The sequence below is a fragment of the Diabrotica virgifera genome, chromosome 6 (assembly GCF_917563875.1).
Source record: "Diabrotica virgifera virgifera chromosome 6, PGI_DIABVI_V3a".
Taxonomy (NCBI): domain Eukaryota; kingdom Metazoa; phylum Arthropoda; class Insecta; order Coleoptera; family Chrysomelidae; genus Diabrotica; species Diabrotica virgifera.
In genome coordinates, this window is record NC_065448.1 from 23,162,627 (window position 1) to 23,265,485 (window position 102,859).

The 102,859-nt window shown below is 32.4% G+C and overlaps 2 protein-coding genes across 9 annotated transcripts; one reads left to right on the forward strand and one right to left on the reverse strand.

Moving 5' to 3' along the window:
• Positions 1–616: 616 nt before the first annotated feature.
• LOC114331380 (phytanoyl-CoA dioxygenase, peroxisomal) lies at positions 617–61,760 on the forward strand. Of its 8 annotated transcripts, XM_028280972.2 has the most exons (10): positions 696–749; positions 10,632–10,756; positions 28,540–28,675; positions 32,837–32,956; positions 33,456–33,567; positions 35,951–36,118; positions 45,292–45,438; positions 45,500–45,634; positions 52,113–52,250; positions 58,925–61,760. In XM_028280972.2, the coding sequence occupies exons 3-10, from the start codon at positions 28,632–28,634 to the stop codon at positions 58,997–58,999; spliced, it is 939 nt and encodes a 312-aa protein (XP_028136773.1). In that variant the 5' UTR covers positions 696–749; positions 10,632–10,756; positions 28,540–28,631; the 3' UTR covers positions 59,000–61,760. The 8 variants fall into 8 exon arrangements, with proteins under 8 accessions (XP_028136767.1, XP_028136753.1, XP_028136760.1 ...); XM_028280952.2 differs by lacking the exon at positions 28,540–28,675 and having other exon boundaries at positions 630–749; XM_028280959.2 differs by lacking the exon at positions 28,540–28,675 and having other exon boundaries at positions 653–749; positions 10,548–10,756.
• A 2,845-nt stretch (positions 61,761–64,605) lies between these two features.
• Positions 64,606–96,570, reverse strand: LOC114331374 (uncharacterized). The gene is made up of 7 exons (XM_028280942.2): positions 96,342–96,570; positions 94,991–95,718; positions 85,043–85,974; positions 80,610–80,924; positions 71,102–71,356; positions 67,466–67,660; positions 64,606–64,794 (listed from the first exon to the last, which is right to left on the reverse strand). Exons 1-7 carry the CDS (start codon positions 96,440–96,442, stop codon positions 64,723–64,725), a joined length of 2,598 nt encoding a protein of 865 aa, XP_028136743.1. The 5' UTR covers positions 96,443–96,570; the 3' UTR covers positions 64,606–64,722.
• Between the last annotated feature and the right edge of the window lie 6,289 nt (positions 96,571–102,859).

Genomic DNA, 102,859 nt, shown 5'->3' on the forward strand with positions numbered 1-102,859 from the left:
CAATATTTTTGAAAAATCTATCGAATGGCACCGAACACGACCCCCACGGAGGTTAGGTGGGGGGTTACTTTTAAATCTTAAATGGGAGCCCCAATTTTTTGCAGATTTGGATTCCTTACGTAAAAATAAGTAACTTTTATTCGAGACTTTTTTCGAATTATGGATAGATGGCGCTATAATCTAAAAAAAGATTGTTGGAAATGGAAAATTAAATTAAAAATGGACAAGTCCCCATTACAATGGAAAACTTTACTTAACTTTTTTTGATTTTGGGACCTACACTTCACAACCCTATAGGTCCTTAAAGCGCTCGAGTGACTGCACATTTAGCATACTTTGCTCCCCTACCAGTAGAAGTTTGTAATTATTTAAGTTTTAAACATTTGAAAATGTTTATGTAATAAGTAATATAATGTTAAACTTTCTAAGTTTCTAATTGTTTTTGAAATATTTATTTTGCTACATTTATTTGTGTTTAAGTTCTAATTGTATTTATTTTTTCTTTGATATTTTTGTTAAAATTACCTAAAAATATTTGTTTGTATTTCATAAATAACAGAACCTGTTCCAATGTAACGGTATAATCCGCACTCTATTATTGCATTAACCTATTCTCATTCTCTGTTATGATTATGATAACAATCTTTGACCAGTTCTAAAATACATAAATATTATACAATGTTGGAAAAATTACTATTTCATAGAAAGTTATTGTTGTTATCTACTTGGACTAGCATTAAAGGCAAAATGTAAGTTTATCTATTTAATATTTCCATAATTATTTTACATTTTGTTACACTTTGTTACAAAATATTCAAGTTTTCCTGGAGATTGTTACACATTATATTTTCATTAAGATTTGGACCTAAATTTATATAATTTTTGGTTTTTAAATAAATTATACTTCTTGTCAGTTGTTTATAAAATATGTTGGAACTAGAGTAATACCTCTAATTACCTCTATATTCGTTGGTACTTATAAAAATTATCTGAAAAATTACAGATAAAATTTCATTGCATCCATTACCTTCAAGTAATTTTTATTTAATTGTTGGTTTTTGTGATTACATTACATTTTTGCATGCAGTTCAGCTTTTATTGGTTGCTAATTACTGTAGGATAGTTAATTTTATGTAAGTTTCGAATAATTTAAACTGAATAGCCAGTTGGAGTACCATATTATTCAGACTAGGTGCAAGTTGGTGAGGATAAATAAGCAGTTTGTTGTAGTTGTTTAATCAGACTCCATCATCATGACATCTACACTTCTGGCAGAGTGATTGCTGCCATCTCTGAGCTCTTCCGATTAATTTGTCACAGAGAATTATTCCACATTAACATTTTGGTTTTACAATTGGTTGTGTGACTTGGCATCTTCTACAATATTTCTTCATTCTTTCCTGTTTGTGTATTTATGCCTATAGTTATCCACTCCCTAACTCCCATCTTCTTAAGGTCAGCAATTATCTGGTTCTTCAATCTCGTTTTGAGTCTTCCTTGTGGTTTGCCTGATACTGGTCTCCGTTTAGTGATTTTCTTGATAACGGCTTCTGGATTCCTCCTTTCTATATGTCTCATCCATCTGAGTCTCTGTGCCTTGATAAATCTGACTATATCCTATATCTTCTGATTTTAAAAGTTCCGATACTTCGTAGTTCAGCAGTTTTCTAAATTCATTATTACCTAAGTTTAGTGGGCCTGCTATTCTTCAAATGATTTTTCTCTTTAGGATCCGTCGTCTTTCTGGGTCAGGCACAGAATGAGAGCACCATATGAGATTGCTGGTCTAATTGCTGCTGTGTAAATTTTCAGTTTAGTATTCTGAGTAATATTTAAGGAAGTTGTTGGATTTCCAGTAGGTTCTGTTTCCTGCCAGGATTCTTTCATTGATTACTATGCTTCTATCATTAGTTCCATTAACTGAGACCCTGAGATATTTAAAGTGTTCTACCTTTTCAAACTCTTATTCGCCAGTATTTAACTTTGTCACATTACTTAACCCTTAAGTACTAACACCCCGTCTCTCAGACGGCATTGCTTGTCGAAAGTGGGATAATTCCCTTCATAGAAAATTTTGAAGGTCACCCGTTTATGACTTTTCATGCTGGGTTGTTATTTAGTAGTATCGAATTCGGCAATTTGCGGCAGGTTGTTATTCGAAAGATATTTAGGCTCAAAGTGTGATTTCCGTCTAATAGATGGGGTGTTAGTGTTTGTGCCCAGTTCGTCATTACACATAATGTGCCCCAGTTCGTCAAAAAACATCAAATAAGGGAATAAAGACCCTGAGGAAACTCTTTTGAAATGGTTTGATGAGGTAGAAGATGACATAAGCGAAGTGGAATCAATTTGTGATGAAAATGTTGCCACTGACTACCATTGCTACACTGTACTAATATAGTACCTGTCAGTTTTTTTTTGTTTTAACATTTTTTAAAAACCTATTTATTTTCATCTTTCTTTCTCTTTGTTTAACTCGATGATAAATTTTTATTAAGATTCTTTAATTAGTTTAATTTTTATTACATTTTTTTCAGGAGTAAAAAGGTACACAAACAATCCTTCCATTCTTGTTAAAATGTTTTTTATTTTAATAAATACAAAAAAACTAGATTAATTACTGTGTTTTTTAGATAATCAATACTTTCAGTAAGTCATCGAGATATTTTTTTGCATTAAAATATTCAACAAAAACAAAAATTACCACTAAAATGTTAAACCCGTCTGTCAGGCGGTTAGTTAGTGTTTACGTCATTGATTTAAGATGTTAGTACTTAAGGGTTAACTCTATTTTTTCTGGAGCATGTTGGGTATTTTGTTTTATGTATTTTGATTTATTGCCATGTGATTTTGATTTATCTGCTGGGCCTGGGGTATACAGTGCTTATACATTCCATGCAACAGTAGGTAATTAGATAAGCTTGCATGGCATTATACAGAGGTGAATGGAAGTCTAACTTTAAAAAATTCTGTGGAAAAATGAAAGAGCTGATTTTGTTTCATAGTCCTGTCATATTATCCTGGAGGCATCCGGGATAAAAAAAAATCCGGGAAAAAATGAAATTACTCAGAAATCACAAAAAATTGTCGATGTAATTAATTAGCCTAAGAAATTTTTAAAGTCAATAGTGTCAAAATTTTATAAATATTAATAATGACAAAATTTCATAATTTAGTGGAGTAAACTTGCCTGCGGTTGGACCAATTGAAACAAGCACTATAGCGCGGTAAATTTGAATTACTCCCCCTAGTTTAAAAACAAAGATAGATTTTTCCCTTTTTGTTCTGTTTGGCGTTGAAAAATTGATTGTGATGAATTTTTAGAAACCCAGTTCAATACTACATCCACTTTATACATACTACAATATAATACATATACTACAAATTGGAAAAATATCGTTTAAAAACTTTGGCTTATAAAAAATTATATTAATAATTTGCAACTGCACAATATGTATTTATCATATGCTTAACTTCAAGTTGTTGTCGCCAAAAATGTTAGGTGACGACGCTAGGCATCGCGTCAGTCATGCACGGAGCGAATAGAATCAATCAAGTAAGAAAATGAATAATAAATCTTTTTGTGTTTGGCCACACCTAGGATTGGGAACGTAGTTTGTGTCGATGTAAATTTCTTATCTGTTGAATTTGTTTAAATAGTTGGTCGATGTTGAAATTTATATAAAATGCAAGATTAAAACACAGTAAGGGTACGGAGTAGCTTAGGCGGCAGTATGTCTGATCTCCATGCAGGTAGGCCGGGGTTCAAATCCCAGCTCCGGCGAGAACAGCTAGAGATTTTAAAAATGTCTATGGTACATTTCATGTCAAATCACTCAGTCAAAAACTTTTGGATCTCCGATTTTTCTGAAACTTGGTGTATAGCTTCTGCGGGACGTAAAAATAAGATATTTAAGGTCAAAAAGTCTTCTTTTTTTCTCAAAATGTTATTTTATGCGATTTTACAGTGATTTGGTGTTTATTTAAAAAAATTTGCATTTTCTATCGTAAAGTATCAATGGAAAAAATAATATTTTAATAGAAGGGGCTCAAAAATGTCATTATATGGCATTATAACAAGTTATTTTGATTCAAAACAAGTTTTTGATCAAATTTTATAGTGTAGAAAACGTTAAAATAAGTACCGTTTTTTACATTTTCCTCCATTCCCAAAATACACCATAATCGATTTGGCTGAAAATTTGCCCACAGATAGCCAAAACATAGGACTTTGCGGTTAGAAGGATTTGAATTATATTACAATACCAAAAAAGTTACATGCAATAATATCAGACTCAAAAGTATATTATTAGTCCAGTCGGGATAACATTTGACCTTGCATGCCGAGCTGCCCAAAATTTTCTTTTTCTAATCTTTAGGGGGGTCAATAGTAGCTTAAATTTTAAATCGCGAATGAATTCCTTCGTTAAGTTAGCCGCCATCCTGATTTTAAAGGAGAGCCGTTTTTGCACAATATCTCCGCCATTTTTAACTTTTCGACAAAAATGGTAGGAACTCAACATTTTCCGAGATAATTGTACTTACAGTAGACGCCTATATTTTTGACTATGATATTGCATGTAACTTTTTTGGTATTATAATATAATTCAAATCCTTCTAACCATTTAAAGTCCTATGTTTTGGCTATCTGTGGGCAAATTTGGAAATGGAGGAAAATGTAAAAAACGGTATTTTAACGTTTTCTACACTATAAAATTTGATCAAAAACTTGTTTGGAATCAAAATAACTTGTTATAATGCCATATAGTGACATTTTTGAGTCCCTTCTATTAAAATATTATGTTTTCCATTGATACTTTATGATAGAAAATGCAAATTTGTTTAAGAGGGTGGGTACGTATTTTCGGCTGCAATGCTATTCAAATGGGTATTCATTTTTTTCTAATCCTGAGAAAACTAATAAGTATTTTTTAAAAATTTAAACGCAGAATGAAAGATTACGTTATTAGCGATGGCCGAAAGTCCCTGAGAATTTCTATAATGTTTATTTTAATAAGTTACAGGGGTGAAAAACTAAGAGAAAATTTAGTGTGATTTTTAATTTCAAATATTTGATTCAAAATAAACTTTTTATTTATTCTAAGGGACTTTCGGCCCTTGGTAATAATTTAGTCTTTCATTCTGCGTTTAAATTTTTCAAAAATATTTATTGCTTTTTTCAGGATTCGAAAAAAAAATGAACACAATGTCGTGGTAATATTTTGCAAACCTATCTTTGTCTTACAACGCACTCAGCCGAATAGAATATTGTCAGTCAGACACTGACAATCAGTGACAATTTTAAATATTTGACATGGCATCGGGAATATTTTGAGTTGTTGATTAAATACTATTGATATATAGTGTATTTGATAAATAATTGATTTAAGACGTGAACTTAATAAAAAGTTATTTATTGTGTATTATTTGTGGAAGATTCAAAATCCAAGCAGAGAATACATCAGGATAATATATTCTGTGATCCAAGTATTTTGTTGTTAAATATGTTCAAAATTATAAGCGTTCCATAGTAACAATATATTATTAAAAAATCACTTTTCCTCTTTTCTCGATTGAGTATTAGTTTTTGTTGTACAAATAAATTATTACAATCACTGAATACATAGTTAGTGAAAAAATTATCACATTTATTAACTGAATTAATAATTTGCAATTTTACAAATAACAGTTATCCAAGAATATTCAAAAGCCATCTGTTTAAAGTTAATCATGACATTGTCAAGTAGAATGACGTTGTAGTAATGTTTATATATCCATACCAGTGTGAATTTTACTACACGTAATTTGCCGTGTAAAGACAGAAAAAGTAGGGATAGCCGTAAAATATTTGCGAATTATGTACCCATGGCCTTAATTAAATACCAAATCACTGTAAAATCGCTTAAAATAACATTTTGAGAAAAAAAGAAGAAGACGACAATTCGACCTTAAATGTTTTATTTTTACATCCCGCAGATGCTATATACCAATTTTCAGACAAATCGGAGATCCAAAAGTTTTTTTGATCCAAAATTGAGTGATTTGAAATCACCCCTATAGGCCCCAGGTCCACTCAATCTGAATAAAATGAGTACCTTGGGTAAAACCAGGGGTAATAATAGGCGGTTGAAGTGTAGCATAGGCTCTGTTACCTTCCTTGATACCGTAGGCCCTAGATATAGCAGACTACTCTGCTATAATTCCAAAGCCGCGGTAGCTGTATAAAACGGGAGACTATTATTATTAACCCTTAAACGCCCAAGGGTGGGTAAAAAATGTCCACCTAATGCGTATTCCCTTGTAACATTTATTACGTGTTTAAAAATTTTTCAAAAATTATTTATTGTTAAAAAGACAGCCCTTTATCGAATGTTAATTTGGTTCTCCCGATATTTTTGAAAATAAAAGTAAGATCTTGAGTTAAATATGGGTGGGCACAAAAAGTACACCCTGAGTAAAACTTGTTACTAAAGGTTTCTATATTATTTCTCGTTGGTAGGAACATAATTCATATAATTATCGACGTATAATTACATAATCGACATAATTATCCGCCAATGAGGAGACTGAAAGAAAGAATGTGGAGAAAATCGACAAATCTGAATTACTGGCTTTTACTGGTATATTAATTTTGATGTACATTGTAATTTTGTTGTAAGGTTTGTAAATTGTTTATCGTAATATTTTAGAAGATGCTGTGTTTATTAAGCATAAGATTCTAAACTTTTTCGCTTTCTTTCTTACTCTAGAAAGAGTAAAATTGGGCAAAGCACCAGGCAAGGATCATATCACCCCGGAAATGATAAAATTCATGGGGACAGAGGGAATGGATAGCATGAAAGAACTAATGAATGATATCATAAATAGAGCAGAATTACCAAAGGACTGGAAGAAAGACACTATATTACCAGTGCCGGTTTAACACAGTCTGCCGCCCGGTGCTGATACGGATGCCGCGCCCAGGCTCAAAAATATTTCTTAACTTTATTTCAATTATGTAATAATTAAAACCGGTATAATTTGACTTAAACTTTCAATTGCTGTCAGCAGAATTGCTACTTTATTTTTTTAATCAAACGTTATTCGCGTTCAAAAATTGCAATTTCTCGATTTTTTGAAAGTTCCACCGCGTTTATCTCGAAAACTATGCATCCTACGAAAAAACTTGTAAGAACATTTTTGCTTAGAATTACCCAAGAAATACAAAAAAATGTTTTATTTTGCGAAAAATCGATTTTATGTAATTCCTCAAGTTCTTTGTTTATAACAATCTTATCGACATCCGGATCAACTGTTACCCAAAAAATTCGTGTTCTACGGGTCAAAATACATAAAAAAAACTTGGGTAAGTCCATCTAAATAAAGGAGTCCGTAGCACCCCCTCCTGGACACAGCACTAATTTGTTTATAAGCCAAAAAATTGTTTATAATTTTAAAACATTGCTGAGGCTGCTTCAATAATCCGATTTCAATTCTGTAAAGTGCATTAGATAGGTGGAGTACTTCTTTATATGTAAAAAAATTGACAAATCTTTGTATGTTCTAGTTTTTGTTGTGCAATATTTTAAAAAATTTTAATTTTTTAAAAAAGTTTAGATTGCAAAATTATTATGCAAAATCTAGTAAGTTAATTTTAATGAAATTTGGTGTACGGTTTTAGCACATTAAAAAAATTTTCTAAGCGAATTAGGAAGGTTCCAAGTGTAACCTAACCTAAGTGATAGAAAATAATTGAATAAGGACAGGCTTGTTTTGCCCCCTTATTTTATATTTATTGCTATTTTGAAGCAAGGGTGATAAATTAAGACATTTTTAACAAATCGCATCTGATAGAAAATTTAATTAGCTTTATTTTATTCCTATAGGACTTTGTTCTAAAATGAATAGTTTTTAAGTTATAAGCAAAAAAAGTAGAAAAAAAAACGAAATATTTTGAAATTTTTAAATATTTTATCTTTTTATTAATGTTCGGGGCATACTTGAGAAGGAGCATAAATTAATTATTATTAACGAAGTTATCACCTAACTTTATCCGCAAAAATCTGAATGCCACCTCTCACATCCACCTAAAAACAGATTCTTACTGGTCTAATTATATTCTTAAACGCTGTAGAATGATATAATTTTACGGCGCGCGGCATGTTTGTACGTTATCTGACATTTAGATAACATAAACTGAACACAGTGCATAAACCATATAGGTACGTCGACGTTAATAATAATAATTTATTTATAAATTATTGTTAAGTTTTCAAGTTAATGATAAAACAGAAAAATTTTTATTATTATATCATGTGGATTTGTATGCAAATTTTATTTTACCATAATCATATAATTTCGGAACAGCACGCGCTTCGCGCGTACCGCCCTAGAACCTTCAACCGCCCGGTGCTACAGCACCCAAAAAACCCCTGGTTAAACCGGCGCTGTATATTACCAATACACAAAAAGGGAGACAAGAGAAACTGTAATAATTACCGAAGTATCACCATATCAAGTATCCCTGGGAAGATATTCGCAAGAATAATAGAGACAAGAATAAAAACCCAAATAGAAACAACTATGGAAGACACACAGTGTGGATTCAGGAAGGACAGAACCACGCAAGATCTAATATTCACATTAAGACAAATAAGTGAGAAGGTAATCAAGAAGAATAGAGAGATACATATGTGCTTCATTGACCTGGAAAAGGCGTTTGACAGAATCCGAAGAAAGGACATATGGAAGACACTAAGAGAAAGGAGAGTCGATAGACACGTAATAGAAGTAATAAAGGATATATACAAAAATAATACAAATACAGTAAGAACCAATAACAAGGAATCCAGAGAATTTACTACAAGTCAAGGCGTCAAACAGGGATGCGTGCTGAGTCCACTGCTATTCTCAGTGGTACTGGATGAAGCGATAAAGAAAGCCAAGAGAAGAATGAGAAAAAGAACATTATGATACTGGCAAATGAAACGGACTCAACTATCGGAGCTACTATTTACATACAGACGACAATGTATTGATAGCAGAAAACAGAGAAGACTTACAGAACAATCTTGAAATCCTAGAAGAAGAACTATCAAACATAAATATGAAAATTAATACAGAGAAAACAAAAACAATGATAATTTCACATACAAGGAAGACACACGCAATTGAATTAGACGGGAAACAACTAGAGCAAGTGGAATATTTTAAATATCTAGGAGTAATAATGGAATCAAATGGTAAACAAGACATGGAAATAAACGAGAGAATGGGACGCACAGGAAGCTTATTTAAGGCTATGAAAACAACATTTTTGGGGAAAAAAGAGATACCGCAGAAAGTAAAAACGGCAGTCGTTAAATCAGTAGTTAGACCAACAATTATGTATAGCAGCGAGACATGGACATTGACGGGGAGACAAAAATCCAGAGTCAATGCTATGGTAATGAGGTTCCTGAGGAAAATAGCAAACAGAAAGAGGACAGACAAAATACGAAACGAAACAATTAGACAAAACCTAAAACTAGAACCAATCAATGAAAAAATAGTGGAGGGACAACTTAGATGGTTCGGGCACGTGTGTAGAATGTCGAACGAGAGGCTAACAAAACGAGCGTTCGAAACGAGAGTGCAGGGGAAAAACAAAAGAGGAAGACCAAGAGTTATGTGGGTAGATTAAATCAGGAAAGAAGTCGAGAAGAAGGGATTGCCATTGGAAAGTGCAAGAAACCTAACGCAAGATCAGAAAACATGGAGACTACAATGCCAAACTCAACTCCACCATCCTTACACCTAAAGGTAGAAAGGCTTAGGACTAAGTAAAGTAAGTAAGTAAAGATTCTTAAGTTTAATCCATCTCCAACAACTCTTAATAAATATATTAGCTATTTTCGAGGTGGACATTTTTTACCCACCCTTGGTCATACATGGGACCTCAAAAAAGTAGGGCGTTTAACGGTTAAGGGTGATGGATGTATTAATAAAGTTATCTCAGTTAATCCAAAGAATAGATATCATAAAACAAAAACTCAGACTTAGGCGACTAAGGATTTGACACCAAACATTCAGAAGATGTGGCTGACGGTGGGGAGGAGAGGGTGGAATAGAAAATGTATATGAGATAATTAATAAGAATGGAGCATGTACGGACCTTTGAAAGAAACAGTAAGACGTATTGATTTGGTTATAGTATGAATGAGGGTTGTGATGTAACGTGGTATGTTACTGGCAGATTGAATAGATCGGGTGAAGTTGGTCATTTGGAGAATTAAGGGGATGGATTGAATATAGAAGGAAAAATATTGTTAATAGGAATGTATGTGGATGAATTAATGTCAATAATTTACATGTAATTTTGTTTAAATAAATAAGGACAACTTTTTGCATGGGCGACCTATTGAACCTTATTCTGGTGTATCTAACCCGAGCTTTTCGCCTTGTGTATAATAATATATTTGTCTGCATAAAGTTCATTGTCATTTTTTGCACATTAGTAATTAGATGATTTTTATTTGTGCATATTGATAATTAATTGGTTTTTTCTTTTGATTTTTATTAATAATTAGCTTTATTATTCCACGAGGTTGACGTCAGATTTTTTTATAAAACTTATGGGGAATAAAAGATAGAACATTGTTTATTGTCCACAGTTTTATTCAAAAACGTCTTAAGTGACTTACTGTGAGTTTCTGCAAATACCAAAAATGAGTAAAAGTGCAACGTTACCAGGTCTCGAGAAATATTCCCAGGCAGCAGACACATCAGCCCCAGAGAGGTAATATTTTAAATATAGTATTATACATAATTCCATTCCATAATATCATTCTTAAGCTGTATCTTTAAGCGTGTAAGCGTTTAATACAATTACTCTGGGCTAATTAGCAAAATACAAGGAAAAGTTATTTACCATCAATTTTATTGATGGAATCAAATCTTATGATTGTATAATATACATTATAATACACATTATAATATACATAATATACATTATATGAATAATATAGGTATGCAAAGTCCGCAGATAGTGTGCTACTTTTTTTATAAACAAAATGGCGCCCGAAAATGGTATTTTTTTAAATTTTTTGCTCTATAACTCCAAAGATTTTAACTTTACACCAAAAACACATAAATAAAAATTCACCGTAATTAAATTCTACATAGAGAAATGTTTTTCCCGATTTATTTCGACAAAAATTTTCCTTCGAAAATTCGGGTTTTTCCAACAAAATCTTTAATTTTCAACGAAAATTTTAGGTAAGCAACTATTTATTAATAATTAAATATCTTGGTGATATAAAAGATCTTTTGGTATAGATTACATTTCCAGAAGCCGATGGAAATTGAATGAACAGTTTAGCAACAATTAAATTGTTAATTAAACATTTACGGTCGCTGTAATAACCATAATAATTATGATGCATAAGAATAACTATGATTTTTGTATAAAAAGGCACTATACCTATCTAATGTACTTTACAGAATTGAAACTGGACTATTTAAGCAGCCTCAGGAATATTTTAAAATTATAAACAATTTTTTGGCTTATAAACAAATAGAATATATCGGGACATATTAAATTAAATTAAACTATGAAAATTGTATTGGAAGGAACGCGGAAATACGCTTCTTTTAAAAGAAAAAACTTTTAATTGCGATGAGTGGTGCCTGAGATACAACCGGTCAAAGTTGATCTACATGTACGGCGAAGATATAAACAATAGGATGATAATTTTCGAACCATCACCTTTTATTTTAGGCCCTCTTTCTACACACAAATTTTTATATCTTTAAAAGACTCATAATATTATAATAATAGAAACTATCGGTATTACGAGTGAAAACTACCAAAAATACCAAAATTTCAATAAAAATCAGGTTAGAGAAAATGGAATCTCAAAGTTCAAAATCGGTATACGTTAAAAAAAATGCATTTTCTCAGCTTCCCGTGGAGCAATTTTCTTCTTTTTTGTTCCCAAGTAACTCGGGTAGAGCCATCTAAAAAATTAATTATTAAATGTCAAAGTTGCTTTTGTTTTGTTATAATAAATTAATTTACTTATAAGAAAATAAACTACATATTTTTTCTAGTTGTAGATTTTCTTAGATAAATTTACCACAAGTGTACATTTTAATGTTTAAAATATAAATATTCTCATTTGAAAGCTGTATAATTATTTAAACAGTCTTTGTTTAAACAAATTAACAATTTTAGTTATAATAAATAAATTAATTTATTATAACCAAACAAAATCAACGTTGACATTTAATAATGCGTTAGTTAGGTGGCTCTACTCGAGTTACTTGGAAACAAAAAAAAATGAAGAAAATTGCTCCATGGGAAGCTGAGAAAATGCATTTTTTTAACGTATACCGCTTTGAACTTTGAGATTCCATTTTCTCCAACCTGATTTTTGATTGAAATTTTTATGTTTGGTAGTTTTCACTCGTAATACCGAAATTTTTTATTATTATAATATATGTCATGAGTCCTTTAAAGATATGAAAATTTGTGTGGAGAAAGAGGACCTAAATAAAAAGGTGATGGTTCGAAAATTATCATCCTATTGTTAATATCTTCGCTGTACATGCCGGTCAAGTTTGACCGATTGTACAGCTGGTTCCTAAAAAAACTGATACGACTCTTAGTAAGATTTGATCATTTTGAGCAGTGTATGATTGGTCTAACATTATATTATATATATTATGACAGACAAATAATAAAATAAACAAACAAACAGCCATTTTTTGAGGTTGAAGTTATCTGACCAATTTTAAGATTTGGCAGTAACAGTGACAGTATAATAAATTAAATATAATTAAACTCATATTCATTATATCACACCTCATCAAAAGCTTTTTACAAGAACATAGTCAGTGATTTTGATATGGCTTAGAGCCAGACTACATCAAGATCGCCTATAAATCGTGCTGGTAATTGCCTTGCAGCGAGACCAAAAACAAAAAGAAGAAGAAGAAAGTACACTGCTCAATTTTCTACAAAATACGCTTTAAGAGTCGTATCAGTTTTTTTTTGGAACCAGCTGTACCTCAGGCATCACTCATCGCAATTAAACGTTTTTTCGCAAAAAGAAGCTTCTTGTCGCGCTTTTTCCAATACCGTTTTCATAATTTAATTTAATGTCCGACTGGTCTATTATTTGACAAATAATGACATTATTTCGAAGTCTATTAAATACTGTCAAGTTGACACATAAAACTCTAAGTAAAACTATGGTTACCACAATTACGTTACGACTATTTCTGGTAAATGCACTTATTTGAAAACTAATTAATTCAAAATTCATTCAATTTTTTTGCATATAAAGAATAATTTAGTCGGACATTAAACGTTGAAGGCACCACGGGTATTATAATAATAACGCTTTCGGTCAACGTATACAGTGATGAGTGTGCTAATAACCGGCAAAATAGCGTAAAAGATGGAAAACGTATAAAGTTGTGAGATAAAAAGAAATGAAACTAGTCGAGCTGGGACATTTAGCGATATTAACATATAAATTCACATTATATTGATTGTTTCCCATCTTTACACGTATCAGAGGAGTATGTCAACTAAAACTGTCACTGTGACAGTGACAATTGTTAAACTCGTCCGATACGTCCAAAGGTGGGAAACAATCAATATAATGTAAATTTTTAGGTTAATATCGCTAGATTTTCCAGCTCGACTAGTTTCATTTCTGTTTATCTCACAACTTAATACGTTTTCCATATTTTGTGCTATTTTGCCGGTTATTAGCGCGCTCATCACTGTGTACCTCGGGCCCAAGGCCCTCGGTCTATACACCATTGACCTCAAGCGTTTATTATTCTTATAATACCTTTGGTACCTTAATAACTATAATATTTCCCGATATATTCTATTTGTTTATAAGCCAAACAATTGTTTTAATTTTAAAATATTCCTGAGGCCGCTTAAATAGTCCAATTTCAATTCTGTAAAGTGTAAAGTACATTAGATAGGTATAGTGCCTTTTTATACAAAAATCATAGTTATTCTTATGCATCATAATTATTATGGTTCTTATAGCGACCGTCAATTTTTATTTAACAATTTAATTGTTGCTAAACTGTTCATTCAATTCCCATCGGCTTCTAGAAATATAATCTATACCAAAAGAGGTTTTATATTGCCGAGTTGTTTAATTATTGATAAATAATTACTTACCTAAAATTGTAGTTGAAAATTAAAGATTTTGTTGGAAAACCCGCATTTTCCGAGGAAAATTTTCGTCGAAGTAAATTGGGAAAAACATGTCTCTATGCAAAATTTTATTTCGGTGAATTTTTATTTGGGTGTTTTTGGTGTAAAGTTAAAATCTTTGGACTTATAGAGCAAAAATTGAAAAAAACACAATTTTCGGGCGCCATTTTGTTTATAAAAAAAGTAGCACACTATCTGCCGACTTTGCATACCTATATTATTAATATGTATATAGAATCATAAAACTCGATTCCAGCAATAAAATTGCTGGTAAATAATTTTTCCCAAAAATGGCCTATTCTCCGATAATCTGTCCAGACTAAATACCAATAAATCACACACTTCGATGTTTGTGTTTTATTGGCACCAGTTTTAACATTCAACCCCCCAGTCAATTTGTTTTGAAGTCCCTCTTTACAGATGATAGCGTTAGTATCGACATTTGCGGTGTTTAACAGTCTTTAGCAGTTCTCTATATTTGTTGGCCGTCCTTAGTACTTACTTTCTCATTAGTTTTTCTTGCTATCCAACGTATCTTCAGCATCCGTCTATGAATTCATATTTTCAATACTTCAATTCTCTTCATGGTCGTTACTTTTAGTGTCCACACCTCTGCCCCATACAAATCTACAGGCCAAACGTAGCACTTAACCATTTTTTGTCTTAGTTCTAAAGTGAGATGATTATTGCAAGGAAATGTCTTCATTTTCATAAAAGCAGTTTTAGTCATTGCTGTTATGCGTTTTATTTTAATGTCTGGATCTATTAGTTGATCCGTTATGATAGTTCACAAATATGTCATTTTGTGAAACTCTTTCAACTTGGACTCTATCTTATGCCGATTTCCTGTTCTTTCTCGTAAATATAATCACCTGAATATGGTGTTTCGAGACTTTGGAGACGAATTTGGAAGATTTTGGAGAATTTGGACACCTTCAAAATTTTCTGACCGGACAATCGACGGGTATCGTCTGCGTATCTAATCACATTAAGTAGTTCCCCGTTGATTTTTATTCCATATGGCTGTCTCTCAAGTGCCTTTCTAAATAACTGGTGCGAGTAAACATTGTTGGGGATAAAATGCATTCTTGTCTTACTCCTCGTTGTATGGAGATTTCGTGGATGTAGTTATCTCCAATTTTTACGATAGCAGTTTGATTGCAGTACAAATTTTTTATGACAAGAATATCTTTGTCATCTATTCCTATATTTTTTAGCATCTGCATTAATTTTACATGCTGTACCCACTTTGTCGAATGCCTTTTCGAAATAAATGTTTTCTTTGATCACACAATTTTTATAATAGGATATTTGGCGCAAAAAGTGCCGCCCTGATTTCCGTAGCATTTCTAAAACCAAATTGGGTATCTTCGAGATCTTCTTCGCATTTGCGTCTAATTCTGTTGTGAAGTATTATGTTGTCTTCATCTATTAGCTTGCTAATTTCAGCATTTTCTATAGCATGTTCTACCTCTGATTTCATAATTTCTGGAAATTCAGCTTGCTTGAGCCTTGAGCCTGGTTCATAGTCAGTTGAACACGAAGGTTTCAATCTTCTCGTGGATCTTTTTATTGCCTTAATAAACATTGCTAAACTGATTGCACAATGGCAACACAAGATACAAACATACCCATACTCATTTACATTCCAAATATGAACAATTTGCAATGGATTAACAAAAGAATTAAAATAAAAATCGATTGTTTCTTTAAAAAAATCTCATAAATCTAAATTGCTAACTGAGTTACGTATGTTGTGTCTGTCGTTAATGACCTTTTCTTTGTTCTTTATTTTTTATTTAGTTTAATAACGCTCGATTTCATAATAAAGTTAAAGTGGACTTTAAATTTTAAGTTGGTACCTTTACCTTTATCAATGGAATTTTAATGCACATTAAAGTGAACTTTAGTTAATGTTCACTTTAAGTTGATTATGAAACCGGGCGTAAGTCTCTTTTCCTTGTGATGTACAGTTAATATACTGAGTGACAAAAAAGATAAACACCTACATATTTACATTTATCCGATTTTAATAATTTTTGGTATACATGTTCAGTATCCCTTATTAAATTTTGATTTAATATTTTCTAAAAATGAAGACATTTTTTTGTAATAACAATAATTATCTCAGCTTAGAACTAAGACAAAGAATGATTAAGTGCTATGTTTGGTTTGCACTATTACATGGAACAGAAGTGTACCTCAAAAGTATCAGGCATAAATCGAATTGAAGCATTAGAAATTTGAATTCATAGACGGATGTTGATGATACCTTGGAAGACAAGGAAAACTAACGAGGAAGTACTAGGGAGGTCAATAAAGATAGAGTATTACTAAAGACTGCTAGACACCGGGAAATGTCTTATCTGGGACATAATATATTGAGGGGACATCGATATGGAATACTGCACCTGATTCTTGAAAGGCAAAAAACATTCGTGAATGGACTCAGACACCAAATACAGTAGGAGTGTAGTAACGCTGGTGATGTGAATGATAATGGTATAAACTTTGTTTTTATTGTTCTTCTTCTTCTTCTTATGCAATACACTAATGGATGTTCGATCACGTTTGACCATTTTTCTCTATCCCTTGCAGTATGTATTAGGTCTCCTATGTTTCTTAGCCCTGTCCATTATTTGACATTACGGAGCCATGACATTTTCTTCCTGCCCACTCCCCTCCTTCCTTCGATCTTTCCTTAAATTAAGGATTGCAGAAACTGGTATCTTTCGTTTCTAATTAGGTGCCCCATGTATGCCGTTTTTCTCTGCTTAATTGTGCATATCAGTTGTTCTGTACCAATTCTTCTTAGGATTTCTTCATTTGTTATTCGTGCGGTCCAGGGCACTTTAAGGATTCGTCGATGAATCCACATCTCAAATTACTCTAGCTTATTCATTATGTTTATTTTTAAAGTCCATCCTTCCATGCCATATAGGAGCATCGACCATATATATAGTATATAGCATTTCGCGAATCTTAGTCTTAGGTTCAGGTCAAGAGTTCGTAAAGACGTTTCTGAATTTCATGAATGCACTTCTGGCCCTTTCTATCCGACATTTAATTTCCATATCCGATATCCAGTCTTCACATAGCCAGGTTCTCAGGTACTTAAATTTTCTTACGCGCTCTACATCTTGATTGTTATATGCTAGTCTTGCATTTTGATGTTGACATAATTGACGGCTGATTATAAGAAACTTCGTCTTTTTTATGTTGATGCTAAGTCCCATGTTCTCGCTATGTTCTCCAATTTTATTAAGAAGGTTTTGGAGGTCTTCTATATTCTCTGCTATTAAGACATCCGCATATCGTATATTATTGACCCAGTCTTACACCTCTGAGAATTTTTGAGCTTGTGTTGTTTCATTATCCACCTTGACGACAGCTGTTTAATTCCAGTAAAGAGCTTCTATGCAACGGATGTCTTTTTGATCATTGTCGAGTTGTTTTAGTATATGTACGAGTTTATGATGTACTCGATCGAAGGCTTTTTCATAATCTATAAAGCACATAATTACATCTTTCCTTTGATCGTAGCAGTTCTGAGCTAGCTAGGTTGCAACTAGGGCTTCCCTGGTACCCAGGCCTTTTCTAAATCCAAATTTCGAGCAACCATTAACCTTATCGCATTTTGTGGAGATTCTGTAGTGAAGAACTTTGAGGAATAATTTTAAAGAATGGCTCATCACACTTATCAGTCGGTGGTCTTTACACTTTGTTGGGTTGCTCTTTTTTGGCAAAGGGATAAAGGTAGGTACAAGCAATTGGACAGGGAATTTTCTTTTTTTATAGATTTGGTTGAAAAATCTTTGGAGTATCGTAATTCCAAAAAAATAAAGATCCTTTGTAAAAGCTATATTTAAAAGTCCCCAATAAGGGTTACATCACAAAACAAAACGTTTTCGGATTAATAGGTAATCCATCATCAGTGTTAAGCCAATAGCATGCATGCGTGAGCCACCAAAAAGTTATGGGTAAGAACCCTTTAAAAGTTTCAAGATCTTAAATGATACTACATATTTTTATTAAAACAGATGGATGTTTCAAATATTCCTGGATATAACCCATGGCAACACAGGACTCTAACCCACGTGGATGTGATATGCAAGGAATGAACCTCAATATTGAAAATTGAGTGTCAACTCAATTTTCAATATGTGAGGTCACCCAGTTGACACTCAATTTTCAATATGTGAGGTTCATTCCTTGCATATCACATCCACGTGGGTTAGAGTCGTGTGTTGCCCTGAGATATATCCAGGAATATTTGAAACATCCATCTGTTTTAACAAAAATATGTAGTATCATTTAAGATCTTGAAACTTTTAAAGAGTTCTTACCCATTTTTTAGAGTTCTTTACCAACTTTTTGGTGGCTCACGCATTCATGCTATTCGCTTAACACTGATGATGGATTACCTATTAATCCGAAAACGTTTTGTTTTGTGATGTAACCCTTATTGGGGTCTTTTAAATATACCTTTTACAAAGGATCTCGTATTTTTGTGATTTATGGTATACAGCCAGCTACAGGAATTTTATTTTCCTCGTGGATTTTTATCGTAATTCCCTCTTCATCTAATAATCTGAGTAACTCAACAGGAATTTGATCAGGTCCAGTTGCTTTCCCGTCTTTCGAGGTATTTATTGCTCTAGTAATTTCTTCAATTGTGATCTCGGGATCAGATAGGTTGTTAATATCTATCACTTTTTCCTGAACGACTTCTATCTTAGGCCTCTCGTCTGCAAAGATATTTTTGATGTATTGTTCCCATATGAGTTTCCTTATATTTAGTCCTATACTATACGGAAATAACTACCTACCTATATCAAACTGATTCGTGTTCAGTTTTCTCGAACCTGAATGTGTTAAATTTGGTAGAAAAAATTTGTTAAAAAGTGTCTGTAGATAATAATTTTTTGTATTAATACAACGTACCTAGTAGGAAATAAACGGGTACCATCTATTCTGTCGACTAAAATTGTTGTTTACATGCACTGCGTGACTTATCTGGAATTTAGTATAGTAGGTAAAACTGTTACTGAACGAATTGACAGAAATAAGTTGTATTAAAAATGGTTCATTAAAGTGAAAAATATCGTATTGAAATATTAATCATAAACGGTTATGGTGAATTTTCATTTTTTGGAAGTGAATTTTCCAAATCGATGGATTGGACGTAGAGGATTCATAGAGTGGCTCGCTCGTTCTGCGGACCTCAACCCGTTAGATTTATTTTCTTTGGGGTTATCTAAAATCACGTGTTTACGTTAGGCGACCAAGATGCTTGCAGGATTTGAGACAAAGAATAATTGATGAATGTGAACTAATACGTGGAGAAATCTTGCAAAAAGTGACTCACGAATTTATTTATAGGCTTGCACGTTGTCAGGAGGTGAACAGCAAACATTTTTAACATTTGAAATTATTTTGTTTATTTTTAATATCATTGGTCTAACGTAAATAAATTAACCTATTTTTTAACTGTAAAGAGATTTATTTCTTGTTTTAATAGTTTTTTCTCCCAAACTTGTATGTATGAATTAAAAATAACAAGTTCTTTTAAAATCTGCAAAAATATACAGGGTGTCCCATTTAAAGTAAATAAGTTAAGAGTATTTCTGGTGAAACTGGAAGTGGAGTAGTAACAAAAAATATGGCATCAGATGCCTTTTGGGTCACTGTACTTGCATGCAAAGTTTCATAAATATTGTTCTTTTCGTTTCAAAGTTATTTGCTTGGTTCCATACTTTATCCCAACTCTGTATTTTAGTTTAGACATTACTTTTAACTGTGTGCTTGTTGTTATTGATGGATATGTTTATTTCTTTATTTGTTAGAGAATTTTAAGAACATTTGGTGATGATGTAATGCTGGGTCTGCACTTTCTTTGTATAAACCTCCCACAGTTTCAAAATGTTCCAAGAAAAAACCAGATTGCCGTAGTATGTATACTGTATACTGTCCAATTTTTTACTGTATTTCTAAAATACATTGTATCATTACAAGTATAGATAATGATATTAAAAAAATTATTTAGAATTTTATATCAACTTTAGATAATCTTAAACATTCAACACAGAATTAATAAGTCGAAGATTAAATCATTGTGTTATGATCGGCAATTATTTATCTAATGTTCACTTAGCAATTGAACCACATAGAGATAATAATTTCAAAATGTGGATACTACAAGGCTTATTTAATGAGTCTATGTCTTAACGCAGAATGCAAAAGCTCTTATTTTCGACAATAAAATGTATACACTCACAGACAAAAATATTTCATATTTTGAAATTAAAGTGTGAACTAAAATTTTTTGTGCTGCCCCCAGTGTCATAGGAATAGGATTTATTTTCCGAATGTGATGTTTTGAAGTATCATATAAATGGTATAATCGGATTTAAATTTGATATGGGCTGTATGGTTGCCATATAATTTTTAGATTGAATCTTATCAAGGTAAGTATTCACTATTCTACCGAGATGAAGATCTGCGTCATGGTGCATTAATACGAATTTGTTATCCAATATGGCTGGTAAATGGCAAAACATGATCTTCTAAAATGTTTTTAATGTACATATCAGCTGTAATTCAACCAATCACCTCCACAAGTTCGATATCTTCTTTCCAAGAAATACCACTCCATAGCACTATGCCGCCACCACCAAAATTAACACTCTGTATGAGGTTACATCTGGCATATGCAAGCAAGATTTACAAAATTTTCGTCTGCAGAAGATTTGGCGACCAGTATGTCAGTTGTAACCTCATACAGAGCGTTAGTTTTGGTGGTGGCGGCATAGTGCTACGGAGCGGTATTGCTTTGAAAGGACATAGCGAACACGTGGAGGTGGTTAGGCGAATACCAACTGATATGTACCGGGTGTTCCAATAAGAATGGCGCTCGGCCATATCTCAGGAACCGTTTATAGTACAGCTTTGGGAAAAAAAAATTTATAACAAAAGTTGCCTCGAGAAAAGCCTGGAAATTATTTTCATAATTGTAAGTCCACCGCTAGAGGGCGTAATTGAATATCAAAAATTAAAAAATCGAAATTTTACAAAATTTGCCTAATCAAAGGGCACTGGAAATCCGATTATCGTATTCTTCATAAAATTCTGCGCATATTTTATTTCACAAGTTTAAGTCTATCTGTGCAAATAAGAGGTGGGGGTGAGTGGGAACCTTGTTATGAAAAAATCGCTGTAAGTCCGGTTCTGCTTAATCGATTTTTGCAAACTTGGTCTTGTTGAAAACAGCTCTTTTTCGTCAATATAATAATTATAATTTGGAAACAGCCTATTACGTAATATGCCGGCTAGGAGGCGCTATTTATTTTCTTTTTAGAAATCTAGTTTTCTTTGGAAAATATTAAATACAAGTATGTATTTTTTTTCCTGTATTACAAAATTAGATCAAATTAGCTACAGAATACCGAAAATCGCATGTCTATACCTTTTTTCTATCTCGAGATATCTTAAGAAACGTGTAAATTTAAACATAACTGTTGCTGTCATATAAGTGGAAATATATAGAAGTAAGTAGTGTGCTATGGAAAAAAACAAAGAAACATTTTCCAGATGTCACCGTATATAATAAATCAAAACAAAATATGAAAAACTCTACTACTGGGGTGACGTCTTTGGTGATATTTAATTGCATATATTCTAGCCGCAACAGTTGCATTTCTTATGCATTCAAAGAATGTGGCTATCCTGCTTCTTAGTTTGTAAGAATCATCTTGAATTTCACTCTGTATAAATTTTATATAAAATTTAATAGAAACAAACCGCAACAAACCATGAATGAACAAATTTTTATGTTTTACTGATTTGGCACATAATTTGACACATGATGACTTTTTGAAGTTAATACTTCTAGTAATTCTATTTTTTCTTCCATAGCACACTACTTGTTTCCACTTTGACTTCCTAAACTTAGTTTACCGGTGACAATAACAGTTCTGTATTTATCTTAGTTGGGAATAGGATAATTGATATTAAAATATATTAAAATAAAAATTAAAAATTTGTGTAGAAAATCTGACGTTTTTACATTTTCTACGATTCATCGAGAGAAAAGCAAATGCGCGGAGACAACAATTCATACAAATTTACATATTAACGCTATTTTTTTGGTATTATTTTAAGTATTAAAATTAGTGTAATATTTAAATAAAAATAAAATTAAACTGTTTAAAATATATTTAATTCGTTAAAATCATAATAATAGAAGTATAACTTCTTACTCGCGTACAAAGTACACACACTCTTTTTTTGTTATATTTTATAGTGTTATTTGTCTTATTGTTGTTTTGATTCATTATATACGGTGACATCTGGACAATGTTCCTTTGTTTTTTTTTCCATGGCACACTACGTGTTTCTATATATTTTCACTTATATGACAGCAACAGTTATGTTTAAAATTTACACGTTTCTTAAGATATCTCGATATAGAAAAAAGATAGCGACATGCGGTTTTCGGCATTCTGTTGCTAATTTGGTCTAATTTTGTAATACAGGAAAAAAATACATACTTGTATTTAATATTTTCCAAAGAAAACTAGATTTCTAAATAGAAAATAAATAGCGCCTCCTAGCCGGCATATTACGTAATAGGCGTTTCCAAATTATGACTATTACATTGACGAAAAAGATCTGTTTTCAACAAGGCCAAGTTTGTAAAAATCAATTAAGCAGAACCGGACTTACAGCGATTTTTTCATAACTGGGTTCCCACTCACCCCCACCTCTTATTTGCACAGGTAGACTTAAACTTGTGAAATAAAATATCCACAGAATTGTATGAAGAATACGATGATTGGATTTCCAGTGCCCTTTCATTAGGCAAATTTTGTAAAATTTTGATTTTTTAATTTTTGATATTCAATTACGCCCTCTAGCGGTGGACTTACAATTATGAAAATAATTTCCAGGCTTTTCTCGGGGCAACTTTTGTTATAAAATTTTTTTCCCAAAGCTGTAGTATAAACGGTTCCTGAGATATGGCCGAGAGCCATTCTTATTGGGACACCCGGTACATTGAAATAATTTAAGAAGATCATGTTTTGCCATTTGAAAACCATATTGGAGATGACATTATGACATTATATGTGTTAATGCACATCTTCATGTCGCTAGCATAGTGAAGACTTACTTTGATGAGAATTGGACTTCCTAATTAGAAATCGAACGAGTCGTACGCTTAAAACAAGCTCCACAATAAAACTAGTTTTTAAGTGTTAAAAAGCAACAAAGTAATTCTAGTTTTACGCAAAGAGTGAATCTAAGTGACTGTTCTTACGACAAGTACAAAAACTGTGAGTACAAATTATTATTTAATCCAAATAATTAACATTCACGCTAAATCCACGTAGACAGTAATCAATTGTGGATATAAAGCAACAACTTTTTATATACCCTATTCCACGAGCATACGCCTGTTTTGGATTACTTCGACAACGAATATTTTACTGTGCAAAATAAGAAGAACGAAAGTAAATTGCAAATTACATTGTTGTTTATTGGAATAATTATTAGCGCCATTTACTTTCGTACTGCTTATGTTGCACAGTAAAATATTCGTTGTCGAAGTAATCCAAAACAGGCGTATGTTCGTGGAATGGCCCGTACCTACCCGCTATCAGTTCTGGTATCAAAGGGACAGGACCGTACTTTTAAAATTTATCGATGACAATAATAATTGAAAATGGATAGGTTTTCCGCCTCTTGGGGCTCCTGATCAAGAACTGGAGCATAATTTACCGAATACAACTATGAAACAATCTTTTACCACTGTCTTAAATCAAAATTTACCCAAATTCCCGTTAAAATCACAAGCAGTAGTTTTTCCTGCGTTGGAAAATACAAGGTTGGAAGAATATTTGTTTGCAGTTGGTGATTTAATGCATCCCAAAAATATTATTTTCTCCTCTAAAATGTCAAATGGTCGAATTTGTATTTACCTAGCAAGCTAAATTTTAGTTAACAATTTTCTACAAATTAATAGGGGAATAATAACTGTAAACCACCAAAAAATTCAGGGTCGTAGATTAATATCACCAAATGAAAGATTATTGATATCAAATGTTTGTCCTTCAATCCCTCATTCAATTATTGAAAATGAACTTTCCAATTTGGGATTAAATTTGGTAACTCCAATAGATTTTTTAAAAATTAGTACATCAAATCCTGATTACAAACACATTTACAGTTTCAGAAGGCATACTTTTATTTCTCCCCCTGTCTCATCAATACCTGACTCAATACTTGTAAATTACGAAATGATATCATACCGTATATTTCTTGTAATGGAGAAAGATTTATGTACTATTTGCAGACATGCGGGACATTCGGCTGAAAATTGTCTAACTGTTTCGGAACCCAAACATCTCAAATACAAAATGCTGCTCCAACTACTTCAACTGATCCAATAAACAATGAATACATTCCAACTGCTTCAACCGCTCCAACTACTTTAACTGATCAAATACACAATGAAAACATTCCAACTGCTTCAACCGCTCCAACTACTTTAACTGATCAAATACACAATGAAAACATTCCAACTGCTTTAACCGCTCCAACTACCTCAACTGATCAAATAAACAATGAAAACATTCCCCGAACGCAAACTATATCTTCGTTTACTCCTACATTATCGACTAAACCTAATATTCATATTTTACTCTCTACTCATGCTACACAAAGTACTGACACCCAACAAATATCACACGATCCTCCTTCAAACAGACGAACTATTTCTGAAATTATAAGCCCTCCCCCAAATGATACTCCAGAAAACAGCTCCTTTGCAGCTCCAAAATTAAAAAAGCCAAAGTCTTCAATCACAGATACAAGATAAATTCAAGTAATGGAAGATATAAAAAATTCAGCAAGATTAATGTATGACGATACTTCAGTAACACATTCAATATCTTATGAAACATTCGTAGATATATTGGAAAATGTTCATGGTACCCCTGACCCAATAAGCTTAATAAAAACTTATACAAACGATCTCGAAAGCCTATTGAATCTTTTAAGTCAACTACACGAAAATTTACTAAATAAGAAATCAAAAGCTAGATGCACCAGACTTCGAAACAAAATACTTAAATTCATACAACCAGACACAAACCCCTAATTCGAAAATGAATTTGAAAAAGATAAATAATGGCTTTCTCGATTATCCAGTGGAACCTACGCAATATGCCCTCCAAGAACTCAAGACATACAGTAATCATAATCTTATATATACCGATGCCTCTAAAACCATAGAAGGAGTGGGAGCAGCATTAATGTTCAATAAAACTAAAATATTAATTAAACCCCGGAAATTAACTTCCATTTATACAGCCGAGTTAACCGCTATCCTCAACGCAATAAATTTTGTGGTAGAAAATAACATGAAAAATCCTGTCATTATTACGGATTCCCTAAGTTCTGTAACTGCCTTAAATGCCCTATATCCTCTTCATCCAAGTCTACTACTTATTAAATCAGCATTACACCAATTGCAAACTATGAATATCAATGCCAACTTTGCATGGATTTCATCACATATCGGAATTGCTGGTAATGAAGAAGTAGATTCATTGGCAAAACTAGCAGTATTAAGCACAGAAGCTGTAGAAATCAGAAGCATTCCACATCTAGATGTAAAACCTGTAATCAAGAACTTGGTAATCAATGCTTGGCAAACGAAGTGGAATCAATCAACATCCAAATTGTGAGAAGTTGAACATTCAATGCTACCTTAGAAATCTTCCCCTAATAAGCGATTACATCAAACCATTCTCTCTCGTCTGAGAATAGGTTACACCGCCATCACGCATAAACACCTGCTGGAGAGTGAAGTAAAACCACAGTGCTACGTATGTGATATTGTGCTCTAGTCGAGGAAATTAAGCATTTTGGCTCGCAATTTTTTCGTCCAGCATGGATTTACTTGAAATTTTCACAGAAGGTAGGGAATAGTCCAAGGATCATTTTCTATATCATGCCGCTGTACGCTAAAACCTTGGGGGTGGTTGCCACCCCATCTCGGGGGCGGGAATTTTTTATTACATTTTAACTATGTAAATCGATGTAAAAAGTGATTATAAGAAAAAGATGTTTTTTACATTTTCTTCGTAAAACTAATATTTTTCGAGTTATTCGCGCTTGAAAGTAACAGTTTTTCGATGAAAAAATCGACTTTCTTAGAGGGTTTTTTGAGAATACCTCGAAAAATATGCATTTAATCAAAAAAACTGTAGAATTCAAAATTGTATCTTTTAGTAACACAAACCAAATTATTTTTTTGTAATATCGCTAAGACCAATACAAACCGAGATACGGCATGTTAAAATTAGCTTTTTTCGTCAAATGCATAATTTGAAATATTCAAAGTAAAATAACGGAAAAACTTTGCATTTTTCGAGGAAAACTTAAAAAATCTTTTTTCGAGTATACAGTTAGGTCTTTCAAAAAAAATTAATAAAAAGTTTCTAGTCTGAAAAGTAAGCGACTTATGATCAAAAAAAGGTCGGTACCTGCTTTTCTCTATGAAAAAATCAGTGAAAACAACCCCCTAACTACCCTCCTGATTAAAAATTGGTCTTCACCTTTCTGTAATTCCTTTTATATTCGTATTATCAATACACCCAAGAAGTTTGACCTATTTAGAAGGCCTAATTTTAGAAAAATTGGAGTTTAAAGAAAAATTAATTTTTTGGAATTTCCCATTTTTTACCTTTTACTTCAAAATATCTCCGAAAATACTGGAGATACGAAAATAATGATAGATTACTAAATTGTAGCTTCTTTAATAACTAAAATTCCTTTGTGCATAGATTTTCATTACAGTGAACAGTTAGCGAGATATAGGTGTTTAAAACCTCTATTTACGAGCAAACACCCCCTTATTCGAGCCTTTTAAACCCACCCTAATTAAAAACTGAGGGATCTTACGGAATTTAGTTTACACAGTCTTATAACTCTTCAAAAATCCTACAAAGTCATTTTTGAAAAATCTTTTCACCGCCAAAAATGAAGGAGCTATGTTTATAAAACAAATTTTTTTTTTCGAAAAATTCGGATAGTCCGCTTATGGATAATTTTCAATGTATGTATAATACCACAGAACCGGTTCGTATACTGGAAGATGACTAAAAAACTATTTGTATTTGTACATATTTGTAAATTCGTATTTTTGTGTAAATAAATGTTTTTGTAATTCTTTTAATTCTAATTTTTTTTTGTATAGACCTATTAAAATATCTACTTATAAAAACTGTAATGTTATTAAGGGTGGTTTTTAAGGGTTGAAATATTATGATATTATATCCTAAAGTATAAAACAATCATTATTTAACCAATCAAAACCGAATTTTAGCCATATTAAAGTATACAATGTTTTTATATAATTTTTGACAATAAGGGGTTGTTTACAACCCTAAAAATAATCAACGCCCTTAAGCATGATATAGAATATGAAGTACAGGGTGAGATGATCCTAATCTCAAATTTTTATGTAAATCGATGCAAGCCGAAATTATTCTTTTAAGATAAGTAAATTTTTTATATATAGCTCCAACAAGGGTGGTTTTAAGGGTTGAAATATTATGATAGTATATCTTAAAGCATAAAACATTCATTATGTAACTAATAAGAACCAAATGTTGACAATATTAAAGTTTAAAATGTTATTTTATAATTTTTTACAATTAGGGGTAGTTTTCACCCTTACAAAACCAAAAGCGTACAAGGCTCAATATAGAAAACGAACTAGAGGGTGTAATGAGCCTAATTCCAAATTTTTGTACAAATCGATGCTGGACGAAAAAATTGCCAGGTTTTGCCATTTTGTCAGCTTCATTTCCTCGACTATCAGTGTTCGCCCCATTTTACTGGAGTGTCCTCTCTATTGCATGGAGATGGAGAGACTTCAATATAAACCACAATACACCTTACAAGCAATATTAAGTGACGAAACTGATATGAACAATTTGACATCATACTTGTATTCTATAAATGTACTAAATAAATTGTAAACCTTTTAATTGTATTGCGCCAATGACCCTTTGAGGTTGAGGCATAAATAAATATGTAAAAAAAAATTAAAAATTATACTGGCCACCATAAAGCCCAGATCAGATTTATATCCGATTATAGCATTTATATGATACTTTAAAACATCGCAATCGGAAAAGAAATCCCATTCCTGTAATACAAGGGGGCTAGGGATAACAGCACAAAAAATTTCACTCCACATGCATATGCAATATTTTTGTCCGTGAGTATATTATATGAAAGTAGACGATTGCGTTTGTTTTCAGTTATAGAAATTAAAAATTAGAAGATTGCGTTTTTTTTCAAAGGAAAAATTAATTCCATATACCAAGGCTCACCCTAGGCCGTGGAGTCAAAGATGATTGGTTGTGGTTGTAACGGGTCGGGATCTACCCATCCACGGTGGGTAATTCAACTTATTTCTACTACAGTGGACTTTCTCTATAACGAACACGGATGTTACGAAAGATTCGCTTATAACGAGGTACATTAGGTGTCCCATGAAATTCCTATCATGTTTGTCGGTCCTGCGCCACTAATTCCCATTGTCGCACTCCCATTTTCTCTAGATCTTCTTTGACTGCATCTTTCCACCTTTTTCTACGCCGCCCTACAGACCTTCTTCCATCTGACCTTTCCCAGAACACATTGTTTATAAGGCGATTGTCATTACTGCGTATCACATGCCCTGCCCATCTGAGTCTATTGGCCTTTATATATCTGACTAGATTTTCTTTTCCGAATAGAGACTCTAGCTCGTTATTGTATCTGTAGTCTGGGCTGATTATCGGAGAATAGGCCATTTTTGGGAAAAGTTATTTACCAGCAATTTTATTGCTGGAATCGAATCTTATGATTGTATATATTAATAATATAGGTATGCAAAGTCCGCAGATAGTGTGCTACTTTTTTTATAAACAAAATGGCGCCCGAAAATCGTGTTTTTTTCAATTTTTGCTCTATAATTCCAAAGATTTTAACTTTACACCAAAAATACTCAAATAAAAATTCACCGCAATTAAATTCTGCATAGATACGTGTTTTTTCCGATTTACTTTGACGAAAACTTTCCCCGGAAAAAGCGGGTTTTTCCAACAAAATCTTTAATTTTCAACTAAACTTTTAGATAAGTAATTGTTAATCAATAATTAAATAAGTTGGTAATGTAAAAGCCCTTTTTGTATAGATTATAATTCCAGAATCCGATGGAAATTACATAAACAGTTTAGCAACAATTGAATTGTTAATTAAAAATTTACGGTCGCTATAATAACGACAATAATTATCATGCATAAGAATAACTATGATTTTTTCATAAAAAGACACTGTACCTATCTAATGTACTTTACAGAATTGAAATTGGACTATTTAAGTGGCCTCAGGAATATTTTAAAATTATAAAGAATTTTTTGGCTTATAAACAAATAGAATATCTCGGGAAATATTAAACTAAAGTAAATTCTAAAAACGGTATTCAAAAAACAGTGGTAGGACCCTTCTTTTAAAAGAAAAAACGTTTAATTATGATGAGTAGTTCCTGAGATACAACCGGTCAAAGTTGACTGGAATTTACGGCAAAGATATAAACAACAGGATCATAATTTCAAACCATCACCTTTTTGTTTTTGTCCTCTTTCTCCACACCAATTTTCATATCATTAAAATACTCATAACATATATTATTATAATAAAAACTATCGATAATACGTGTGAAAATTGCCAAAAATAGCAAAATTCCAATCAAAAATTAGGTTGGAGAAAATGTAACCCTCAAAGTTCAAAATCGGTATACGTTAAAAAAATGCATTTTCTCGGCTTCCCATGGAGCAATTTCCTTCATTCTTTTTTTGTTTCCAAGTAACTCGAGTAGAGCCATCGAACTGACGCATTATTAAATGTCAGACTTGCTTTTGTTTTGTTATAATAAATTAATTTATTTATTATAACACAAAATTTTAATTTGTTTAAATAAAAATTGTTTAAATAATTATACAGCTTTAAAATGAGAATATTTATGTTTTTAACTTTAAAAAGTACACTCGTAGTAAGTTTATCTAAAAAAAGCCTACAACTGGAAAAATATGTAGTTTTCTGTTCTTATAAATAAATTAATCTATTATAACAAAACAAAAGCAAGTTTGGCATTTAATAATGCGTTAGTTCGATGGCTCCACTCGAGTTATTAGGGAACAAAAAAAGAATGAAGGAAATTGCTCCATGGGAAGCCGAGAAAATGCATTTTTTTAACGTATACCGATTTTGAACTTTGAGGGTTACACTTTCTCCAACCTAATTTTTGACTGGAATTTTGCTATTTTTGGCAATTTTCACACGTATTATCGATAGTTTTTATTATAATAATATATGTTATGAGTATTTTAAAGATATGAAAATTGGTGTGAAGAAAGAGGACAAAAATAAAAAGGTGATGGTTTAAAAATTATGATCCTATTGTTTATATCTTTGCCGTAAATTCCGGTCAACTTTCACAGGTTGTATCTCAGGAACCACTCGTCATAATTAAACGTTTTTTCTTTTAAAAGAAGCGTCCTGCTGCTGTTTTTCGAACACCGTTTTCACAATTTAACTTAGTTTAATATTTCCCGAGATATTCTATTTGTTTATAAGCCAAAAAATTGTTTATAATTTTAAAATATTCCTGAGGCCGGTTAAATAGTCCAATTTCAATTCTGTAAAGTACATTAGATAGGTATTGGTATAGTGTCTTTTTATGAAAAAATCATAGTTATTCTTATACATCATAATTATTGTCGTTATTATAGCGACCGTAAATTTTTAATTAACAATTCAATTGTTGCTAAACTGTCCATTCAGTTTTCATCGGCTTCTGGAATTATAATCTATACGAAAAGGGTTTTTACATTACCAAGTTATTTAGTTATTGATTAACAATTACTTATCTAAAATTTTAGTTGAAAATTAAAGATTTTGTTGGAAAAACCCGCTTTTTCCGGGGAAAGTATTCGTCCAAGTGAATCGGGAAAAACATGTCTCTATGCAGAATTTAATTGCGGTGAATTTTTATTTGAGTGTTTTTGGTGTAAAGTTAAAATCTTTGGAGTTATAGAGCAAAAATTGAAAAAAACACGATTTTCGGGCGCCATTTTGTTTATAAAAAAAGTAGCACACTATCTGCGGACTTTGCATACCTATATTATTAATACATACAATAATAAGATTCGATTCCAGCAATAAAATTGCTGGTAAATAACTTTTCCTTGCATTTTGCTAATTAGCCCAGAGTACTGCGCCTCCATTCGTTTGTAACGCTGTCTCTGCAAGGACCATATATCATTCGAACGATTTTACGTTCCCACACCAGCAATTTGTTTACTTCTCTTTTTGTTAGCGTCCATGTTTCGCTTCCATACGCGACTGCTGGTCATATTATGGTCTTATATATCTGGATTTTTGTACCTCGTGAAAGAAGTTTTGACTTCATTAGATGTTGCATTGCAAAGAAAGATCTGTTTCCTGCCATTATTCGCGTTTCAACTTCTCGCTCTAATTTGCTGTCATTTGTGATTGTTGCTCCTAGATATTTAAATTCTTTAACCACTTCGAAATTGTGATCGTTTATAGTAATGTTTGCCTTATTCGCCGTCGTTCTTGTTTTGAGACGACCATATATTTTGTTTTGTCTTCATTTATTTTTAGACCGATGTTTCGATGTCATCGGCAAAGGCGAGTATGATTTTTGCCCTCCGAGCAGTTATGTTGTCTGGTTTGATTTTGTAATATATGTTCCGCATGACATATTCTAAGGCCAGGTTAAACAACAATGGGGACAACGGATCTTCCTGTCTCAGTCCAGAATTTACGCAGAAAGCATTAGATATTTTTCCCCCTATTCTAACTTGTGCAAAGGAGTTACTTACACACATTTGTGTTACCGCAGCTAGTTTCTTGGGTACGCCGAGCTCGATCATTCCCTTCCATAATGTTGCACGAATAATTGAATCATAAGCCTGTTTGAAGTCTATAAAGATCTGATGCACGTCCTGATTATATTCTTAATACTTTTCTATTGAACTATAACTCTCTATAAAGAGACTTATTTGGTTATAACCAGGAAAAATGAAATCGAAGAATATATTTTTTTACCTGTTTTTAGCGCAGTTATGGCTATAAATAAATACCTAAACTGGCTGTATATAGAAATGCACAACATCTGTGTTATTATCGAGGCCAGTGCTGTAATAAACTCCGCCGCCTGTAATAAACTTCTTCCTGTTTATCCACCGATATTGAATATTGTGGGAAATTTACAATTTACGATGGCTCTCATTGTCTAGGTCGACCATCTAATAAACTACGTAAGAGGCATCAAAGCATTTCAATATTATTGTCCTGTGATATAACGAGATCCGCTTATAACGAGGTAATTAGTCCGCTATTTCAGTTCTCGTTATAGAGGGAGTCTACTGTACCTAATACGAACCCAGAATGGTCAGTTGGCCAAATAAGGAAAAATAATTCTCTATGTTGTTGCTATTCATTTTCTTGGTGATACAAAGTGTTACTTTAAATATTTTATTTTAGGGCTTTGAGGTACACTCATCCCAGCTCAAAGTTGACACTTGCTCAAAGACAATTTTATGAACGAAATGGATTCATTGTCGTAAGAAAAAACGTTAGCCCTGAATTAATAGAAGTTTTGAAGTAAGTGTTTTTCCGCTATTCTTATGTAAGTTTTTTACAATTTTTTTTTACTACAGAGTGAATTTTATGTATAGTATGGACCGTCTGAATTATCTCAGAAACAGCTTGCACGATTTTTTTAGGTTTTGGTGGGTAAGGGTCTTCTAATGCAGTCGATACTATAGTGTTATTTATATTGTTGTCAGATACCCCGTTTTTCTGGAAATCTAATGAACGTTCTTATTTCAAATGGGAATACGGCAAAAAATATACAGGGTGTTCCATTTGAAATAAGAAAGTTCATTAGATTTCCAGAGAAACGAGAGATCTGACAACAATGTAAACACCACCATAATATCGGCCGCACCACAAGAACCTTACTCACTAAAACCCATAAAAATCGTGCAAGTTGTTTCCGAGATAATTGAGTCGTTCGCGTTCCATACATAAAACTCACTCTGTATTTTAAAACAAGTGGTTTCTACCCTATATCTACTATCAATTATTATTACTATTTTAGTCAGAGATTTATTGATATTTGTGAAGATCGTGCCGATGATATGCAATGTTTCGTTATCAAAGACCCAGTACTAAGGAAAAAAGGTTTAAAGGGAGAGGCGGTCATGAACAAGGTAACAGAATATCAATTCAATAGTTTTATTTTATAAATCAAAAATGAATAACCAGTTTCAATTTCGTTGCAAAACGAAAATACAGCCGCACCATATTCTAGTCCAATCAGAGAGTGCAGCAAGCACCTCTACCGGTTTCGAAACTCATTAGTCTCTCATCAGGAGGCACATATGCTGCTCTCTCTGATTCAACCAAAACAAACCCCGGCGTTTAGTCCCGGATTGCAACGAACAAAATGGCATAGATGCCCTAGCGGCAACTGCTAGCAAAAGACTAAGTTTTCACTCTAATGGCATATAAAACAACATAATGTTACTCTACATCCCACCAGACTGAAAACACTGGGAACCTTCTCTGGTTACACCTCCGAGGCTTCTACAATTTGCAAGCCATACGGATGCTGAGACTAAGGAAGATGAGGGAATTTTACTATTTATAATTCACGTCCCATCTACTCAGCGCGGTAAAGTTCCAACGAGAAGAGAACGGTAAAATTCCTTCATCTTCCTTAGTCTCAGCATCCGTATGGCTTGCAAATTGTAGAAGCCTCGGAGGTGTAACCAGAGAAGGTTCCCATTGTTTTCAGTCTGGTGGGATGTAGAGTAACATTATGTTGTTTTGTATGCCATTAGAGTGAAAACTTAGGGTAAGAACAGAACAAGTAGGTCGCGGTGGAGGTGGAGGTCGCGGTCGATATCCATGTAAAATAAACACATTGTAGTGAATGTAAGAGAACAGAGCAGGTAAGTCGCGGTGGAGGTTTAGCGCGATGCCATCCAGGAGGTTTACATCGATGCTTTTGAAAATAAAATGAGTTTGTTTTACATGGATGTCTACTGCGCGGCATACAAGGATGCTTCCCTGTGATTGGTCCGTTCGAAGCCAAGTTGTCATTACCTGCGCTATCTGAGTTTATACTTTTTATATAACCACTTTTTTGTATTCAGTTTATTTTTGAATTTCTAAAGTAATTAAATTCAGTAAATTTTTGAAATATGAAGGAGGATCGGATTGTTTACAGCAGACATTTCATCATTATCATCACTTGACTGACACAACATCGCAAAAGCACAGTCTTTTTGTCACTCAAATTTCATTAAATTACTTCACTTGATAGTGGTTCTAGCTCGACTCGCAGCGCAGGTGACCTCCTTGCTATGTGCTGTCGACATCGACCGAACTAGTAGCATCCACCGCGACCTACACCTCCGCCTCGGCCCACTTGTTCTGTTCTTACCCTAAGTCTTTTGCTAGCAGTTGCCGCTAGGGCATCTATGCCATTTCGATCGTTGCAATTCGGGACTACACGCCGGGGTTTGTTTTGGTTGGATCAGAGAGAGCAACATATGTGCCTCCTGATGAGAGACTAAAAGTTTCGAAACCGGTAGAGGTGCTTGCTGCGCTCTCTGATTGGACTAGAATATGGTGCGGCCGTATTTTTAGTTTTGCAACGAAATTGAAAATGGTTATTCATTTTTGATTTACATGTTTACTCTGATTGGAGTACGAAGGAAACCATTCTCGTTGGAACTTTACCGCGCTGAGCAGATGGGACGTGAATTATAAATTGTAAAATTCCCTCATCTTCCTTAGTCTCAGCATCCGTTATGGCTTGCAAATTGTAGAAGCCTCGGAGGTGTAACCAGAGAAGGTTCCCATTGTTTTCAGTCTGGTGGGATGTAGAGTAACATTATGTTGTTTTATATGCCATTAGAGTGAAAACTTAGTGTTTTTATTTATAAATGTTTAAAAAATATATTATACTTCATTTTATTTAATGATTGTAAAACGTGCGTCTGCCTAGACGTCTATAACGTTTATATCTATAATTTCCACCTCTACTAGTTTCGTCTCTTTTTATATTCACAATGTATTATGTTTTCCATCTTTTGTGTTACAACTGTGCCGGTTATTAGCGCGCTCATCACTGTATATTTAAATCCATTCGCCACTTAAAAAATTAAGAAAGAGTAATGTGTAAATACACATAGTATTTTGAAAATCTTTAGACAGAAGCAATAGTCATCATCATGTAACTAATTTACGTCCAATGCTGGACATAGGTCTCCCCCAATTGTTTCCACACTTCACACGGTTTTGTGCTGATTGTTGCCAGTTTTTACTAATCCGCCTGATATCATCTCTCCATCGTGTAGGCGGCCTTCCTCTACTGCGTTTATCTTCTCTTGGTCTCCATTTCATATAATTTCAATAAGCAATAGTATCTTGTAGTAAATGAATTGCTTAAAACTTCGTACTTCACGAGGTATGTGGTTTTAGTAGCCGATTTATATTTCCATTATTGAATTTAAATCAAACTTTACTACTTATTCTTATTACTTCTATTTCTATCTATAACTTTTTAACCGAATTTGCTTGCAGCTTCAAGATTTTGTCTTTGATCCAGTTTTGAGTCGTTACTGTATGGAAAAGAGCTTAGTAGATGCTGTGGAAAATATAATCGGACCAAATATAACAGTTGCTCATTCCATGCTTATCAACAAGCCTCCAGATACAGATCCAGATATATCAAGACATCCTATGCATCAGGTAAAATAATATGTATCTTAGTTAAAAGTATGTGTGCTCATTGTCTAAGTGAATAATTTTACTCTTTCACCAAATAGTGTGTATTAAATGCTCAACAAAGCAAAGAATGCAACAATTTCTGTAAGTACTAAATTTAGTACAGGAACCAGAGCTTTTTACTTCGCAATTTTTACAGAATGGATCGATTTGCTTGAAAATTTAAGAATAAGTAGTGGATAGTCCAAGGATCAAAATCTATATGATGCCGACAGGCGCTTTTACCATGGGGGTGGTTGCCACACCATCTCGGGGTTGGAAATTTTTTATTATATTTTGACCGCAAAAAATGTTCTATACATTTCTTTGATAAAATTATCAGTTTTCGATTTATTCGCTATCTAAAGTGTTAGTTTTATATCGAAAAAATCCATGTTTTTTAATAGTATACTCATCTACGATTAACTCAATTTTTGCCGTAGAAACAATTTGTTCAATCCCTGTTCTTAGGAATTAAATAACCTACAATTTCATATTTAAACATTTTTTCGTATCTCTGATGCTAATCTAGATTCTAGAATTTATTAATAATACATAAATAAAGAAGCATGAATAAGACTAATGACTAAAAACACCGCTAACTTACATTATTATGCTTCCAATTGGATTTCTCCTTTTTTTTTTTCAAAAAAATATGTTGATTTTTAACCGTAACTTTTTTATTTTTTATCTCAGAAAGTTTAATAAAAAAGAATTTTGTAGGTTTTTACAATATCTATAAGGCTATTACTTAAAATCCTTTTAAAATCCTCAGTCGCAAAAAGAGGTGACTTTGAAGGATTGGTAAAGGTGGTTTTTGCATGTTATTACAAGTTTTAATTGTCAATAGCTCACTTACTTTTTGCCTTAGAAAAAATGTTTGCAAATTAACTTCTTGAGAATTAAATTAGCTACAGTTTCATTTTTAAACATTTTTTCGTATCTCTGATGCTAATCTTTTTATTCTGAAGAAAATGGCATTTTTTACCAAACTACAAAAAATCGTTATTCGCTTTTAACTTCATTTTTTTTAAACTAATCATTCTAACACGACCACCAAGACGCTGGATGGATGACATAAACCGAGTATCCAAGAAATGGCAACAAGAAGCACAGAACCGTGAAGAGTGGCGAAGAATGGGAGAGACCTATGTCCAGCAGTGGACAGAAGAGGTTGTATGATGAAGATGATGAATCATTCTAAGTCAGTCAAACTTCTAGAACCGGTTAATAATACATAAATAAAGAAGACTAAATAAGGTCAATGACTAATTTAAATAAGGATGGTTATTAGGGGGTTGTGTCGGATCACTTTTCCCTGAAAAAAATAGGGACTGACATTCTTTTCATTTTAAGTCACTTAATTTTTGAGCTAAACTTTTTTTTATTTCTGGAGATAGATATTTTTAAATACTTTAAATTAGTTTGAACAAGTTATCCTCGAAAAATGCGTAGTTTTCCCGTCTTTTGAGTTTGAACTAAATATTTAGCATTTGACGAAGAAGAGCTACAATATGATAAAGTGTATCTCGATTACTATTGGTCTTAAAGACAATTAGAAAACACGGTTTTGTTTAGTTTTTTAAAAGGTACATTTTTGTTAAGCAAAGTTGTTTTGATAAAACGAAAACTGTTTGAGTTATTAGCAGAAAACTGATTAAAAACATTGATTTTTTTTTTCGATATAAAAGTAACATTTTCGATAGCGAATAAATCAAAAAGTATTAATTTTATCAAAAAAAAAATATATTAAACGTTTTTTGCTTAGAATGAATGTTTTGACCAGTGGCGGCCCGTGAGGTAGTGCCATAGAGCCATGGCACTACCTTGCTAACTATGCAGAAACATATTTTTTATCTTAAAAACATTTTAATGCCTGTTTATTTTTTTTTGTGAATATTTCTCTTTATTTTTATAAATTATATCAAATCTGGCAACTGTGTAGCGCAATGCAAATCTACCGACTCTGGCCACCCACAGCTGACCGGATAAAGGATGAAAATCATAAAAATCCCAGTGCCGAACGGCATAGTGGCTCGTGAGAAAAGAGAAAGATTGTATGCGCATCCTGTGTAAGTGACAGAGAGAGAGCGGTATTGCACTTTTAACATACGTTTAAATTGGAGTCTCCGTGCCAGGCTCGAAATCTCGAAAAGGAAGTTAGTGGATCTTAAGATACAATGTTTTAGATCTACATATTTCTAGTTTCTTTACGCGTTCGCTTGACGCTATTGTGTTTATTGTCTACTACTGTATTGTATATTTGTGTTTATACTCTACTATATTTTTTAATTTGTAATTATTAGTTAGTGCGTTGTGATCGTGGGTGTCGTAGGTATAAAAATAATATTTTGATTATTTTCTACGTTTAATTTATTTATTGACAATGAATCAAATTAGTATATTAAAAAACTCTTTTGGTGGTTTTTCGTTAGAAAAAAAACTACAAATTAAAGAACTCGGTCGGCCTTTACCCGATTTAAAAATTGAAAAACAAAGTGGAAATGGACAAAAACTTCGCTGTTGTAAGTTTAATAAAATTATTTATGATAAAAATAGCTGGTTGTGTGGTTGCGAACAAACTAATAAACTCTTCTGTTTTGTATGCGTTTTGTTTGGAGGTGACGAGACTTGGTCAAACAAAGGCACCGATGATCTTGTACATATATGGGAGAAATTGAAATCCCATGAAAAATCTAAAGTGCACATGAATAACGTTTTTAGCTTTTCAATGCTTGGTAAGTTAAATATAAAAACCCAATTAAATTCAGCTTATCGTGATACTCTAATTAAACATAATGAACAGGTAGATAAGAATCGATATTTTTTTTTTTATTTATATTTTATATCTTTTTTGACCATATCGTAAAACCGCCACAAAAAATTTAGGCAGCTGCCCGGATTCTGGCACTACCTTCCTAAAGTTATACGAGCCGCCACTGGTTTTGACCAACTTTTGCGGTCAAAATATAATAAAAAATTTTCACCCCCGAGATGGGGTGGCAACCACCCCTCATGGTAAAAGCGCCTTACGGCATCATATTTGATACTTGGACTATCCACTACTTATTCTCAAATTTTCAAGCAAATCTATCCATTCTGTAAAAATTGCGAGGTTTTGTTCTATTTTATGCTTCATTACTTGGACTAGTTAGTTTTTCGCTGAACATTACCTTGTGTATCGTGATGTACAGAGAATAAGAGTGAACCATGAACTAAGAGACGTAATGAAGGGAGAAGTTATAGAATATATAGCTAGATTTATTAAAACGCAGAGACTGAGATGGCTGGGACACATAGAGAGAAGGAAAAATGGCCTACTGATTAAGAAGATCACCAGATGGAGCCAGAAACTAAAATACCAAGGGGAAGACACAGAGAGAGATAGATGGGAGGACCAGGACATGAGGGACATCAAAATCCTGAAAGTGAGAACCTGGAGGGAGCTATGCGTACCTATATCGAAATGAGTAGAAGAAAATTGTAACGAAGGCCAAGTCATACAATAAACTTTGACAGCTAAGACAATACTCAAGAAGAATGCGGAGTGATTCACGGCAATAACCGAATCAGAAAGATCGAAGTAAAAGCGGCGAACATTCCATCCTGAATGAATTGTCTCTAGTAGTTTTAGGCAAGATATCAGCCCACCTGCATAAGAATAAGAAGTAGGATGAGAGGCAAGGTATCATTCGGTTAATTCTCATTCAATGGTCTCCTGTTTTCACCACTGCTCTCAATGTTTCATTCTATTAGTTCAGACAAATAAGGAAAAAAATATCCTGTTGGTGACACAACCCCCTCCAGGCCGAAACCAAATTTTTTGAGTAGTATGTACTCAAAAGTACATGGACAGTTGAGTAGTATGTAGTACATGGACATCCATATTATAGATGTCCATGTTATTAATAACCTATATGTTTCCTGCAGCCGATTTTGATGATATACATAGTTTTAAACAAATGAAGATCAGAAAACGGTAAATTTTCGCTTTTTTCGTCTATAACCAAAAAGTTAAGTATTTTAAACAAATTTGAGAGTGAGAAACTCATAAATCGTATAAAAAACTTCGATATGGTGTTCGCTGAAAATGTCTATCCTTATTGGTTGCTTAGAAAATTGCGAAATAAATCATAAATTTTGAGTTTTTATAAATATTCATAACTTATGTAAAAATTAACTTAGAACGTTCTTATTACACGAAATGCTGAGACTTCTGGTGTTTAAATCATACCCTAAATTTCAAAGCAATTGGTCAAATAGTTAAAAAGGTATTTAATTTGTTTATCCCAAATTAATTTTTTTTGCAACGCTAAAGTCAGAAAATGATGAAGTTGCACTAATACTTTGGATAGTTTATGAAAGAAGAAGATTTATACTATTAATTTAATTTAAAAAAAATGACAAAAAATAATTCTAAATACTGCAAAATTATTTTGCAAAAACATGTGAATTAAACAAAAGGGGGCTAACTTCGTCCCTAATTGTCATAGGACAATAGGGATGTTCACTAATTTTTAAATATAGTTAAATTCAATAGATTACAAGGTATATAAAAACGTAACAATCATAAAACTGTTTAAAAACGCATATTTTTTAAGATAAATGAGTTCATAATGTTGATTTTCTTGGAGGCTAGAAAAACGGTACCCTGCAGCGAGGCTACGGTCTGTGACGTCAGCAGTCGTAACGTCTTTGATCGACGACTAGTTTTGTATACTTATTTACGAAGTGTATTTGAATGTGCGCAGCTTTTTACGTACTTGATTATTAAAAATGAAGCCAAATAAGTGGTGTTTTGTTCCTGGGTGTGTAAATACATCAAAAAACAGTTCTGACAAGATTTTTATGACCGTTCCGGAAAATTTAAAACAGAAAAAGAAATGGTTTGTTGCAGCTATAACTTAAAATAACTAACTTAAAGAACCAACTTAATAAAATAAACACTATAGAAGTTTTCCAGAGACTTTCGGCCCTTGGTAATAATGTAATTGTTCTTTCTGCATTTACATTTTTCAAAAATACTTATTAGTTTTCTCAGAATTCGAAAAAAAATAATGAATATAAATAGCATTAGACCAAGATTTTGCACCTACCCCCTTAAGGAGTAAATGAAAAAGTTTCGGGACCTCAAATTTGTATTCCTTAAACTGGGATATTCCTAAAAACGGGATTCTAATAATACATACAGTAAAAGTAAACCATGAAATAACTACATGTGGATGTAGGTATGACTTTATATTATATTAAAATCATTAATAATTTAGTGAAAAGATTGGTTGAAATGAAAATGTATAATACCCAAGTTCAAAAATATTTTTTACCTTAGAACAGTTGTCAACTTGAAATACGAAAAAACTGAAATAAGATCTAGAGTTGAAAAGGACAGAGCAACATTTAACAACATGCATGAGAAATATTTTCACCCATTGCGACATAATATCTCTTTCACTAAAAATGCGGCTGCTAAAATGTTATTATTTCCGGTCTTGCTATATGGCGCAGAGGCCTGGACAATAATGGAAACATTAATGAAAAAGCTAGAGGCATTCGAGATGTGTGTGTACCCACGTATCCTCAAAATATCCTGGCGACCCACACCAACGTACAGGTATTGCGTCGAAAGGGAAAACAAAAAGAAATGTCTTTTACAATTAAGAAACGAAATCTTAAATATTTCGGTCATCTCATGAGGCATGATAAATATCGTATACTCCAACTGATAACGCAAGGTAAAATAGAGAGCAAACGCGGACCCGGAAGAAAAGACACTCATGACTTAAAAACTTACGCCAATGATTTGGACAAAAATCGATCGAGTTATTCAGAAACGCCGCAAATGAAATTAAAATTGCCATGATGATAGCCAACGTCCACAACGGACAAGGCGCATGAAGAAGAATAAAAATAGTTTTAATACACCTAACGACCTAACCAAGGTAAGGTAATAACCAGCCAATGTATGTATACAATATGCATGCATACAATGCATGCATACAACTTTCTATATTTTTTGTGGAGTATTAAGCATTTATTTTTTTAGCTTAAAGAAGACATGGAAAATTATATGGAATATATACTCAGTAAAGCTGTGGTAGATTTATTTTTTTACAAGATGCCAATAAATCATACACCATTGTTACATCTACACTACAGTCAGTAGTTTATACGAATCGGCTTTCTGAAAACCTTCTTCCATTTTATTTGTTTATTTTTGTACCACCCAAAATATGTTCTTACAAACAGTCTATCCACTTTAAACTAAACAAATTCACTATAAAACTCCACTTTAACAAAGAGAACAAAATAAAATGACCTGAAACGTCAAACAGGTAAACAATAACACTATGAGAATGGCGCGCGCTTGGGTTATGCAACTAGTGACGTCAGGCCAATAGAGAAGCGTTCTTGAAATTTAAAATAATGCTAATTATTTCTAATAAAGATTTGTTATAGAAAGACTTTTTCAATTTTGTTGAAATTTTGGACAATTATTCCTAGGGTGTTTCTTAATCGTTTCACATGTTTGAAATGACTTTTTAATTTTTTGTGAACATCCCTATTGTTTTTATTTCTAAAAGTGTATAAAAGTTCAGTCTTTCCAAATATGAAAAAATAATTTTTCTACGGGTAACGGTTAAAAAGTTATTCTAATTGTTTATAAGTAATCGTATAAACATCGTATAATCGTATAAGTATTTTGCAAAAAATCGACGTTTTTGCAAAATAATTTTACACTGTTTAAAATTACTTTTTTGTATTTTTTTTTAATTAAGTCAATAGTATAAATGTTCTTCTTCCATAAACTGTCAGAAGTCTTACTGTAACCTCATAATTTTCTGACTTATAGTGTTGTAAAAAAAATGAATTTGGGATAAACAAATTAAATAACTTTTAAACTATTTGACCAATTGCTTTGAAATTTAAAATATAATTTAAGCACCAGAAGTCTCAGCAATTCGTGTAATAAGAAGGTTCTAAGCTAATTTTTACATAAGTTATGAATATTTATAAAATCTCAAAATTTATTATTTATTTTGCAATTTTCTAAGCAACCAATAAGGATAGACATATTCAGCGAACGCCATATTGAAACTTTTTAGACGATTTATGAGTTTCTTACTCTCAAATTTGTTTAAAATTCTTAACTTTTTGGTTATAGACGAAAAAAGCGAAAATTTACCGTTTTTTGATCTTCATTTGTTTATAACTATGTATATCATCAAAATCGGCTGCATGAAACATAAAGGTTATTAATATAGATGTCCATACTACTCAAAAAATTTGGTTTCGGCCTGGAGGGGGATGTGTCACGAGAAAAATCTTATTTCTCTGGACTATATTATAAAGTTGCCATGCACACTATCAAAAATATATGAATGATTTTTCGACATACGTCTTCTTTTTCTTCTTCCTTCTTGTATGTAGGCTTTACAGCCTGTTTCTTCTTCAATATTAGCCTCCTAAATTGTTTAAATTATCGCACCATCTTTTTCTTGGTCTGTCAATACTTCTTAGTCCATTTGGTGACTTATCTCGTGCTATTCGTACTATCCTATCCTCTGCCCTTCTAGTAATGTGTTCACTCCATCATGGGCGGTGACCCCCCTAGCTTTTCGGGTGCTTTATACTATACTATATATGGTTATCCAAAGTATCTATCTAATCAGCCCTAAACATCCATCCTTGGATATAGGCCTCCTCTTCCTTCTTCCATGCCTCTCTATCTTGGGCAATTTGCATCCATTTTGACCCAGTGTGTTTCTTCAGGTCATCTGACCATCGCATCTGTGGCCTTCCCCTTTTTCGTTTGTGGTTCCATGTTCTCCAATGTATTACCATCTTAGTCCATCTTTCATCCTTCTGCCGTAGGGTGTGTCCGGCGAACTTCCATTTAAGCTTTGCTACTTGGGTAGAGACGTCTTTCACTTTTGTTTTGTTACGGATCCATTCGTTTCTTTTCCTGTCTGATAATTTAATGTTCAGCATTTGTCTTTCCATGGCTCTTTCTGTCTTTGCTATTTTTTCCATATTCTCTTTTGTAAACGTCCATGTCTGAGAGCCATATATTAAAACAGGGAGTATACATTGATTGAAGACTTTTGTTTTTAGGTATTGCGGGTATTTTCTGTTCTTTAGAATATAAGGCAGTTTTCCGAATGATGCCCAGGCCAACCTTGTTCTTCTCTTTATTTCTTCGGTCTGATTTTCTTTATTTAATCTAGTGATTTGTCCTAGATATATATATTCTTTTACTTGTTCTATTCTTGTTTGTGCCACTGTAATTACTAGTTCTTCTTGTTGATTGGTCATGGTTTTTGTTTTACTGTAATTCATCTTCAAGTATACAAAATATAATTTGCAAATTTTCACGTCTGTTTCCGTTTTGTCACCCATCCATTTATATCTTGTACATTACAATGTAATGTACATTACATTGAAGATCATGTCATGATCTTCTTATGTTTTCGCTTATCTCACTATCCAACAGACTTTTCCCTGATATTCGTCGAAGTATTTCCATCTCTGTTGTTTCTAGTAGTCGGCTCGTTTTATATGTGTCAGGTCTTGTCTCCGCCGTGTATGTCAATATAGGTCTAATTGCTGCTTTATAGATTCTTGCTTTTGTGTATTTTCTTAGGTGTTTGTTCTTCCAGATTGTGTCATTAAGAGATCCCGCCGCTTTACTTGCTTTTAAGCTTTGTTGCCGTACCTCCTCTTCAACATCTCCATAACTGGTTATATCTATTCCCAGATATCTAAACCTTGCTTCCTGCTTTATTATTTTCCCATCAATTTCGATTTTACATCGTGGTGGGTATTTAGATGTTGTCATACATTTGATTTTTTCTGCTGATATTATCATATTGTATTTCTTGGCTGTTGTGTTGGAAGATGTGTGTTACTCTTTGGAGATAGTCTTCTGTCTCGGCGATTAATGCGGCGTCGACTGCATAACATAACATTTGGATTTTTTTGTTCCCCATTCTGCAACCATGACCTTTACGTACTGCTTGTGTTATTTCGTCCATTATTATATTAAAGAGCAGTGGGCTTAACGAGTTACCTTGTCTGACTCCGCTTTGTACTGGTATAAACTTACTAGATATACGGCTACTAGTCTACAAATATTTGATAATGATTTTTTTTTATTATAGGATCTTCATTACTTTCCCTTTAGACCAGCTGACAAAATTGTTGCTTCCTGGACAGCAATGCAGAGAGTGGACGAAAATAATGGATGCCTTTTCGTAGTACCTGGATCCCACATTGATAATCCTTTGTTACCACATATATATCCTGAGGTAAGCTGCATATGGTTGATACAATATGTTGTGATGATTTTTGTATTTTATTTTTTTGCAGGGTAAAAATAATGCCATGTACCACGGAGTACAAAATAAGGACCATCTACCCAAACAGTTTGTGGTATTAGATAAAGGTGATACTGTGTTCTTCCATCCTTTACTGTTGCACGGGTCTGGAGTAAATCGCACAAAAGTAAGTAGTTCAAATAAGATTCTTCCTTTAACGATTTATACTTCTGCAACTTAACACTACTGGAATGTAAAGTTACTCAACAAAATTGTTGAAATGCCATTCGTACGAGCTAGCCAGGTATCAGGACTTACTAAGGAATAATTTTGACTTGGCTTGTCTGATCCATATCCTCCTGCCATGTCTTCCTTCGGGCGTATCTTCTTCTCTGCACTAGTCTCTACTCTTAACATTTTCTTGATCACCTGTCTCCATTCATATGTCCATACCGTCTCATGTTTCATTACCCATTCTTTTCCGTATCTTGTCATTTATTTTGTTCTCAGACAACAAAGATCTGAGAATTATCAGAAACAGTTATTACAATCAAACGGACAAAATCAAAATAGAAGACCATTTAACTGATAAAATTGCAATAGAACGAGGAGTACGACAGGGCTGAATTTTATCTACACTACTATTCATATTTATTCTGAATAGGTACTTAAGGAAGCTTTAGACGGTTGTGCGAAAGGAATATTAATAAATGGTGAATGGTTGAATAACATTAGATATGCAGATGACACCATAGTTTTTCGAGTCGAGCAATTTACATATCTAGGCACCAATCTAAATAGAGCCAATGGGACCACTCAACAGAAATTAAACAGCGAGTAATAAAAGCAAAAGCAGCATACGTTAGAATGAGACCCATTTTCAACAGTTGAGACATATCATTAAAAACAAAATACCGTCTATTTAAATGCTACATATTCACAGTTCTGCTCTACGGAATGGAAGCGTGGACATTAACTGTTGCATCTATGAATCGGCTCGAAGCTTTCGAAACGTGGTGTTATAGGCGCATCTTACGTATATCCTTAGTTCACCGAATTACTAATGTGGAAGTCCATGACCAGCAAAACTAAAAAATTAGAATATCTGGTACATGTAATGAGAAATCAAGAACGTTACGGCCTTCTCCAACTGATTATCCAAGACGCATTTCCTGGCTTCAAAATTTACGAAAGTGGTATAACACGACTACCACTGAACTGTTCCGCGCTGCGGTAAACGAAGTCAAAATAGCCGTGATGATCCCAAACATCCGGAACAGATAGGCACTTTAAAATAAAGAAGAAGAAATCGTTTATTTTGTCGTGAGGTTTTAACCTACAACAAAGTCTCCAAAGCCCCATGTCCCTTGACAGTAGTTTTTTTTTATAATTTACAGTGGTTATAGCACTAGATTATTTCGATCTGCATTTCGAACAACTAGATATTATTTGTCTTTATATATTTATCATCAAAACCCGAGCCCTAAATTCTTCGTCCAACTGTCTGATCATATAATATTAATCTTACATCATCCTCATCCTTAGCTCGTATGACCAGCTTGACAGCACTTTGCTATCACAGTTTTGCACATGGAGTTTGTAATTCTTTAAATTTTGTCTTAGTCTAAGAGCTAGTGAACCCTCCGAGTAACGGTCTTCCTGTAGGGCTAGAAATTTGTATAGTGATAATTCATAGCACACCAAGACTAAAAACTATGACCTGTCAGGCATTAGCCCTGCACGTGTATCTACCAGGTAAATCGAAGCGTGCATAGTTTAGGGGAAAAATAAACCTTCTCCTGTAAAGTTTAAATTTAATTTAAGTATGTGTTTGAGTAACTCATTTAGAAGAAATGTGTACAATGACAGGCGATTCTGAACAGCATCAGACCTTGCCAGGCGAGGGGAAAGATTATGAGTTTTTCCTAAAATTATTTTTTTTGCATCGAACAAAGTTTTTTTAGGGTTTTTGAATCATTCCAAACAGAAAAGGTCTTTACTGACTTTTCTCTTAGGTTAATAGTTTTTGTTATATAAACGATTAAAAATTTTGAAAATTGCGAAATCGGCCAGTTTTAACCCTAAATCGGACATTTAACTAAAAATTTCAATGTTTCCAAGGAAGGTAGATATTATTTAAACATTGATTAATGAAATCCTGAAGTGTTTTTTGCAATACAATATCGAAAACCCCTTTGTTTTTTAATTGCTAATCAAGCGGGCGCGACACTGTAGTATAAGTGAGGACGTTTGAGTTTGCATAAATTCATTATCTCGAGGATGGACCAATTTGAAGAGAAATCCTCAGATAGGTCGATTTTTATTTTTAAATTACGACTTTTTGGCATATATACAGGGTGAGGCAGATAACTGGCCTATTAGAAATATCTCGAGAACCAAAGGCAACAGAATCATGAAAATTGGAATAAGGGGGTTTTGAAGGATGATCTATTAAATGAAAATATTTTCATCTCTTTGCAACAAACGGTTATACCGGAAGTTGCTTATAACTTCGTTTTTTTTAATGGGACACCCTGTATATTTTTACATTTTTGGATTCTCTTCGATGTCTTCTTTCTTAAAATATAAAGTTTTGTAATATTATACAGGGTATTTTAAAAGATAATTACGTTTTTTTATTAATTTCGTACAATTAACATTCACACCCTGTAGAATTGTAGTAGTTTGACATCTAAAACTCTACTTACGTTCAAATGATTTTTAGTATACTCTACTATTGTTAAGAATCATTAGTATAGCTAAATTTTTAATTTTAGTATACAGGGTTGGTCGAAACTCGGAATGAGTATTTTCTGATTTTTCTTAAATGGAACACCCTGTATTTTAGTATTGTAATGAAATGATATTTTATGGTACTTTTTTATTTCTTAAGCATTCCCTATACCTAACTGCTTTAATTTGTGCTTAATTGTTAATCGCACCAACAATCTTAACTAAGTAGGTATTTCGATAGCTAAACCATTATTGGTAATTTTAAGGACCCGTCTGGATTAATATGTATTTATTTCTGAAAAATTATTTGGGATTGAGTATTTTCACGGCCAACCTAATAAAATTTTACGTATTTTTTGTGGTAATTAATGTTTAGCTTGAATCACCAATAACTCACAAATTAAAGCAGTTAGGTATAGGGAATGCTTAAGAAATAAAGAAGTACTATAAAATATCATTTCACTACAATACAAAAATACAGGGTGTTCCATTTAAGAAAACTCAGAAAATACTCATTCCGAGTTTCGGCCAACCCTGTATACTAAAATTAAAAATTTAGCTATACTAATGATTCTTAACAATAGTAGAGTATATTAAAAATCATTTGAACGTAAGTAGAGTTTTAGATGTCAAACTACTACAATTCTACAGGGTGTGAATGTTGCTACGAAATTAATAAAAAAAACGTAATTATCTTTTAAAATACCCTGTATAATATTACAAAACCTTATATTTTAAGAAAGAAGACATCGAAGAGAATCCAAAAATGTAAAAATATACAGGGTGTCCCATTTAAAAAAACGAAGTTATAAGCAACTTCCGGTATAACCGGAAGTTGCAAAGAGATGAAAATATTTTCATTTAATAGATCATCCTTCAAAACCCTTTATTCCAATTTTCATGATTCTGTTGCCTTTAGTTCTCGAGATATTTCTAATAGGCCAGTTATCTGCCTCACCCTATATAATACTAGTGACATCATTCATCTGGGCGTGATGACGTAATCGATAATTTTTTTAAATGAAAGTAGGGGTTGTGTGATAGCTCATTTGAAAAGTTATTTAATTTTCTATTTAGTTATATAAACATTACCATAATTATTAATACAGGGTGTACAAAAAAAATTTTCTTCTTTTTGTGTAAATTAATTTACAAAAAAAAAAATGTTTACACCGTGTATACATAATTATGTTAATGCTTATATTACTGAATAGAGAATTAAATAATCTTTCAAATGAGCTATCACACAACCCCTACACTCATTTAAAAAAAATCATCGATTACGTCATCACGCCCAGATGGATTATATATATGCCAGAAAGTCCTAATTTAAAAATAAAAATCGATCTGTCTGAGGATTTCTCTTCAAATTTGCCCATTCTCGAGATAATGAATTTATCTCGAGATAATGAATTTATGCAAACTCAAACGTCCTCACTTATACCATTTTATACTACAGTGTCGGGCCCACTTGATTAGCAATTAAAAAACAAAAGGGTTTTTAATATTGTATTGCAAAAAACTCTTCAGGATTTCATCAATCAATGTTTAAAGAATATCTACCTACCTTGGCAACATTGAAATTCTTAGTTAAATGTCCAATTTAGAGTTAAAAATGGCCGATTTCGCAATTTTCAAAATTTTTAATGGCTTATATAACAAAAACTATTAACCTAAGAGAAAAGTCACTAAAGACCTTTTCTGTTTGGAATGATTCAAAAAACCTAAAAAAACTTTGTTCGATAAAAAAAATAATTTTAGGAAAAACCCCTAATCTTTCCCCTCGCCTGGCAAGGTCTTATGTTGTTCAGAATCGCCTGTCATTGTACACATTTCTTCTAAATCACTTACTCAAACACATACTTAAATTTAAACCTTACAGGAGAAAGCTTATTTTTCCCCTAAACTATGCACTTTTCGATTCACCTGGTAGATACACGTGCAGGGCAGATGTTTTAGTCTTGGTGTGCTATGAATTATCACTATACAAATTTCTAGCCTTACAGGAAGACCTTTACTCGGAGGGTTCACTAGCTCTTAGACTATCTGTTGATGAGCCTCTCATTATATCCTAAACATTCTAGGGATTTTATTTTTATGAAATATTTTGCTATATTTTCTGCATTCTATGCTTCTTCTACTGCTACGTTTTTTTTCGCTTTTCTTTCATCCTTTCTATTTTTAGTCATGTTTTGGCCTAGTTTGGTTCTCATGACTTTTCTTACTATTATTTTTAGATTAATTTCTTCTTTCTTGTTAATTTCAGTTGCTTCCACTGAATAAGGACCCGTCTTTAAGGACCTCAAGAATTTTAATTTTTGTTATTTTTACTGCGTTTTTGTTTATTATTAGTATGTTGTTCATGTTGTAAAATTATTTTCCTTTTATGAGTATTTCTCTCGCTCGTTCTTAGTCAGTTGTCCAGTCGTTAGTGCTAAGTAGCTGAAAGTTGTTGTTTCAAACTTCTAATTTTTCACTATTATACAGGATGTCCAGAAACTCTACCGACAAACGAAGACAGGAGATTCTTCAGATAATTTTAAGATAACTTAACCCAATTCACTTAGCTCTTTGAAAATGGCGTCTTGTAATTAGTTTTTCTTAAATACCTCCAGAACGCTTCTATTCAGAAAAACAAAATTTGGTACGCGTATTTATCTTTAAAATATTAATCTAATCCATCCATTGCAAAATTTCTAGTACCGATCATAGGCGTCCGTTTTGGGTAGGGCAACGGTTATTTTATCACATAACTTTTTTATCTTTAACTTTTATGCATTTCTGACACTGGATTATTAAATTGTGAAGTATTCCAGTACTAAAAGGTACTCTTGTTTTAAATCGGTAGGACACACCGTTTTCTAGAAAAATCGATTTAAAAATTTTTCGCTTTCTGAATTAAAAAAAAAACTCAAAAAAAAATCTGTTTAGAAAGACGAAAACTGGTACATTTATTTATATTCCAGAGATAAATCGATTTCATTAATTGCGAATTTCTAGTACTGGTCATAGGCGTCCGTTTGGGTAGGTCAACAGTTATTTTATAGCATAACTTTTTGTCTTGAATTTTCGAGCATTTTTGACACTAGATTATTAAATTATGAGGTATTCGAGTACTAAAAGTTACTCTTACTTTATGTTGGTAAAATACTTCGTTTTTTGTTAAAAAGTTCTTTCAATTTTTTTTTCAAATTCCAAAAACGAAAAACTTTCAAATCGATTTTTCTAGAAAACGGTGTGTCCTACCGACTTAAAGCAAGAGTACCTTTTAGTACTAGAATACCTCACAATTTAATAATCCGGTGTCAAAAATGCATAAAAGTTAAGGACAAAAAAGTTATGCGATAAAATACCCGTTGCTGTACCCTAAACGGACGCCTGTGACCGGTACTAGAAATTTGCAATGGATGGAATCGATTCATCTCTGAAAAGTAAATAGGCATACCAATTTTCGTTTTTCTAAATAGAAGCCTTCTGAAGGTATTTAAGAAAAACTATTCATGACGCCATCTTCAAAGAGCTCTAGCTCCCTTAAGAAGCATTTTCAGACTAGGTGAATTGGGTTAAATTGTCTTTAAATTATCTGAGGAATCTCCTGTCTTCGTTTGTCGAGTTTCTGGACACCCTGTATATTTATAGGTATAGTAGAAAAAAATGAAAGATTACCCATGAGCGATCATATTAAACACATATTTTCTATGTTCCAGAAAATAATGAACTAGTACCAGTACTATAAGAAAAGCTTATATAATATATAAGTATTACATGTACTTGCTTTGGCCAATTTTATTTTGTGACACGGTGACGTAAAAATACAGCGTGTTTTATATGTTCGTTCATGGGCAATCTTTCATTTTTCCTACTGTAATTACCTGTTTTTCTTTACCTACAGTCATATGTCAGGATTACTTATATAAAAATTTTTGTTCCAGGGTTATAGACGAGCTATATCATGCCATTTTGCGGATACAAATTGCGAATTTATTGACGTCACAGGAACACTTCAAGAGAATATTAGAAAAGAAGTTGAAACCATAACTATCAAACGTGGAATGCCAATGTCTTTCATAGTACGTATATTCTTCTTCTTCTTCGTCTAGCCATTCACGTCCACATCTGAACATAAGCCTCTTCAAGTCTTCCTTCCCTTTGTTTTTTGTTGTACGCTACTTGTAGCCAATTTTTCCCGACAGTCCGTTCCAGATCATCTGTCCATCTCATAGAAGGTCTGCCTCTGGGTCTTTTGTGTTGGTATGGTTTCCAGGTTAGAATTGTTCTGTGCCATTTGTTTAGATCGCTCCTAGCTACATGTCCAACGTATTCCCAAATTTTAATGATTTTTGTACCACATCGGTAAATGGTTAGGTGGAGTTGAGGCCGACTTAGAGATATTAAAAAATCAGAAGATGGCAACGATGATGGACCTTAGAGCAGGCCAGGATTCACAAAAAATTATAGCCAAAAATTATGATTATGTTCCGTACATCATAGTTGGTCCTGTGACTGTTTTATAGAAATATCCCTTCAGCCTCACTTGAATTTTTCCGTCACACACCACACCACTCGCTTCCTTTCACTTCATCCATCCAACCGAAATTCTGCTACATCATCTCCATCTATTTCCTCACAAATGTGTAATGCCGATTCTAGATACTTAAAACTATTACTTTTCACAATCATTATTTGACCATCCAAAGATATCTATCATTTTATTTGTAGTAACTCCATCTTTAAATGGACCTTCAAAATACTCTGTTTTTATCCTACCAAAAACTTTTTTCCCAAGATCTTGTTTCCACTGTTCCAGTTTTTGTTCTAAATCGCTTTCACTATTTCCTACTAACACTACATCGCCAGTATACATTAAGTACCAGGGAATGTTACCCTGTAGTACCGCTGTTAACTGATCGAATACTAATGAGAATAAATAAGGGCTAAGCTCCGAGCCTTGTTGCAATCCTACTTTTATTGTCTCTACGACACCTGTCCTACTTCCTAACACTAGTTGTTACACCTTCATACGTGTTTCTCACTTCACCGCATATTCACCTAGGATTCATTTCCCTTCTTCTTCTTATGCAATCCACTAATGGATGTTCGCGATCACGTTTGGCCATTTTTCTCTATCCCTTGCAGTATGTATTAGGTCTCCTATGTTTCTTAGCCCTGTCCATTGTTTGACATTACGGAGCCATGACATTTTCTTGCTGCTTACTCCCCTTCTTCCTTCGATCTTTCCTCCAATTAAGGTTTGCAGAAACTGGTATCTTTCGTCTCTAAGGTGCCGTTTTTCTATGTTTAATTGTGCATAGCAATTGTCGTTCTGTACCAATTCTTCTCAGGATTTCTTCATTTGTTATTCGTGCGGTCCAGGGAACTTTAAGGATTCGTCGATAAATCCACATCTCCAATGCCTCTAGCTTATTCATTGTGTTTATTTTTAAAGTCCATCCTTCCACATCATATAGGAGCACCGACCATATACAGGGTGTCTGCGTAACTTGGAACCATATGGGAAACTTTTTTAATATCAATTTTACGAAAAAAAGTCATTCTTTATAAAGTGCTCTGCATAGTCTAAAACCTAAGATGCAATCATCAGATATCAAATTTTGTCAACAGTATACGAGGTATGTCAAAAAATATGAATTTCGCTCAAGAGCAAACTACCTTTATATTTCAAAATATCAAAAAATTTTATTATGAAAAGTTATTTGTAATTAAAAACCATATAGTACTGTCGCCAGGGGGGGGGGTACAACGGTCTCCTTAATTCAGATGGACTTACCCAAGTTTTTTTATCTATTTTGACCCGTAGAACACGAATTTTTTGGGTAACAGTCGATCCGGATGTCGATAAGATTGTTATAAACAAAAAACTTGAGGAATCACATAACAGCGATTTTTCGCAAAACAAAACATTTTTTTGTATTTTTTGGGCCATTCTAAGCAAAAAATGATTTTACAAGTTTTTTCTAGGATGCATAGTTTTCGCAATAAACGCGGTTGAACTTTCAAAAAATCGAAAAATTGCAATTTTTGAACCCGAATAACTTTTCATTAAAAAATAAAATGGCAATTCTGCTTACTGCATTTGAAAGTTCAAGTCAAATTCTATCGGTTTTGATTATCTCCATTGCTAAAAATAAAGTTTTTATTTGTTAAACAAAGCCATAAACACATAGTGTTTCCCGTGCCCAATGCATGCGTTTTAATGTACTTAATCTACGTAGAAATTGTATGTATGCGCGCCTACTCGTTCGATTTCAAATGAGAAATACATTGAAAACATCATTCAATCACTATGTGTTTACAGCTTTGTTTAACAATAAAAAAATAATTTTTAGCAATGAAAGTAATCAAAATCGATAGAATTTGACTTGAGCTTTCAAATGCGGTAAGCGGAATTGCTATTTTATTTTTCAATCAAAAGTTATTCGGGTTCAAAAATTGCAATATTTCGATTTTTTGAAAGTTCAACCGCGTTTATGTCGAAAACTATGCATCCTACGAAAAAACTTGTAAAATCATTTTTTGTTTAGAATGGCCCAAAAAATACAAAAACATGTTTTGTTTTGCGAAAAATCGCTGTTATGTGATTCCTCAAGTTCTTTGTTTATAACAATCTTATCGACATCCGGATCGACTGTTACCCAAAAAATTCGTGTTCTACGGGTCAAAATACATAAGAAAAACTTGGGTAAGTCCATCTGAATTAAGGAGGCCGTTGTACCCCCACTGGCGACAGGATGCATTATTCAAATATGCAATAACAACCTTCTACTTGAAAAAAAATTTTTCTGAAATTTTTATAAGTTACCGATTCCGAACATCATTTTTATTTATTAGACATGTAATAACTAAAGCTCGGATTATAGGCAAAATGCCTTTTTTTGCCTAGTTTGCCTATTATAATTGTTTTTTGCACTTTTTGCCTTTTTTCGTAAATTCCGCCTATTTGTGCCTTTTTTAAATTTTCATGGTACTACCCATGATATTATTCTATTACTAAACCATTCTATAATAAAATTTTGGGTCAATAATAATATATCAATGGTTTGTTTATATAACAGATTTCTAGGAAAATGTACCTGATCGATACTTGAGGGTTAACTATTTGGAAATCCCTAAGCTTTATTAGTTTATTATCAGTTGTACAGTCGGTTACTGTATCAGAGTTTAGTCACAAATTGCTATATCCTAGTTTAGTTTTGTTGCGTATACCGAAAAGCAAAGAACACGTTTTAAAACGTTTTAGACATTTGTGTGAAAAGATGACATCTAAATTAAGGCTATGGATCGCACCTTATTCGGAACTTTCTCTAGAAGGAGATGGAGCATTTTGTAAACCATGCGGCAAATCGGTAAGTTTTATTTTTTCTCTTTTTTTCTCGTCCCACAACATAACTAAATTCTAAAGCGGTTTTAGAATTATAATTATTTTTTTTTTAATTCTCAGATTTCAAGTAGAAAGAAGTACTTTATTGACCAGCATTGTGGAACCCCACTTCATAAACGTAATTTGGAAAAATTAAATTCCTCTAAGTTAGCCCAAATATCTCTGCGGGATAGTTTAAGCAGTTCAAAAAAAAAGGAGGAAGACGCATTTAAATTTGATTTATGCCAGATGATGATTGCATCCAACATTCCTCTATATAAAGTTAATAACCCTAGTTTTAAATGCTTTTTCGAAAAATATCTTAATAAATCCTTACCGGACGAGAGTACATAGAGAAAACATACTGTGGAAAAATGTTATGTGGAATGTATTTCAAAAATTAAGCGGGAGTTTGAGGGCAATTTTTTGTATATTATCGTGGATGAAACGACAGATGTATGCGGCAGGTATATAGCTAATTTAATGATTGGAATTTTGAACGAAAATTTTGCGAGAAAACCTTATTTAGTTGCCGTTAAAGAATTGGAAAAAACAAACAATTTAACAATAATTCGATTTATACAAGATAGTTTAACAAACCTCTTTTTACCCAACCCTATACCAGTGAATAAAATAGTTGTAATGCTTTCAGATGCTGCAGCATAAATGTTAAAAGCTGCTGTTAATTTAAAGATTTTTTATCCTAATTTAATTCATTGCACTTGTGTAGCCCACGGGGTAAATAGAATTGCTGAAGAAATAAGAAATCTGTTTCCGTTGGTAAATAATTTTATAAATTTTATGAAAAAAGTTTTTGTAAAGGCTCCGTTGAGGGTGCAAATATATAAAGAAAGACTTCCCGGTGCCCATTTGCCACCTAAACCAGTAATTACAAGGTGGGGAACCTGGCTCGAAGCAGTTTTTTTTACTTTGAACACTGCAATGAAATAGAATTAGTTATGTCAGAATTTGATGATGATATTTCCGAAGCCATTCGAGAAGCAAAAAAAATATTAAAAAATCCCAAATTGAAACAGGAACTCGCTTATATCAATGACAATTATAAATTAATAGTTACCACAATTACCTTATTACAAAAACAAGAGATAAATTTATGTGAGTCAGTAAAATTAATAGATACTTTAAAGACGAAAATTAAATCGGCACCTGGAAGTAACGGTCAATTAATTTTAAAAAAAATGAAATATGTTTTCGACAAGAATGAAGGTTTGTTTTTCGTTTTTATCTAATGTTGCTAAAGTTTTGAATGGGACATTTTCCGAGGAATTACAAATTATGCCAGATTTATTATCCGCTCTGAAATATGCTCCAATTACATATGTCAATGTTTAATTATTAATTAACAGTTATTTAGTTACTAGTTTATTTATACTAATGTTATGATTATAATGTGTAAATATACCTGCCTTAAGTTAATATTACGTTAATTCACTTTGTACAATAAATAATAAGTTATATTCCTTTATTGCCTATATTTTGCCTAAATGTTAATATTCCTGCCTTTTTTAATAAAAATCTTTGCCTACATAGGCGCCTTTTTCTTCAGTTTTTGTTGCCTATAAATCCGAGCTTTAGTAATAACTCTTTTATTAATAATTTTAGGAAAAAAAGTTATTCTTCATAAAAATCTGTCCGTGGTCTAAACCTCAAAATGCAACCATCAGTTATCCAGGTTTGTTAATTTTATACGAGGTGTGTCAAATAATATGAATTTAGAAAGAATTCTAGAATTCTTTCTAAATTCATATTATTTGACACACCTCAAACTTGGATAACTGATGGTTGCATCTTGAGGTTTAGACCATGCACAGATTTTTATAAAGAATAACTTTTTTTTCTAAAATTATTAATAAAAGAGTTATTACATGTCTAATAAATACAAATTCTGTTCGGAATCGGTAATTAAGGAAAATTTCAGAAATTTTTTTTTGAAGTAGAAGGCTTTTATTGCATATTTGAATATGGTTTTTAATTACAAATAACTTTTCATAATAAAATTTTTTGATATTTTGAAATATAAAGGTAGTTTGCTGTTGAGCGAAATTAATATTTTTTGATATACCTCGTATACTGTTGACAAAATTTGATATCTGATGATTGCATCTTAGGTTTTAGACTATGCAGAGCACTTTATAAAGAATTACTTTTTTTCGTAAAATTAATATTAAAAAAGTTTCCTATATGGTTCCAAGTTACGCAGACACCCTGTATATAGCATTTCGTGAATCTTAGTCTTAGTCAGAGTCAAAGTCAGAGTTCGTAAAGACATTTCTGAATTTCATGAATGCACTTCTGGCCCTTTCTATCCGACATTTAATTTCCATATCCGACATCCAGTCTTCACATAGCCAGGTTCCCACATACTTAAATTTTCTTACGCGGTCTACATTTGATTGTTATATGCTAGTCTTGCATTTTGATGTTGACATAATTGACGGCTGATTATAAGGAGCTTCGTTTTTTTATATTGATGTTAAGTTCCATGTTCTCGCTATGTTCTCCAATTTTATTAAGAAGGTTTTGGAGGTCTTCTATATTGTCTGCTATTAAGACCGAGTTATCCGCATATTGTATATTATTGACCAAGGTACCATTTACTGTGATGCCACTTTCGCATTCCTCAAGAGCTTCCTGGAAGATACTTTCTGAATATAAATTGAACAGTAGTGGGGAGAGAATGCATCCCTGTCATACACCTCTGAGAATTTTTTGAGCTTGCGTTGTTTCATTATCCACCTTGACGACAGCTGTTTGATTCCAGTAAAGAGCTTCTATGCAACGAATGTCTTTTTGATCTATGTCGAGTTGTTTTAGTATATGTACGAGTTTATGATGTTGTACTCGATCGAAGGCTTTTTCATAATCTATAAAGCACATAATTACATCTTTCCTTTGATCGTAGCAGTTCTGAGCTACCACTTGGGTTGCAACTAGTGCTTCCCTGGCACCCAGGCCTTTTCTAAATCCAAATTGTGAGCAACTAATAACCTTATCGCATTTTGTGGAGATTCTGTAGTGAAGAACTTTGAGGAATAATTTTAAAGAATGGCTCATCAGACTTATCAGTCGGTGGTCTTTACACTTTGTTGCGTTGTTCTTTTTTGGCAAAGGGATACAAGCCATTGGACAGAGAATGTTCCTTTTTTATAGATTTGGTTGAAAAATCTTTGGAGTAACGTAATTCTCTCTTCATCTAACAATCTGAGTAACTCAACAGGAATTTGATCAGGTCCAATTGCTTTCCCGTCTTTCGAGGTATTTACTGCTCTATTATTAGGTATTAGTTAAAAAAAAACATATGAAATGAAAATACCTAACTAATAATGTTAATTTTTTCTCTTTCAGGATGTATGGAAAAGTAAAAGTAGGTTAGTCCGGGGGCCACCTGGAAATTTCCAAAGATACGACAGTCATCTTTAGTAACGTGCCTTTATCAAAGAAGTTGCTATTTTTGTATCGGAGTAATATTTTTTCAGATAATCCAATTATGGGTTTGCATAATTAACTTGTTTTAGATATTGTAGCCATAATGTGTTAAAAAAGGTATTTGGAAGTATGTACTGAAAAGTCAAAAGAGATTGCAGAGTTGACTGTTAATCTCAGTCTTTAGTCATTACTCTGGAATATCTCTAAAAATCATATGCATGATGAGCTTGCACTAGCTTGTCAATTAAATTGTCAAATTATTTATTAAAATCCTTTATAAGGTATATTTATATTAAAAAGACCCTTTCGGGCAGACCCTACAGATTGTTTTCGACATAAAAATTTCATCATCAGCGCTGCTAACCTGAAATAAGTACATATAATCACTTATAAATGCAAACATGAATATTAAATTTTGACTAAGGTTAAAAATACATAAGGATTATGCTTACAGGTGTACCTACATGCTTGAGCCACCAAAATATATGGGTAAAAATCCTTTGAATGTTATGAACTTGTAGAAAAGTTACATGTTCACATAAAATAATATGTGATGTTTAAAATACTCAGGGGCGTCAATTCAAATTTTGATTGAGGGGGGCAAGCACAAAAAGCAAAATTCGTTGTTACCGAATTTTTCTTTTTTTTTCGAAGCTGCTATATTGTCAGTGATACGTATGATTTCATTCAGAGATGGGTATTTATACAAAAAAAAAAAGTTTTTACCGCTCACCGGAATATCAAAATGATTTAATTGATGTGTATTCTTCAAGACTGCTGAAAAATATTATCACAAAAGGTAATCAAGTCGAATTCTTTGCTATAATGGCTGATGAAACCAAAGATACAGCTGAAACCAAATCGGAACAGCTTGCAATTTTAATCCGTTATGTTGATGCTGAGGGCACAAAAATTTATGAACGTGCTATCGGGCTGCACCATCTTAAGGACTGTGGTGCCGAAAGTATAGCCAACGCCATACAATCGATGTTATCGGATAAAAGACTAGACATAGAAAACTGCGTTGGTCAGTGTTACGACGGAGCGAATGTCATCAGCGGGGTCCAGGCGAGAATTAAAAATTTAGCCCCTCATGCTACGTACTTCCACTGTGAGGCTGATCGACTAAATCTAGTTGTAGTGGATGTGTTGGGTAACATTGACAAAGTTAGACTTTTTTCTACAGTTCAAACTCTATCGATTCATTTCCAACACTGCTACTCGCCATCAGCTTTTTGTAAAAATACAACAGAGGATGAATAAACCACTACTAAATTTGGAAAGGACTGTAACGTAACAAGATACTGGTTGAATGCAGTATCGAAAATTCGAAAGACATGCCAGACCAGTTTAGCTGTTCTAGATGAAGGAAAAAGGCCAGTGTAGAGAGTATCGGAATAAAAGCGCAGGTAATGCAGGTAATGCATTGTTCTATGGAGAAGATATTAGGCGTTACTTATTGTCACAGCAGTTACAAGCCGAAGAACTTGACTTAGCAACTGCCATGCATCTAATCAAAAGTACCAAAGAAGAACTTAAAAAATCCAGAACTGACGACACATACCGCGAGGTTTTAGAAAAGGCTAAATCTTTGACAGACAGTAGTGGTGTTTTATTTGACGAGCAAAAAAGGACGATGACTGTTCCTCATAGACTCGCTATAAGCGTATTAATGTCAACAACTGGCAATAAATATACCGAAACAAAGGCATATACTTCGAAGTTAAAGATAGCATTCTCATGGAACACAATCGTCGCTTCTCAGAAAATGAAGGTCTGTTCCCAGTACCGGATGCCTTTAAGAAAGAAAATCAAGCATTCATGGCGGAAGAGGAATTAAAGCCATTAATAGAAAACTACAAAAATTTTCTAAATATATAACTTCTACATCTGCAACTGCCTTTAGCCAATAACCATTTACAAACATGCGATGAAGACTCCGTTTTGTCACTACTCGAATCTCTCGGAGTGCTTCTAGTGGCATACTCAGAAGTGATTCATATTTGTGCTACACTGCCTATCACCACAGTTGGAAATGAAACATTTTTCTCTGTGCTAAAAAGAGTAAAAGGGTAGGTACCTGCGAAGTTCTACTGGTGATGAAAAATTGTCCTCACTTATGTTGATGGCAGATGAAAGAAAAGAAACAAAAATAATACCACTAGACTAAGTGGTGGATGATTTTTGCTGCGAGGAAACTACGACGGTACCCATTACTACACTAACGTGACATTGAGTGGTTATTTTGTTCTATTCGTAATAAATCATTAGTATTGTAATAAAGCTTAATTTCCTAATTATTACAACTAAATCATCATAGTAATAAAATTTATGCATTTTTTGTAAATTCCAATATTATAGGGGGGGGGCAAATGCCCCCTCCTATCACTATTAAATGACGCCCTTGATTAAATACTCATTGATGTTACGTCAGGAAACGTAGGACTCCCCATACTGTGGTAAATCAGAACATAACATAAATACCTAGCACTGATTTAGTGCCAGATATTGATGTTATGTTCTGATTTATAATTATGTATTTCTGTATACTTATACAGCAACTAAACCACTTCCGAATACATAAATAGCATCTTTAGTGAAGACTTTTAAATAAATTTTATATTTGAGGGCTTATATTTGTAAATTTTACGGGTTATATGTTATTCAGATTTTAATGATTGTATTGTTAATACCTATATATTTTTATATATTAACTAAGTGATTGTTAATAAAAAAATATTTTTAACTAAAAAAATGTTTTAATATATAAAAGTTACCCAGAATATCTCTGATCTGACTTTATGATCTATTTGGTTAATCATTTCATTATCAGGAGATTTACAAGTTCCCTTATGTATTTATTTAGGGAGAAATTGAGTCCCACCTATTCATCATCATCATCAGTAGCTCGACAACCCTTTTTGGGTCCTGGCTTGTTCTAGGATTTTCCGCCATTCTATTCTGTTCCTTGCTTTGTTCTTCCAGTGGGTAATCTCAAGTGTTTTCAGATCTTGTTCCATGTGTCTAAGTTTGGGTCTTCCCTTTGACCTTCTCCCTACTGGTGTTTGCCTCATTATATGTTTCGGTCTCCAACATCCGTTCAACATGGCCTATCCAGCGCAGAGGTCCGATCTTTATGGATGTTATGACGTCGGGTTCGTTGTATGCTACGTATAGTTCAAAATTATATCTTCTGCGCCATACGTCATTTTCTTTCACCCCCTTATTTGTGTCTAAGGATTTTTCGTTCAAACGTACCTAATAAGTTCTCATCGCTTTTCGACAGTGTCCATGTCTCTGATCCATATATAAGAACCTGTTTTATCAGGGTTTTGTGTATTTTGCATTTGGTTTTTCTTGTGATGTTGTTAGATCTTAGATGTTTAATTAGTCCATTATATGTTTTATTAGCAATATGTATTCTTCTCTTAACTTCTTCACTGACATTGTTATCTGCGGTATCTAGTGAACCTAGATATGTAAAATTTTTCACACTTTCGACGTTATAGTCTCCTATTGTCAGATTCTGTAGGTTTCTTGGCCTGTCGATTTGCTGGCCTTCATGTATTTGGTTTTTATTTCATTAATATTTAGGCACTGTTTTGTGCCGCTCTTTCTATATCATTAAATGCTTCTATCATTTCTCTTTTGCTTCTAGCTATGATATCAACATCATCTGCAAATGCCAATATTTGTACACTTTTTGTTATTATTGTTCCTCTGGTGTTGACTTTTGACTCTAATTATTTTCTCTAAAGTGATGTTGAATATAATACACGCTAGGGCATCTCCTTGTCGTAGGCCCGTTCTAACATGGATAGTGCGTTTTTAATTCGAATTTTGCATTGTACTTTAAGTGTTTCTTTTACTATATCGATGAGTTTAGTTGGAATATTAAACTCTTTCAGGGCGTGGATCAGAAATTCTCGATGGATACTATCATAGGCACTCTCAAAATCAATGAAGAGATGATGTGTGTCTATATTAAATTCACTAGTCTTTTCCAAGATTTGCCTCAAGACGAAGATCTGATCTATTGTGTACTTCTGCCTGCAGAAACCACATTAATATCCCCCAACTATTTGTTCCGCATATGGTCTCAATCGCTCATACACAATATTTGACAGTATTTTATATGCCACAGTCAGTAGCGTTATTGCCCGGTAGTTTTTACATTGAAGCTGATCTCCCTTTTTATGTAATGGAATAATTACTCCGGTATTCCAGTCTTGTGGCAGTTGTTTATTATTCCATATGTTCACTATTAGTTCGTGTATCGCATTCAATAGGGATTCTCCGCCTACTTTTATTAATTCTGCTCTAATGTTGTCTAATCCAGGTGACTTGTTTCTTTTTTAAGTCTGGTAACAGCTTCTTGCATTTCAGCGGGGATACGAGAAACGATTGTGCGAGAATAGCGGATAAATAAATAGCAACTTTCTTAAATAAGTCATATTGTCAATTGAAATTGTCAAATTGATGTATTTCATACCTACTGTCATTGAAGAAGAAAAATTATATATTGCTCTACAATATTGATATGATATGCAATTATTATATAAAGCTAAATTAAATTAATTGTATTTTGCTTGCAGTACTGCATTTTAATAACTAATTTTATTTACTACATACAATTGTTTACGTTTTAATAACATAACCTGAATCTTATTTTTTCTTATTATTTTTTTGGACTATGGCCTTGACAATTATCCAGTAACCAGGACTAATATAATTGGCCAATATAATTAAAACTGCGAATAATGTTGCCGAGCGTAGAAACCAGGTGTCGCTTTGCCGAACTTGCACGGTCCCAATAATTCCATCGTATAGTGGATCTCCGTTTTGTTCATAACTTTTCTTTGAAAAATTCAGTCCATCTTTGTAGTATTTCACTCTCTTGAGTTACTATATCTCCTTCTTTGCCTTTGCATATCATTGTTCTTGGTTTAAATTCTTTTCTGCTTTTGTTAAGTTTTTGGTAGAATTTTCTGATTTCCTTTGGTTTATTTAGAGTTCTTTTTCCCACCTATAACCTTATTAAAAAACAGCTTGCTTCATTTCGGTTCAGAAGTGATGTACCATCCCTATACGTACGTTTCTGTCTCTCCAGGCGTCTTCAGTGGGGCTACTTGAACACTTTTGAAGAGGTCTGGAGAGACAGAAACGTTCGTATAGTGATGGTGCATCACCTCTGAACCGAAATGAAACATAAGCATAATTTTTCATTTTACTCATCATTTAAATACATGGAATCAACGTTCGTTGGTTTTTTTTTCTAGACGAATAAACGGAATGTGACTGCATATTGTAGAGTCCCTTTCATCTTCTTTCTTCGTCATCTCCTTGCCTTATAAATTATAAAATGCAGAGATTAAGGATGTTACCAGAAAGTGGTTCCAAGAGAATTTTCAGATTTATTGTTTAGATCTGGGACTTTTTCATTTTTCTATTACCTTATTCTTACCGTCAAGTATTCCGATTCAATCATTTTATTTTTTTTCCTTTTTCCTGATATTGGAACAAGTTTCTCTGCATCACATATTCAAGAATAGAGGTATTATATAAGCTTGGGCGGTTATAAGAAATATAAAAAGAGCTTCTTTAGTAAAAACAGATCTTTATTTTAAAATTTGGAACTTAAATATTTACATAATTATAAAATGATAAAAATCTTATAATATTTACAACTCTTATGTACAACTTTAAAATAATTATAACTATAGATACCTTAAAATATGTTCTGGGATCAGTATGGATGAAAACTTACAGGACATTGTACCCATGATGACCTAAAAAAGTAAATTATTTTCTTAATAAACGTCCGCAATAACTATAAGGAAAGAACATTAGTACAGCAAGTACATTAGTACAAAATACATTATTTTTCGTTCGTGTATGACAGTCTAAAATCATCTTTTTCCAATGTTCCATCTCCAAGTGCGTGAGACATAACAAATCAAGATACACAATCATCTGAGTTATCTTTTTGACAAACTGACACATTAAGTAATGGTAAATACTGGCTTTGTGTGAATAACCGGTGATTTTTCCCTTTCTTCAATTTAAGCTAATAATTTCCCCGTTAAGGGCCGGTATTTCCAACCGTACTTAAGCTAAAGCTTACATTAAGCCTGAGCTTAAGCTTAGATGCCTGTATTTCCAGTTAAATTTGAGGCTTAAGCATAGGCTTAACCAAATAATTTTAAGATCTCACGGGAATTGGTTTAAGCCTTTGCTTAAAATGTTTTCTGTTTTTGAGGTTATTTCTATAGATTAATAATTCTAGAGTTATTTTAAAAACCAACTTTTGCGTAATAACGTTAATATTGGATTATTAACGATTATTCAAATAAAATTCTTACTCCATTTGGAAGGTGTAGGCACATGAAAATTATTTATTTCTACAATGCTTGGTATATTTATTTTACAAAAGTAAACTTACATTTCAATTTGACATTTTAAGGAATATATCCAATAAACAAAATTACAAAGACGGATCTTCTATCGCTTATGTAAGATATAGTATTTTTACTACAAAAGAGATATTACGTAGGTCAAAATTTTTGACGTAAGAGAACTGTCAAAACATGAGAATGTGACTTTTCATTATTGCCATGTTTATAATAAACATGGCAATAGGGCTTTTCATCGATTGTCATTTGTTTCGAGCTTCCGTCATGTGTCACATAATATTAATATATCTACGTCATACGTCTTTGGTTTGTATCATTGGTATATGCCAATAACGTATGACGTAGATATATTAATATTATGTGACACATGACAGAAGCTCGAAACAATTGACTGTGAATGAAAAGCCCTATAATGAAAAGTCACATTCTAATGTTTTGACAGTTCTCTTACGACAAAAATTTTGACCTGCCTTGACTATCGCTTTTGTAGTAAAAATACTATAACAATAAAACATATAACCAAAGAAAATATAGACAATATACTAACAACACGTGTACCATGTACACAAAGTGAAGTAAAAATGAATGAGACAAATACAGATGACAAGAAAAAAATTAAATGTCAACAGTAGTGGCTTTTACCTCAGAACAGTTAGTTCTGGCATTTTGACATATTCAGAGGTACCAAACCAATTAACTTGACAGTTGAGGACCAGTTTAGTTAAGGAAATTATGGAAATACAGCACCCAGCTTAAGCTTCTCCTTAACTTTTGACACAGGCTTAGCTAAGCAAAAGCTTTAGTAGCTGTTAAAATACCGGCCCTAAATCTTGTCTTGTGAACGCAACCCATTATACACATTCTGCATTGCATGTGGCCTAACTTTGACAATATTATTATTGGCTGTAAGTTTCGACGGTAGCGCTCTCTCGCGGTTTGAAACTTGTACTATTCTGATAAAATTGGTGTATGTGAAATATACAAAACGAGAAAAATAGATATTTATCTACAAAAACACAAATTATGAACTCAAATATTATTGTAACCTGATAACTGAACGAATACACAGAATTAATAGTAAAAGTAATTATGTTTTTTTTATTTTATTCATTATAATTTTAATATTTAATATATAAATTCGTGCGACTGGATGACTGCTTACGCAAGAGGCCATTGAGAAAAAGAAGAAGTTCATGTGAAATTTAGAGGTTACCTCTGTCTTTATTGGCTGTGAGTTTCGTCGGTAGCGCTCTCTCGCGGTTTGAAACTTGTACTTTTCTGATAAAATTGTTCAAACTCAATACACAAAACTGCCACTAACAGCGCTGGCGAAAACTGTCAAATCCCCTCTACTCATCGGCTCACAGCGAATAGGTTTGTTCCAACCATAGATATAGTAACAAGTAGATTAGGCCAGTTCCGAAAAATAGCGTATCGCGGAGCAGCTCGGGTCGGCATATGATGGCCGCCGCCTCTGTGTTTGTATCGTTCCATTACTCCCACCTCTTGGTAGATACGCTTACATTCGCACGACAGACAAAGATAGCTAAACCACTGTACTTGATATTGGCGTTACACCCCGATGCATTGAGTGGCATATAACTAGTCTGGTCTATTGTTAACATGTCTCTGGTTCCAACACAACGAAGAACCGTCATGTAACGATCACGTTACTATAAAATAATACGTTCCATGCGTTCTGTGTCTGTATATCGTGCGTTCCACGGGTCATTTAGTTTACTGCGCCGGACGGAGATCGTTACATGAACGGTTTCTCGTTGTATTGGAACAAACCTTCTGGTAATCTATTATATTTTTGTAAAATTTTGGAATGTGTTTAATTCGTAGAACATTTTTAACATTTGTTTTCAATACAGATTTCAGTCCTCTACAAGTAGTATTTGATGACTTTTGATGTAAAATACTTCGGGACATAGGAATTCAACAGTTTAGAATTTACCATTGAGTTTCTGATGGCCCGTTTGACGATTCACTGCCCGGTATATAATATATTTTTAGAGTTTAAATATTAAAAAGAAAGTCATACCTGATTTGATAGTACTTCCATGGAAATTATTATACCTCCAGGACCTTCCAAGGTGGCTATATGACGATTATCTTCTAAGTTGAACACATAAACTTTTCCATTATAACAACTGGCAAATAGACATCTTCCGACTATTTTCATACAGCGGATACCTTTGGAATTCGTAGCGTTGTAGGTATGCAACAACTTGCCGTTCTAAAAAAGATCAAAAAAGTAAATTGTTGAGTGATCTATGGTCCTAGCAAGTGACGTCATGTGATAAACAAAAACAAGTAGAGGTCCCGTCATTTGGGACGGCACTAATGTGCTTATTATGACTCATCTAAAAATGGTCTAAGAACCGTCTTTAAAGTTGGTGATTGGTTACTGACATTGAATTTTGACATTGAATTGAATTTATTGCTAAGGTGTGACTTTAGAAAAACTTCAAATTTTGACTTCTATACTGCCCTACTAAGAGAGAACCCCGTATCTCCACGATAGCGAGTTTTGAGAAAAATGCGATTAAAGATTTTTATTTAACCCGTTGTGCTTTTGGTACAATAATAATATAAAATCATTTAGGGTAGAGTGGTATCATAGTTAACTTTTTTCAAAAAAAAATTGCAAAATTATAATATGGACATTAGTTATGCGACATACGGTCTAAGAATGCAAAGAATTATGTCAAGTTTACTTAGCTAAAACCACGTATAATCCAAATTTGTCTTAAGCTTTTATGTAAGCAACAATGTAATAAATAACTGCCTCGAGAGGCAACACATTTAAATATTTTAATAATATTTTTATGAAGATTTGTTGAATAAAACATATTTACGAAAAATTTTATTTAAAAATACAAAATGAAAATTATTTTTAATCGGAAGTTGGTAATTCGTCCCAAAATTGATGGCGGTTCTCCGGTATAATTTCACCTAAGTTTTTTATTATTTGGTCCTTTCTACTCTGAGCAATCCCGAAGGTGTCGTCACAGGTGTGGGGTCGGGGTCCTTTATCCCAGATTTAAACATGAATTTAAACATGTTTTTACTATGAAGCGTTAAATGCCAGGTTTATACTAAGCATAATAATCATTTTGGCGTTTACGGGGAAACTATTTTCTTTCATAAAATATTTAGAAATGTAAAATACGGGTTTTTTTTCTATGTGAATATGTTATATAAATCATAATTATTCATATGGTGTAAAAATCTCAATTTTTTAAATTTTGGAGATACGGGGTTCTCTCTTAGCAGGGCAGTATAAAAGTGTCTTCCCAAAATGACGGGACCTCTATACTATCTCTATATCACCTTCTTTGAATTTTGTCTAAAATTAGTGCTAAGAGAGGCTAAAATAAAGATCATTAAATTTAAGTACAAATGCCCATCAGATATTGGTTTACGCTGATGATGTTGCGATTTGTTAGATCTGTATGACGTCACCCGTTAAAATGAAGAATTTGACAGACAGTCTGTAGAGTCAACGAAGACAGCAGCAGCAATGGTCACCAAAATAACAAACGAGGAAGTGGCTCAAGCGCTTCAAAAAATAAAGAAAGGAAAAGCGGTAGGACCAGATGATATTCCTGGGGAAGTTTGGAGAGCATTGGGAGACACAGGAACAAGGTGGCTAGCAGGCCTATTTAATAGAATTATGGAAGTTGGACAAATGCCAGACGAATGGAGAAGCAGTATACCGGTACCTGTTTACAAAAACAATGGAGATATACAACAATGTACAAACTACAGTGCTATAAAACTACTTAGCCACACCACGAAAATATGGGAAAGAGTAATTGATAGACGGATACGTGAAGAGACAGAAATATCCGAGAATCAATTTGGCTTTATGCAGGGCAGATCAACAACAGATGCAATTTTCATTATAAGGCAGTTGATGGAAAATACAGGAGTAAACAAACAGACGCTCATATGGTATTCATTGATCTTGAGAAAGCATATGATAGAGTTCCTCGAGAGATTCTGTGGTGGGCACTCAATAAGAAAGGAGTCCCTGGTGAATATGTAAAGATTGTGAGGGATATGTATGAGGGAGTAACGATTAGTGTTAGGACAGGTGTGGGAGAGACTTATAAATTTCATGTGAAAGTAGGATTGCATTAAGGCTCTGTGCTTAGTCCGTATTTATTCTCATTAGTTTTGGACCAGATAACAGCGAAACTACAGGGTAACATTCCTTGGTGCTTAATGTATGCTGATGATGTCGTGTTAGTAGGAAATAGTGAAAGAGACTTGGAACAAAAACTGGAACAGTGGAGGCAAGCTCTGGAGGAAAAAGGTTTAAAACTTAGTAGGACAAGAACAGAGTATTTGGAATGTTCATTTAAAGATGGAGTTACTACAAATAAAACGGTATCTTTGGATGGTGAACTGATTGTAAAAAGCAATAGTTTTAGAGTAATGGAGAAATAGATAAAGATGCATGCGGTAGAATTAGGTCTGGATGGATGAAGTGGAAAGAAGCGAGTGGTGTGTTGTGTGACAGAAAAATTCCAATGAAACTGAAGGTAAAATTATATAAAACAGCCATAAGACCGGCTATGATGTACGGAACTGAATGTTGGGCAGTGAAGAAGAAAGAGGAACAACGAATACATGTGGCGGAAATGAGAATGCTTAGATGGATGAGTGGAGTGACAAAGAAGGATAAAATTAAAAATGAGTATATTAGGGGAAGTTTAGGTGTGGCACCAATTGATGCCAAAATGAGAGAGCATAGGTTAAGATGGTTTGGTCATGTTCAACGTCGAGACGTTAATCACCCAATACGAAGAATAGCTGAAGTGCAGATTCCTGGAAGGAGTAGGAGAGGAAGACCAAAGAAGACCTGGGGGAGACGATAAGGCAGGACATGTTGGTAAAGGGAATTAACATTGATATGACCCAAGATAGAATTGTGTGGATAAATGAAATTAGGGCATAAGGCAAAGAGAATGATGATGAGCATTAGTGATTAATAATAATAAATAAAATATTTTGTTTTTGTCATTTCTTTCACTTTTGCGGAAACTTAAACAAAACCATTCCTTAACTGTGTGAATGAGGATATCTTTGAATGTAATTTAATGGCAAAATAAAATACAATTACCATAAAATTTAAAACTCCAATATAAAATTAGTTGTGAAAACAACTTTTTGTGTAATATAAATAATTTCTAAATACAAAAACATGGCAAAAAACAGCAAAAAATCTAACAAACTGACAGCCAGAAGTAAACAAACCAGAAACATCACAAATTGTTCTTAAAATCCTAAAACGTCCCCAAGCGTCTTTGTTGTACCTATCTCTTTTCGATGTACTGAGTCTAGCTAGAGCGTTCATAAAAATATCACGTGTCTTTACCTAATAACAGGCGGTAACTGCTTTGCCTTAGTTTCATGCGTGGAAGACAGTGATGTTAGATAAAAAGTATATGTTTTATCTCGCCAGGTATTAATGACACACAGGTAAAGAACCATGGACTCAACTGTACTAAGAGACTGTTCTGTCTACGAACTGTTATAAATGAGAGCCAGAAAGATAGCTATGAAATGCAGAAAACAAAAAAGAAATGAAAAGACAGGATTCTACACACAATACATCCAATAACAAATTGCAAAAACCTTTCTAATCAAGTAGTACTAATATACTTACGTGAAAATTGAAGACTAAAATGTTATGCGAGGTAGTGCCACAGAACACCAAATTTCTTTCCATAATCATAGAATATACTGTGGGGGCTATTATGTTCTCCATAGTTCGCAGATGAAGGCCGCTCATGGCATCTCTTATTACGACTGCAGAATTGCGAGATCCTACCAGTAGAACCATTCTAGCTCCTTCTTGGGTGGCCCATAGCGCAAATACTGGATAACCGTCAAATATTTCTTCATATTCCAAATTGTTTTTCTAAAAATACATACTAAATAAAAAAACTCGATCACAATGTCAACGGGTAAAATGAAAATTGTCATTCAAGGTTAGTATTTTCTGACATTGTATAGTAAAAACGTTATTTTATATTTATTTATTATTTCCTTAAAATACTTTAAATGTGGCAAGATATACCTAAAAAGAACAAAGACTAATATTAAAATAAATTTGAACATAAACTATATTTAAATTTAAATTTTGGCAAATGTCTGATTTACCTAAAATGCAATGATTCACGACATTCTTCTCAAAATCATATATGATGTCATAATTTATGATGTAGTGAAAGAAGGGTTTGGTTTGAACTATATCTCATACGGGTTTTTTTAAGTATATAGGACATTACATTTAATCACTAAGAGATAAGCTTGTAGTTTGCTAATAGACATTAATCACCAAGTAGCCGGATCAAAAAACAATCTGACCCAAAAAAAAATAAAGGAAGGATGAAAATTTGGGAATAGTTAGCTGAAATTGTCTATTATTATATAAGAAAAAGTTTACAATTCTACATCCCGTCTCAAAGGTGAAAAATATACATTTAAAATAAAACCGGAATTGGATAAAATGACTAATTCTAAACAACTTTTGTTCTATAGAGTTTTTTCTCTAAGTCAATACTTTTTGAGTTATTTGCGAGTGAATATGTTCATTTTTAACAGAAAAAAAAACAGGTTTTTGGACGGTTTTTCGGAGATAACTCAAAAAGTAAGTATATATATAGTGGCTAAACACCCCTTTAGGGGTTACGCCGCTTACGCTCTCTAGATCTATGTTTTGAGGTAGATCAGTCCTCATGTTCGTTATTTAATTTTCTCTGTTATTTTTCTCCACTCTTTCCTGTCTCTGGTTTTCCCTTTCCAATGTCGTATGCCCGCATTGTTGAGATCACTTACTACTTCTTGTAACCATGTAGATCTTGGTCTTCCACGTCTTCTTTTGCCAGCTGGTGTCCATTCCAATATTGAGTATATCGTCGTAGTTGATCCGGATCTCCATATGTGTCCTAGCCATTTTGCTCTTTGCTGTTTTATTTTACATACTATATCCTCCTCAATTTCTTCCAGTAACTCAAGGTTCGTTCTTTGTCTAAATTCATTGTCATTTATTTTTATTGGTCCTAATATTGCTCTTAGTATTTTTCTTTCTTGTATTCTAAGGTTTTCCTCTTGTTTTTTTGTCATGCTAAGAGTTTCGGCTGCATACATCATCGTCGGTCGAATTATTGTTTTGTATACTTTCATTTTTGATTTCTTACTCAATAACTTATTTTTAAGTAATTTTTTATTTGCATGGAAGCTCTTATTTGCTGTAATAATCCTTTCTTTGATTTCGGTTTCTCTTTCTCCATTGTTTGTTATTAATATTCCTAAATATTTAAATTTTTCGACTTCTTCAAAAGTGTATTCTCCTACTCTAACCTTTCTGTTTTCAAAGTTTTTGTCAAATCTCATTATTTTGGTTTTCTCTTGGTTTATTTTTAATCCCATTACTTTTCCTTCTGTTACCATTTCGTTTAACATTCGTTCCATTGTTTTTCTATTTTTTGTTATTAGCACAATATCATCAGCGTATGCTATTATTTGTCCTTCTCTCGTTCGGAGGGTGCCTTTGTTGATCTTCCTGACGACGTATTCTAGGGCAAGATTAAACAGAGTTGCTGATAATGAATCTCCTTGTCTCACCCCTTTATTGATGACAAATTCTTCTGTGTCGCCTACTTGAGTTTTTATACTAACTACAGTTCTACTCATTGTCATTTGTATTAATCTTCTTAATTTATGTTGTATTCCCATTTCTTTCAGAGCTACCATTAGTTTTGATCTATTTATTGTATCAAATGCTTGTCGAAAATCTATAAAAAGCAGTTCAATTTCTATTTTATATCCATGAGCTTTTTCCATAATTTGTTTAACTGTATGTATGGCATCTGTTGTAGAGTTTCCCTTAACAAATCCGCATTGATAGTGTCCTATGATATTCGTGGTAGCTTCGGTCAGTCTTCGTTGTATTAAGGCGGACATGATTTTATATGCTGTGTTTAATAGCGTCAGTCCTCTGTAGTTTTTACACATCTGTTGATCTCCTTTTTTATGAATCGTGATAATTTGTCCTTTGTACCATTCTTCCGGCATTTTTTCTTCGTCCCATATGTCTTTTATTAAATTGTATAATCTATCTTTTAATTCTTCACCACCATATTTTATAAGCTCCATATTGATACAGTCCGATCCTGAGGCTTTACCATTACGGCTGCTATTAATAATTTCCTCAACTTCCTCTTTTGTTGGTATTTGTAGCTGGTTTCCTAACATCATTGTCTCTTCTCCTCTGTTTTCATTTAGGTCTTGATCTTGTTGTTCTGTTAATAATTCTTTAAAATAGTTAGTCCAAATTTCTTTATACTCTTCATCGTTTTCTGATACTTTTCTATTTTTATCTTTTATGCTTTTTATCTTTCCTTTAAACGTTTTGTTCTGCTCACTAATTTTCTTATAGAATTCTTTTGTGTTTCTGTTCTTACTCTCTTTTTCTATTTCTTTTATCTTATCATCCAACCACTCACGTCTAATTTTCCTTATTTTTTTCTTACATGCATGCCTTATTATATTGTATTCTTCCCTATAATCCTGTCTATTTGTTCTTATCCACATTTGTCTCATTTCTACCTTCTTTTTTAACATTTTATGGCATTCTTCATTATACCATTCTTGTCTTTTTTTGTTTCTTTTTATCCCTACGTGTACTTCCGCTGTTTCATTTATACATTTTTTTATATTTCTCCATTCTGTTTCTATATCCTTTGTAGGTTTAGATTGTTCCTTCAGTTTTTTGTTCATGTCATCAGCATATTTAATCCTTATGTCTGGAGTATTCAGTTTTTCTACGTGCCATTTATTTTTTGTTGTCGTGTTTTTTAGTGTTCTTTTGACTTTTTGTCTTACTTTTGCAGTCACCATAAAATGGTCTGTGTCTGCATGTGCACCTCTGTAGGACCTCACGTCTGTTACCGATGTTTGCTTCCTTCTTGTAATCAGAATATGGTCTATTTGTGACCATGTTTTTTGGTCTGGGGAAATCCACGTCACTTTATGGTATTTGGGATGTTCGAATTTTGTACTAACGATAATCATATTGGTACTAGATGCTAGATTACATAATCGTTGGCCATTGTCGTTAGTTTTTTCGTGTATTGTGTGCTTACCTGCTACTTGGTTAATGTAGTCTTCCTTACCTATTTGGGCATTAAAATCTCCCATTACCAGTATTGTGTCTTCTCTAGGTAACTTCTCCATTTCTCGTTCGAGTTCCTCATACAATTTGTCTTTTTCCTCCGCAGTAGCACTTTCAGTTGGGGCATATACGTTTATGATTGATATATTAAATGGTTTGGCGTTAATTCTCAGGTAAGCCATACGTTCATTTATTGGTTTAAATTGCATAATGTTATTTTTTATTTTTCCCATAATTATGAAAGCAACTCCATATTGACCTTGTTTTTCATGTCCCGAGTACTGTAGTGTGTAGTTTTTTCTATTTATTTCTCCTTGACCTGCCCATCTGATTTCTTGAATCACTGCAATATCAATTTGGTATCTTTCTAGTTCTGAGACGATATCCTGCATTTTTCCTGGTTCAAGCATTGTTCTGATGTTCCACGTACTTATTTTTAGTTGATCACATTTTTTCGGTTTTTTATTATATTTTTTTGTGTTCGTATGTTTTATTTTATCTAATCTGTTCAGGTCCTTTTCCTTTGCCATTTTCGTGTCCGTTTTTTGTGTTGTATCCAATATTTGTTTTTTTATCAGTTTTTTGGCGTGTCCTGCTTTGCCCTTTCCAGTTCATTCTTCTCTTTGTTCCATTTCCATTCAGTCCCGTCAATAATTAATTTTTGATAACCTACTCTAGTGTTCTTACCGTTTTCTTTTTGAAATTTTGCAATTCTCCGTATTTCTTGTTGTATTTTCATCTCTTCTTGCGTTAGATCGTTATTGATATATATTTCCGGCTTTGAATTCCTTAGTTTGTTTTTGTTCTTCATAATTTTTATTTTTTCATTTTTGTTTTTTAGTTTTACAAGACATGTTTTGTCCCCTATTTTATAAGCTTCTTCTATTTCTACTTTAATACCTAATTCTCTTTCCACGAAATCTGCCATAACCTCATTGACTACATTTGGGTTATTTGTATCCATCGGTAGACCCTGGACAATAACATTGTTAGCTTTTCTCTCTTTCTCGAACTTTTCTACCTTCATTTTCACTATCTTTAGTTCCTGTTTCATTTCATCATTTTCTTTTTGTAGTTGTTGGTTACTTTGTTTGAATTCATTTATTTCTTTTCTTAATTCTCGGAGGTCATTTCTATATTCTCGTTGTTCTTCTTTTATTCCTTTTACCTCCGATGTTAAACTTTGTGTTTGATCTGTTAAATTTTGCATCATTTTTAAAAGCTGATCAATTTTGTTTTCATCTTTCTGTTGTTTGGTTGGTGTTCTGGATAGTTTCTTGCTCTTGTTAAAAATATTGTCTGCATCTATCTCTAGACTTCTCTTTTTACTGTCTTCTGAGGTGTAATCATTATCACTATCCACCATTTTTTATGTATTTGTACTCTATATTAAAGCAAGCGATAAGCTCTAGTTCCCCAGTCGACCCGGCGAAGGCTCTAGAACTTCTCAAGCAATAATTGAGTATGACTTTAAATATATTAAAATTCTTTTTACTTCGAAATCTTGTTTACTTAGTTTATTATTAATTGATTGATTTCCTTTCTTGGATTTTTAAAACTTTTTGGAAAACCGGCAACGTCGCTTTTAATTTGATCAAGACTTGTTCTCTTATCTGTTGTCAAAAGAACTGGAATTTATAAAATGTCGTTTGTTTTGATTAACATAAAATGTTCTATAAGTTACTTATAGGCCGATTTTTGCCACTATTTTTTGCACTTTAGATAGTTTATGACCTTATACAAATGTTCGCATATAGTTAATATTTTATTTCGCACTATTACCTCAAAAATCGGAATAAACTCTGGTGAAAATGTTTAACACTTTTATTTCGCACAATGCGTTGTTGCCGCTCCAAAAAGTAAGTATTTTATTGAAAAAAATATTCTTAGTGAAAATATAGCTATAAAAAATTGAAATAAATGGTGTATGCATGAGGTCTGTAGACTCAGTAGAAGCAGAGTTGTAGCTAATGAATAGTAGGTTCTTCTTCGTCAAATTCCAAATCGAATATTTCAATGTGAAATAACCCAAAAACGGAGCACTTTTCGGGGAAAATTCATTTAGACTTTTTTAAAAGGTTTATTTTTGTTTTTTAAAAAAACTTTTAACATTAAAAGTGAGTTACGCTCAAAATATTGTTGGTCCCTTTTATTTTTTGGTAAAAAAAATCGCGAAAATCACCCCCTAATTAGTATCACAAATAAATTTTATCATACCACTTGACAAGTTACTTTGCTTATGTATTATTTATATGATCTGTAAGTTTCATCGGTTCAAAGTGCTTATTTTTAAAAAAGCTGTAGTTAAAATGGCTTGAACGAGTTACTAATCACGAGATAAGGCAAACTTTGAACAGCCATAGCATAACCAATTTTTGTCTAACAAGAAAACAAAAAATCAAAAATATTCAGAAAAGCAAAACGAACATTTTATTACTGTTTGAAATTTTTGGTATTACTAATAATTTTTAAGTTAATTCCATAAAAAATTCCATTTTTTTTTTCATAATTAAAAAAAAGCTTTATTTTAAACCCAATTTTTTTCAAAAATGAGCACTTTGAATTAATGAAACTTGTAGATAATATAAACAATACGTAAGTAAAGTAACTTGTGAAGCGGTAACGATTAATTTTATTTGGAAAGCTAATTAGGTGGTGATTTTCGCGATTTTTTTAGCAAAAAATAAAAAATACCAGCAATATTTTGAGCATAACTCACTTACTTTTAATGTTAGAAGTTTTTTCAAAAAACAAAAATAAATATTTGTAACACTTTAAAAAAGTTGTAATGAATTTTCCCCGAAAAGAGCTCCGGTTTAGGTTATTTCAAATTGAAATATTCGATTTGGAATTTGACGAAGAAGAACCTACTTTTCATTAGCTACAACTCTGTTTCTACTGGGTCTACAGACCTCATGCATTTACCATTTTTTCAGTATTTTATAAGCTATATTTTTGCTAAGAATATTTTTTCGCTAAAATTCTTACTTTTTGAGTTATCTGCGAAAAAACGTCCAAAAACATGTTTTTTTTGTGTTAAAAATGAACATATTCATTCGCAAATAACTCGAAAAGTATTAACTTAGTGAAAAAACTATAGAACAAAAGTTACTTAGAATTAGTCATTTTATACAATTTCGGACTTATTTTGAACGTATATTTTTTCACCCCCGAGAAAATACTTTTCACCCCGTATTTCCCAATTTTTGTAAAATGGAGATGTAGAATTGTAAACTTTTTGTTCTATAATAATAGACAATTTCAACTACCTATTCCCAAATTTTCATCCTTCCTTTAGTTTTTTGGAGGTTTTCGTAAAATGTTGTGTTACCTGATCGGGCTAAAGCATAACATTGCTTGATTCAATTAAATGTCAAATAAACAAAAGTAAACATTCTCAAAAACTCTTGCGCGACCCTGTAGAGTCAGCAGAAGCGTTAAATTTTCATTTAGGATTTCAAGGTTTGAATCTTATGTCTATTAGTTCAGTACGTCCTGTCAGTTTTTCGATTTTTCTCTGTTTTAGTTCGTCTAGATTTATTGTTCTTAGCATGCTGTGAGCTGTGATCGCTACCTGTATTTATCGTGTTAGACACTACAGTATGTAGTTTGGCTTTAGTAATGGCTTCACAAGAGAAGCTCTATATAGCTTCTCCTTGTTAAAAAATGTTGAGACCAACAAAAAGATCTTTACGCCACTTGTATATACAATGAGAAAGCTTTCGATAAAGTTCAAATTACATTCTCATGGAATCTCTAACGCGAAAACGGATGGACAAAAATGATATTAACAGAATATTATATTCTCTTAATATAATTTACCAGTATTAGATGGAAAGAACACGGATGAGATAAGCAGAGGAGTGAGACAAGGCTATGTTTGAGAGAGAGTGTAGAAATAATAATTTTTATAAACTCTAACATGAAAAAACAAAAGATGTAGATCTTTGAAACACACTCAGTGATCAAAAGATCCACAGGTACTGGTTTAACGACCACTCGTACGAAATCAAACAAATAATGAAATAGAGAATGTGGAAAAATCCCCTTACGAACAATTCACATTCTAACATGAAGTAAACCCACTTCTATGTAAAAGGTATATTTAATAAAATTTTTAAAATCCCAATGGATTAAATAAAATAGGTTCATTCAGAACGTTTTCGGACCTATCAGTCCATCATCAGTGAATTCATATATACTTGCTAACTAGCCCCAGAACCAAACAATGGTTGTACTTATAATTCAATCTACATTATAGTGTTGTGAAATTGGAAAGGCTAAACTCGGATGTTAAAAGAATACCTCCGGGAACATGGTGAGACTCTAAACGAGAACCCTAACAACCATCTTCCAAGATGGATCTCTTCTCATCATTAATCTTCAGCCCTACTTCACTTGTTGCATATTTGGGGCACATATTCAGAAATGACAAGTACGAGTTGTTGCAGCTGATTATGAAGAGTAAAATCAAAGCAAAAAGGGGGTCCTGGTAGACAACAAATATCCTGGATGAAAAACATTCGCGACTGGACCGGGTTAAACACACAGACGCTTTTAAGCAAAGGAAAAGATAGAGACGAATTTGCAATGGTTATAGCCAACCTTCATTAATGGAGTCGGTACTAGAACAACTGTAGAGTCAACTGAACAAGAACGTTGAAAATTACTAATACTCTTGAACGTGCTAGCCGACATTTTGTGTTTACGATCCTTCGATTTTAAGTGCAACTAGCAGCTACCAGCAACATTATCAAGTTGCTTGCGATTTAGAGTGAATTATATAACGGTAAGTGAGCTGCATCTTTTGTTTTTACTTCAAATAATCACTCGAAAGTGCTATTTGTCCGTATTTATAACTAAATTTATTTATGTTGTTCTGAAGCTATTTCCTTGTGGCATTTTTATAATCAACTATTTAGATATGAAATAAGCCACAATTAAATTGAAAAAAATAATTTTATTAACGTTTCGGCGCCCGAATCGGGTGTCGTCAAAATACAAAATAATACTAAATTAAACAAAAATGTTGTTGCTTAGTAAAAAATTCTTCTAATAATTTATTTAATCTGACTCATTTATATCGGCAATTCAGACATATATTAAACATTTTAAAGTAGAAGACTTTAAAATGATATTGCCAATATTTATGAGTTGCATTCCTGGGACGACTTTACTGAAAGATAGTTCATTCGATTACATGAAATCAACTCCAACTCAAGAATATCCGCCACAAAAAAAATCATAGCATGTGATCTGTCTTTAAAAAGACAACTAAATGTAACGGTGACAGTAAAATTCTCGCGTTAGAGATTCCAAATCACGAGGGAAAACCAGGAAAAAACCTCGTGGTACTCTCCCGACATCTTAAGTATTTGGTCTTACATTTAGTTTACTCTCAAAACTAATACCAAATTGTTGTTTAAATTATAAATACTATTAATAATACATAAACATATAAGTAATACTAAAATATAAAATATGTACTAACTCGCTATGTTATTGACTTACTAATCGTGGTATTTTCTTTCTACTGGCTTCTCTAACGCGAGAATTTTACTGCCATCGTTGCATTTGGTTGTCTTTTTAAAGACAGATCACATGCTATGATTTTTTTGTGGCGGATATTCTTGAGTTGGGGTTGATTTCATGTAATCGAATGAACTATCTTTCAGTAAAGTCGTCCCAGGAACGCAACTCATAAATATTGGCAATATCATTTTAAAGTCTTCTACTTTAAAATGTTTAATATATGTCTGAATTGCCGATATAAATGAGTCAGATTAAATAAATTATTACAAGAATTTTTTACTAAGCAACAACAATTTTGTTTAATTTAGTAGTATTTTGTATTTTGACAATGGCACCCGATGTGGGCGTCGAAACGTTAATAAAATTATCTTTTCAATTTAATTGTGGCTTATTTCCCATCTAAATAGTTAATTATAAATTTATTTAAATTTGAATTTCTTTTGTTGTTCATTCAATAACTAACCTTCATGGAGTACCGTGCAATCGTACTCCTCAAACATCCGAGAAACAAGTATCCCCAGTTCTCGTCTATACATTGAATGCTGTCATCTAGCTGAATATCACATAGAAGGGAGGTACTATAAAAGTTATACACTTTTAAGGAAGATCCGTAATGCCCTATAAACAAATATGGTTTTCCATTGGCGTCTTTTGTGTAGTGTAAACAAGTGATTGGCACTGTGGTAACTTCTAAAACATTTGTACATTTACTGTCTTTTAGATTAAAAAAGAACACTTTTCCGCTCTCTGCTCCAGCTACCAATTTATCCTCACACACCTAAAAAAATACGAAAAATATTAAAAGGTACTTAGATGGTATCTACAGTTTGATCAAGAAATAATAGGAGGTGGATCATATTCAATGTTTGTAAAGTTTTCATATAAAAAGAATAGGATGTATCTCTCAAATTTCAAGACAAATACGTTTCTGCTTTGGATGAAGAGAAACACATTTACCAAATTTCAAGACTCTAGGACTTTTGCTTCAAGATAAAGAAAAGGCACAACAGTGTGAACAGAAGAAGAAAAACTTGAAATTCAATAAGATTCTTCTTTGGATCACGAGGTATCTATTTAAGACTCTTGATCTTAAAGCTCCAAGAAAAAAATATCTCAAGAAAAATGGCACAAAAATATAAACAGAAGAATAAAAGCCAAAAATTCAATAACATTGTTCTTTTGATCAAGAGAAACCTATTTACCAAATCTCAAGTACATATAGAACTTTTTCTTTAAGAAATAGAAAAAATGCAATAATATGAACAGAAGAAAAAAAGCTCAAAATTCAAGCTCGAATTCTTCTTCGGATGAAGAGGAACCTGTTTATCAAATTTTAATTTTTTAAAAATTATAGCCAAAGCCAAAAAATTGAATTTTTCAAGTTTTTTTTTTGGGTTATGATTGAAAATTATTCTCTGAAATCTCTTTCAACGATATATAACACATTATAGTATAAAATCTTCATGGTTACAAAATTATTTGTTTCTTGAACGTCTGCACTCAACTTACCGTGTACCGGTAGCTTTATAGCCTATTAGAGTGTTTTATGTTGTTGCGATTTCCCGAATACTAGGTTTTTAACTTTTGATGTCAAATATCTCTGGATCCTTAGATGATAAAAGGTCCAAATTTTTACAGTAGTTGTAGATAGATAATATGTAGTCCCGCGTAAAGTTTTATTAAAAAATGTACAAAAATAAGTAAAATAAAAAATAAAATCTAAACTTTTTTGGGTTTTTTTTGTAAGAATATTTTAAAAAATTTTAAAATAAATGTTTCTTTCACTCTAACTTTACAAAAATCTACGCGGGACTAAACAATACATCTAGTTTCAAAATAAAATAAAAATTAGGTCGTTAAGTGCTTTGGTTACAGAGTTATGTGACATAATGTTAAACTTTATCGTTAAATGGGACTTCGGGTGCCCTTAAGACTAGAGGACTTATGCTTTAGGAAAAAAAATTCGAGAATATTAACAGAAGAAAAACTCATTCTTCTTTGGATCAACAGGAACCTATTTACCAAATTTTAAGACTATAGAACTTTTGCATTAAGAAAAAGTACAACAAGAAAAGGCACACGAATATGAACAGAAGAAGAAAAGTCGCAAAATAGACGCTCACAAAGCGTCCAGGTTATGCATATCTTTTATTTCCTAATCTACTTTTTCAGACTGTTTTTCTCCTACTTTTACTGTTGTTCTGGTAGACATATTCGATCATTTTGTTTATTCCTAGCCTAGAGGTATCTTTCTTGCGTACAATAACTGTAAGTGGATAACGTCCTTTCATTTGACCTTGTCAAATGCCTTCTTAAGGGCCATGAAATATTAGTATGCCGGTTTGTTGTAACCTAATGATTTGTCTTGCATTTTGCAAATAAGCTTCGTATCTCGTTGAACTGTTCTGTTCATGCTCCCTCTTCTTACATAGATCGATATGCTTTTCCTCTCTTTTGAGGAGCCTATACTCTTTTTATTTCTCCGTGTGCAACCACCTTTAAGAGTTTTTGATATGCTGCGGTTTTTCTATCTCGCACGAAAATGCCAAGGAGAAAACAAAGAGGAAAGTCATGAAGAAGAAAAGACACTAGTGTGAATCACGAAGCGGTCTTGTGTCACTTAGAATGAACATCTACTTTACTAGATTATACAGGGTGTTAGTAAATAAGTATGAAAAATTTTAAGGGCTAATTCTACATGAAAAATTAATGCCAGTTTGCTCTATAAACCTATGTCCGCAAATGCTTAGTTTCGGATATACGGAGTGTTGAAATTTTTATTACAAACTGCCAATTTATTTATTTCTCTAAGACCAGTTGAGCTATGAAAATGAAATTTGGTGAGTTTTAGGAGGTAGTTATTACGAATTTTATGACATACAATTAAGAATTTTGTATTCATCATTGGCGCGCCTACGGGCAATGGTCTGAATTATTTTAAAGAAAAAAATAGTACGCCACTGAGATATTTCGAATTAGAAAATATTTTTAAATTCCACGTCTAATTTATAATAAAAAACCTTTCTTTCCTTTTTTTCATAGGATGCACCGTTTTATGCAGAAAAATAAAACATCTTGGCGCATATTTTTCATTTCTTAATATATCATCAAGAACTATCCAATATAATAATACTAAACTAGAACAACAACAGAAAATATTACTAATACCATTTCAACTAGGTGCAAAGCTGCAAGAAATGTTTAAAATGATCTCCTTTACAGGTAACAGAAGAATTTTATATTCATCATTGGCGCGCGTACGGGTAATGGTCTGAATTTTTTGAAGAAAAAAATAGTACGCCACTGAGGTATGTCAAACTAAAAATCATTTTTTAATTCCTCGTTCAATTGACGACAAAAAATCTTTCTTGCCTTTTTTTCATATGCGGCGCCGTTTTTATGCAAAAAAATTAAACATCTTAACGTTTACAAAGTATTTTAACTAAGTTTCTATGCATGTGGAAACTACCTCAAATACTTGGTAAGCGTTAAGATGTTCTATTTTTTGTATAAAAACGGCGCCTCGTATGAAAAAAAGGAAACAAAGATTTTTGTCGTAAATTGAACGAGGAATTCAAAAATGATTTTTAGTTTGACATATCTCAGTGGCGTACTATTTTTTTCTTCAAAAAATTCAGACCATTACCCGTACGCGCGCCAATGATGAATATAAAATTCTTCTCTTATCTGCAAAGGAGATCATTTTAAACATTTCTTGCAGCTTTGCACCTAGTTGAAATCTTATTAGTAATATTTTCTGTTATTGTTCTAGTTTAGTATTATTATATTGGATAGTTCTTGATGATGTATTAAGAAATGAAAAATACGCGCCAAGATGTTTTATTTTTCTGCATAAAAATGGTGCATCATATGAAAAAAACGCAAGAAAGGTTTTTTATCGTAAATTAAACGTGGAATTTAAAAATCATTTTTAATTCGAAATATCTCAGTGGCGTACTATTTTTTTCTTTAAAAAAATTCAGCACATTGCCCGTAGGCGCGCCAATGGTGAATACAAAATTCTAAATTGTATGTCAAAAAAATCATAATAACTACCTCCTAAAACTCACCAAATTTAATTTTCATAGCTCAACTGGTCTTAGGGCCGGTTGTTCGAACGCTAATCAACAATGATCATTATCAAATATTTCATTACTGTCACCAAAACTGTCAATGTCAACTTTGTTTGGGTTGCTGAAAACATAATGAATTACAATTATGAGATTTATTATTAATTATGTTAATAATTATTGTTATATTAATTGATTATAGACTCCACAGACTTTTTAACAACCCAAACAAAGTTGACATTGACAGTAATTAATTATTTGATAATGATCATTGTTGATTAGCGTTCGAACAACCGGCCCTTTGAGCAATAAATAAATTGGCAGTTTAAAATAAAAATTTCAACACCCCGTATCTCCGAAACTAAGCATTTGCGGACATATGTTTATAGAGCAAACTGGTATTAATTTTTCATGTAGAATTAGCCCTTAAATTTTTTATACTTATTTACTAACACCCTGTATAGAGGAGCAGAGCGACCTGCTACTCGCTGAAAAACTGATACTAGGTAAAATGCACTGTAGAATAAAGAAAAGCTTATTAAATAAAGAAAAAAGGCAGAAAGATGTGACAGACTACTTTGAAAATGTGTAAAACATGTAAGAATCCATTGAAAATTGTAAATTTAAGCTTTATGTGAAACCAAATTTCTATTGTGGCTTTGATTTAACGGCTTATATTTAGAGGCTTATTCGCGATTTTGGTTTTACGCATACCAATCAACCCCAAAAATAGACGGGAGTTGACTGTATTAAGAAAACAACTAGTAATATTGTTTTTAACTTATTTCCTTGAGTTGTAAGTAAATATATATGCTTGAAAACTTACCTTTAAGACCAACATCTTTTCGGAAATACCTCCAAAATCTAGAAGGCACTGCTCTGCTGATTTCTGATAAGAATTTAAAGTTTCTTTAGAAAAAAACTGCTCATCCGTCTGTTGTAGAGTGTCAGCTACATTTGTAAGTTTCTGCTTCCCTGGTTCTTGTAACGATGAGGTGTCCATATTTCTTGCTGTATTCGTAGATTTTCCTTTTTTGTGTATCAATCTCCCATTAAGTTTCCTCGCAATTTTCTTAGGAGATAATGTAGTAAATAAATTTTGCCGGTACTCAGTTAACTTAGCAATGTATTTATCTATTATTAGCATCCTTCTTGTAGCACCAGCTAAAGTTTTTGGGGGATTTTTAAATCTGTGTTTAATAAATTTGTCGATTGTAAGCACTTGCGTCTGCGTTGCGGCGTTACACATTTTTCGTGGTAAAGTAGTACCGTCTTGCACCACACCTTGATCAGCAATATTTTGAACTAAGATTTCTTGCGATTTTTCAGGTAACATTTGCTCATGGTGAGATGGTTCTTGTTCTTTACAAGAAACTTGGTAAGGTACTTTTTGTGGTAAATTAATACCGGCTTGTAGAATATCTTGACGAGCATTATTCTGAACTAAGATTTCTTGGGATTTTTCAGGTAACACTAGCTCATGATGAGATGGTTCTTGTTCTTTACAAAAAACTTGGTAAGGTACATTATTCGAGATCATTTCTGTTGGCATTTCAGCATTTTCAATATTAGATTGAACCTTGGCTATTTCAGCTGTTGATATTTCATCAATTTCTGTGTTGGGTTCAACTTTTATTACCTTATTTTTCACTACCTCCTCACTATCAGACTCAATACTGATTACTTCGCTTGTTTCCATATTTTCGTCTTCTTCTTCTATTTTAATGACAACGTCGTCTATAGGCGTCGGTCGCACTTCTAAATACATAAACTATGATTAGATTTTTAAATACAGTTCAATAGAATTATATTAGAATTATCCATATCTTATCAGTTTGATAATTAATTGATCGAGTACACTTCCCATAGTTAATAATGCAGTTTTATGAGTAAATCACTGAGATCTATTCGTTTCACTATTTTCACGAAAATTTATTAGGAAATACACAGTGGCGGCTCGTCAGAGGAGGCAAGGGAGGCTCAGCCTCCCCATAAATTTTTTACACACTCTATACTGTTTTGTTTATCATGAATCGCGAAAACAACAATTACTCTCACTATTATACAACGTGTAAATTCCATATTATCACTAATTATCCATACGTAGCATTAGCATTAGAACGCATGATCGCGTCTCAGTTTTATTACATATTATTGTAGGTAGGACCCTGGGTTATCCCGAGATGCATGAACGGAGCCGAGAAGCCCAGCATTCTCCCTTGCTAATGCTCCGTGCAGCGCAGCAGGCGTTTAAGGAGACCCGGTCTCCTAACAGTGGCATCACACGCTTCCCGGAGATATACCAAGGGAGGCAGAGTACTTTCTCAGCTCCGTTGGGTGGCTGGGTGCGTCTCGGGACAACGAATTTTAGGGTCCTGACTAAAAATAATGAAACATCTAAAAATGCGAATTTTGTTATGAAATTTGGTATGTGGGGTTATAATAATATTTGGAACAACTTGCTAAAAAAAACTTTTTCCGATATCTCTAACTCAAAGCAAAATATCGGTAATTTATCGTGTTTTTGAATTCGCAGTAGGCCGCGTTGAGTATCTTAAAAAATTTGAAGCTTCATTATGTATGGACTGCAAAACTTCAAATCTGTATTTATTTTGATATACATAGGTATCTATTTACGTATAGATGGAATTGTTAACAAATAAACTACACAAACTTTGGTATTAAACTTTTACTATTAGACTAACTATTTTTAAAATGATATGATATCATGAAATTATGAATTAGGATGATATTATGAAATGTAAATAAAAAATGGTCAAAGATGGGGCCTTAAATTACATTTTTTGGCGCATTTTTTTGCTAGTGCTTTGTCTAGATATTTTACAGTTAGGTATAGCCTCCCCTATTGTAAAAATCACGAGCCGCCACTGGAAATACAACAGAGTGTCGGGGAACCTTTTTATGAGTGAACTATTTTAGCATAGGTATGTGTAGATAGATAAGTATAAATTGCTAGTCAATATTTTTATAGTCCATTGAAATGTTACACTTTTTAGGTCTTACAGTGTATTTTTCAGAGGAGTTAATTTAATTTTTTTGATGTGTTGGGAGGGGGTAAATATAAGCTTAAGGCCATCGGTACATAATTCGCAAATATTTTACGGCTATCCCTACTCTTCCTGTCTTTACACGGCAAATTACGTGTAGTAAAATTCACACTGGTATGGATATGTAAACATTACTAGAATGTCATTCTACTTGAAAATGTCATCATTAACTTAAAGAGATGGCTTTTGAATGTTCTTGGATTACTGTTATTTGTATAATTGCAAATTATTAATTCAGTTAATAAATGTGACAATTTTTTCACTAACTATGTATTCAATGATTGTAATAATTTATATGTACAAAAAAAAACTAATACTCAATCGAGAAAAGAGGAAAAGTGTTAAAGTGATTTTTTAATAATATATTGTTACTATGGAACGCTTACAATTTTGAACATCTTTAACAACAAAATACTTGGATCACAGAATAAATAATCCTGATGTTTTCTCTTCTTGGATCTTCCACAAATAATACACAATAAATAAGTTTTTATTAAATTCACGTCTTAAACCAATTATTTATAAAATACACTATATATTAATTTTATTTAATCAACAACTCAAAATATTCCCGATGCCATGTAAAATATTTAAAATTGTCACTGCATGATTGTCACTGTCTGACTGACAATATGCTGACAATATGCTATTCGACTGAGTGCGTTGTAAGACAAAGATAGATTTGGAAAATATTACTACGGACATTAGGGAGTTTTTGTTGCTACGTAACGTACGCATCTCCGTATACGTAAAGCAACTAACGTGTCGTAGAGGATGAATGTTAAAATAGGTAGTTTTTGTAACTGCCTTAACGTAACGTAAAGCAAATCGTAAAGTCATTTTTAAATTCCGTTGACATTTAAAAAAATAAAACAATGTTCACACAATATACAATTAATATACAAATGTAAAAAAAGATAAATGAATGATGAAATTGTATGGTTTTAATTGCTTCTATTTAAATATAAAAATATTATTTTTCCTTAGGTTAAAATTGTTTTATTTTTGTTTATACCTACTTTTTAGTTGTAAATTATTGTATACCTACATCAGAATTCCAGTAGGTATAATGTAAATAGTGTGGTAATATTTATTTGAAAATTTTACTGAAACTAGGTCATTTGTTTATCTAGTTATGAATTGTGGTGATCACTGTATTTCTTAAATTAATACAAGATTTGTTTGTTTGGCTTTATTAATAGACAACTTAAAAACAATAAAATTTTAAATCTATTATGAAGCTCCAATTTCCAATTACAAACACAGAATAATTTTACTCAAATAGAATAAACCAATATAACCTTAAAATGTTTATAAACAGGTAGTACGCTGATGAAATGTTCATTTGGTAGGTAATCGGGCAAGATCCTCGTGTGCATTCGGTGACTTTCGGCTCGATAGGGATGCGTATGAACCTAACGTACCAGCCCGTAACCTTAGGTAATACGTATCGCGATACGGGAGTTCAACCATTAATGCGCAAGCGTATATGTCAAAAAGATGCGTTACGTTTACGTATTTGTGTGCACAAAAACTCCCTATTGTGTTCATTTTTTTCGAATCCTGAAAAAACCAATAAATATTTTTGAAAAATTTAAACGCAGAATGAAAGACTAAATTATTACCGAGGTGTAGTATTATAATATCACCCTGTACAAAAATCTGTTTTATTGAAAGTTAATAACCAAAGTAAATATATAATCGACCGTCCATGACCGAGGTCGCGCGTGATGTCGAAATAGTTCATTCTTTATAAAAGTAAATGTCCCATGATATAGATATTAATATTATTATGATTATTGTACTCAGTATCTAATTATTGTACTAGGTCGTTACGGTTATGTGTAAACAAGTTGTTATGGTTAGTCATTGATGGACTTGAATGTAAATATAATGTATCTGAACCAAGAAAGAGAGTTTTAATTAGTTTGGACCTAAAAGGCATTATACATCACGTACTTATGACAGAGGGCCGAAAGTCCCTTAGAATAAATAAAAAGTTTATTTTGAATGAGATAAATCACACTATATTTTCTCTTACTTTTTCACCCCTGTAACTTATTAAAATAAACATTATAGAAGGCCTCAGGGACTTTCGGCCCTCGCTAATAACGCAATCTTTCAATCTGCGTTTAAATTTTTCAAAAATACTTATTAGTTTTCTCAGGATTCGAAAAAAATGAATCCCCGTTTGAATAGCATTGCAGCCGAAAATACGTACCCATCCCCTGAAGTTCAAGTACAAAGGGTTTTTGCACTGTACCTCGTAAACTGGCAACCTTATTCGCGGTGTGCAAGTACTTGGAGGGGATACGAGAAACGATCGTGCGAGAATAGCGGAGAAATATTGCAACTTTCTTAAATAATTCATATTGTCAATTGAAATTGTCAAATTGACGTATATTTCATGCCTACTGTCATTGAAGAAGAAAAATTATATATTGCTCCACAATATTGATATGATATGCAATTATTATATAAAGGTAAATTTAATTAATGATATTTTGCTTGCAATACTGCATTTTAATAACTAATTTTATTTACTACATACAATTGTTTACGTTTTAATAACATAACCTGAATCTTATTTTTTCTTCTTATTACTTTTTGGACTCTGGCCTTGACAATTATCCAGTAACCAGGACTAATATTACAATTCTTCTTCTTCTTCCTCTTTATAAGCAATTCTGCTTGTTCATTGGCGGATTGATACCTCTATGGAAGGTTGTCGCTCCATCTTTTGCGCGGTCGGCCGATACTTCTTCTGCCGATTGGTGATTTATCTCGTGCTATTTTGACCACACGTGTCTCCCCCATTCTGGTTATATGGTTGTTCCATTCTTTTTTTCTATTTAGTGTCCATTCGTTTATACACTGTATGTTACATTGTCTTCTAATATCTTCGTTCCTCTTTCGATCTCTCAGTGTATTTCCTGTAATTCTTCTCAGTACTCTCATCTCTGCCGTTTCCAGTAGTCTTTGTGTTGTGGCTGTATCGGGTCTTGTTTCTGATGCATATGTCATTATTGGTCTTACACTGGCTTTATAAATTCTTGACTTCATCTCAGTGTTAATATGTCGGTTTCGCCATATAGTGTTATTAAGGCATCCTGCCAATCTATTTGCTTTTTGTACTTGATTTCTCACTTCTTTGTCTAGGTCTCCGTAACTTGACAATGTAATTCCAAGGTATTTTACTTCCATTACTTGTTCAATACTGATACCATCAATTTCTATTTTGCATCTGATTGGTTCTTTACTGATTACTAAAGTTTTAGTTTTTTGAGATGAAATTTAAATGGCCAATTTACAATTGGCCAATATAATTAAAAGTGCGAATAATGTTGCTGAGCGTAGAAACCAGGTGTCGCTTTGCCGAACTTGCACGGTCCCAATAGAAAATTTTATAAAACATTATTTGTAGCAAATTAAATTCTCTATAACTTTATTCCTATTACTTTTTATCGTAAAATGGAAAATAAAAAAGTTACAACCAAAAATAACTAAAAATTTTTGAACAAATTTTCTTTTGACGGTAAACACGAAATAACGATTAAGCGCAGTTTTTTTATACAGGGTGAGTCATGAGGAACTGTATATACTCCTAACTCGTATAGAGGCTCCTATGGGGAATAACAAATGACCATTAAAAAGTGTCTGCTCCCATTGTTTAATAATATACAGGGCGAGTTTCGCATTTTGACAGAAATTTGTATTCGTCATAATTTTTGAACGGTCAGATCGATGTGTCTCTTATTTTGGCCAATCGTTACACTATTACCACCTAATCAACCAATTTATTCAAACTAGAAAAAAATCAGGTCCGGCTTTAAAAAAATTAGTTCGTTTGGGTCTTAGAAAAAATTTCCCCCTGTATACGCTTTTTGAAAACTCTAATATGAATTTTTCAAATTAGACAAATAGGCAATTAAAATGGCATATTTATTTTTTTCCGCACACGAATACTTAATTTTTTATAAAAAAATCAAATTTCACTATGAATTAAAAGTTTCGTAAAGTGAACCATAGATTTAAAAAAAATAACTTTTATTACAAAAATTAATTTTGTTTGCACAAATAAGTAATTTATGTTACCATCCAATCAACTGATTTATTCAAACTAGAGAAAAATCAGGTTCGGATTTTAAAAAATTAGTTCGTTTTGGTCTTAGAAAAAATTTCACCCTGTATAAGCTTTTTGAAAACTTTAATGTGAATTTTACAAATAAGACAAATAGGCAATTAAAATGGCATATTTATTTTTTCCCCACACGATAACTTAACTTTTTATTAAAAAATCAAATTTGTCAGAATCGGAATTTTAACCTAAAAATGAAAAAAAAAATGAACTCACGGTTTAACTCGCTACAACTCTGTTCCATTTTAATATTTTTTTTTCTGAAATTTTTACAGCACATACCTTTTACCATTGTGAAGACTATGAAAATTGTTGTAGACTTTCAGTCTTCTTCTTGTAAAAGTAGCAAACTTGTAAATCGCAAAAATTAGGTGGGAAAATTTAAAATTTATCAATTTGATCACGTCTATGTTAAACTATAGAGTCCAAAAGAAGTGTTATGGGAAGTTTTAGATCTAGACGTGTTAGAAAAAAAATGGTAAAACTTTTAATTTTAACAAAAACGTTGTTTTTGTAAATTAATTTTTGTAAAAAAGTTAATTTTTTTAAATCTATGCAAAAACTTTGCCAAACTTTTTATGCATAGTCAAATTTGATTTTTTAATAAAAAAATAAGTAATCGTGTGGGGAAAAAATAAATATGCCATTTTAATTGCCTATTTGTCTTATTTGTAAAATTCATATTAGATTTTTCAAAAAACGTTTTTTTGACTTTTTTTAATGGAACACCCAGTATATTTTTTTGTAAATTGAAAGAACGGTCATTCACCTATCCAGCGCTATAAAGCTTTTTAAAATAGGTCATCAAGTCACTGAGTAAGTAATTTTTAAAATGAGAGGTGCAACGTGAGAGGTGCAAATGACATAAGTAAATAACATGATTAAAATACCTAAGCAAATTGATATTATGTTATGTGATTTCCACATTGCATCTCTCCTTTTAAAAATTAATTAGTCATTTGACAACCGATTTTAAAAACTTTATATCGCTGGATAGGTGAATGATCATTCTTTCAATTTACAAAAAAATATAGGTACTGGGTGTTTCATTAAAAAAAAAAGTCAACAACGCTTTTTTTCAAAAATCCGCCATTTTTTATTTAAAAGCGATATAAAAAATTCAAACAAAACTCTTACTAAAATAATACATTTCAGCGAAAACCTCATATTTCTATCTTGAGCCGTTTAGAAGTTATAGGCAGTTAAAATGGGGAAAAAATAAGTGAACACCCCGTATAGTAGAAAACTAAGAATAATGGTTCATTTTTATAGTATTCTTACAAGTATTCAAAAACCTAAGTCAAATTCAGAGCGCTGTAAGACCCAGAAAAATTCATGAAATTAAACAAAGTAGTGGAAATTATTTACTGGAAAACCATCTATAACATTGTTCTGATGTCATATTATTATAAAATCACCATAAAAAAAGTTATAGGGCCCAAAAGAAAATGTTTTCAAAAATTTATAACTATTTTTCATTTGATGATAAAAAGGAATCACTTATAAATAAAGTTGTAGACAATTTAATTTACTACAAATAGGTACTTAAGGTTTTCTAAAATTTTTGTGTCAGGTTACTAAAATAGTTTACAAGATACAGCGGGAGAACCCTTTGCACCCCCTATACATCTAAAAAAAAAAAAAAAAAAATAAATAAAATTGCTTCCTCTGAAACTGCAACTCTAAAACTATTTAGGAATACGGAATTATTGCTTGTATTAAATTTATCATAAACAATAATTATGCTTGTTATTTTTCAATTGACTTTCATAGAATCTAATAAAGTAAGTCGTAATAAGTGTTTATTTTTGAAGTCTATAATGTAAAATTATCGGTTCTTATATATACAACCAATCTGTATAATCCAACAAATAAAATAAGTGGATTAAAGGAACTCCGAGGTCCAGATATTGGTTTTTATATTACTTTTTAATAGAGTCAGAGATAAAATAATATACTTAAAATATGCAAAAAATAAATGTAAACTATAAATTGGCAAGAAGGTAATCTAGGAGCCTGTATTAAAGAGTGCGTTTCATTCTTTTCCTTCTTCATTTCAGAAGTTAAGCATTTATTGCCTGTTTCAGCATCAAACTTAGCTTCATCTTTTCAAGGGATGTTTCTTGTGATTTCTTCTTCATCTTCTTGCAATATTCATATTATTGCTTTTCCATATTATTGCAATAACCATTAGGTGAAATCTTTGTAGCTGAATACTTGTAATATTGTCCCAATTCTCACATGAAATTACAGTGTTTTGTGCATTTTTAGATAAGTTATTATTAATTTTCAGAAAATCGAATTTTAAAGCTATTTTTAAAATAATTAAGCAACACATTAACAAAAACAACTTTACAAACTCTCAGTTTAAATATTTTCTATTATTTTTCAGTAAAATTGTATCAGTTTTTCATATACTTTACCAGTCATTACCTTTGGTATTTAAAATCAAATTGCGATATCACATTGTTTATAATATTGTTTATAAGAAAAAAACTGATGTTTAATCTTTTGTACATTTTGTTTATTACATATTTTTATCACCAAATTTATCAAAAACAATTGTTAGATACCTATATCAAAGAATATCTTGGGAAAATTGTTAATACCCTGGTCAACGGCGGATCCAGGAACATTGCAAGGTGGGGCAATGAAATAAAAATTTTCTCGTGACTGACGTATGCAGGATTCTTTTTCGGGATGGGCTATTATTGTCTAATTCTTCATGTACCATGTCCTTTCAGAACGTTGGTTACCATCATAGGTATCTTAATTTTATTTATGCCACCCTAAATCAACCATGAAGTTCTTATTCGTCCTGGACTGCGTTTGCCTGCTATTTTCACTTGAATAATATTTTGTAGCAACCTATATTTGGGACCTCTCATTAAATGCCAGAAATAATCCAGCTATCTCTTCTTGGTGCTTTTTATAATCCCAGTAGTCTTGCTGAGACATTCTAGTATTGTGTAGTTTCGAATCTTCTCCATCCAATAAACTCTTAAAATTCTTCTCTTGCACCACATTTCGAGAGCCTCAAGGCGATTTAGTTCGATTTTATTCACAGTCCAAGACTCGACACCATACAGTAAGTAAGTCCGAGAACACGTAGCAGTGAAGTAGTCGAATCCTTAATGCCTATTTTAGGTCTCTGTTACACAATACTTTGGACATCCTTCTAAAAACGGGTCTTATTCAGGGGTTTTATTAAATGATCAAATTACCATCACATAGCACTGGCAATTACTATTTTTATCTGGTTCCTGGCATTGAATTGAATAGATAGCAATTGAATAGATTTATTGAAGGACGTTTTCATTTATTATAAAGACTTTTAATAATTTTCGATTCCAAGGAATTCTGCCATATTTATGTTTCAGTTATTCAGTTATCAACAGGGCACAAAATTCACTATTTATGTTCAATCATAAACTCTTTATTAAAAACAGTGTCAGTAGACACCAGGAGAGGTCTCAAGGAGGGGGCAATCGACTCCATTGATCCCCCCCTTGGATCTGCGCCTGACCCTGGTATATTAACACGTATTTGATATTTTTCTAGAACTCACCTACAACATCAGCGTTAGATACATTATCTTCTTCATCTGAAACATTGAAAGTGTTCTGCAAAGCTTCAAGAACCTCATGTGGTAGATCTTCAATCTTAATTCCCATATCTGGCATGATGGAATTGATCCATTCCGTTGATTCTGTTACATCCGGAGTTTTCATCTGTACATTCCTCAACGCCCTTGATACTTCAAGCCTCTTCTGTTTAAGAATTTGATGTATGGCTTCGTCATACACAGACGTCCTGGTACTTATCAAAGTTTTCTTTCTTCGATCATTGAGATTACTTAAATGGTTCATGATTTTACAATGAATTTCGTCTACATTATAGGTGACAGGCTTTTGAGTTATACCATCACTTGTGTCAATCGTATCAGGGGTTTGATTGTATATGTTTTCAATGAACTGTATATTGGAAGCTTTGGACAATGTTGACTCAACTACACCAAAGCTTCTAGATCTTTTTCTTTCATTGGATATTTTTGGATGTTCATTAATTGGAGCTTCTCTAGGCATATTTACATCCTTTTTAAGTGGAATAATGTTTTCGTCTGGACTTAATAAATGACGCATTATGATGGCACTAGTTTTTTGTATTTTCTGAGACATATACTCTTCACTACCTTCCATGGGGGATGAAGGCCTTGACTTTCTTTTCCATTTATATTTTTTGGACCCTCTTTCTTGTCGATAATAATGTTTTTTAAACGCATAATCATCTTCTGGCCTATAACAAAATAATAACAGAAATATGTTTTATTGCCATTTACAATTTTACAATTTTGTAGACAAAGCGTACAGAGTCAGAGAAAAAAAAACAATAACAAATACAATTTAATGAAATTACATAAATCGTCAATATTATAAAATAAAAGATAATGAAATAAGACAAAACAATCTATTGTAAAATTTAAATAAATTGCAAATTGCAAAATCAACCTTAGGAACTAATAAATTTAAGCTGCTGCATTAGACACCCAAATATAGATAAAAAATACTACTTGTACCTACATAAATTAGAAAAACTCTTCTACTGAATAATAAATAAATATGGTCTTTAAGATAGATAGACTTTTGTTATTTTGCAAAACTTGGGAAAAGATGTTGTAGATTTGAGTTGTAAAGGGAGATAGTTGTATAGTTAAGTTGTAAGTTGTTGAATAGTTGTAAGCAAGGGTTGAAGAGCTGCTTTATAGGATATTGCTACTGTTTTATATAAGTTAAAAGAGAGTAAATTAAAGTCGAACCTAGTTTTTATTGTAAGTAGTTCAGAAGTTATAATAAATAAGGATAAAGAGTGTGTTCAAAATAAATTAGGTATAATAAAAGGCCTTCCCACTAATACTTTACCTAAATCTTCCATTATAGGGATAAAAATACCGGCGTTTATACGGAGAGTGATTCCTTAACTGCCTTTTGGTAAAATTTTTACTTGTACTATTAGTTTCCATTTCTTAATTTTTCATTTTTCCATAAACTTTTATTGTTTAAATTTTAAATGATAAATATTTTCGTTTAGCATTATGTCACATGTCATCCGAAGATTTGAGGTTTATTTTCTTCTTCTTGTCTAAGTGGTAGTTTCATGTTTAGACGTTTAGACAAAACAAAAAGATCAGATATGTTGAAATGTTTATTTTTTATTTAATGATTATTTAAATTATCTATTTAAATTACGTTTTTTTATTTGCACTTTGATCTATAGTATCATACTTAAGTTATAAGACTGAGAAAATATAATTTCTTTAAATAAATTACTTGTTTCTTTTTCGCTGTGTCTAGGTACACGCTAACGTGTACGCAAATAAAAAAGTTAGGTACACGCGAATTAAACTTCATCAAGCCAGTGACGTCATTATTTAGCGTGCGCGGTGACGTTATATTTTGGTACACGCTATTTTGATATTTTTAGTGTTTGTTGTTACTAGAGTCTGTAGCACCAAACACAAAAAGAAATTTCGCAAGGCTATGATTGGCCACAAAATCCCGGCTTGCGATTGGTTAGAAAGCTGACTGTGATCATAAGATAATATAACCTAGAATTAGAATTTAAATTTTATTTGACAGTTGTTTGTTGTTTTAATGTCTGTGCAATATTCAACAAAATAAACAAAATATAGAACAATAATAATAATAATTATAACGATTTATGATTTCCTAAAGAAATATATGCTTTAGAAAGATGTAACATATTTAAATAGAAAATGAGATGTAAAATCTTGAGAACCCAAGAGCTGCATATGTCTGAAAGCAAAATAAATGAAACTGAGGGCATAGATAGATAACATTTTACTGGTAAGTAATGAAATATTTTAGAGGTATAAAGAATTTATAAAGCCTGTCACATTAAAAAATAATTGCTTGAAATACAGAAATTGCTACAGAAATGTTAATTTTCTAATCAGATATACTATTTTTAGAAAGACAATGAATAAAATATCACTGAATATGAGAAGATAGTTCATCAAAAGTTGGGGATGTTTAAGAAGAATTTTGCTGCATCGAACAATCATAATCGCTGCTGTCAGTCATACAAAGTAAAAAGTAAACTGCGAAAGTTTAGTCCTATCAAAATTTAACTATGGTGATGTTGTGTATGGGCCATTCCACGAATATACGTCTGTTCCAGACCATCGCGACAACAACTATTTTAGTGTGCAACATAAGAAGTACGAAAGTAAATGGCTCTAAAAATTATTACAATAAACAAGAATGTAATTTGCAATTTAGTTTCGTACTTCTTATGTTGCACACTAACATTCGTTGTCGCGATGGTCTGGAACAGACGTATATTCGTGGAATGGACATTGTATTCGATCAGATGACAGAGGAAGAATTCGGGTTCAAGACACCAGCCTATTTGTCACAAATTTAAAACATGTAAAATGGTTGAGCATGGAAAAGAGAAGATTTCTACATGCTGCTTGTCTGTTCCACAAAATTATCAAAACTCACTACCAACATATCTTTTTAAAAAAGTTATACAGTGATGAGCGCCCTAATAACCGGCAAAATAACGCAAAGGTAGGAAACATTAAGTTGTGAGATAACAGAAATGAAACTAGTGGAGGTGGGAGATTTAGCGATAAAAACTTATAAGTTTACGTTTTACTTATTGTTTCCCACCTTCAGACGTATCAGATGAGTATTTCAACTAAAACTGTCACAGTGGCAGTTGCCAAACTCGTCCGATACATCTAAAGGTGGAAAACAATAAATATAATATAAATGTATAGGTTTGTATCGCTAAATTTTCCACCTACACTAGTTTTATTTCTTTTTATCTCACAACTTAATTTATTACACTCATCACTGTTTATAGAACTGACATAAGAGGCACAGAGCAACAGTGGCCTAACACCAAAAAAACGAAGTTTTGAGATAAATGCAATCTTTTCATTCATATTTACATTGTGCTTATGGGATGATGCTACAAATTATGTAACGATATTTATCCAAATATACAGGTAGGTTGTGTAGGCCCTTGTTAATCTGAAGATTTATGCCCGGTTTCATAATCAACCTTAAGTGAACATTAACTAAAGTTCACTTTAACGTTGACATTTACCCATATGAATTGCATTGACAGGGGTACCAACTTAAAACTTAAAGTCCACTTTAACTGATTATGAAACCGGGCGTTAATGTTGCTACTTTTATTGATGTATTAATCTAAAAATGCTCAATTTGTGCTTTTTTTCTCTTGCTTAAGATGAAAAGTCTAGGTGCTGATTTCTTGAAATCGGTACCAACTGATCTTCAGCATTTTTTTCTTAGTATTTTGTGCATAGAGGTATATCGTCATCGTCAGAGCCAAACCTCATATGTACATTATTGACAAAATCCACTATTTTTTTATTTATAATTAAAACATAATACAGTCGAACCTCGATTATCTGTCTCTCCATTAACCGTCACCTCTGTTAACCGTCAGGGTACATACAGAAGTTGTATCGACTACATAAGCAAAACTTTTAATGTAAAAAAACAAAAAAAAATTAATTTGATTTGTGATGAGGACACAAAAGGCTATCCATTGCTGACAGATAAAGAAATCGTTGAAATGGCAACAAAGGCGGACCAAACAGATTCAGAAGCTGACACAGACTTGGAATTTGACTGTAGCTATGTTGATGAACTTATTGTAACTGACAAAGATTTGCATAAATAATCTAGAGAAGCTGCATCGAATATGCAATAATTCATCAAGTGGTATTCTCAACAAGAAGCCAATAAAGTAGATTCCATGATCTTATGCCGATTAAGAAATTCAGCCGTCGCAAAATGTGAAGCAACAGTAAAACAAACAAAAATTTCAGAATATCTTAAATCGATTCGATTGTACGAACACAAATCCGTCTTATATTGTCAAACAAACCATACAAATGAAATTTGAGAGTTGTACTGTGAATTTTTAATTTTTTTTAATATTCTGTTAACCGTCTTTTCGATTATCCGTCATACCATTGGTCCGGTGCCCTGACGGATAATCGAGGTTCTACTGTACTGATATAATCTTCTTAATATTATTTCTAAATTTAAAGAGTATAGTACTTTTTAACACATTTCAGCAAAATGATATTAATTCTGATAAAGATAAAAAATATATGAGTTTTTTTCATTTCCTGAAAAATCTCACAACATGCACATATGTACAAGATTTGGCACTGAGGCCGACGATATATGAATATATTTTATCATGTTATATTTTGTGTATTATTTGAATTTGAACAAAAAATGCAGACCTTTATTGTTATTATTAGATGCAGATATTTCCTCTTGTATAATATAGTAAGACAAAACATTGAATATAACAAGTGTTACCAAAATAGTTCAATTTCAAATTTTTATTTTATTATTGAATCCTATGCAGGAACAATGTTGTAAATGCCAAATCAGATTTTGTCGACAACTTGAGAAAAATATGCAAGTAGTAATGATTTGAAAAAAGGATCTTTATGAGGATAACATGATAGACTATAGGATGCATCAAGTAAAGTCTTTTAATATTCCCAATGCTCGGCAGTACATTATTTTGCACATGTAGAACTTTGTTCCTGGAAAACCAACATACAACTATTGTTGTTACGCAAACATTGTTTCAGCATGGGATTCAATTATTTTCATAGAGGACACAATTTTTTCAAGACATGACTACTATCTGATGTATCTCTTTTAATTTGAAAAATGCCAAATGTAATATTTAGTCAAATTCTTAGTGTTCTGCACACACATACACACACTTTGTCTAGATCTAGAGTGACCCGTAGCTATTTTTCCACTCTATTTATGAGTTAAAGATTAAGGACAGGTTGTTCTTCCAACATGTTTATTCTTTTCTTGAACCAAACGAATTGAGGTTTGTCAGGGTTGACAGCTATCTTCCACTACATAAACTTTATTAAATTAAAAGCTTCATGTAGATTTGTCGCAGTACATACTTCATTTTGTATATTTGGCAGCTATTAATGTATTTCATACATACAGAATTGCAATAATCGTGGCAGTACTAGCTGTTCTCATGTTTTGAATAAATATTATAATTTCCAACTAATAACATATTAAAATAATATAATATCACCAGGGGTTTTCTGTAGCTTGTAGATTATAATAATATGTGTAAGTATTAAAGCACTATTTTCCATAGTTAAAAATATTATTTTATGTAAAGTTTTATGAAATAAAAGCACATACTTATCTAAAAGAAATTTATTTTATTTTACAAAATTTACAAAAAGTACATCTCAAGTATATTTTGAAATATTACATAGAATGAGTAGAGAATGAAAGAGCATATCTATTGGAGAATACACAGGAATACTGAGAACAAATAGAGAAGCAGGGATCTATATAAAGATGATCAACTCTAGGAACTCATTCACTAAACCCCTAACAAAACAGAAAACAACCTGATATACTTGAAAATTAAGTCAGACTGGTGATCAAACTCAAATTTAACAAACCACCAGGTCCAACAATTAAAATACTTTGAAGATGCTATAAGACCAGATACCTACAGAAAACATGGAAACACTCATAAAGAAACGTAACTAGAAAGCAATAGAAAATTTTAAATATTTGTTTACGAAAACTAAAGATTGGTTCCTACAAAATAAATTTGTGTACAATGAACAAAAGCAAATGTAATACTGTTTATAGAATAGAATATCTTTATTAATTCATTTAGATGACAGTGTGATATACCTACTGCCATAATTAGCGAAAACGCCATATCTGCATAGACATCACATTTGAGTAAAATCGATTTTTGTTTAAGTATTTGTATACATTTACACAAGATACGGCATAAGATGCAGTGTGTTTAATGTGTTTTGGTTTAACTTACGTCATTTTTAGTAAGCAAATAAGATATATATGCACATTTGGGTTAGAAAGAAGTAAAAATTTAATTTTTGCAGATACAGTGTTTTCTCTAAGCACAGTAGTATAGGACAAGCCATATATGTAGTTACATAGAACATAATCAACAAGTCATACAGGACAATTATATAAAACATAATCAACAAACTATAAATTAATAAAAAAGATATTATGCAATATAGAGCGTCTCTGAACCCGTCGGTCCTCATTCCTTGTAGTCTTTTATTAAGTCAAAGTAATCATTTAGGTTGTAAACACATAATTTGATCAAGCATGATTTTAATTTATTTTTGAATATTATTTTCATTTCTCATATCAAGTGGCAAACAATTGTAAAATTTAGATCCTGTAAAATCAGGACTAGTATCAAAAAGAGTTGTGAAATGTTTACACACACGCTTATCAACCTCCTGTGCCTTGTCGTGTAATTATGATAGACAGAGTTGAGAGTAAAATTTTGAAATTTAGTTTTAACATGAATAATGCACTTATAAATGTATAAAGCATGGAAAGTCAGTCTTTGTTCAATAAAATATTTACGACATGATTGTCTATTATCGATAGATATTAAATATCAATCTAAGAATTCTCTTTTTAGTTACAAAAACTCTAGAAGAGTTTCCCTACAAGACAACATTATAGGCTATAATATGACTCATATATTATATGAGTAAACCAATGCATAGTACACACTTATCAATTGATTGGTATTAAATAGAGTTTTCAACTGAAGGATCGCATACTAACCCTTATTCATTTTTTTGCAGACTTTAGTAATGTTTTCATCCCATGTCATATTACTTTCTAGAATGCTACCAAGAAATACTGTTGTATCACTAAAAGGTATTTCCTCAGAACTAACTGTGATCTTATAATCATGGGATGGCTTACTGCACGAGTAGCACTGCATACAAATAGTTTTCTTTGCATATACATGTACCATTAAAGAGTTCATTTTACACCAGGTTGTAAATTCCTGTGCTACCAAGTTCATTTTGGATATGAGTTCTGACTTCAGTTGAACAATAATTGTTGAATCATCTGCATAGAGACCTGTATGATCTGCAGTTAAAAAATTTATCAAATTCATCATTCATCATTCTCTTTGCCTTATCCCTATGCGGGTCGGCTTCCTTAATAATCTATGTTGGGATTATTTGTGCTTTTCAATTATCCATGCTAGGTTCAGACATCATTTCATTCTGTGTTGGTAATTACTGTTTGTGTGCTGTGGTTATAACACATCTTTCTAAAGCATATATTTCTTTAGGAAATCATTATAATTATTATTATTATTGTTCTATATTTTGTTTATTTTTAGTGGATATTGCACAGACATTAAAACAACAAACAACTGTCAACTAAAATTTAAATTTTAGGTTATATTATGTTATGATCACACTGAGCTTTCTAACCAATCGCAAGCCGGGATTTTGTAGCCAATCATAGCCTTGCGAAATTTCTTTTTGTTGGGTGCTACAGACTCT

Bases quoted from the DNA above. Each gene is read 5' to 3' on its own strand.
- LOC114331380 (XM_028280966.2), top strand. From the start codon at position 679: ATGTTGGAAAAATTACTATTTCATAGAAAGTTATTGTTGTTATCTACT. The intron at 750-32,836 runs GTAAGTTTATCT...ATTTTATTTTAG, and splicing joins ACTAGCATTAAAGGCAAAAT to GGCTTTGAGGTACACTCATC. The intron at 36,119-45,291 runs GTAAAATAATAT...TTTTTATTATAG, and splicing joins CAAGACATCCTATGCATCAG to GATCTTCATTACTTTCCCTT.
- LOC114331374 (XM_028280942.2), bottom strand. From the start codon at position 96,442: ATGGAAACTAATAGTACAAGTAAAAATTTTACCAAAAGGCAGTTAAGG. The intron at 95,719-96,341 runs GTAAAGTATTAG...ATTTTGTTATAG, and splicing joins CCCTATAATGGAAGATTTAG to GCCAGAAGATGATTATGCGT. The intron at 85,975-94,990 runs GTGAGTTCTAGA...TTATGTATTTAG, and splicing joins ATCTAACGCTGATGTTGTAG to AAGTGCGACCGACGCCTATA.